Source organism: Gambusia affinis, linkage group LG12 (genome assembly GCF_019740435.1).
Source record: "Gambusia affinis linkage group LG12, SWU_Gaff_1.0, whole genome shotgun sequence".
NCBI lineage: Eukaryota > Metazoa > Chordata > Actinopteri > Cyprinodontiformes > Poeciliidae > Gambusia > Gambusia affinis.
Window position 1 is genome coordinate 21,016,228 of NC_057879.1, and position 137,947 is coordinate 21,154,174.

General features: G+C 37.0%; 2 protein-coding genes and 1 long non-coding RNA gene across 4 annotated transcripts; all 3 read left to right on the forward strand.

The window, feature by feature from the left end:
- The first annotated feature begins 3,594 nt into the window (after positions 1-3,594).
- LOC122840852 (collagen alpha-1(XI) chain-like) lies at positions 3,595-95,764 on the forward strand. The gene is made up of 67 exons (XM_044133598.1): positions 3,595-3,906; positions 15,107-15,271; positions 18,200-18,413; positions 21,105-21,267; positions 30,974-31,102; positions 33,756-33,845; positions 34,128-34,226; positions 34,537-34,842; positions 37,115-37,180; positions 40,307-40,348; positions 40,731-40,793; positions 43,497-43,571; positions 43,971-44,054; positions 45,418-45,474; positions 46,248-46,301; positions 46,430-46,483; positions 47,709-47,762; positions 47,889-47,942; positions 48,548-48,601; positions 48,683-48,727; positions 50,101-50,154; positions 50,256-50,300; positions 53,110-53,163; positions 53,967-54,011; positions 54,302-54,355; positions 54,449-54,493; positions 56,008-56,061; positions 56,142-56,186; positions 56,961-57,014; positions 57,132-57,239; positions 57,905-57,958; positions 60,514-60,567; positions 62,254-62,298; positions 62,537-62,590; positions 62,866-62,910; positions 64,699-64,752; positions 64,860-64,913; positions 65,665-65,718; positions 66,069-66,176; positions 66,503-66,592; positions 68,733-68,786; positions 71,768-71,875; positions 71,986-72,093; positions 73,414-73,467; positions 74,404-74,457; positions 78,336-78,443; positions 82,274-82,327; positions 83,234-83,287; positions 83,404-83,457; positions 83,692-83,745; positions 84,956-85,063; positions 85,253-85,306; positions 85,404-85,457; positions 85,823-85,876; positions 87,703-87,756; positions 89,099-89,206; positions 89,520-89,573; positions 90,039-90,092; positions 90,625-90,732; positions 90,838-90,891; positions 90,973-91,008; positions 91,123-91,176; positions 91,957-92,203; positions 92,403-92,515; positions 92,679-92,747; positions 92,850-93,083; positions 94,178-95,764. Exons 1-67 carry the CDS (start codon positions 3,798-3,800, stop codon positions 94,322-94,324), a joined length of 5,451 nt encoding a protein of 1,816 aa, XP_043989533.1. The 5' UTR covers positions 3,595-3,797; the 3' UTR covers positions 94,325-95,764.
- Positions 95,765-103,846: 8,082 nt separating this feature from the next.
- LOC122840853 lies at positions 103,847-104,507 on the forward strand. Of its 2 annotated transcripts, XR_006372300.1 has the most exons (5): positions 103,847-103,860; positions 103,942-104,014; positions 104,185-104,235; positions 104,321-104,389; positions 104,471-104,507. It is a non-coding gene; the product is annotated as an uncharacterized LOC122840853 (long non-coding RNA). The 2 variants fall into 2 exon arrangements; XR_006372299.1 differs by lacking the exon at positions 103,847-103,860 and having other exon boundaries at positions 103,895-104,014.
- A 2,044-nt stretch (positions 104,508-106,551) lies between these two features.
- LOC122840854 (noelin-3-like) lies at positions 106,552-119,918 on the forward strand. The gene is made up of 6 exons (XM_044133599.1): positions 106,552-106,979; positions 109,927-110,070; positions 113,264-113,419; positions 114,798-115,017; positions 115,940-116,046; positions 118,301-119,918. The coding sequence occupies exons 1-6, from the start codon at positions 106,911-106,913 to the stop codon at positions 118,976-118,978; spliced, it is 1,374 nt and encodes a 457-aa protein (XP_043989534.1). The 5' UTR covers positions 106,552-106,910; the 3' UTR covers positions 118,979-119,918.
- The last annotated feature ends 18,029 nt before the right edge of the window (positions 119,919-137,947 follow it).

Genomic DNA, 137,947 nt, shown 5'->3' on the forward strand with positions numbered 1-137,947 from the left:
ACAGGAAAAAAAAAAACATTTAATCAACAACTTTGCTAAATGTGGACCATTTCTAAAGCTGTGTTTGTGTTCAAGCTTCTGAACATCCATTAACTTTGCAGTAAAGCCAGTGCAAACTTTAAACAAATTGTCTTCACCTTTAAAAATACCAGCAACAAATCGCGACATGGCATGTTTATTACAAGTCACAGAAACATACATTAATTTGGGAAACTTTGTTCCCCTCATTTAAACTCAACATTTCCTCAATAGCAGAGCCAGCTTGATGGTTTTGGATAGCAGTAAAACGAGTTTCTGTTTGAAATTGCAAAGCCTTGATTAAAAGCCATTTCTTCTAGGAAAACAAAGCAGCCAGACTGCATTTTGAAGACATTTTTATTTTCAAAGCTGCCCTTGTCTGACCCATGCATAGAGTATGGACTTATTATAGAATAATTATACAATGTCATCTTGGAACACATTTGTAGCAAATGCACCAGTTGTAATCATATGGTTCCAACTACAAAGGGAACAACTTTAAAGCCAAGCATGTCTACAAATTGTAGACTGTACAACAGACTGGACATCTGTCATTGCATTCTGCCCTGCTGACTGAGCCAGGTTGTTTTAAAAAGGAAAAGTGAACATTTCATGTTTGGTTTATCCCATTTCCCTCTCTGCTGTTCTATGCAAACAGAAATTAAACCAAAAATGTGGGCTGCATTCCCAGGCACCAACATGAGCAAGATGTTCTCACATAGTCCACTGAAGCACTAAACAAAGCAAGACAAAATAAAGATGCCAAGCTCGTCTGCAAAAGAGCCAAAACCCAGACTGATTAAGAACTGCCATGGTTTTCAGATGGATAGCATTTCACAGAAGCCTTTAACAGAATTTTTCTCTAAAAAATACTTCATCACATTCAATAGTTTGAGAAATATTTTTAGTTTATTACTTAAACACAAAGGGACTTATAATAGTGTTTTTTTCAAAATGCCACCCTTCTCTCCATTCTTCCATAAATGCTAAATTTATGGACTGGATAGCTAATAATTGCCGTGTCAACTGTTTTTCTCACTTGAGCAGGGATGATCTATGTCTCTTAAAGAGCTACCACTGGAATAATGGCTGTATCTCTGTTGAAGCTCAACTTAAACTGCTCTTCTATTTCAGGGTGGTTTTGTATCATGGTGGCTGTAAAATACTCAGATTTCTTACATTTTCTTTTATCACTCATAAAACTTGTAGCAACATTCTTTAGCGTACAATGTGCAAGACAAATTTCTATCTTTAAATCTCTACCAACGGTGCCGTAAGAGTGCAGTCTGCTAATCTCAAAATTTTAATTTCTGCTTTAGTGCTTGCCTTCAGCAAGTTCTTATCTTGCTGAATCAGTTAAAACCATCTGTCAATATAAAACCCAAATACCAAAAACAATTGGAGAACTCAACCACTTGTGCTTCCAATCTTTAAGTCATTTTGAACATTAATTGTTATCAGGTTCCTAAAGGCCAGCTGTCAAAAAGAAGAAGAAAAAAAATATTTGACTCATTCAGGAAACTCCCAGAGCCTGGAAAGCATTTTATTTTGGCAAGTGACCCTTTTATATTTGCCACTGGCCTACATTGGGCCTATTTAGCTTTCTACTTGTCAGGGTGGAGTCAGAGCTCCACCTCCTGCTTAATTTGTGTCTATTGTGCTGGATTTAGAGTTTTGGATCTTGTGTGAAAATAGGTTCAGTTTTCTCTATTAAATGTCGACAGGTTTTTTTCCAACAAGAGCTGGGCTGAATGTTGTGTTGGGTTTTCTAATACATCTTTGTGTGGTCTGAGAATTCAAGGACCACTTAAAACCACACAGAGCAGGTAGAAAAATCTTCTGTTTTTAAAAGATATGCGAACACTGTAGTGGTTTGATTGTTTAAAAACAGCACTGATATGAAACTCAATAAAATTTGAACATTTGGAGATTTGTGATACCAGTCCACCTTGGGATGGCTGGTGCAAAATGAGGTATCATATTGTAGAGCCAAATGACCTCCATCTGTGCTTTTAATGTAATGTACTTCAATAGTGCCATGTGGAAATCTGTTGCAAGTTTTAGAAAATGCATTTTCTGTTTTCATTTCCAAAGATACCTTTCTGAGAGGATTATGTGAAATGGATGTGTGACACTTTAGCAGCGACAAAGAAAAGTGATAGAGTGAGCAGGTTATCTCCAAAGATTATTTACACTGGAAATCTGGAGGACCTTTGTGGAAGTAAATGGGTAAGAGGACAAATTTTATCTGACCCAACAAATGCAGCTGTTTAACTGAACAACGCTTTCTTCCGGGAAATATAAAGTTGATTGAAATCTTGGATTTAATGGAAGTAACAACTAAAAACTGAGAGCTGCTGCAACTGATATCTCTGGCAGGGAGTTAACAGCCTGACCGCAGAGCCGACTGTTATTTTTGTTATAGATATAAAAAATAAACTATTTAAACTATATTTAAATATTTCTTTTTTCTTTATGCATTTTCTGTAGGGTAAAACATCTACTTGTTTCTAGAGCACGATTAAATCAGTCAACAAACAGTCCTAACGCATCAGGCACAATATTTAGTTGCACCTTTGACTCTTTTATTAAAGTCTCAAACAAAGGAGAGAATATTTGACTGCACATTCCATTAAAGTAATTGTGCCTTACAATTGCAAAGGACTCTGCTACATTAAACAATAACTTTAAGATCAAATAAAAAGGCACTGAGCATATGACTAAAAAGATTTGCATGTAAACATTTACGCATGAGTTTGAGTGAAAAGGATAATACATTTTTCAGTTTATCGTAGGCTCTTAAAAAATATGTGCAATGTGATCTGATTGGCTTTCTATCCAAAATCTTGATCCTGTCAAATTTTGTATCATCCTTAGTGATTTGATTGTTGTAGGTGTTTCTTTTGACCAGTTGAAAAAGTAATGTAAATGAGAAAAAAAACCTATTTACTGAATGAACATGCATGCAGCATAGAATGATAGTCTCCTTCTCCTTGCTTGGTAAATGATCACTCAAATGATCCTTTGAGAACTTAAATTCAAGATGGTAAATTGCCTATTTCATTTTCGGTCTTTTCTGTGTCTTTTGTCTTGGGTAGACATTATTGTGTTATGATTTTATACACATATTTACGTATTTGCTGTTCCGAGCATAATCCCATCAGTTTTTGGCAACTTTCAGAACTGTCAGCTCACTTATTTTCTTTCAAATTGTATATTTATCCATTTCATATAGGGGAATGAATATAAACTACCCCTTTTAATGTAAAGTTGTGTCCCCATATCAAATTCTGCCCAAAGCCCTACATAGCCTTGGGTCTGCTCTGCCAATGTTCAGCGACACTCCTACTGACTGATGCTGTTACTTTTTTCTACTTGCGTTCAGGGAGGCGGGCCAAGGGATAAGTTTTTCAACTTCTGATTTGATTATGTGATTCTCCCCTTCAGGATGTCACAGTCGGGTCGGGTTTAGTATTCCGTGGTTTGTCCTGCCTCCTCACGCACCGCGCAGGGAGCAAAAGTATCTTGCGCTTTTTCTTTTTTTTTTTTTTTTTTTTTTTTCCTTTCCATGAAAGCTCTTTGCCATCAGTCAGAGATCTGGGCTTAAAGGAAGAGGATCTGACGGGCCCAGTTTGACTCACAGAGAATTCCATATATATTTCCACACATGGCGCTTCAGTAAAAAGAGAAAGAAAAAAAAACACATTGAGGATTTTGGAGGGGATATAACTTTTTAAATAAAGCCGCCCGTTTTTCTGCAGCAGCTACGGGTGCTCACCATGGAGATGGAAAGATGGACCATCAGGTGGAAAACGAAAAGGCGTCTATTAGATTCAACGCTAGCCGCGGTGGGCACGTTAATCCTAATTCTACAAAGTGTCAGAGCAGGTAAGAGGCTGTTTATTGCTGAGTTAGCGTGGTCTGGAAAACTGGAGAGGTTCTGGCACACAGCCCGAATATAGCAGCAGGGTCAATGAAGCTACGTGGTACAAAGGAGCTGGGTCCCATCTTTTGGCAATTTAAATAAAATAGCTCACCTGTCGTTGCGACTCTAACTTAACTTGCCTATCATTATAGAAAACACAATTTTTCAGTGATTTAATATTTCTGATATAGATAATTACTCAAAGGTTTAATTGAAACAACAAAGGGTACATCATGTGACTGTTGACGGACCCAAACTTAGAATGCTGAGAATGTGGTTTATACTGCACTACAGGGTTTGTTTGTTTTTTGATAACCTTTAATTTTTAAATAAAATTTTACCTATAAAGCCCATTGTCTATTTAAAGAGAGAAAAAAAGTTGTGGGTTGATAAGAGATGTACTAGATTTGTCCCTTGAGCCAAGAAAAGGCAAGGCAAAAGTTTATTTTATTGCAAGATTTGTACTATTCAAAGTGCTATGCATAAAATTAAAGAACCAAATAACTTTGTAAACCTTAAATTTATTATTGGAATAATAAAATTTATTCATTTAAAGGAGCCAGTAGTTTCTGTACATCTCAGATTTTCAGGGAATTGATTCCAGATCTTAATGCAGCATCCTCTTGTTTAATCCTTGTTCTGGGAAAACTGAATCAACAGATCTAAGAGAGGTCCAGATGCTTCATACACGATGAGAAACTCTAAAGTGCATCTAGGCTCAAGTCTCATTTTATTAACCATAAATAAGAAATATTACATAACGTAAGTCATTCTGCTGTGTTCACCAGTGATTAATGCAACAATGATTTTAATTTCTGTGATAAATTTGGGCCACATTAGAAATTTTGCTTGAGCGACTTGAAAGCAATTTTTTCTAAACAAAACAGTTTCTTTTATTCCCCATCACTTGGAAGATAGCCATGCTTTTACACATAACCTTTACTCATGGTATTTGGTATTATCTCAGGCTCACCACAAATAACAAAAATATTTACAGAAATTTATCTAAGCTCACTAAATTATTAAAATTGACAGACTGTTTTCATAATAAATTACTGTGCTTTTTGGTAGTATAAGATACCTGTATAGAGATAGTAGGACTGCACAGTCTGACCTTAAATTTACAGGAACTGTGATAAATTTTAAAAATTTATATAATACCTGGGCACGAGACAGAATTCTTAAAGAGGAATTTATATTCTGGGCTGAAAGATCACCATCTTTCCACATTATTCAGACTCCCACTGAGTCCAAGAAGGGGCGTAGATGGAAAAAAAGATGGGGAGAAAGAGTCTGAAGTATTTTCTTTGCTTTTAAGAAGACATATGAGGGTCACACAAATTCTTTCCTTTGTGAAATCATAGTAATAGACATACTGTTGTGTATCCTTTGCCAGAATATGTTTATGCACTTAAATATGACATTTTTTCACTTATAGCAAGAAAGTTAAAGCATTTTAAAACATTTGCTGCTATATTAACCTTTCAAAATATAATTTAATGAGCAATTGTTAGAAAATGGAAGTGTTTTTTTGAGTGCTTTTGAGAAAAGAAGCAAAGAAAGAAATATTCCCATTTCTACAATATTGTATCATATTTGGTACATTAGACTTTTGAGGTCATGTAACAAATATATCTAAAAAAATATATTTTTCCAAACTTCTTTGATAACTTATAAGTCTGTAAATGGTATTTTTTCACTACTTTTGCTGAGTGTAGCTGGTCTTTGAGACAATTATCTTTGTTAAAGTGTAACTAACCTCCTGTGAAAGCATAACCCCGCCCTGACAATTTTTTGAAAATTCCTGCAAAGTGGGTGGAGCCAAGAGAGACTGAGGGTCACGTCAAGTGTGAGAATTAGGGGAGGAGGTGATTGGAAGGGGTGAACGGGGTTGTGGTTAGCATGAGAGCAGCTTTGTTGTTAACCTATAAATGGTGCTATATTTAGCCACTTTGAATGTGGCTAAATATAACCTCCTGTGACTTTTTACCAAAAAAGCCAACAAATGATAAATCTAGCAACTCTTTTCTGTGTTGTTAGACTTTTATAGTGTCGAAGCAGCTCTGCCGCTCCCCCGCTGTGTACCGAGCTAGCAGAAAGAGCTACCTTGAGTCTATCCCGCTTCCTGTCCTGCAACATACCGTCACCAGTAATCAGAGCAGAGGAGACACATTCCACTCCTTGTCCACTTTGCAAATAAATCATACATTTATAGAGCTGAGGAACGCTATCAATCAATGCCCTCTGTGGCCATGCTCACTATTTCAACTCCCGACTTGCCACAGGGTATGAACACAGGACGTTTTGACAAAAAACCATACTGTTTTAAAAAGTAAAGGAATTCAACTGCTTAGGCATCAGTTGACACTGTAATGGTTTTAGGCGAAATAATGTCAAACTAAGCAAATTTGCAGAGACATACAGATAGAACCCCAAATAACGTATTGAGACAATTTATCAGCAAATAAAGATGATTTGGGGATTAGTTCCACTTTAAGAGGAAGATATTTTAGAAGTGCTTGTATCAGAAGCAAGTCTTCTACCTGTTTAACAAAGTAACAAATGTATCACTTATCATCCATGTATTTCTTAGATGTACACCTCTGCAGTAGAGTTAAAAGAGGTACACTTTCCACAGAAATATTTGTCTCAAAGATGATTTATTGAGCTTTGTTGGGTTAGCCTTTTTGAAGCCTAATACAAGATATAATGGACAGAAATTTCAGAATTTTAAAACTGAACTATCATTTCTTGGTCAAAAAACACCTGATTTGATTTATTTTTGGCATCATGAGTAATACATGAGGTGCTTAAGTCTGGTAATCATAAACAAAATGATGTTGGTTTTTTTCCCCACAGGTTTTGTTATTTGTATAAAGAATGGGCAAACAATATGCGTTCACCTTTGTTTGATGTAGCAGATCTCAGAAGTAAGGGCTTACTTTTTAAAAAATGTAGGGGTTTTCAAAATACCTGCATCAAATTTTTCTGTAGGCAGATTTGTAATAACAGTTTTGTTATTATTGATAAAGGTGTTTTGAGATTTACTTCCTCTTATTTGGAGATTTTTCTATGGAAAGTGATTGAAAATATTCACCAAACATCTGCCTGTTTGCAGATTTGTTCGTAGCACATACTTAACATATCCAAAAGAAAATGCAGTTTGGGAAGCTGAACTACATTGGTGTAATGCTACATGACATGCTATTGGCTAGCACTGCCAAGCACTCAATCCATTAGCGACTTTCATTTTCATTGCCGCTGACTGGCTCTAACCTCAAGAGCAGAGATAAAGAAGACTGTAGATATAAACGTATTCAATAATGCTAAGATTGTTTTCACTATGCATATTAATGCATGGAAAGGTATGTTTGGGTTTTGAACGGTTAAAACAGGCAGTTATTAGCGTTTTCAGAGGATATATTAAGCATCTATGGCTTTTAGCAGTGCTCATTTTACTTGTTTTAAAAATATATAAGTACTTTTCCCACTGAGGTCCAACTTTGTTAAAGTTTTAGCTGTTTGATAATATGCTTCATCAAATTATAATAAAATAATATGCTTAGCCTTGTAAGGGTCTACTTAATTTAGAACCATCAGCATAATTTTATTTCAAATAATTGATTATTTCCCTGACACAAAAGCATATCTCTGAAACCTGAGCTAAAAAGATTATGAGCTCAAAGTCTGTAGTGCCATGCTTGCACATTTGCCCATGTGTCTGCATATTGACAGATGTTTAAGTTGGCCATAATTGCATGATATGCTGGCAAACATTTACAGGCTTTCTAGCATGCTGTAATTGCTGCCTATACTGCCAACTCCCTGTGGATGGTAGTGACACAAAATAAGGCAGGCGAGACATCCTCGCCTGCCTTGCTGCAAAACCACAGAGCTGCCGAGACACGAAGTTATAATCGCCCAGGTTTGAAATGGAATCACAGACTCACCCTAAACTTCAAACTGGAATAGGTAAATAGATGAAAGGTATACAGACTCTTTGGCCGTGGAAGATGAAATTGTGTTTTTATGTTTTACAGTGTACAAACTGTGGTTTGTCATGTCAAAACATGCTAAGTGTTACATAGGGATGACTTGTAAGCATGGCAGATGCTATATCATAGGTCCTTGGCAGCAGTATCATTAAAATCATAGACTGACAAATTACTACTCAGACTGTGGAGAGACTGCTTTAGTATGTTCACCATGAGAGAACTGTCTGGTCTCTCATGTGGCTTTCTGTCCTTATCATTAGAATATGTTTTATTTCTCTTTCGGCTGGAAGGATGAAAGTTTTTTTTTTTTTTTTTTAAGATATGTTGAGAGAAATGCACATTTAGTTCACCTTCTTGGAGCCTGAAAAGTGAAAAAGCCATACCTACTTATTTTGGGGTTCATAATGGTTTTGTGATATTGCCCCATTTCTTCAGGGCTTCTGTGGAGCAATGACTGTGGAAGGAGAGTGGGCTGACAAGTCAGGGGTGTCTGGGAGAGTCTGCGTGTGTGTGGGGGGGTCGGGTTCTTGGCCAATTCAGCACATCTGGAATATATGAGCCCTTGAGGTATGCAGTAATGCAGAAAGGCATTCTAAAACTCACAAAGAGACCTTCAGTCCAAGCAGTCCTTTTTCAGAAATCAGTAGCTCTGAATTTAGGATTATTTTCAGGCGAGCCACAGACTATTTTCCTTTTTATGAGGCATTTTGTGAGAGGTTTCAAACCTGCCATTTGATGCCTTCAGTTTGTCTTTCTATTCTGCCACTGTTTAAATAAATGTACAGTCTACTAAACTGTTATTTGGCGGTGTCGCTTATGGAGACCTTTTCTGACCTTCACCCAATGAAGTTTATTCTGAATTAATCTGAGATGGAAAAGAAAGATAAATCACTTGAGTGCTAGATTTCTCAGCAGTGTTAATAATAAAAACAGGAGAGAACCAGTTTCTCTGAGCCAATATAGACTCTGTACTCCTCCCTTGCTTTCACAGGGCAGATCTGGACTACTTCATATAATCTTTTGAGCATATAGAGGTTTGAATCACATCTCAAGCGGTTTTTCACAGTGGAAGTAGGAAAAGGGATGGGGTTTTTTTTCAGTTAGTATGTATGTTTTAGTTAGGGGGTAAAGGGAGTGGTGCCAGCACCATAATGGCTTCAGCATGTAGACTTCATAACTCCACCTATCAGGACTGCTCCTGGTGTCTAGAAGCAAATAGGAACTGCTCAATCAGCACTTCCTGCCTTTCTTTGCTACATTAACTGGAGTGATTTTAAATTTTTTTAACTTGTTTTGATATTTCAAAAAGTTTTTTTTAAAAGGTGTATTGTAATACAGCACAAGCCATAATATACTGTACAACAATTGTTTTTTTTTTTTTACATTTTGTTACATTTAAATGTTTCAAATTATCAAACATGTTTTAATGTCAGAAAAAAATGCAAAAATTAATAGAGGCAATTTTTCCAATAACTATTTTATTCATTAATAGAAAGAAAGCTATTTAAACCAGCCTGACTCCATGTCAAAAAGTAATTGCCTCCTCAACTTAATAAGTGGTTGTGCCACCCTTGGCAGCAAGGCCTGCCATCAAATGCTTTCGATAACATGCAGTCAGTCATTCAAATCACTTTGCAGGGACTTTGGCCCACTCTTCCTTGCAGAATTTTTTAATTTAAGCGCCTTTTCAAGCTTGAGCAGTCTTGTTCCAGACCACAGCACAGGTTTTGGTCCAGAGTATTTCACTCCCGCACCTTTATTTTATTTTAATTCTTTTTTTTAATGAGACATTTGGAATTTAACTTGTTGGTGTTCTTTAGATTGCTGAACACTCTGCTTCCAGATTTTACACACTGACAAATGTCTTTGACTACAATCAAAGCATCTTGTGTAGCTTTCTGAGATTTCTTAGCTAACTTCATGTTGTCAGATATTTTGTTTAGGTCATTTATTGATTCTACTTGTTTAGTAGTAATTCAGTCTTAGTGTGGAGAGTGAAAATGAACTCTGCTTTAAAAAATATGTACTTAATTACTATTAATTTTTGAATTGATAAGTGGGTCAAATCACAAAGTAAGGTCATATGAAATCTGTGAGAGGACTGAGTCTTTTTCATAGAATGGTGAAATTCATATTTGCACATACAAATGGTATCTTACTAGTTAACCTTGGCCACTTTTGGGAAAATGGACATTAATCTTTCAGCAGAGGTGACGTTGGTCTTCAGGAATTTTAGTCTGACCAGTCAGATCTTTGTTTATCAAAGACACATCCTGCTTCTTGATCCAGTTAAAAGCCAAATGAGTCCAGTTATGTCTAAACACAGCTGTAATGATTTTTCATTGTTTTGCTTTCTGTAATAGTGAAAACAAATAGCTGGTGGAAAGAATTTGACTTGGAGTTTAGGTTTTACTACTGGTTGTTGGCCAGCTTATGTTTTTAACCAATACTACTGTATTGAAATGCCCTACTTACATTTAAGTGTACTGTTGCTGTTCAACAAAATGAAAAAAAAAAAGCTATAACTCTGAATTAAAGAGCTAAATAGTTTTAATTTTTAGTTTCAATGGAAAGACAGTCTTGAGACTGGAGTAGAGGTTCACCTTCAGCAGGACAACAACCCAAAACTTACAATCACAGCTACAATGGACTGAGTTACATCCAAATATATTGTATGCATTCGAGTGGTCCAATCAAAATCCCTGCCTAAATTCCATCAAGAATCTGTGGCGATATTATAAAATTCAGACTCATTCAGTTTGACAGATGTTAAAGATGTTTTTCAAAATTAGTAAAAACTTCTGTCTTTTGATGTGCAAATTAAAGACATAATCCCTCTAAGGGACAAGGGTGTACAGAAAATGGATGGATGGATGGATTAATATGTTTTCATTCTTTCCCCTCCCCTGCACCTTTATAATGCCTTACAGCAGGGGTCCCGAAAGTTGGTCCTCGAGGGCCGGCATCCTGCATGTTTTAGTTCTCTCCCTGGTGGCACCAACAACCTTTTCAGCATGTCAGTGTTCTTCTTAGGCCTTCTAACGAGCCATCATTTGATCCAGGTGCGTTAAAACAGGAAAGAGAACTAAAACATGCAGGGGGCCGGCCCTCAAGGACCCACTTTGGGGACCCCTGCCTTACAGTAATTGTGTAGAAATGACAACACATCTTCACATATGCTTACCACAATCCCAGCAAAAATTTGCTTTTTGCAAATATTATGATTGCATCCTGATTTAAAGAAAACTCCAGATTTTCCATACACACATTTAAAAATGAGCCAGCTGCCGCCATTAAAATAAACCCAGGTTTTAAAAGGTCATGGTTTTAAAACCGCTATAATTTTCCTTCAAACCATTCCAGAAGTTTAAAGACCTTTTAATGAGATCCCATAGAGAGTGCCAGGATTACTAACGTTTACCCTGGCTGTGTGGCACATTCCTTTTGCTGCATACTGCTGGTCAGATGGCTTAAAGACAGCTGCAAGCATTTCTCTTGATTAGAAGACAGGCAAATTCAACTGCTCAGGAAATATTTCTGATTATAGAAAACAGTCATAGAGCAGATGGTGAAACACCATAATCTAATGCTCTTACTTGGGTAATGTCATTTTGTGAGCATTTCTGCCAACCCTAACCCTAACCCTGCAGGTTAGCTTTTGGCCAATTTTTTTGTCTGTCTATTGTCAAACTAAATAAAAAACTAACATCAGACGTTAATTTTAAAACCACAGCTACCGGTAATTGTCAAGAGGTTTAATTCAACATTTTTGCATTAGTCAAAATAAAACTTTTAACTCTACAATCTATAGGTTGCATTGTTTTAGAAAAAACAAGAAGTAAGTCTTGTTCTCTTTAAATAAAAGCAGTCAGATCACACTCTGAAAACATGTTTTACTCAAACTTGTCAACTATCAGAATCTAAAACCAGATCAAGCCAACTCAGATTCTTACATCTGGTCTTAAAATGGCTGTAGAAAGAAATTATAGGAAGAATCGATATTTGACCCTCCACTAGACAGATCTGTATGATCCTAATAACTTTTTTGCAACATCCCTTCCTTTCTTTCCTTTCCATTTCACTCATAAATCACAGATATCTTGCTCAATATATTTTACACATTTTACACGAAAATTTTAAATCCCATAGAAGTTTGTTTTATAGTTTTAGTTTTGATAACTGCTGTACAAGCAAGCAGATAATGTGTCAAATATAACGGCAACATTGTTGCAGAAAAGCAGAAGATGATTCAGAAAAACGTTTTTGCTGAAAGCATCCAATAAACATTTTTCTGACCATTTTTTCTTGTATTGAATACATTTTGATTTCTTTTTAGTGTTTGTCAAGTTTTAATCAAATAAATGTAAAGCTTTTTAAGATGAATATTATTTAAATTTAAGACTAGCTTAAATTAAAAGGGTGGTATTGTGCATTTTCCAGGCACATAATGCTATTTATATCACAATCCATTAACAATGCTACCTTCAGTTCATGTAAAAATTCTGTATATATTAAAAATGAATGGAAAAGAAATTTGACTTTGTAATTTTACCCCCTTAAATGTGGTCTCTGTCTCTTTAAAAAGCTCTTATTCTTTCCTATGTTCTGCCTTCACCACTTCATCACAACAATGACTTTCCATTATGCCATTCACAGCATTGGACTGAGATGTCATTTGTATAACTTTCACAGACTTGCAGCTCTGCCAGTTGTTTTCTTATTACTGCTGCCACTAGTCTGTGGGAGCTGATTAGAAAAGACGGGAGCTAATTAGAAAAGACGCAGGGGAAGCCAGTGTTTCTCAATTCTGGTCCTCAGACTTGAGAAATACTGGATCAACATGCCTTTCATGTTTTAGGTGTTTCTCTTCTGCCACACACCTGTCTTAAATCTGTGAGTTATTAACATGCCTGTGCAGCACCTGGTGGCTGCAGAAGAGGTCATGCAATCATTTGAATCAGGTGTTCTGGAACAGAGACACATCTGAAATATGCAGCGCTTTGTATGAGCAAGTTTTTAGGCACCACCCTATGGCTGCCACAGGAGACTGAAAAAAGTGGCTACATGTTGTTGAGTTGTAAAGACTAGCTCACAGACACTCTCTATTTACTCAGAAGAGCTGTTGTAAACAGGCCTGGGTTATTTTGCCAATGCTGAAATGGCAGATGACACACTCTGGCTCTGGGGTAACTTTATTTTTATACATTTAAGACCATGGCCATGTCCTGGAATTTTCACACACATACAATTAATTTTGAAATTGTTCACCCTTGAAATGTATAATTACATTCCTTTTCTCCAACTCTCACTTCCTTGCAGTCTTTTACTTTATGTATTGGGTTGCAACTGTTTTTATTCTGAAACTCAAATTTCCTCTTTTCCGGGAAGCCCATCATCAGCTACAGAGCAGATATAGAGCTGTGATAGAGTGCATGTTTTAATGTGCTAGTATAAACAATAACAGTGGCTTCATCTATGATTAAAGCATGTCTGCCTGAGGCTTTATTTGTCAGAAAATACACAATGAGAACCCACCAGCAGAAGATCATTTTCCTGTTGCTGTAGACAGAAATGTTTACATGTGGCTGGAAATGTGACTTTACAAACTCCACTATATTGTATACAAAGCCATGCAAAAAAAGGCACTCATACTCTCAACCTTTCAAAATAGTGTATCAATGTTAAATAAAAAGGAGGCAAATTATTTTTTTTTCTTCTTATGAATAAAATCTGAAGACGTTATTCACGCTGATCCTTCCTGTTAAGTTTCAGAACCACCTTTCATTGCAATTACAGCTGCACCTATTTTGGGTTAGGAGCAGTGCTGGTGCCCATCTCCAGCTAACGTTCCGGGCAAGAGGTGGGGTACACCCTGTACAGGTCGCCAGTCTGTCGCAGGGCCAAAACCATATTAATCTTAATCTAAAGCCATCGGCTCTTCTTAAATTCTTTTATTCCCAAACCTTAGGGTTTGTTCAGCAATTGGATAGATAGCAATGTTGTCCCAAATCCCTCCTAAACATTAATACCTCTTAAATTAAAAGCTTTATCTATGAGTTTTTATGAGCTACAGAAACAGTGGGGGATAAACAAGTTGCAAAGTTGTTTGACCGGGGTCCCTGGTTCATTGATAGAAAAGTGCATAAAAAGAGCGTAAGAGAGTGTTTAGAAGGCTGTAAAGCCACCCCCCTCTGTGCTCTCCTTATTCTGAAGCCCTGTTGATCAGCATCAGCTACTTGCATCATCACATACATGCTGAAATCTTTTAGCTGAAGGGGGTAACAACAGAGTCTAGGCAGGGGGCCAATTAGGCCTTTTGAATGGTGGCCACCATTTTACTGCTTACCAACGCAGCTCATAAAAAATGGCTCTGCTCATAGATTGGTTCAACTGTGCTTTAAAAGGCTATTGGTATAAAAGGTACAAATGCTGATTTAACTTCAACTTGCTATGTCTGGTTACCTATTACAAAGCACTAGCAGTACATAGTAAACGTCATATGTAGTATTCCATTTTTCATCATCAGATATGCCATAATTTTACTGGTACTTTGTTGTTACAAGTTTTACATGTCTTTTATACAAGTCAAGCTGGAGTAAATCATGTTCATATTATGTCTTTGGCAGTAAGTTTATTGTTCATTTGTACAAACACTCAACCTGCATTTTTGCTGATTGTAACTTAAGCTTTTAAAATTTAATTGTGAAGTCATATCATATGCAATGTTGGTTCTAATAGTAGCACTTTATGCAGCATTAACGTTTGTAGATTTACAAAAAAGCAACTGTACCATTGAGAGGTTCACTATTTAGCACCCAGTGTATCATTTTGAGACAGGTACTAAGGAAGTAAAAAGTGAAACAACAGCTAACTTTGTTAAAGAGGTAGACGTCTCAAAAAGAAACATTGTGATGCTGGGAAATGTTTTGTTCATTTGATATCTGCAATAATTTCTTGAATAATGTTAAAGTTTAAGGACAACACTTCAGTTTAGGTCTGTGCTGCGCTTAAATTTCATGTTATTTCAAGTTTCATGTTCTAAAAATTACTATATAGGTTAGCAACACAGTTTGTATAATGGTACACAACACATTTTTTATTACATTTTATTTAATTTTGCTGTAAAAAAGAATCATATTTAATCAACTCTTCTATTTTGTCTCCTCAGCTGAACCTGTCGATGTACTAAAAGCGCTAGACTTCCAGAGTTCTCCGGAAGGAGTCCGGAAAACACCTGGTTTCTGCACAGTTCGGAGAGGATCCAAGCCCGACGTAGCATATAGAGTGACAAAAAACGCTCAGATCAGTGCTCCAACCAAACAGCTCTTCCCAGGTTGGTATAGATACTTTTTTCCTCTTTTGGACGGCTAGCAGTTTCACAAAACTACCAGAAACTTTCAGAAATACTTTTAAGACAAGAGGTTTATATAATGCTGAACATTTTTGAAAATGTTCTTGTGCTCATATTTGGGAAATAAGTATGTTGCACACTAGATCAACACAGGAAGTCATTTGACCTAAAGTCATCTGTAGCTGACTTTAGATCATACGGCTTGATCTAATTTATAAAACAATCCGATCAAATTTAGTTGATAAATGCTATTTGTTAAGAAGTGATTTTTCTAAGAAGTTCATTTATTCACTTGCAGTCTGGAAAAAGTCCGACTGAGTATAAGTGACCACCTTCTGTGACTGGCTAGGGTTGAGAGGACAGGAAATGGATGGAAAATGCTGCAGTGTTTTCTATGAAAAAAAACAAAGGGTGAACACATGCTTAATAGCTAACTGTTCAGTCAAAGGCTTTGCCAGAAAAGAAGCATATACGACCAAGGAGAGCTTTCAATGAAAGGCAAAAGCAAGACAATATCAAAAGGTAATTGCACCAATTGATGCACAGACACAGAATTATCAGAGCCAGGTGTACTTTCTATGCAACAACAAATGAAGTACTCGGATTCAACAGGAAGAGCTTTATTAAATTAAGTAGCTCAGAGTCAAAAGTACTCTGAGCTATTTTACTATGGGCAAAAGATAGTTACAAAGCTTGGAGTTCAGTGGTTATGTCTTGGAGAAAAGCATACAATTGATTACTTCTGAATCAAAAATTAGAACATCCAAGGCTACCAGCAGCAGTAGCTCTAACAATAATCCCATGAATGAAGAAGGCACTGCCAAGCTTTTCCTGAATTGAGACACTGAAATGAAACCATGTGTTTATGCATGAGTATTATGAATCATGATGTATGTAATTAGAATTATGTAGACGTGTTTACAGCCTGTTATTTTCTAGTTACTGGTACTAATAGTGAAAAGAATCCTAAACTGCCATGCCAATTTATTTTACGTTCCCGGCAGGGAGAAATTTTACCTTCACTAATTACGTTTAACAATACTTTTAACAATAGCTTTTTTAAATAGATTTGAAGTCCTGAGCTATGATCAGCACCAGCATTAACGGAGAAACTGGAATTACACACAGCATCTGGAACAAAAAATATTTAAACTTGAATATCACATTGAGATATTAAGACAAACCATATTTAAGAACTGAACTGGAAATGATGAAATGTAGCATTTGCCACCTTAAGCTCTTGGCAAAATTCATTAGTGATCTGGTTTGAAAAACAATTATGTATACCAAAATTAAAGTAACTAAGGAAATAGTAAGTTTAGTTTCTTACTTTCTCTATTTTGCAGTATTTTGCAAAATAGAGAAAGTAAGAAAACTTTGCTTTTGAGAGTAGAAAGCAGCAAAAAAATAAAATAAAAAAAAAAAATAAATAAAATTCTTAGTTTCAATTTGTTGTAGCAATCCTTTTTGGAACCTGATACCTCCTCCTTGTCCTGATCACCGACTTGATCACACATTGCTGTGGGATGTCATCCCATTCTTCCACCAGATTTCAAAGGAAGACAAGTGTTATTCTGTTTGTCTGTGGTCAGAACGACACATCCACACTAATCCCAAAAGTATTCAATAGGGTTGAGTTTAGGACTAGACACAGCTAATTCCTTTCCACTCCAAATTTCTGGAGGTAGTCTCTTAAACAACTCTTTGTGCAGAGAGCTTAATTTTATGGAGGCTAGATATAGGGCTCTTAGATTGGAGACATGGACTAAAAATTGTCAACTGGTCACAAGTAAGAGAATTAAGTTTGTCAAACTAACTTTATTTACATTTGTTTAACTTGCCAATTTATTAAAATAAATGAACATGGATCAACTTAATTTGATTACTTGTGACCAATTAATGCAGTATATTTAAATTGCATCATCTGTTCTCTGTTTTTCCAATGTGGAATTCCCTTGTAGTCTCTTCTGAATATGGATATACACTCAGATAATATGAAATGACAACAAACCTTGTTTTTTTTCCAGTTTGGCAGATGTCTTGCCTACCATCACACTGCCTCTTTGTGTTTGAGTTTTTTCATACACACTCTGCTGCTAGAGCCACAAAAGAATTTTTCTTGCAAATGTGGCACCATTTAAAGGGGTATAAACACACTTTCCAATGGTAGAAGATTTATTGTCCAGAAACATTTTTACAAGAAAACAAGAACTGACCAAACACATATTTCCATACTTTTTGTGACAAGTTTAAAAAGGATAATAAATAGAGTCAGAATGTGTTGCTGCAGCATTTTTTTGCAGATAGTTTGTAAAAACAAAAGCCATGGCATCTTCTTTACAGATTTGTTTTGCATGGTAAAACATATTCTTAATATTTGACTTACTGAGAGTTTTAGAAATATGGTAAAACCATCTACACACTGCGTACGTAGAAACAGAGACATAGTTTCTGTTTCTCTGTTGCATCCACCACTTGCGCTTAACCTTTTCATTTTAAAAACACAGATGGCTGCAGCTGCAGCGCTGAAGTGTCTCCATCTGTTTTTAACTTGTTGTACCAAAGTCTATGAGCATCTTTCTGTCTCCTGTTTTATCCCATTTATTGAATCATTTCACAAAGCCAAGTATGCAGCATCCAGCTTCAAAAAACAAAAAATGTTTTTAATGAAACATTAAACTCAATGAAGCAACAGGATTGACAATTTGGAACAAAGGAATCTATTACCAGTTTCACATGAATAATTAAATTAAATGGAAAAAAATTAAGTTGTTCTTGTCATTAAATCAATGTGCTGCAGAGCAGTCCTGTAAAGCTTTGCTTACTCTTTTTTTTGTTTTGTTTTATTACACATGTGCAAGTGCTTACTGACATGCCAGTCTCCATTCCTTTTTCTTTTGTCACTTTCAGGAGGACATTTCCCTGAAGATTTCTCCATTCTGTTCACTATCAAGCCCAAGGCTAGACTCCAGTCTTTCCTTCTATCCATATACAACAAACAAGGCCTCCAGCAGCTGGGAGTGGAGGTGGGCCGAGCCCCCGTTTTTCTATATGAGGACCAGCATGGCAAGCCCACCCCAGAGGAATATCCTTTGTTTCGCTCCATCAACCTTGCTGATGGCAAGTAAGTGATTGCCTTTTCAGAAAAAAAACACAGGAGGTAAAACCTGGGTGGTTGACTTTAGTGCTTCCAGAATATTCCCTATCTTGTGATTTAGCCAGATTGAAATGATTGACTTGAGTGTTGGAGCCTTTGTGGTGAAGCCTGTGTGGTTGTCTCAAAATGAGAGCAGCACATACTAAAGATCATTTCAAACATTTTTAACATGATTGATAGATCACGTTTTATTTCAAACAAAACCAGTCTTCCCAAAGTATTTTCTCAAGCTCCTCTGGCCTGCTAAAGTGACTTACTACTCTGCAGATTAATTATTATCATGTGTTTGTTTAGTCATTAATAGCACATGGAACAAGTCGACCGTAATGGCAGATAAATTGTAGCTAACAATATAATGACAGGCTTTGTTTTGTCTTGATAATTTACAGCCATGGCGTAGTGATACAGTGCAGTGGTGAGGATCCTTATGAACTGCATAGCTCCCTTGTGAAGCATATTCAAACCTCTATAAAAAGTTGCCATTAATCATTTGTATAAGTGGGACCAGAGATGCATATAAATGTTTCAATGTGTGGAAATTGTTCTGTTAAAAAAGTATATCACAAAATATATGTGAATGCAATGCTTTGGAAAAGTATTCATGGTCCTGTTTTCACATTTTGTGACATTGCATCTAAACAATTTTAAGTGACTGACTTAGAATGTTGCATTGTTTTTAAATCTTTTTACAAATAAAATAAAAAGAGTGTTAAGGGGAATTTGTATTGAAACCCCTGTATGGTGATACCTATCGCTAAATAAAACCCAGCATTAAGGTGGATTTAAATCAAGGCTAAAAACATATTTTTTTAAAATTGGTTTTGAATAATATTAACTAAAATTCCACAAATTTTAGTCTGAATTACAACTTTAGTCTGCCACTGCAATGTGATCCTTTCTTCTTTTTTTATGCTTTATTTTGGGAAACACTTTGAATGGCCTTGTTGCTGAAATGTGCCATACACATAGACTTGCCTTGCTTATCTTCATCAATTCCCTTTTAAAATCACCTAACAAGTGAACAACCACAGACATACCAAAATGTGACCTTTCATCTAAATTTTAGTTGGGGCGCCTTTCGTCAGAGAAAATGGCAAAGGATTGACGGTAACCAATATTTCTAAATAAATAAATGAGTTTGTTATTCAATTTTGAGTATTTTGGAAATTTTTGGCTCCAAATGATTACCGTACATTAAGTTAAGTCAAGTTTATTTATAAATTACCCTTCAGTAACAAGGTGATTCAAATGAATGAAAGTCAACTCTAAACTTGCGGGTTTTTAGCCTTGATTTAAAAGAACTCAGTGTTTTGGTTGTTTTGTAGATTTATTGATGTCTGTTCCAGATTAGCAATGCATAAAACCTAAATGCTCCAGAGGGGGCCACAGCAAGGATTTAAGAACTGTAGCATGGGGGTTGTAGTTCCAATGCAAGCCCATTTCTCATTTTTTATTTCTTTTTTTAAAAGTTTGGCAGGTATAGTTTTGCATGGTCCTTTACATAAAGAACTTTGAAGTATTTGCTTATGGGGTTATACTTTCTGACACACCATTTCGAATGGGGTATATACAATCTTTTCTGTTGTTGTGTTTGAAAAAACGAACAACTTTATGACCAATTTTACTAAAAGACTAACCCTTACTGTTAAATGTCTAAGGGACTGTTTTATAATTAGTTTATTAGCTCTCTTGTGTTCCAACCTTTTAATGACAGATAATTGTAAACTTCCTGTCTTATAATTGCAGATCAGACCACTTTTCAGTGTCATTAACGTTTTTCTCTTTGTGACTCACATCCTTGTTTTAATTGGACTGTGTCTACAGCTCGCAGTAGATCACCTGGTGTACAGAATAAGAAATACCCTTGCCAGTTACTTTGGCATTAGACTCTGTCTCCTTTCAGTTGTTGACCAAGAGTAATATAATAAATGACAGCTGGTTGTATAAAATGTGCCTTGTTCTGTTCACTGCTGTTCTGACAGTGGTTGGTTAACCACTGTCAGATGTGTTAACATTTGTCAGTTTCTGTTTTAGAAGCTGTAGAACTGTACAACAACAAACTGTACTAAAGGGCCTTTAAACTTTGTAGAAATCATTTCAGAACTTGTGCCTTTTTCACTTGCTTATCTGGACTAAATGCAAATATGAATTTGTCTTTGAAGGTGTCTTGTAGATGGAAAGAGGTTCTATGGAAGTGGGTTAACTGGTGAGCAGATCTCTACGTTCTGCCAAGAGTTGCTAACAAATCCTGCCTTTAAAAATCCAAAGTTACATTATGACAGCTCAAATTAAAATAAATAAAACAAGCTGGGCATAACCACTTAACAACTGGCAAACCAAAGGCCTATCCCTACTGTGTAGATCAGGAAAAATTCTCTTCATGTCTGTACACAAAATTTTATTGATGACCTTATGATTGATCTGGAGCTTTAGACAAACTACCAGGCAGATTTTGTTTCAAACACTGAGATGGCTGTTTTTCATCTACTGACTGGCTCTTGTATTTCAAAAAGTAGGAAAGCAAAAAAATTGAATATTCCCTGATCAGTGTGTGAATGTGTGTGTGAATGTGACTGAATGTAGATTTGAAGTCCTCTGAACTACATAAAGTACTATGCAAGTAGTTCTTCATTTCTGACCTTTCATTTTACTGCACAGATGGCACAGAGTCGCTATCAGCGTTGAGAAGAAGAGCATTACCATCTTTGTGGACTGCAAGAAGAAGTTGACCAAACCACTTAAAAGAAGTGACCAAGCTGTGATCGACACTGAAGGCATTACAGTCTTTGGTACCAGAATCTTGGATGACGAAGTCTTCGAGGTAAATTTGAATTTTAAACTCATGGGGTATCTGTCTGTGTGTTCTGTTTTCACAATGGAAAATGCACCTGGGGCACAATTGAGTGATGCCTTTTTAGACTTAAAGTTTCTTTTATTTAATTTTAGGTATTAATTTAGGCTTGTTCTTGGCATATCCCAGTGATGGCTGGAGATAGGCACCAGCCCCTGGGTGATGCTACATGGATAGATAATGGATGTTTAGATAATCTGGACTGATGACAAATTATCCAAATTAAACTAACAAGATTCAACTTCTTAATAGCCTACATGTATGAAACTCTTCCTGCTTTTGAAGAAAACAGCGCACATATTTGTGACAATGGGATTGCAAAGACAATCTGCTAGGAATCTATTTACAGTATATGCTGATGGAAATGTATTTTTTTCCCATAATTGTATTTCTAATTGTTGTTTTTGGTTATAACCAGAAAGGATAAATTTAGAAGTAATTTACAGATATGACTCAGCTCATGTAGTGTGGATCTATAACACTTTTAAGACAATGCACTTTGGGATTTCAGATGCTGATCTAAAAATAAATGTGTGGTTGACTTTTATGCCCGCATTTACTAGATACTTGTTGACTTTGGTTACAGTTGAAAGCCTAATCATTTTATTTACAGCTACCAATTGAGACAAGAAAAAATTAGAATTTTTTGCTTAGAGTCCAAACATTTAAAGGATATAGATTTTAGATTTTTTTTTTTATTAGGTTTTGAATACCACTCCATGGTGAATTTTATTGGCCAGAACAATAATGTTGGTTTTGGTTGCATGTTTCATAAAAGGCCTCTTGCAGTGTTTTATTCATTATGTTATTCTAACCCTCAGCACAGACTGAGTTGTTTTAAATACTTAACTAGAAGACAGAAATCTACTAGCAGAATATTTCGTAATATTATTTAAATATTTAGAGCACAAGGGTTAGAATGGAAATCTAGACCATGCAGAATTACTCTTTTGGTTTTGTGAGGGAGTTTGCATATTTGTGGACTGCACAGGTAGCATCTTGCTGAGTGGAAAATGTGAGCTAAATGCTACCATAGAAAACAGATCCTCTTTGATGTCACTCCATATGGAATGCATACAGAGTGGAGCAGCCTGCAAGATGTTAGCTTCTGGGTCAGAGATGACTTTCCACTGTGAAGACAGCTGCAAATGTTGATGCCACTGTTTATCACGAGCAACATGAGATCATGAAGTTGAATTTGATTTAAAACTTTGTTTTGCACATATTGTATAGATTCATGTAATAAAGTGAATTACTGATAGGAAACCAGGGTGGGTGATTCAGTTAATTAGAAGATGAGGAAATAATCGTAGCCCTTGGTGTTTCTACTGTTAATTCAGGATGGAGCTGCTTTGCTCTTGGAAAGCTCATTGTTTAAAGACCCATTATACTAAATAGTGTAAATTACAGAGTAATTTGTTTTGCTCCTTTTAGAACCTTTAAACGGAAATTGCCATGTTTTGTTCCAAGAGTTTGGGCTTTTCACATGTTGCAAAATGGTGTTAATTAGTGTCTAAGATAAAAGAAACCACAAATCCTGACAAATTCTAAGATAATTATTTTCATGTTAAGTAGAATATTTTGGGATTGCTGATTACAAAATGAATGTTTATGTTTATGTTTCCATATATATTCCTTATCTTTTATTTGTTCTAGATTGTTGTTATATATCCAGCTTCATGGGTACTTTTTACCATCGCTGTGTGTATATCTCTTCTCATCTATACATTTAAGAGTTCAAATCTTATACTGGTAAAATTTTCTGCTTTAAGTTAAGTAAAAGTTTAAAATATTATGGACATATGCTTTGATACATAAGTTAGGAATTATCCTCTGTTGTTTCCTTTTTTGTTGAATTCAAAGATACCACATGCTGAATGTTCTGCAGCACATTCAGGGTTTGTTGCATTTAATTATTGAACTTTCTTTGCATTGTAGTTCTGGTAGGTGCAGCCACTTCCAGTAAAATCATTTCTGTATCTCTGCCGCTAAACTTAAAAACTCACCATAATCTCACTTTAAAAGTAAATAAATCTTTCACGTTATTAAACATGTCCTGATCTTCTCTTAGTCAGGGTCCTTTGTGATTCTTTGAGTTTGAAATAGATTTTAAATTTTTATCTGAAGCAGTCTATCCTTGGGCTTTTAGTTATATACTTATTAACAATTCTTAAAACTTTTCTCAAGCTTTTTTTCTAGAAGAATTGTTTGTAGTGGAAAAATCCTATGAACAAAGATACTTGCTATTACTTAGTTGTTAGGTTGTAATTACTGAGCCTCACAAGTAATTTCTCTATTAAGCTCCTTTTGGCATTGAGCACAAATCTATCCTACTGCACTAGATTACACAAGCAGGTGTCAAAGTTGGAAGCAAAGACAAAAGTGAAGGCTAGAGGAAAATTTGAGCAGTGTGCTTTGTCCTCCTGGGCTGAAGAGCACAGATGTTTAAGAGATATGCTCACTGACCCTTTGCCTAAGTGCTATAGCTTCCCATCCCTGTTTTTTCTCCAACTTCTAAAGAATATTTTGAAGTTAAAATAATATATAGTTCTCATTTTAATCAAAACGGAGTTTATTTTTGTTTTGTTTTGTTTGTTTGGAGTAAATCTCAGTCTGTATGTCTCAATGAAGAGAAGGAAAGCGAGGTGAAGATATTTTGTTCATGTGCCTGTTATTACAGCAGAGTGGATCTGTCCAAAAAAATCCTGTCCCTGGAGCAGGACAGACCCTGGCAGGAGAACAGCAAGAGTCTGATGGGCTCCAAACTTTAAATGAATAATTGTTTACAGTTTATAGTTGAGATGGCAGAAAGACAAACATAACAACTGTTTCTCATATGCCTCGGTTACACTTTTGTTTCAGATACAGTTAATTGAAATATTTATATGTAGTTGAGAATGCCTCTATTCATCATTTGATATTTTTATGTATTTTTTGGAAACTGTGTGTGAGATGCCCACACAAATTAGTACTTAATTTTGAAGTGCTCACTGGGCTCATCATGCTGTTTGTCTCTCTAACAACCCCCTGAAGCTTTTACACAAGTGTTTTACACACATACACACTATTTTCATCAAAAGCATTTGAAAGGTCAAGGAGGCTCATTGCAAATGCAGGTTTGTACAAAAACAAGCCATTGTCTGAAAACTCACTAACAACTTAGTTTGCTTGTTTGCTTTCTGAGCAGTGAGGTTTATTACTTTAAACCTCACTGAAATACATATTGACTATAATAAGTAATAGTTGAGACACATTAGGACCAAGGTGATTCCCAAAACCATTTTCTGACATTAAGGCGCTGAGAAAGCAAAGAAAAATAAATCTAAACAGCAAGCAGGTGTTTCAAGTACTTCAACAATCTTGTGAGCTACTGGGAGGGAACATGTTTGAACATTCAAATGTTACCAGATATTGTACACCCACAGTGCTTGAAAAGAAATGTTATTCTTGTGTTGACAGCAAAGGCTGAATTTGACAGAACACTGGAAGAAATCTGGAGAATATTACAGTGTTGTACCGTTCCTGTGTTCAGTTCCTCCTGTTCAAATTATTTCCCCTGTTCTGTTTTAAATATTCCATCTGTTCCTTTGTTCTTTCAAGATGAGAGGGACTGGTGAAGAATGATTTTTCTCATAACATGTCATGTTTTTTTGTTTTGTTTTTTGATTTACAGTCTGTAAATGAAATGTATATTCAGTGTATTTCTATTGTTAGTGCTCACCATTGCAGTGAATAGAGAGCAGAGCATTTTAACTTAAGGTAGTAGCTGCACAAATAGATGTCAGCATGACATATCATGTTAGTTTTTGTTAACTAAAACACCATTTCTGGCATTTTAGCAGGTGCTAGAATACCTAATTTCAACACAATCAATATTTTCCATTCAGTTTCTAATAATAACTGAAGAGCCAATATTGTCGTTTTAGGTTAATATTGCATTTTTTGATAGCTTCTATTTTTTAACATCGCAGATAATGTTGGCTATTGTTTGCTAACTGCTATCTAATAACTCCCATGTTTGGCATGATAAATGTTTTCTATCAATAGCAACATGCTAGCATGTTTGCTTAGCCAGCATTATCCAAATGAGATTCATACTCTTTTTTTTTGGCAAAATTATTACCAAGTTACATTCATAATGGCCTTTTAAGCTCAAAGTTCATACAGTTTGAGCAGTAGGGAATTTTATTGTGACGGTGGGTAACACAGACAGAGTGGAGTTAACATTTCATCAGAAGTTTTTCTACTATATTGTCGGGTTTTTCTTAGTTTTTTTTTAAAGGTTTCAAATGTTACACAAATATTTTGAAGAGCTGATTAGCATGTTATATTTATTTTTTTAGATGAAAAGAACTGAGCTGCATTTTGGTCTACATGGCGATTTCCCCACTGAATTGGTTACAGTGATAAACTGTAAACAGTTTTTGCAGTTTACCAGTTTACCTTTTGTGCTTCCTCTAAGCTAGTTATTACACATTTCAATGGTGCCGATAATAGTTAAATGAGTCTTCTTTCTCAATAACAACATCCCTTCTGAAGAGTGTTGCTAAAGGTATTCTGCTATCAGAATTGCAAAAAAAAAGATTGGACTTTAGCTCTTCATTACTGATCAGTATTGGAAATATTGGAAATCATCCAATTTCAGCTTCCGAGGGACATCTCTACCCTAAATTTAACACAATCAGTGGTTTCATTTAAGTCTGTTTTATTGAAAAGAGAACCTTTGAGTCAAAGAGAGGAAAAGTACTTTAGAAGTCTGAAAAGAGATTCCTTTTATTACTCTATTTATCAGGCTCTTCAACACATACCTCTCTACTGTGCAAACATAAATACAGAAGGACAAACACTCTACAAGCCAAAGAAAGATGTTTAATTTCTTCCCGTTTCAGTAAAACGCTCCTCTGTTGATTAAGTATCTAAGTCCAATATGTTCTTAATTTTCTCGAGTCAAGGAAGAAACAGCGTATATGTTTATGCCTCTAAATTAGTCCAGTAGAGACATGATTAAGAAAAAGTCTTGCACCTCCACCCGTCTTATGATCTGGTGCCAGCAGGAGCTGTCTGTATCCAATCAAAGTCAGATCTTCATTTTTCAGTTTTGGTTCACTTGACTGTGGAGGCTCATGAACTGCTTCTTGTAGCACAAACTGCGCTCTCCTCCTGCTGGCAATCAAAAACACATTTTTGACTCTCTAGTAACGAACCATTTCCAGAGACAAATTTTATAGTCAGCTGTGCACTTGTAAAAAACCCCCCAAAAACTTTGCTTTTTGTTTTTCCACCCGTTGTGACTAATATCTTCTGGGTCCTCTTTGTGAGCCAGGAAGGATACTCCTCACAGCAGGCGTCGAAAACACTAAAGCTTTGTCTATGTGCTTCCATAAACATTAGAGTTTATAATCAAATGTGAAATGAGCTTCAGGAACAAACAGGAGGCTGTTTATTCTCTATTGTTTATTCTCTGTTGTGCATGAAACAGTTACTTTCTCTTTGAATGAAGCATAAATAGATCCACCTTGTTCATTTGCGCCTCAGCCGAGAGTTGACAATGCCGGGACATGTTGTAGTTGTGGAAAAACACACTAATGTGTTCATTGATGTGCATCCGTGACAGGATAATTTATCCCATTTAGCATGAAAGAGTGTTGAACAGATTGAGCACATTGCTGTAGATCATTCCTGGGATGCCGAGGAGGAACATGAACAGATGCCAAAAAGATGTGCAGCCTGACCCAGACGTGAACGTCAACAAAATGAACTGAGATATGCACAAGGAAGTGAGAAGGATGAAAGGAAAAGCAGAGGGAGGCTTAGGATGAGGGTTCCAACAGGGAGTGTGGGATTGACTGAATCACACCGAGGCCTAGGGAACCGTCTTGTGCGTGTGGTCTCTCTGTCGTTTTTAATTAACATATTTTGTTCTTGTAATGGCTGTTTAAAAGAGGAACCCTCTAAGAATAAGATGTTTGAATAAGAATAAGATGTGACTTACGGAGAGGACAGCTTTTAGAAAAGGGGGAAGCAGACAGAACTCATACCAGCTCCAGTCTGCCCCTGTTTGATCACTCCTGTCTTTTCTTGTCTTTGACTTATAAATTGTGAAAAACAAAAACAAATTGTAACATCTACTCTTTCATTACTTTAACACATTTTGTTTTTCAGCCGTTGATTCTGTTAAGTAAGAACGTTTTTCAAGAGCACCTCTTTCACAAATGTTTGTCTCCAGTGCAGCAAACTGCCTTCAAAAATAAGCTATGCGTTGGTGGAAAATTATTCCTCAGTCTAATTTCAGCTGTGCTATAAATTTGTGAGAAGTATCATAGAAAACATTACTAAAAAATCAGCATCATGAATCTCAAGAAAGACAGCCATTGTAGCTGTGGTTATGTTTATAAAATTTTATCCCAATCTTGGAACATCTTAGAGCACGGCTTAATCCATCATCACAAAGTGGAAAAGGAAGGACACAGTGGTAAATCTACTAAGACATGTCCGTCCACCTAAACCAACAGGCCAAGAAAGAGAGCATTCATCAGAAAAGCAGCCAGGATCCCCATGGTTACTCAACAGGAGCTGCAGAGATTCATAACCCAGGTAGAATAATCTGTTGACAGGATAACTATCAGTCACACAGGCCATCACATTTATGGATGCCTGACAAAGATTCAAAAGATACCCGATTTACAATTTTCCAAAAACCCTTCAGAGGACAAATCAAAGGAACAAAGTTCACACTAAAAACACAATGTTTAACACACCATCCCAACATGAACCAGGGTGGTGGCAGCATTATTCTGTGGGGATGCTTTTCTTCAGCAGGCACTAGGAAGTAAGGCAGAGTTTATTGGAGTTTATGGAGCTAAATACATTGCAACCCTTGGGGAAACATTCTTGATTTTTCATTTAGAAAAAATACAAATACATTGAATTTTTCCTTAATGTGACTAACTGTTACTGTTAAAATGTATAGCACTTTAACAATACAAATTCATAAACAATCATACAACAAAGAGACTGCTGAACTGTAAAGTAACGTGAAGGATTAAAGTGATAAAATGACACATCTGTTTTCAACCGAAGAAGGCTGATCTGAACTGACTACCCCTGCATAAACCCAAAGGCTTAATGAATCCGTGTTTAGTTTAAGCTGGCCTAACACTACTCAGGTTTACTGGTTACATATGATGTGAGTGCAGAGCGATGGCTATTTAATGTGTTCCAGAGATCTAAGCTTATACAGATGTTGCCTCCCGTAATTTAATGCACTCTGCATGTATATGCTTCCTCCTAAAGAGGCCACCCGGACCGTGTCCTCTCTTTGCTTTCCGAGAGTTATTTTGCACATTTTTATCACTTAGGTGGAATCCAAAAGATCTGAAAAAGGTAGATGGATATTAATAGCATTCTTAAGATTGAAGGCAAAGCACATCCCGGTTTTACTGTAAATCCTCATGATACTATCATGGAAAATATGCCTTTCTAACAGTTGGGAGAGGAGATCTAATTTCCTTTTCCATAGGCTCATGAAAAACAGACGGCTTCAGATAAGTACAGACTTTGGATTTTTGTCTGGTGAGTGTAGGGGCTTGCCAACCTTAATGATGGAGTAAGGGTAAGTGTAGAATAGTTCTTTTAAAAAGCTTTCAGTCTCCCCTACAGCCTAGACACAATCTATAAAGCTTGATCTAATTAAAAGTCAAGAGACTACTGTGTTTAGTATTTGACATCCGCCTTATTTTTTTATTGTCTCGTTTTATTACCGTCATGCTGGTGAAGACCTTGGGCAGTGAAGCCAAAGGGAACAGGAGCACACTTTATTGGCATGAAAGAATCCCTGTTACGCTTTCCGAGTTTTCCACTTTTTTCTTCAGCATTTTATAGCTTTTGATGCATGTGTCGGTGGAGCAGCAAAGTCAAAAAATCCATGTCAGAGGCAGTTATCATCACCGACTGAATCATTGCTTCTGAATTTGTGAATCAGATCTTTCGTGCGGCAGTTCCGGATTTTCTCCTGTAACTGTACTTATCTAAACTGCATGCCTGTGATACGCATTTCAGTGATGATTCCCCAGTGGCTAATTTGGCACAAGTCAAAGAGAGAAAGTACAGCTGGCTATACTCCTACAGTAGGCTGACCAGTCAGAGCAGACTGGGCTGAAATGAAATGAGGCATTCAAGGATTGACCAGGAGCCATGCAACAATGAACAGTTCCTTTTCTGTTGACCTGTTTCACATTTCATCACATTACAGACATAAAATTTACTTTATTGGAATTTTATGTGGCACACCAACATAAAACAATCATCCAATTTTGAAGAGAGAGAAAATTGACATGTTTTCAAAGTGTTTTGCTAATAGAAATCCCAAACTAAAATCCAATGGGACCAACTGCCTTTAAAAGTCTCCTAATCAGCTAATAAACCCCCTTGAGGGTAATTGTTCTGTGAAGGCCTCAGAGATATTTTTAGAAAACATTAGTGAACAATCTGCACAATAGAAACCAGGAACAGATGTCAGTGATAAAATTGTGGAAAAACTAAAATTAGTTTTTTGTACATCTAATTGGTCATTCTTTCTTCGGTCCATCAACCAGGAAGAGAATATTATGTCGACACTGCAAAGCAACCAAAACAGCTACACATCTAACCTGGGAAAAGACTTAAAAGGAATGTTTTGACCAACAATCACAACTCTATGTGTGGCAGAAAAGTTCAAATCCCTTTTGGTGAAACTTGGTGGTGGCAGCATCAAGACTTTTTGGAGCAGGAACACTTAAACTGAACATAGTTGATGGGAAGATGGATGAAACTAGATACAGGCTAATATTGCGACGTAAACCAATCAGAAGCTGGAAAAGTCATTCACTGAGGTTCACATTCCAGCATCACATCCTGAGGTTCAGTGAAATTGTTTAAATTTAGAGTCAAAGAGCCAAAGAGACATTTTGACACTTGATTCTCCAAATTCAGACCTTGATCTATTTTGAAAAAGTTGCATTTTCTAATAATTTAGTTTCTAGATGTTCAAATCGGAAGTGAAATAAAAGCAAAAGGATAGATCCACCTTTTGTAAAGTTGTTGTAACATAACAAATGTTGATTTTTTTTTTATACATTTCAAAGCATATTCTAGGACTTACTGTACCAATCAAAATAGGGAAAAGGATAATAGTCTGATGTGTATTTCTTTTTTTATTTTGCTTTTCCTGATGCAGTTACCAATCCTTAATGGTAACAGGAATGGTAACTGCAGCATTCCTATTATTATCATGGATATTCACTCAGTCCCAACAAGTTTATCCATGTATGAACTCAGTTTAAAACAATATTAGAATTGTGTGTGGAGTAGAAATAAAGTCTTTTGGTTTTTCACTCATTTTTGCCTCTAACTTATTTCTCGTGTAGCTGACGTGGCTAAAGCTCAAAGCTCCATGTTGAATTCATTTTCCAAACCAAACCAAATTGGAAAAAACACATTTCTGAGAAGAAAATGAAATAAATGACACCACAGACCATCTCACAGCCTTCTGTTGGATGTTAGCTGTAAATTAACCAACAGACTCCTTGTTTAACTTTGCAGCCACAGAGGATAAATAATAACCTTTATGTGGGAATTTTTTACACGCCTCCACTGGCTCACCTCTCTCTCTCTTATTTTTTTTTCCTTTTTTCTCTAGGGTGACATTCAGCAGCTTTTGATATTGTCAGATCCCAGAGCCGCCTATGACTACTGTGAACACTACAGCCCCGACTGTGGAACACCCAGCCACCATGACACTCCGCAGGCCCAGGAACCAGAGGAAGAGGTCAGCGTCTATGGTTTGATTTGTTAAAATATGGATCAGAATCATAACAGAGTCCTATAGAAAGAAGATGTCAGGAAGAAGTGTGGCAGTTGGGAGTTGTAGGCAGGATAATTTTTTATTCTCTTACGTGCATATGGCACGGACAGAAAAGATAACAAAGGACAAAATAAGCAGAAAGCTTGGCTCACTGATCATCCCATGATTTATTTATTTTTTTCCGGGGGGTCTTTGCAGATGACTGAAAGAAAAAAAAAAATAAACTAGGTGCTTTTTTAACCATCTTCACATATATCCTTCAATTTGTGGCATGTCAAAAAATCCTGCAGCTATAGACAGAAAACTTGAGAAAAGCTTGAGGAAAACTGTCAAATCTGTCTTTTTCTCCAGTCTGTGTTTTATTGGTGGAAAAAACAATGACATATCAAAATACATGCCTGGGTTTGAAATGAAAGTTTTATTGGTACTGTCTCCAAAACATCCCTCACAGTCTTTTAGGCAGATTTGTGTAAAGGCTTTGGTTTCTTCTCATCTTTACGCTTTGTGCTCTTTTACAGTTTTATCTTATGGTTGATATTTTCCTTCAGTTTTGCATTAAATAACTGATGAACTCATTTTGGAAACTTGTTATTTTTTCCTGCCTCAAAGTCTTAGCCTACTTTGGAGTGGCCCCGAGATTTATATCACTAACGAGTTCAGCAGGCTCTGCCCAGACTCACAGGGAAATTTAAGCTTTTCCTTCCCCGACTACTTCCAATACCTGGAAAAGCAGACTTTTGGTTCAAAACAAAAAAGAAGAGAAGCCTGTTCTTTATTCAAAACTATTGGCAAAATAGAGGGTACCAGCACTGGAAAATATTGCTTCATCATCAAGTTACTTTTCTGAGCCAACACAAGGAGGTTGTCAATTCCAAATAGACAGCAGGGAACAGTTTGGCTTCAAGGACATTATAAATCTGGTTTATTTATTGGCGTATTCTGTACAGTTAAGACAGGAATGTTCTTCCTACATTCCAGCTCAGTTTGTTAAACTTGCTGACTCTCTATAAGCTAAAAAATAAATTCCACAATGTAGCTGTTGTTTTTGTAATGAAAAAGCCTGAAGCATTTCAAAGTAATTGTGAACAAAACTTCTTTTGGAGATGCTTTATCTCATGAAGCTTCCTTGGTGACTTACTTCACCATGCAGGATCAGCTGTTGGGCCAAAGGAGGAGGAGAAAGTAAGAGCCACATTTTTATGAGAAAACACATCTATTTATGATTTTCAGTCCGCCCTATTGTAAATCCATTTAGCTTAGTCCACGTACTTCAACATCATGAATAAATACTCTTTGTTTCCCTCTGAGCCTGTCTGGATGCTAAGGCCAGGACTTCTTTTATATGACCTTTCCCCCTCCAGACCGCATAATTGAGGCCAACGTCGAAACTTGTATAATTTTTATGAGCTTAGCAGCTGCCTAGAGGCTGATATTTATCCCTTTGCTGATTGGGTATTGCATATCAGGAGCTGCTCTGTTATTATAATCTACCTTGCCTCTGTTTGGATAATGACAATAAACCTTTATTCACAAAGGACCAAGGAAGACGCTTTACATCATTATATATTGGTCCTCTGTGCTTCTGGCAGAGACTAGTGGGTGTTTCTTAAAAAGCAACTCAGATATGTGTTTATATGTATCTATGAATTTTTGAGGTAGAGGCACTTAAATCAGTGTAGCGAATGAAACACAATGGATATGAAATGCTGAAGACTGTAGAGACAAAAAGGACTCCAGTCTTCTTTTTTTTCTTTTTCAGAAGCAAAATTATTTCTGTATTCCACATGTTAACAAAAATAAAAATTACAACAGTCTGTGTCTTTGGAAAGAAGTTGTCGTACTTGATTACATTTTTTTCTCCTCAGTCATGATGAACTGGGCTGTTCAGTGACACAGTCATCTCAAATGCTGCCTTTACAAAAGGAAGGTCGTAGGTCCAATTTTCAAACCAGGCTTTTCTGCATGGAGGTGAAATCACTGTGCAGAATCTCTAAGGGTACCTTATCTTCTTTAGAAAATGTAAATATGTATTAAACTGAATTGACATTTTCTTTAAGTCTAACCTTTAGTTAATGAAAAAGTGCTCAAATAAACCCTGTAACAATTTTCTGCTGTTGCTGCTTAATTTTGTCCACAAAAACACTTGTAATTGTCACGAATGGTTCTTTAAAAGACTTGTACTATATAGCATATTTACTAATATATCATAATATATCATAGCTATTTTTATAGTTAGAGCAATAAAAAATGAAGACGTAATAAAAGGCTCACTGCATAAGATTAATTATTAAATCAAAAGACTTACTGCGATACTCACTGATCAAAACTGGGAGGGTGAAAGTAGAGTTTAAGGCATTTTACACCTTATAAGTTTACAGGTAAATAAGGTCAGAATGATTTGGAAAATTGGGAAATGCACTCATGCATACATAAAACTGATATTTTTTGGGGTTATTTTTAATATTGATTTGAAATTTGGCCCCTTGTTCTTTAATTGCCATGGTACATATTTACTTTATGTTGTTTAAATATGAGGTCCAGACTGTTTAGAAAACAGAGTCTTATGCATATTATGATTTTGCTTTCATGCTGTAGCATCATCTTTTGGTTCTTACAGTACCCGGTCTACGACTACGGTGAATTATATGAATACGGTGAAGGGGAGGTAACCACTGATGCTCCGCCTACATCAGGAGCAAAGACTGAGGTAAATCTTGATTACCTATACAACTATCATGATTGGTTGTATAGTTCTTAGTATTTTGGGTCATTTAAATTCTTCATTGGGTTCCCTTTGCTTTCTAAATTGAATAATTTATTGTATTTTTGGGTCGTTTTTTTTTCCTTCATGCCAACCTAAACATCTTTGTAAAAATTAACATTCTAAAAGTTGTTCCTTTTTACCTGGTGGGAAGGGATATTCTGTAACTTGTTGAGCAGATATTGCCCTCAACTCTGACTTTATTTTTTTAACTATCTCTTCCTTTAGACAAATGCTGGTGGAGAATATTACACTAACGAGTATGAGTACACCGAGGTGTATGGGAGTAAGCCTGATCCTCCGACAGAGACTTCCAGACAAGGCGAGGTAACTCTACTACTTTATTTTTCTTTGACTTGCTTCAGAGTTATCCATTTAACAAACAAACATGTCATTATTCATAAAGTGGGGTTGGGACCCAATTGAGCAGCATGTGATATCGAGAGGGAATCTACATGTAATCTACAGAAATATACCTAAATTGGAGTGACTGCGGAAAGCAACTTTTGCTGGAAATAATGAAGCTGTTTGACTAGTTTATTACTGGTGTTTCCTTAATGAAGCAATCAGTAAACCTGCAAAAAAAATTACTTTTTGCACTAACAAATCCTCCATGTCTCCCCACTTCTGATCTCAGACTTACGATGCTGAAATAGGGCAGGATTATGTCATCGGTGTGGATGAGGTTGGAGTGGACCCCACTGTTGCTGTTGAAAGTGCTGTTCCAGTGGACCCACCAGTGAAGGTGCAACCTGAAACGGATGTGAAAGAGTTTAAGGAATACGACATGAAGGAATATGACACCAAAGAGTTTGTGGAGAAACCCTATGACTATGGCACTTATGTGGATTACGACGATTATGGTACCACCAATGCAAAGCCGACCCCCGAAGTGTATGAGGATGAGATCGGTCCTGGTGTTCCAGCAGAGACAGATATCAGTGTAAGTGGTTACCTGACTTAATATGGAAAAAGCTAGAAGTGTTTGTATGAATGTGCTGATCAGAATTGCGTCTGGTTTCTGATCTCCTGCTTTTGTAAAGATGTGACCTTCTAATATTTACCCATAGGCAAATGAGTCATGTAAATCAAAATATTCTGATCATATTCAGGTCTATCCAAATACATTTATAGTCTGAATGAGAAGTGGTTTATGCTGCTTGATAACCTGTGCAGCGTGGATAGAAACACTTGTTCTGATTGCAACATTTCTATTGTGGCATCCAGACCTGACTGTGCATGTGTGTGCCATATCTGGGTAGCAAAACTGGTCTGTTGATTTATTGTCCTATATTGCAGGAAGACCAACAGAAAACTGCTTAGCCTGAAGCTTAATTAGGGAGTGGAGTAACATCTCAACTGTTATTAGAGCATGGGGCTGGTCTATTCTTGGTACTCAGAAGACATAGAACAAAAGAAACATTTGTTCTACGTTCTATGTCAGCACAGACAGTGGTGCTACTGCTTTTGTGTTTTTAGGTAACTTTTTTACACTGGAGAAGTCAGTGCTTCCATTCCAGAGCATGTTTGATTGAATGAATTCATTTTGTGCCTGTATAACTAATGCTTTCAGATTATTTAATCTAAATATGCTTCAGTTCGAATATTTTTCACATGTAAACAAAGCTCTGTTTACATGTGAAACAAAGCTTCACATGCAAACATGTGAAGCTTGTTTACATGTTTACAAGAGTCACATAAAGTGAAGCTTGTAAACTTGTACATGCTTTACATAAAGTCAGAAAAAAGAACAAAAATATTGTACTCAGGAAGATTGTGTGTACAATAACTTGTTAAATTAAATTATTCATCAAAGCAGAATCGGCAACAGATATCTGTGTGTTTGGTTGTTTTGTTTTTTACTTGTTTGATTAAAATGTTGGTCAACAGGACCTGACTAAATGTAACAAAAATAATGCTTTAGAGTCTGTGCATGTTTTGGCGCTGGAGTATACAGAGGGTAAACGCAACTATCACTGGGTGGTTTCTGAGCTTGAGACCTTTCTGCATGTCTGTCTCTCTGTAAAGGCTACTAGTGGCGCAAAATTTTGAAGAAGAAAAAAATGAATAAGTAAAACTAAAATGGAGTTCACATACCTGCTTCTAAAAGTCTCCCTTCCTCTCACTGTTACAGCCTGGCCTGAGTGACCCACATTCATGTCTCTTATTAATAAATATTCAGTTCCATATTTCATGTCTATATTTCCTTTGAATTTATTCTTAAGAAACTAGCTAATACTGAAAACCTCAAGTCTTAAGAGAGTCATCCACACCTAAAAGGGATGTTCTTATAGTCTGGTAGAGCTTTGTATGGTGTGTTCACTGACTGGAAAAAGATCACGCATTTAGACGAAAAATTGGTCAGTCTTGGTCACCAACCAGTGTTGTATTAACTTATTAGGGTGGTTAAGGGGCAGCTTCTGTTTTTTTGTCATTTTCAATGACTTAAGCTCAGCATTTTACACTTACAAGCCAGATGTTCAAATATACTTAAGCTTCAACAAATACAGACCTTGTCTTTTCCAGATAAACACCTGTCAGCAATTAGCATGCTCTTTGTAACCTTTCCACCCGAGAGGCCTCTGTTGTTTATCAGACCCAGGCCTTTTCCTGGATACTCTAGCGATAATCTGTGTGCTTTATTTAATGACTCAGTTCTTGGCAATTGTTAGGTTTTTCTTTGTCTCCATCAAAGCTGTTTTTGCATTCTGTGAAAATTCTGCTGAGCTGATGTTTATTCTTTCATTCACTGAAGATCCAAATTTGCAGAATCAGGAGGTGACATGGTCTTTATCTGAGCTTTGAGCTGGGATCTTTCAGCTTGGGACAAACTTAAATTCTTTTCTTTGTCCTGCATGCGCTCTTGACTGTGTTAAGGTTTGGACTCAGAACTGTGGTCTCTTCATGAATTCTTTTCTTCTGAAATCTTTGTATTTATAGTTTCAGGGAACAACTCCTATATTAGTGCACAGGTGGAGTCCTTTTTTTCCATTTTGGAACTGTTATACACTTCTTTTTGCAAACACACAACATATAGATGCCTAATAAAGAGACGTATCAAGTTTCTCCAGAATTAAGGAACTTAGATTAATTTTTCAAATAGGGAGAAAAATGTGTTTTGCTTATTAAACTTCATTAACCACACTTTTTTTGCTGTAAATATTGTAGCGTTATTATGGCTTTAAGGATTCATATTATTTGTTCTACATCTTCAGGTGAGTGGGGGACACAATTACTTGGGACAAAAAGGAGAGAAGGGTGAACCTGCAGTCATTGAGCCTGTAAGTATATCTCAAATTTTTCTTCATGTTTTTTTTTTTTTCAAGTTTACGACATCTATGTTGAAAAATTAGATGCCCGAAATGATTTGTGCTTATAATTGCTCCAATTTAAATGACGTGAAACAAGCTATCCTTGTTGCAGATGGAAATCTCCTTTGAATCTCCTTATGTGCATTAGCCAATATCTGACTGCCTTACCTGGTGCATTCACTAAAATATAGTCATTACAATTAGCTCTACCAAGGCCAAATTTGGAAATTTTAGCGGGCATTTTTCCAAATTTGCACAATCTGTCCAAGACACATTTAGTCAGCATGACTCAAACAGCTGGTGACAATTCCAAAATCTGGATATGATTGGGAAGATAAAGCCACCTGAGCTTTTTCCGGTAGGAATCCATTTTATATAAAAATGTCAAAAAAAAAAAAATAGTTCAGTTTGTGTGAAAGAGCATAAATGGCCACTTTCACAAAAGGTTTTAAGCCAGGTTTTGACATTGTCTGGGGTTCTCTGAGGAATCTGTGAAAGCACGAATGAGGCAAAAGTGGGTTAAGTGAGGCATCAGCAGTGCCACAATGATCAGCATATTTTATGTTATGCTGATTGTGCAACTCTAGGTTTCTAATGTAGCAATAAAAGATTGTCAGTGGAATCAGCTGATGGAAACTCACAGGGCCATGCTACTTTTGCTGCTCAGTCCTCACTATTAAAACACATTGGAGGAGTTGCTCTGAAGTCCAAGACAACACTGGACCTAAGCCATAAGTCAGTTGTGGTGGAATGCCTCTGCTGTGGTTTTTTCTAATTACAAAATGCTGGTGGTTTTTTCTGACTGATGTATTTCACCCTGAGAATTTTATAACCGTAGAACTATGAAGATAATGTGCAATGAGGGAGTGTTTCGCCCCCTTTTCCCAAGACCATTTTAACTTTTAGTATGTATTTATTTAGTATTAATGTGTGCTTTTGACTATGCAATAGTAGTTTGCAGGGCAGAGCAAAAAACAAAAGTCACATCTCATCTGCATCGATGAGAGGTAGAAAAAAAAGGTTGAAAGGGAGCTCATCTTTGTGTTTATTAGATATAACTAAGAGCTTCAACTACAAGTGATGCATTGATTTGATAAAAGCTTTATGCAGCCTGCTATAGTTTAAATATACTCCATGATGTGTGTTGTTGTACTTTGTCTTTATGATTAATGTTGGAGCTAAGCATTATCATCATTGATGAATTAACAACAACTAGCAGGAAGCATACATCAACATCTCAGAATCCAACTATGAACTAATAATTGTGGTTTTACTGTGAAGCATATATAATGATGCTGTGTTTGATGTCTGAGCTAATACCAGAATGTAACATGGTGTAGACTGTTGCCAAACACAGCAGTTGGTTTCCATGGAGACGAAATGCACGCTGATGGATAGATAATGCTAAAAAAATCAGTCAATCACACTTATTTGTATAGCAAATTTCAACAGCAAGGCTGTTGAAAGTGCTTTATATAACAAAACCACAAAGTTACAAAGTTAGAAAGAAAACACCATACAGTCAACATTTGAACAAACATTACATATTGATGAGTCCCATCACCATAATCATACAAATCAAAATGTTGATCAATGTTTAATTCATTATGGTTCAATAGCAACTCTAAACTGGTAGGTTTATACTCTTGATTTAAAATGTTTCAGCGATTTTTCGGTTCTCTGGAAGTTTGTTCTGGATTTGTGGAAACAAAGGCTTTTGTTCCCTTCTTAGATAAAATAACCCTAGATATTGTACATAAGAACTAATTTTACAAGTTGGAGTATTGATATAGGTCTTAAATTAATATTGTTTTGTTGCACTAATTACATTTATGACTATTATTTTTCTCCTTTTTAAATTATTAAGATTTATTTATTTATTTATTTAATTGTTACAAAGTCAAAATAGTTTTAGTTTTTCCACAAGGTAAACACACTTGACAATTAGCTTCGGGGTAAATTTCTATCTTCAATGCTTAGCTAGTCTTGCCCAACTAAATACAAAGGGGATAACACCTAATAACGTCTGACAATAACACTTAGCAGTTTGGTGTAGCCGTGCATCCACAGTTCTGTGTCTGATTTCTGATCTTCATTAAGCTTTGATTTTTTTTTTGTTGACCTCTCTTTACAAGTTCATAGTAAGCTTTACTAAAAAGATAATGTAGACCCTTACCTTAATCCTAAGATTTTCCAAAAGGATTTCCAGACACCACAGGTCCCATTACACAATAAGAGGATTTAACAGAGAAACCTTACACTTTTCATTAAGCCTTCTTGTTAATTGCAGAAAGGTCACTGTCTGCTTAAAAGTAACCTCTTGAATGAAACGCAAACTGCTTCCACAGTAAATATGTTTATTTTAAACAAAGTCCATGGCAGTTACCACAACCTGTCTGCTATTAGATTTCCATTTACTGACAGGAATTTGATCACATTTGACTTTAACACATTTGTAGTCATCAGTCAGGGCTAATCAGGTATAAAATTGGTTCCAGATTCCTGTCACTAATTTAAATCACATAACATATCCTTTAAATGATCAACTTTGTACACATGCTGAAAAACTGAGATGAAATTGTATTGATGCTTTAGGAAAATACGGTTGGCACTAACCTAATTCTTTATTGAAAGAGAGATGCCAAAAGTTAAAGTATGTGGCTTTAAATCATCTCAAAAATATAAAAGTCTATTAAAGGAAATCAGATCCTCAACAGATTTTTCTCAGGAATATATAGCTTTTCTTACTTAGTTTAAACGCCTTTTGAATTCAGTTAATTTTCATCTGAATTCAAGCTGACTGTGTTACTTCTGTCTATCATTCTCAATAGTGAGATGCAACAAAAACGTACAAATCCCTAAAAAGGGCTTTAGATGCTTTTACATTGGCTGTGATTGCAGTTGTACCACTTTTGTTTAAACAAATAAATCAGATAACTTCATTTGTGTAACCATGTTGAGGCTTTAGCAAATAAACTTTTTAGCCTTAAGCCAAAAGAATGCAAAGTTCCTATGCCCCTTACTCTTAATTGTCTCTTGATTTACAGGCTGCCATTAATGCTACTGTATTCCCTCTTTTTTTTCTTCCTTTTGCAGGGGATGCTTTTAGAAGGACCCCAAGGAGCCCCTGGCCCAGCAGTGAGTATCACATTCTCCCACACTCCTGTCTGCCGTTCACAGATGGAGAACAGCTAAAGAGGGAAAAATGTTTTTATGGAAAGAACGTCAGCATGGATTGTCAGCAGAGCTTGAGTTGAGACAAACTGTCAAAATGTGTATTTGTGCATGGAAGTGTGTATGTCTGTGACTCTGTGCATGTTGGGGAAAGACATGGGGTGGAGGGGTTCGTGGTGAGGTGGGGGGCTTACTTTTTTTGAGGTTTATTTATTTCATAATGATGGCTTTGCCTCTGTCTCTGTTGGCCTCTGCATGTGGCGCTTTGGTGGGCTGACTGTGTTGGAAATGCTGGTTAGCAGTGGTTTTGGGGTAATATGCTAAATGTATTCACGTTTGCTTTCAGGGTGTTCCTGGTAACCCAGGATTGCAAGGACCCCCAGGTACTCCAGGAGATCCTGGTGAGAGGGTGAGTGAGTGCTAGACTCCATTTTACCGTTTATTGCAGCTGAGTTAGAAACACTTTTTTCTCTCTTTATGATGGTGTAAAGGAAACGTCTATGTTTTGAAATTAGATTACAAGTCATTAGAAGCAAGCAGTCCAGTTTCCAAATTACTTTTGATGGAGAGTGGAAATATTTGAAACCAAATCTTTAATCTAGAAGCTTTAATCACAAATAAAATTAAAAGTGTTCTTTTGTCTGAAAGGATGTGCAGCTTTTGGCCCAGATGAGACTCTTTTGATGTCGTCTCTAGTAGAGGATTGGATTAACGCAAGTAATGTAGCACCTGTAACCAATATCCTGCTGCAGTCCAAGAGTTGTGAATCTACCCTGATGCCTTGAAGGGGCTTCACAATACAATCCTCCCAAGGTGGTTACTCGTGTTGCATAGGAATCTTTTTCTGCCTCACTTTTTCCTTCCACTAAGCTTTCCTTGAAAAATGTTTCGATGGATCACTCTTTGAACAGCCAGGTTCTTTCGTAATAGCATTTTGTGGTTTACTGCACTTGTTTTATGAAATTCCTGAATTAAATTAACTGCTGTTCTGTGAAGAAAGTTTTGATAAACCACAACAATGACTTGGAAAAAATACTGCAGTTTGGTATGCAATCAGTCTATGGAAAGTTTGAAAAAAATCAGCTGTGTTGCTGATCAGTAGGATTGCTACAGAAGTTTTCTTTAAAATATGCAGAATCCCTGAAATTACTTTTCTTTGCATCTCTATTTAAATCTGATCATATATTTGGTTTACTTGATGATACAAAGCATGATCCTGCTTCCCCCAAAACTGCCAGTAAAAAACTATTTTCTTTCTGAAAGGAAACCTGCGGAACAAATGGGCCATTTGCTAGTTTGTTCAACAGCTTTCACTAGTACAAAAGTTTTATTGTTTCACTGAGTCAGAGTGATAAAAAAAAAATCGTTTTTGTTCATCCAGCAAGTCTGTCTTCCCTCTTCTATTTCCTCTCATGGGACGAAATCACTGCGGACTGACAGGGACATTAGAGCTGAGTGGTTTCTATACTCTCTGCGGTTTCCTTTACGCAGTTTCTGCATGCCGCCTTCGCTCCCCAAAGCACTCAGAAACCCCATCCCTTCCAGACGTCATTAACGCTAGATGCCGCTATGCTCATGATCACAACTGTGGATGGGGAAAACTCTCAGACACTGGGAAAAAAGCGAATGGAAACACATGGCATCAATCAGAGCCAAGATGAGATTTCAGCACAAGAGAGACTGCTAAGTAGATTGTTGTTTCTCTCAAAGTATTAAGCCCTGCCTTAAGCCTTCAATTAATTTCTGATGTTTGTGTACGGCTTTATTCAAACTCTTGGTGTTGTAATTCAATATAAAAGTCATTTTTTTGCAGCTGTTTTGAATTGTTTATTTTTTTATGTTTATCTATTGCGGTTTCCTTTACAAAAATCTAAACTTCTGTATTGATACCAATATCATTAGTTACAGACATTCTGGGAGTGCCTCAAGTAGCTAACCTCAGACAATGTGTTACTTTTAAAAGAATGTGGCAACCACTGACTTTATATGAAAGACAGATGTGGCATGCTGATGTCACCCCTTAGTTTGAAGAGGAGTGTTTTGAAACCCTAAACTCCGTGTTTGGGTCCTATCTTTGCGCTCTGGAGTTCTCGCATCCAAGAGTGATGAATGGCGCTAACTGAACCATTCTGGGATGAAAATCTGCTGTCACTGAAGAGAATGAAATATTTGTTTCATTTTGCATCTAGCTATAAAGAGATTGTTGTCAGAGCTCTAAACATTTTTGTTTCTGTGGGAATAGTGTGATCATACAATAAGGTTGTGTATTGCTGCCAGCATAATCCCACCATTGTTACCAAGATTTTACATTTTAAGATTTATAGCCGACTTATTAACCCAGTTGTCTCATGCAGGCGACATTCTTTCTTTAGATGATTAAAAATTTATTCTTTTTCATCTAAATACTAAACAGAACGATAAAATGAACTTCCCATTAAGGCTAATGTATGCATCGTCCGCCAAAAACTTGAGGCATACGATTATGTTGATTTTGATTTGATTTTTCTCACTAATCTTTGTTTGTTTTTTTTTTTGTTTTTTTCATCATGCCAATGCCGTTACTGATCTCCCTGAGTTTTCTGATCTTGGTAGCTAAGAACTTTAGCAGATGTGGGTCCTCAGGACAGCAAAAGTCCTTCCAAGGAGACAAATAAATTGCTGGAACACAAAGTTTCAAATCATGATATCTGAAAAAGACAGCCTACTACATATCACATGCAATCACTCCTTTACCAATGCAATGTTACAGAAACTGTCAGTGCATTGGCAAATATAATTTGATATATTGCAGAAAGATCTGTTAAGTACTGACCAAAATAAAGTCAAAAGCGGATCCAAAGTGGTATAAACAAGGTGAACCTGGTAAAGTCGCTGGTGCGGACATTGGGACGAGTTAGAGTACCTTCACCTGGCCTAACGGATAATTACCATGCACTGCTCAGTTGCATAGTACTTCCCACACAGACGTTAACTTTAAACAGACTTTTAATATTGCAGTCTTTTGTATAGCCATGAATATGATTACATGCTTCCATGATATTGTGTGCTGTTTGAGATGTTCTGTCTTTGCCTTTTTAGAAATATCGGATTTTCTCTCATTTTCACTGTACAGGGACCTCCTGGCCGTCCTGGTATTCCAGGTTCAGATGGTGTCCCTGGCCCTCCAGGTACCGTTCTGATGCTACCAGTAAGTCCTGCTGCTTTCTGCACACTTTTTAGTTGTCTTTTTTTTTCCCTCACATATTGCGGGAGTCTAATTGTAGTCAATAACGCATGAACTTACCTCAGTGGGTAAATTTACCACACTGCAGAAACAGTAGGCCAGCGGTGGCAGCCTATTTTCTTTAGGTAACAAATCATTGGCCTTGTAAATGTCAGCCAGTTCGATGGAGTGGAACCAGTGACAGAGGTTTTGAAATGTTCACATATTTATGAGAGTTGGTGTTTGTGCTTGAAAGGTGTGGGGTTAACAGGCTTAGTAGACTCCCTCCTGTGGGGGTCACTATCAGATATGTCATTCTGTTAAAGCAAAGACAAGTCCATTTATTTTTAATTTTGTTTTCCTTTTACTTTTTGTGGCCTACAGTTCCGTGCGGGTGGTGAGGCACATAAGGGACCAGTGATAACAGCCCAAGAAGCTCAGGCACAGGCCATCCTATCTCAGGCTAGAGTAAGTATCAATGGAAATATTTCATTCTGAAACTCTTTGTGACTTAACTTGCAAATAATATTCACCAAATGTATGTGTTTCTTTAGTTTAAATGCTAAAATATTTAATTCAACATGTATGTAAAGGAGGAGTGCATTGTAGAAGTCCCAATCAGGATAGAAACAAAGCTTTGGACCCAGGTCAGGATGAGAAGTGGGCAAAGCCGCAGTAGATACTTATACCCACTCAGTGGTTCTGATAACTGTAGCACTGTTGAAAACAGGTTGAACGTGGGTGCTTTCATCTGTGTGTGATATATTGTCATGCACATGGAGATGATTAAGCCTCACACAACCACTGAATATTTAAAGCTTTAGGAGTATGCTGAGCTCAATGGCTCCCACAACTGGAGTTTATTCATGGTTAGAAGGCATTTGTCACCTTTCAGTACTCAACTTGTCATGCCAACAATTCGGTTTGGCATGGGTAAATAGAAAATGTAATGCTTTTCCATACTTCTGTATTTATTTATTCTTTCTGACTTCTTTAGGCAGTGTATATTTGTTCATTCTTTCCAGGTGTTCAGTTATGTACAAATTAGGACATGAATAGGTTTCTTTCTTTTACATCATTGTGTCATCACACTACAAATAAATGCCAGACAACATTTCTGGCTGTCGCACACTGTGGTCAGCTATGAGCCGAAGAAAATGCTGAAGTGGTAAACTGTGAACAAGACATGCTGCTCTGAGAGAGGCTGAAATGAATATTTCAGTGGTTTTATTGAACTATTATAAGCAAAGCCCTACAAATATCTTTGTTTTTCAAATTTTAGACTTTTATTCTATTTTAAATTGTGGGCAGTTATAAGAATGATCTTACATGGTTAAGTATTATCAGCAGTTTTGCTAATTCACATTTAACAAGAACTGTTTACAAGCTGAGTTCACTGTTTAAAACTAGTAATTTATGTTTTTTTGTTGTTAAAAAAATCTAAAAGGTGTTATGCAACCATTGGTAACCTGGTCTTTGGCAGTTTTATTTACTCTTGGTTAACTGTCTTAGTTAAATTATTACATTTTATATTTTATACATATTCATAGACATTTCAGTAATTGGGTGATTTAGAGTACCTTAAGTGACATAAAATTTTTCAAATGTAAAAATCAAAATCATGACAAATTATCATAAATGTGACGTAAAAATAAAATAAAAAATTTTTAGTTATTGTTACACAAGTCATCTCTAAATAAGTGGGCACTTATCCTTGATTTAAAGGGTTATCAGGTCTTTCAGCATATATAGACAATGCATATGTATGTATGCATACGTGTGTTCTTAAATAGTAACTAATGGGCTATACTTTATTTTGATTTGTCCTTAGCTAACAATGAGAGGCCCCCCAGGGCCGGTTGGTTTGGCAGGAAGATCTGGACTTTTGGTGAGTATCTTCATACATTGACGTGTTGCCATTAATGAGTTCTCCATGTGATAAAAATACAGTGATTTATAGATATTCGAAGATCAAGTCATTGCACTACGTAATTGTGAATAACAGGTTACAGAGAATTTAATTTTCTGCGTAAAGACATTCCAACCTAAAATTTGTGGCCAATTTTTGTTATCCAGGTTTTAGAAAAGCATAAGATAAAAAATATTCTGAAAACATTACTCAGCATATGTTTTCCTTGCCTAATCTTGTAATTTAGCATAGGCCTACACATTTTATATTGTTACTAACGGTGGCATCTTGCTGCTGTGTGAGAGAGCAGCAGTGTGAAATGTTTACTATAATCTTAAAGCAAAGACAAGAGAATGATAGAGTTGACATTTTAAAATGTGTTCAACATCTCAGGTGTCTAATGTTTCATGACAGAAAGAGCTAGAAATCTCCTTTGAACCTTCCTATTAGCTGTTGTGTGGCTCTTTCTCTCTCTCTTAGCAAATTAAGACACATTATTGTGAAATACAATATGTTTTTCTTGTGACAAGTGATATTTCACAATATTGCTTGAAAGAATATGAACATTTCTATATTATGAATATGAATATTGTCAACCACATATTCAGTTTGGTCATATTGTTCTCAGACAGCACAATTATGTTACTAGAGTCCTTCAATTCTTCTGCACTAGAGAGTTTGTGCACATAGAAATATGACTCAGGGGTACAGCTATCATCTTTTTAAATTGCCTTCTTTCTGCTTCTACATAGGGACCCCCTGGGGCTCCTGGACTCAAAGGTGACAGCGGTGACTCTGGACCGCAGGTGAGAGGCCTAGCTTTTTGTTGGTTTTCACAGTAATACTTTTGAACTTAAGACAACATCTATGTCGCTCCTGTTTGTCTGTTTCTAAAAACAAATAATAATAGTGTTCATTTACATAATCTGTACAGGGACCAAGAGGTCTTCAGGGTCCACCTGGTTTACCAGGGAAAGCAGGAAAAAGGGTAAGAGTGATTTAAAATCAATTGAGTGGTTCATCTTCTCTAATGTAGCTCTGCAGTGGTGATGTACATACACATAATTTGGGAAGGTTCAGTTGATGGTATTATGGCTTTGGAAGCACTACATAACATTGAGTCAAACTAAGTCCCACTTATGGGAGTATTTTAAGAAACCTCTTTATAAGTCCTGTTTTTTTGGGGGGGTTTTTTATGTGATATCATGAAAAAAAGGATCAGGCATGATATTACATATCACATACAAAGAAAAAGGTTATGTGTCCCAAAATCTAACATGTTTTGTTGCAAAATGTGTAAAATCAAACCCAGGACAAAAAAAAAATACTTTGTAACGATACTGGCTGAAAAAAGTTACAGTTATTATCTATGGTGAACTGAGTCCCATACAAGTATATGCTGAAAAGCTACTCAGAGATAAAGAAGCTGTTTCTCCAAGAGCAACAGAAAAAATACCAGATTACAATTTACATGCACTTAATTTTTAGACATGTACTATGGTTTCCCTAATGACTGTTGGATACATTGGATGCATGAATGTTATGTGGTTTGATGAAATTACATTTAATGTGTTTAACCATAATGGCCACTATTACATTTTGAGGAAAAGGGGGAAGCTTGTAAACCTGACAACATTATGTAGAAATATGGATGTTGCAGCTGAAAGCATAAGTCAAGAAGTTAAAACAGGCACAAATGGACCTTCCACTTGGACAAAGGACCTTGCACAGCACCAAATGAGCTGTGAAGTGTTTGTTTCACTCAGTGTTTTGGAATGACCATCATAAAGCCATGATCCTGGCCTCATAGTATCTTTGTGAGTAGATCTATAAAAGGTGCCTGTAAGCAAGGTAACCCATATATCTTTACTCATTTACACCAGTTATGTCTGGAGGAATGCAACAAATTCCCTGCAAAGGACGCTTGTGGAAGGATACACAAAATATTTGTACCCAGTTCATACAATTTAATTGGCAATTTTGATTGATCTGAAATATAAAAGTTTTCTTTTTTCTATTCCGTATGTGTAAATAACGTTGTTTTTTACTATAAGTGCAGTTTAATATATTAAAATCTGTGCCTACATAGAGAGGAAACTTGTTCCAAACTTTCCCTGTTTAAAAAAAAAAAGTCATCTGCATTTAATAATTGCACCTATGTGTTTATTTAACTATAAACTGGTAAACTGAAATGATGTGTGTGTGTCTTCCAGGGTCGTAATGGAGCTGACGGAGCACGAGGAATGCCAGGAGAGGCAGGCGCCAAGGTAATGTGCCCTTTTCCTAAAGAAAAACAGAAAATTATCATTTTTTCAGTGTTAATTTTAAACACATTCACATCATGTTACTGACGGGTACACTTACCATCTTGATATGTCTTTTATTTACTTTAGGGTGACAGAGGTTTTGACGGCCTCCCGGGTCTTCCTGGAGAGAAAGGACACAGGGTAAGAGTGAAGGAGTAAAACTTAGTGTTACTTAAAATTACCAATGATCAAGACTTATGTGTTACAATAAAAAGCTGATTGGGCTCTAAATGCCATCTGATTTATCAGCACAGAGTGATGTGAATGTTCAGCTCATGTATACCATTAGGCCATTTGTCATATTTTGAGAGGTGGGGACAGCTTCAGATCCACCTAAGCAGCGTTCAACCAGGCCAGGAGGCGGATGATGAATGTTGAGTTTAGAGAAACCAAACGGAGACACAAAGATCACAGACGGTTATTTTTAGATGGGATTTTAAACCTCGTCCTATACCAGATAATTACAGAGGTAGGCCGGCCCTTATAGAGCTCTATGAATAGTGAAACCATATATTGCGAGTGCATGCCCATTGTGGTGACCATGCCAACTTTAGATTAAAGGCGGTTTTTGCTTGTTTTCGTTGTACGTTTTTACACCCTCAATTTTCCACATTTCTGACCAACGTCATATTTTTGCTTTAAACTACAATCTTGTTTCTCAGCTGCACAAATTGAGCATGTAGATTCTCTTTTGACTGCAGCATTTGTAGTCTTTGCTGATGTTTTTCCTATGTGATCTATTCCAGGGAGAACAGGGCTCCACTGGTCCTCCAGGATCTCCAGGAGATGACGGGCAAAGAGTGAGTTTTTTGCCTGTCTTGTATCACTTTCAAATACCCATAAAATTACTAAAAGTCCAAAATATGTCTGCTTAATCCCAGGGTGAAGATGGCCATGTTGGACAGAGAGGAGTGGCTGGAGAGAGTGTAAGTATAGTTCTAGTTAGAGGCAGGGTCACTGAGCTTAAAGTACAACACTTTGGAAAAATATATATTTTTCTTGAACTACCTCACATTTTATTATGCAAACTTTTTATCTTCCAAATCATAATCTTAAAAGTGTGGAACACCTCTGTATTCAGCCCACCTGAGTCAATATTTAGTAGAACTATATTTTCTGCGATTATAGCTCCAGTCTTTTAAGGTTTGTCTCTTCCATCTTTACAGACATAGATGCTCAGACTTCTGCCCATTCATCTGAGTTTTCAAATCTAGTCACAATTATCAAATATATTTAGGTCTGGACTTTAACTGGGCCATTCTAACACATAAAATATCCTATAATCCAAATCATTCCTTTGTAGCTCTTACTGTATGTTTTGTGTCGTCCCTTTGGAAGTTGAACCTTCACCCCAGTCTCACTTCTGCAACAGTGATCAAATTTTCTTCCAGGACTGCCTTATATTGTGCTCCATCCATCTTTCCATCAAACAGCTGTTCTACTCCTGGATGATGTGCAGTGTTAGCTTTCCCCTGACTTATTGCTTTGGATTTGTGTAACAAAGTTCTTTCAGGGTCTCATCTGATCAGAGCGTCTTCTTCCCCAACATGGCTTGTGGCAGAGACTTGTGGCCTTTTGCCACTCTTTCAATTGTGGACTTACTAACTAGTTGATTTCTGATAGTCTGTAAGGGTATCAGGTTAAAAGGGGCCGAATAAGTGAAAACCCTGTATCCATATAATCCTAATCAGTTCAGATCAAAGGGTGACATCACCTTCTCATCCCTTTCAGTTTTTTTTTAATTCATGGCCTTGCCAACCTTCTTTACTCTGGGGACCGCTGCCTTCTGTGTGCAGGGACCATTGCCTTTCTAATCTCAATCTTGTTATAAACAGTTTCTGCATAAGAGATCAAAAAATAGGACTGGAATTTATGTCCGTGTGAAAGTTTCCACTGCTGCCAGGTGCTGCCTAAATGGGCCATGAATGGTAGCTTGAGAAATTTGCTCCCTCTTGTGCCAAAATTAGCAGTGTCCTTTTAGAGAAATGGTTGCACCATGTTTCATCATGCAGCAGGAAGATAAAAGAGTAGAGTATGTTAGCTGACATTAAATGAATGTCTTTATGCTTTACAAGGAGAAACAACTTTCATACTAGCTTTCCATCGGCAGTACCCATCTATGACCACAAGGGGGTTTGTGTTTCACTTAGAGCAACATTTAAATTCAGTGCCAGGCAGTTTTAGTTTATTCTGTAGTACCTTGACATTTTTTTTAAATGTTGCGTTTAATAACTTGTGCAGAGGTGGATTTTTTTGTTAGTTTATTTTTTAAAAATTGTTTCTTTCTCTTTATGAACAGGGCCCCAGAGGTTTGCTTGGCCCCAGAGGGTCCCCAGGTCCTCCAGGACAACCTGTAAATATGATTTGTTTGTGCTCTGAACTGAGTCATACCATGCTGCATGATTTGCTTCTTTCTGAACAACAATTTTCATCAATCAATTCTGTTCACTTTAGGGTCTTTCTGGACTGGATGGTCAAGCTGGTCCCAAAGGAAACATGGTGAGAAGTATTTGTGTTTGTTTAAAATGAGAGTTAAAAGTCAGACTTTTTCTGCAGGACCACCTAGTTTGCGTGAGGCTTACTTTATTGAAGGACTGTGAACTTTAACTCAGTCCAACAATGCAAGGGAGGAGGCCATGACTCAGCTGTTGATGAAACTAACTGTATTTTCAGGGTAAACAAAAAGTCTGTTCAGTGACTTAGCTTGCCTACATCACTTTTTAATGGGATTTTCACAGAATATAAAATTGCAAATTCTACATTTTAAAGATTTAAATTACCAGCTCTGCAATGGTGATGTTATCAAACTATTTTACCAACACCTTTTTTCCCAAATGCAAACTGAATAAAAACTTATTCAACTAAAAATAATGCATGTCTACTCATTGCAAAAATATAAAAAAAATAAGTTATATTATTCTATAAACCTTAATATCATACTTTTATGTACACTTTATAAATTGCATAACCTTATTTTACTTTCTGTCTAACATTAAGACAGTAAGTACTTACTGTCTAACATTAAGTTTAAACAGCAACATCAAAAGCCTCATCACAGTTTGCATTTGGACTTGAGGACAAGGATCTTCATTTTCAGAAGAATAGAATAGAATAGAATAGAATAGAATAGAATAGAATATACTGATGTTGAAGGGGAAATTGCTTAAAACTACCCAAAAACTTCTATGTTTGCTTGAATCTTGCAAGACTGAGAATACCACCACTAAATGTAAAATACTGTGGTGGCAGCATTATTTCATATTTTCCTCCATCAGTTTATATTTTGGTTGGGTAAATTTATCATAGATATAGTTGACTTAAATGTACTCGGTATTTTTCACTTAAACTAAAATGGAGCAATGTTTGCTTCACTCATATCACTAAGACCAGAGTTTTGACTTCAGAATATTGACTTCAGATTCAGCTTGATAAAACACTTGGAACTCAGGCTTGTACTTATATTTTGACACCTGCAACTAAAGACTTCATCCTGAGCTAAGCATTCTGACTTGAAAACATTCAATATCTTAAACCAAGCAGTGTTATTTTCAAAGAACATGAAACCCTGACATTTTAATTGCAGATTCCAGTTAAAATGTAGGCTTTTTATGAAAAGACATTAAACCAAAGTAAGTAATTTCTGAACTTTTTATACCTTAGTTATGACATGAAGTCAGTAACTCAGTTGAAAAATACTGTAAGCTTAAAAGATCAAATAAATATTATAGGTGTTTGAGGATTAACACCCTTAAACTAGTGCTTTATTAAATCACCTTTTGATTTTATTGTAGCATTCAGTCATTTTTGGATTGTACTATATTAGGCCCCTTTTTCTTTCTTTCTTTTTTTTTTTTTTACAAAAGCACTCCAAATCTGTCAGATAGTGTGGAAATTTTCTGTGCACAGCCCACTCCAGATGACCTCATTTTTTCCATCCATTTCAGGTATGGTATCCAGCTGGGAGATTCCAAATCTTTTTGGATCTTTTGGAAAGGCCATTCTTATGTTGATTGTGATGTGTGCTTTAGGTCATTACCATACCAGAGATGATATTCTTATTCATCTTTTGCTTTCTAGCAGAAGTCTGGATGTTTTACAAATTAAAATTTAAGGTGAAGCACTGGACTCCAGACTAGTTCATGCTTCACAATACAAAACTGACCAATTTTATTGTATTTTAATTTTTGAAAAGGTAGTTCATCATGGCCAGATCTAAACAAATTCAAAAATAGATGAGAAACAATCATTTACATCAGTCAGGAAGAGCAAAATTTTAGATAGTTGATGATCCTTAAGGCTTTTGGTAAAAATACTCTCTGGATTGACAAGGCAACAGAAATGATGTTATGGAAGGTATGTGTCCTTAGCAAAGCATTTCAGAATAAAATACATGTATTGATTGGTGGTGGCAGTGTCATGGTCTGGGGTTGCTGTCCTTATCGGGACCTGAACAGTTTTCTTTAACTGTTGGAAGTGGGGATTTTGCTGCAATCCTAAAAGCAAATTGCAGTTTGTCGTCAGTTTGCTACTTTAAGCTCAGTAGCTCCATATTTGTGCTGTAGGACAATGATCTGAAGCACACCTGCAAAGTTCATCTCTTTGCTGGTGTGCTCACTTTGGCATAATCTTAACAGGCTTTTCATGTTTGATCAACCTCCAATTTGGCTGAGTTTGACTTCTTCAAAGAGTGGGTCAAAATGGGGCATGACCCCTGACCAATCATGTAGAGGACTCAGTACCAGTAACAAAAATACTTAATGGCAGTTGTTGCCTACAAGGGTGGCACAACCAGTTATTATGTTTAGGAAGCATTTCACATAGAAACAAGTTGTTTTTTGTTTGGTGTATTTAAAGCATTTACATACATTTCAACACAAAAAGGCAAAAGCCAAAGGAATCTTTAAGGAGACAAACACTATTTTATGGCACTGTGTTTACCTACTGTAAACACAGTAGTAATACAAACGTATTCTTAGTGACGTTAACTGTCTTCGAAGGTTTCCTTTGCACGTTTTTTAGCTCTACCAGCTGGAATAGACATCCTCATTGCGGTTCTTTTATGAAAGTTTGAATCCAACACTATTTCATGCTTGAAAAAGGACATTTACGATTTTTGTCTGTATGTTTGCCCTCTGATAATGGATCCCTAAAGCAAATATCAACACTAATGTCAGAACAAGATATCTTGTTCTTTACCCCACGAGGAGTTATATTTCTTAACTCAGCCTTTCTTTATTTTGTCTGCTGCTGAAATGTTCTGAGTTCTCTACATTAAATAAATTGAATTGTTTTATTTTATTCTGTGAAGGGTCCGCAAGGAGAGCCAGGTCCTCCTGGGCAACAAGGCCTGCCTGGTCCTCATGTAAGTATTTAGTTATTTACATTAATCCTGTTCGATCACTTTCTCTTTCTTTTTATGTATATGTTCTCATTCACTTTCTTCCTCCTTGCTCTGCTGCTTTTTCTCTTCATTCTATTTTCAGTTTGCCGTATTGACAGTGCAACAGGGAGCAGTATAATCTTGAATGATCCCCCACATTTCTGGTTTTTAAATCAAAAATTCTTAGCACATTTTTTCTTCATGCACTCCCCCAGTCCAGCTACTATCCCTCTGTAAATGAAATCTCACTTGAGAAAAGAGTAAATCTTTGTTTCTGTCCTGCTAAAAGCAGCAACAACACTTGGATCCAACAAAATGCAAAAACATTTTCACAAATTAGACACCTAATTCCATTTTTGAGTCAGATTTGATGTGAAACAGGGCCTTTTAGTATTTTTGCCAGTGCTGAATGACCTCTGCCAGGTATAATTTTCAGTCCTGCTGACGATCACAATGTGAACAGAACGGCGTCATTACTTTGGAAAGTATTAGTGGGAACCTGTGGGATGGAATGCAGGTTGAAAGCATAACTTATTCACAGCCAGAGACACATTAATGCTTTCCAGCAAAAGCACAGGACCTCTGGAAAGTGTCTCTTTGTAAACAGCTGTTTCAACTCTTTGTTTATGGGCTGAAATATTAAGTTTTAAAAGCAAAATATTTAAAACAGTAGAATGATGAATAACTGTATCCCAGCCAATGATATTTATGCTATAACTTTCTAAAACATAAGTGGACTCGTTGTTCGTACTTCTTATAACATGTTTCTTTTCTTTGCCTAAAAGGGTCTCATTGGTCCTCAAGGTCCAATTGGGCCTCCGGGTGAAAAGGTAAGTACAGTGGGAACTCAAGTTCCTCCTTAGACCTTCTCTACAATGCTGATAAGTGTATGCTTCAGTCAACACTTCATAAGTAGTTGAGCAGATTTGTGGCTGAGCTATAAGCCCTTACCTTGCTCCTCTAAGTGCAGACACACTCACAAGATCACACATTTTATAGGCATGAGAGCTTAGTTTGGCTGACTGAGAGAATTTTGTTTGCGGTTTTGAAAATGTATTTCAATATGTTAAACGTATCTGTCTAACTGACTGCATCCGTATTTATTACTTCTTCTTTGTAGGGGCCTCAAGGGAAGCAAGGTCTGGCTGGGCTTGCCGGTGCTGATGGCCCTCCTGTAAGCTATGAATTTTGGTCCTTGTTTAATATTCCACTTATTGGCGTAAATTATTTATGGGCGCATAATCAGTAGGTACATGTGCTTCTGTAGGGTCACCCTGGAAAAGAAGGACCTCCTGGAGAGAAAGGATCCACGGTAAGTTGGAGTATATTTTGGTAATCTATATTTTTCAATAAAGTACCTAATTTGTTCAAAATTTGTTTTGCTGTGTGATAAACACAGTGGTAATTTAAAGGAAATTATTAACACAATCTTCACAAAGCATTATCCAAAGCACTTTATCACACTAGCTTTTGGACATGGTGAGTATAATTTGAATGTATTCCAACAATAGTGCAAGAACAGGTGCATCTCAATTACATTATGCCTTATTTCTAAAATTCAGATTACAAATCTAAACTAACTTCATGGCACATAGAGTGATATATTTCAACCATCTATTTCTACTAATTTTGATCAGTATGACATGCAGCCAACGGAATTTCAAAGTTTAGTTTGTCAGAACATTAGACTATTAACATTAGACTATAACAGCAATATTACGTGTTAGGGCAACTGTTGCTCAGTGGGCAGACTAAACATATTTTATTTTGGAAAATATTTGTTTGATTTCAGGTCCTTCATGATGCAATTACTTATACTCATATGCAAGGCACTTAACCCCAAGTTTCCTGCCGATCTGAGTATTGATTGGGTGAATGTGGCTCTAGTGTAAAGCACTTTGAGTGGTCAGCATAGCTATAAAAGGGCCATATTTCATTTGTAAAGCCAATACAGAAATGTCACTCTACTGAAAGGCGGCCTTCTGATTGTTTGCATTGTCTCCTTTTGGGAAGACTCCATAGATCCTCTATAGCAGTGGTCCCCAACCACCGGGCCGCGGACCGGTACTGGTCCGTGGACCAATTGGTACCGGGCCGCGCATAATTAAATATGTCCGTTCTAAGTATAGAGTCTGGATGAGCTTTTATTTTGAAAATCAAACCGGATGCTGTCGGTTACGTTTTGCATGCCAACATGCAGCAGAATGAACGGTCTGCAGAAAATTTACAAAGGGTTAACCGGTATGCTGTACTAAAACGGTTGGGGACCACTGCTCTATAGGGTTTAGGTCACGCCAGTTTGTTGGCCAACCAAGCTCAGTGATAGAACAATCATTTAAGTCAGCCTTTGTATTTTAGCAGTGTAGACAGGATCAGCATCTCCTTTAAGCTTATGAGCAGAAGAACAAGAAGAGGCAGCAACAAATACAACACAAAAAAATACAGTTAAAAGAAAATGTCAAGCTATAAAAAACAGGTACATGTCATAGAATCGGCCTCAAGAACTTTATTTTTATTGTCCTTATGTAACACTTGAGCTTCCTGAGATACTTGATTTAGGAGCTTTATTAGCTATAAGCCATAGTCTTTAAATCTGACTGAAATAAACACTTAAAATACTCTATATAACAAATCAGTATATTAGTATGACCTTTTGAATTCTGAATAAATATTAAACATACTTAAAATAACTTTTCATTGATATTTTAAGGTATTAAAATGTACCTACTCTACCTATGCTCTACCTTGCATATGTGCAAAAACTCATCAAAAGGAGCGAAAATGCAATGGAATACTGAACATTTAGTGTTTGTTTTTAAATTGTAGGGTTTTCCTGGTCCAATAGGATCTATCGGCTATCCTGGTCCCCGTGGTGTAAAAGTAAGCGAAAAAAATTGTTGTAGATCATTTTTACCCTGTTTGTGAACATTTCTCTGACTCTATTCTCCCACATCCTTCAGGGCGCTGAGGGAGTTCGAGGCGTCAGAGGAGACAAAGGAGAAAAGGTAAACTCGTCTCCAGCCTCCTCAACATGGCTGACAAATGTCAGTCCTCTGCAAATGCCAACCTCAGAGTTGCAGTTCTTCCTCAAATGGGGTTTCCTTTTATTCTGGCAAGAGAAAGACCTCTTAAAGGCCTATCGGACTATTGGTGAGGTCCTCACAACATTGAGCTGTAACGGAGTGTGAATCACCAGGCTGGAATAATATTGATATGTGGTTTCAGTGACTTACTATATTTAGTTGTTACCACTGGGTAATGGTACTTATTAACATCAAACTATTGGTGTATGCAAGCAGCATAACTATTAAAAACAAAGTGAGCACATACTATGTAAGCATCCTGTAATTTGATGTCAATCTGGGATGATTATAGTTTCAAAAGAATTGTTATTTTATTTTATTTTATTATCAAAAGGAAATAACTTTAAAACAGAAAAATAATAAATCTAAAAGTTCAATTCTTAACTTAAACCACCAGATGTCAGCAGAGCAAAACAGACAGCAGAAGACAAGCTAGCAATATATCTGAGCTCTCATCAGAGCTTCTCATAAATGACCAGTAGATGTCACTGTTCATCTTTTTTGAAAAAGATGGAATCCTCTCACGCGTGTATTTCAGTTTTATTTCCATTGACAGGATTCCTTTCTCTTAAAAAACAGACTTATTTATTAAATGTGTTTGTTTAATAATGTTTTGCTGCAACAGATATTGGTATAAGTAATTGGTCCTGCCTTGGCTCTAATAACACTGTTTTACAATAACTCTTTCACCACCAGGGAGAAGATGGATTCCCTGGTTTCAAAGGGGACATGGGCATCAAGGGGGACAAGGTGGGTCATCAGTTCTAAAGAGAAGACCTGTCTTCACAGCTGCAGACATATGAAGCATAGAAGCAAAACAAAAAACATGTGACATAGAATAGTTGTCATTACTCCGTCTTTATTCAGGGTGAGGGTGGTGTACAAGGACCCAGAGGAGAAGATGGCCCTGAAGGGCCAAAAGGCAAATCAGGACCAGGTGGAGAGGCTGGACCCATTGGTTTAGCAGGAGAGAAGGTAATTAGTAAGGGCTTTCGAAGGCTGCAAATTTATCCCTCAAGAGGTAAATATGCTTAAATTAAGTAAACTTTAAATTTTAATTAATAATTTTTCAAAACATAATTTTCTGGTTTCTTTAGCTATATGATCCAGTCATACAATCTTTTATTAAAGTTCTATGGTTTTGAACCAGTGTTGTGCCAGGTTAGCCTAATCAAGTTCTAGTTCTCAGTTCCTTTTGTTGTGTTGAAATTTTATTTTCAAATATTCTGAACTAAGTTCATCATCCTGAAATCAACTAATGTGGTTTCATTAGTCAAATTGTTTATGTATTAGATGCAAAGACATTTTTTGTAAAAATTTAATCAGCTGATGTTTTTAAACAGAAGCAATGTTTTAAGAGGAAAAGCATGCTCATATTTTAACTATGGCCACTGTTTAAAAAATTGTCCTAATGGGCAGATTTTCTATTAAACATTTACCCCTATTTTGGCTTTTGATTAAAATATTCAAAGTTACGCCAGGGAGAGCTGCAGTACTTGCAAGCTCATCATGTAAAAAAAACAACATATTTATATGATGCTAATACATCTTTCCAGTTCTTTGATCTGTCTTGCATTTCCTGTTATTGCAGTAATTACCATGGGTGAAGCTGTATGTATTTTTTATTTATTTTTCTTCAGGGAAAACTTGGAGTCCCTGGATTACCTGGGTACCCTGGAAGACAAGGCCCAAAGGTGGGTAATGGGACAATATCGAATCTCTTGGATAAGTGAGGGAGACACCTCAGAGTTGCAGTCATAGTCATAAAACTAAGTCATGGAATTGGAGGTAATTTATTTACAAAGATCTTTGGTTTAATTATCAAAGTTCACTTTCTGTAGTTTATTAAAACTGTATAATCACAGTGCACACTGCAGCCTCTGAGTGGGATTTGAAGTAATTTCGTCCAGGTGGATCCGCAAGTTACACAGAAACAAATGTTGGCACACGAACTCAAGGTCTTTATATACACAGTTAGCTACAAATATCTAAGACAATGAGCACGTCTAGTTGCATGAAAAAAGTTACACAAGTAATTGTTGGAAATATAATTCATTGAAGTCACAGTGGTTGAAAAGCTGTGCACCCCTGAATATAATTAGCCAATTAGGTTGCAAAAGTATTATAATAACCTTTTCGTTCCTACTCAACACCTACCCTCCTCTCACACGCCTTTCTAAAACCTGCTGAGTAAATGTTCTGTCCCACAAACCTAAGCAGACACGTACTGCAAACCCTCCATGACTCTTACAGGAAATCCTAACTGGCATGGTCATCTGCTTTAGTCATCAACTGTCCCTCTTCTTAGACCAAAGCCATTATCTAAAAATCTGGCTCTGCTTGCACTCTAGCCCTGACCATATTGCCACTGCTCCACTATCTGGATGTGCTGCTGCAGCTGCTTCCTCTTTGCTGCCGTAAGCACTGACATCTTGGCACTGATAGAACCTGCTCTCATAACACCGCGATCGGCAAATCTCCTGCTCTGCCTGAAAGTCAGCAAAACCTGAGCTGATTATATACAAGAAATTATATTTCTAATCAGTTATCCAACAATTAGCAACAAAACTTTCTTTTTTTGGGGAGGGGGTGTTATTTAGTGGTGTTCCACCATGTGAATTGTATTATTATTATTAGTAGAGCAATTAGTCTCATAGTGCCAAAGACTTTACTGTTATTCTTAAAATCAATATGAAAGATTCATTCTTGACCATTAAGTAGTGCAACATCTGCTCATAAAAATCTACATGGTGGTACCATTTTTTAAACAATTGCAAGCTGTCTGCAAAGTTTCCAAATGGTTGGTATGATCATAGCGTCCGAGAGCCAGTAGCTGCTCCCTGCATGTGGTCATGGATAAAGAGTACAGGTTTGTCTATTTTGCCTTGATTTGAATATAAAAAAGGTAATTTCCATCATATAAAAACTTTGCCATACTCTCTTACTTCAAAAAATATGTTCAGCTGTTTGTAGCTGGGATTTTTTTATAGACAAATTTCTTTCAATTAAACTTTGTAAACTGAGGAAAGTTACTCGGGGGCGGGGGGCCCCTCCACATTTACATCATAAAGTACCGTCTCTGTTATGAATGTCACATTGTCCTCATGAGTGGCTTCAGGGTCACAGTCTTGGCTGGGCATCAGCCTTTATCTGCCCTCAATCAGCTCGCTCTGGAATTCCTCCACTGTCTGTGTTTTTGGCTGCTACAGCCCATCACTCTCTGCTAACAGCTTTTCCACATCGTTAATTGTGGATGCCATTTGCAAAAGCTTCAACGGACTATCTTATCTCCGTTTTGCAAGTCGTGCCCGCCCAGTAGCACTCCTCTTTTCAGTTTACTCTAACTGCAACTCTGTGGAAAACAAATTTCGCACAACAGATTTTTATTTTTTTTTGCTGCGTTACCTATTACAACTCTGTCCTTGTAACTCAGTTGTTATGTCCTTGCCTATTCCTCACAGTATTATGCTTAATACGCATATGCACATGAAGGATAATGAGCACTGTAAATGCTGCCTGAATTTTTATTTTTTTCGGGGGGACCCAAATCACACACATGACCTTGGTTTTCAGCCGAGGCAAAGGCATATTTAGTCTAGATTGGTTGATCTTATTTATGCTGCCTAATTCAGCATGAAGTGAGGTTATATTCATGACCTGCTTGGTTCTCTCGTTATTAGGCAAACAGTAATTACTCACCAAATATTTGTTTGACCGACACTATTACCACTATCAGGGAGCACAGCCTCTAAAAAGCCCAGTCACTAAATTGCTGATAGTTATCAAAGTGGATCCACGGTTTTCCTTTACTTTGTCTCTATTTGCACCCACCGTCTCTTTTTTCTCTTTACCTTATACCTCTCATTTATCCTAACAATGTAACCTGTGACTTTTTCTTTTTGTCACCTTTGAAAGAGCTTGATTTATGGGGTAGTTGCTAGATCATGCTCACCATGTGCAGAAGCCATAGTCCTCAACAGGGCTGTCTTGGTTTTGATTCCCAGTCTCAGACCATTTGCTGAATGTTTTCTCCACCCTATTTACTACTACCAAAAAATCTCAAAAAGAAGGAGCTCTGTTTATTATGAAAAGACAAAGCACAAACCTGTCTAGCTTTGCAGGTATCTTCTGTGCGTCTCTGTTGCAGCCTTCTTATGAACAATTATGGGGAATTCTTTGAACACAAACAACTCAGTAAAATTTCTTATTTCTAAAATTCATCATAATTTTTTGTCGTCTTAAATTTCAGGGCTCGAATGGCTTCAACGGATTCCCTGGAGCAAACGGTGAAAAAGGAGCAAGGGTAAGCAGAACTCATCAATAGCATTTAGCAAGTGAGAGCTGTCACTGGGTTTAGGTTCTCTGAATATGGAAACACAGAATCAATAGGGGTCTTACAGAAATAAATAATGTACAGCTTCTTTTACCACTGATTAAAACCTTAAAATAATTATAGATGCTCCCTTTAGATCATAAAGCTTCCTGGGTCCAAAAGTGTGTTCTGCTGTTTTTAGCACATCCAAACAGTTTTCTGTGAAAATCAGGTCTGGAGACTGAGACTGCCATAGAAAAAAGTTGATTCTGGGTCTGGTTAACCACTTTTTGTGTTGATTTAGAGTGATAACCCCTGTTTATTTTATTGAATGAGTCCACAAGATTTGTATTTATAATCTTGTGGTAATTCAAAGCGTCATTAAACCATGCGCTCTGACCATGTTCCCAAGATATTTGGGGAAAAAAATCAGGCTCATGGCATTGCAGGTCCTAAACTACTTACTAGTGGGCTTGCAGCATTTTTCCCATATTCCTCTTTTTTTTTTTTACATCAAAGCCACTTTGAATGTTTGTCTCCACAAAGCTACAATCCCAGTAGAATTTAGCATTTAGCAATTTTACACAGAAGATAGAACAAAGGTTTTTTCCAGGTATGACCCCCAAACAATATCCGTGGATAGAGATAATGTCCAATGGTTATTGTGGAAACTTTGTATTTGCTGCAGTTCTCTAATAGGTTAAAAATAGCTTAAGAATTTTTTAAGCTGCTTGCCATCCTGCTCATTGTGCATTAAATAAAGATCAATGCACAATGGACTATGCAAGGTTTTTGTCTATTTTCTTGTACCTTGGAAGTTTTTGAAACTTTTGGATTTCTATGTCTTTGCATTGCCACATCACAACTTGATTTTTGTGATCTAAATTTTGTGTGGCATACTCAGTTTCACATTTAGAAGTCCTTAGAGACATTGATTTTGAAATAGAACTAATTAGTTTGTTTTAAATAGAACCAATTAGTTTCATTTCAGATAGCAAAAAAGAAATGAAATTGCCCTATTTCATTCTTTACTCCATAAAATGTCCAAAGTGATCAAAGAACTCCAGAAAAGAAATGTAATAGCATGTAATTTGAAATTTAAATGGCCTGGAACTCTATTAATCGCTTAAAGAAGGAAGATGATTGTGGAAATGTTGAACCTAAGATGTATAGAAGGGTTCCCGGAAGGTCGTCTTGAAAGTTTGCAGTAAAGATGTAACTTTTGAGGGTGGAGTGACAACTTTATTCTGCTGTTTGAAGAAAGCTGTTGAGTCACCCCGGCGAAAAGGGTTACAGTTGAAGGGATGACAGTGAGAAATGTTGAAGGATTGGGGTTGTTATCGACAAGACAAGCTCATCTGGGTTCTCTCGCACACAGAGAGGCAGACACGCGTGGCCTCAGAACGCTTGAGCTGACAGGTAGTTCAAGCTGTCAAGTGCCTCTGGGTAACCGCTTATCACAGCACTTTGATTATTTATTTTTTGTCCAAAGATTCCTAGATGATTCTATTTAATCTGTGACAAAGGCTCCTATAGCAGCTGTCCCTGTCGAGTGTTAAAGTGTATTCTGTAATCTAAAACACAGAGCTTGCTCTGCTTAAACTTCTGAAGAGAAAACTTCAGAAAAAAAAACTTGTTACAGTGTCGGATTTTGTTGATTTTGTATTTTATTTTCAGGGAATTGCTGGCAAATCAGGCCCTCGAGGGCAGCGTGGACCAACAGTAAGCATCTCATTTGTCTGATAATTGAGCAGAAGTCCTTTGCATATATTACTTGTAGGATAAATAACAAAGTATTGGCATTGTTTAGCTGTGTACAAGTTCTGAGTGTGGGTTTTCAGGACGTATGCACCTGGTGGCAAGTTGTTGAGAGATGTAAAAATAGCAAAGGCACACGCTTATAGTCTTCACGCCTTTACTGCCTCATTTTCATCTAATCATAAATTTACAATGAATACAGGGTCCACGTGGGGGACGTGGAGCGAGAGGACCGACAGGAAAGCCAGGTGCAAAGGTGAGAACAGGCAGACTTTGAACAGCTTTTATGATTTTGATGCTAAACAAGTATGAGAAACAAATCAATAAATTATTTTTTCACTGCAAACATTTATCTACTACTTGATGTATCTGTTGTTAATCATATTCTTTTACATTGTAAAGCATATGCATGCATGTGGTTCATTTTGTAACCTGAGTATCACTGCTTCAATACGTTATTATTCATATTTTATAGTCTTTCAGTTCTGAGAAAGTTCATACTCTTCCTCTGTGGATTTGCTTTCTCCACAGGGCACCTCAGGCAGTGATGGACCTCCAGGCCCACCTGGAGAGCGGGTTGGTATTGAATTTATTTCATCTGTAACTTGTATTCTGTTCATTGAGTTTCTGTACAGGCAGTGAGTGAAAGGACATCAGGAGCACTGGGTTGGGATTGGGACTCAAAGGCATTTGAAGGTCTATGCTGCATTCAAATTACTTGCTGCACAGTGCTGCTGTTGTTAGCATTGTTGCCTCAGAGCATGAAGGTCCTGGGTTCAAATCCCAGCCTGGGGTCTTTCTGCATTGAGTTTGCATGATATCTCTGCACATGCTTAGGTTCTCTCTGGGTTCCCACATTTGATAAACACGACTGTCAGGTTAATTGGTCTCTCTAAATTGTTTTTAGATATGAGTGTGTGTGTGTTTGTGTGCATGTGCCTGTGGATAGTTATTTGTGTTACGTATAATATGTTGCTCATTAATGGACTGGTAACCTATCCTGATTGAACCCCACGTCTTGCCTAATGACCGCTGGAGAAAAGCACCGGCCCTCTGTGATCCTGCAAGGATAAGTGGTATACTGTAAGCGGTTACATAGTTTGTGATATTTTCTCTAAAACAAGCCTTCACACTAGATCCCGACTGTAATGTTCGAACATTGATGGATCTTGTTATCATGTGAAAGCAATTACGACATTAAGTGTTTCTCTACAAAGCTAATAAGCTGATGTTTTCCTGGCTAGGATCAAAACTCGGATTTTCCCCAATGATCTTGGAGATTTTTATATGTCTATGTATGGAAGGCATCTACCCTGTCAGTGGATGCAGGTGTGCTGCGATAGATGCACTGCACCAAGAGTGATGTGAATGCTGGAGTCTTTTCTCCTGGTCCACCACTTCCCTTCACATTTTTAACTACATCTTTTAAGAACATATCTTTGATATTGTCAAGTTAAGTTCTGTATGGCATATTTAAGCAACAAGGCATCTTAACTTGTTTTACACTATAAAACATAATACATTAAACCATTATGAAACAAGCAATAAACAACATCTTATCAAATCCATCATCAAAATTATCAAGCAAATGTGCATCAAATATGTTGATCAATGCTCAAGGTTATTATTAATCATAGGTAACTCTTAACTGGTAGGTTTTTTGGTCTAATATAATGTGCATTCAGACTGCTGTCTGAAAACTCACAGCTACCTTTGGTCTCTCCGAAAACAGTGTGGATGTGCGTTTTGAACTAGCACACAGTTCTCTTCCTCCCTATTCCTTTGGGAGCCAAACGCATAGAGATTTCTGTGCGCAATGGACCTGATTATAAGATTGTTTTTAATGGCATGGAGAGAATGGATTATTTGTTTCAGCTGCTAGGTTCTTTTGTTTGAAGCCAAATAACCCACCAGTCACGATGAGCATATCAGCTACAGCTACAATGCTAAAATTACTTGGAGTACTGCCCTGCTAATGTGTGGACATAATCAGGTTGGTGCCCTGGAACAGGGCCAGGTCGCAACACCTGCATGTTGGTGCTTGCAGGCCACATGCCATGGATAATCTGCCACTGCTGCTTCTTGCCCAGAAATGCTGTGAACTTGGTAATAAAACCCCACAATTCGAAAAGGGAAGTTTCGTGCAAAACATCAATAAGGCACTCTAAAAGAAAGGGCTTGTTTGTTCTAGTTGATTTTTATGTTGTCGTATGGTCTTCGTTAAATGGGTAAAGGGCCTAAATCTCTAAGAGAGATTGGGAGTTTGATTTTCAATAATAAGTAAATGAGATGAATTTCCAATTAAAACTCTTTAACACATTAAGTTATGCATCTTTGGCTTATTTTCCCAATTTTTCCCATTAGGGACCTCAAGGACCTCAGGGACCTGTCGGTTTACCCGGACCCAAAGGACCTAATGTAAGTGGCTGCTTGTGAGCTGCCTTTATTCACAGCCACGCTGACACCCTCTTTTTATAAGCCAGCTACCTTGATTTCTGAAAACTGTCCGAATGTTTCATCTCCAGGGCCCACCAGGAAAAGACGGGCTGCCAGGACATCCTGGACAGAGGGGGGAAACGGTAAGTGGGTCTCTTTCTTTATGAACATATTTTTTTTTTTGCCATTTCAACATGGGATGTCATTTCTTTTGGCCTTGATAGCTGAGTAGCATTAGTGATGGGGATCCAATGTGATATATGAAGAACGTTTAGTTAAAAACATAGTTCTTAATGTCAGTATTGCCTGAACCACTTTTATTAACATACAGTTCTGGAGCTTGTGGTATTTACTATGAATTTTGTGAAAACATTTTTCAAACAAAAGCAGCATATAAAACCTTCTAATACGTGCTTTGACTATTTTTACAAGGATTTATTTCCCCTTTGATCACTAAGATGTTATTTTATCTGAACTGAAATAAAAGAATATAGATTGGAATTAATAAATACTTCACCAGCTATCATAGATGTTCCTAAATCAAAATCCTAATGTCAAAATGAAAAAAAAAAAAAAAAAAAAAAAAAAAGTAACTCATCAGCTATGAGAAAAGTATTTTTCGTCTTGTTATTTTCTGTCAGGCTACCCGTCCAGCAATTTATCAAGATATCAGATTGTTGAGCTGTTGAGCTTTTAAGCTATCTATTGAGGGATCAAACAATGAACTATCAAGTTAACTGTTCATCAAGCTAGCAAAACATTTATCGATCAAGCTTTCAAGTTATATTCCTATGGATCAGTTCAGATATCAACCTATTGAGCTATAAAACTATATGTCCATTGATCTATTAAATTATTAAGCTATCCATCTATAAAACTATCTGTCTGTGTCAGGGTTTCCAAGGAAAGACTGGACCTCCGGGACCTGGAGGGGTGGTTGGACCTCAGGTAATATGCAATGAACTTTGCTGTGTTTGTTAACCATGTTCAGTTATTGTTCATGTCCAGTGCAGAAGGGTTTTGACAACAAAGGTTTACCCATTGACAATACAATTAAGAAGCTTTACACACATAAGCTTGACCGTTTCTTTCAAACTGGAAAGCACAAGCTGAGATTATTTTGTTTTATTCATCCATTTATGGGAGGAAATTATACAATTGTTTACTAGATCAAATCTGGGAAAAATATGCACCCAAAAATAATTATATTTGCTTTATTCATCAACATATGATTATAAAAATGCAAACCAATTATTTCATATACATATAAAAACATGCGCCTGCATTGCTCTTGATAGGGACCAACTGGAGAGACAGGACCAAGTGGAGAGCGAGGACACCCAGGGTCCCCTGGTCCACCTGGAGAGCAAGGTCTACCTGGAGCTGCAGGAAAAGAAGGAGGAAAGGTGATGAAAAATGAATATTAAAAGTTTTATTCATAAGAAAGTTTAGAAAATGTAGTATTGTTAGTCATTTACATTTTTTCTCGATCTTTAAGGTCAGTTTTGTTCTTTGACAAACTATTGAAGCTGAAAGATTTTTTTTTCCTCTAAAAAATTTATCAATTTTTTTTCATCTTTTTACCTCTTAATTTCTTGCTTTTGTTTCCAGATAGGGAACTAATTAAGATATTATCAGACAACTTTTATAATTTATCTCCTTTGTCCTCCAGACCTCACAGTAATAATTACCTGACACTCTGCCAGCTATTAAATACTTTTTGTTTCTCCAGGGTGATCCAGGTCCTTCAGGTCATTCTGGCAAGGTGGGACCACCTGGCTTAAAAGGTTTTCAAGGGGCCAGAGGTCTCCCAGGAGCCATGGTAACATTTTTTTATATAATTATAGAGAAAAACATTTTCACATGTATTAACAGAAAGCCAACCCCCATTTTCAGCATCCACCCAGCTGAATTTAGCCTGCTCTAATTACCAGCCTAACAATCTGCTGTTAAACCAAATGTCAGGCCTCAGAGTAAATCAGAAAAAAAGGTGCACAACTTGCTTATGGATTTAATGGAGGACTGAGACAAATTGCATATAATTGTTCCCTTCCCTCTCATTACATACAGCAATTTTAGTTTGCTTGTTGTCATAATAAACACAGGTAACTTAGTAATGCTAGAAAAAAATTAGGGTGATTATGCTTTTTTTTTTTTCTTTTTGTAGTAGTGGTCCAGGCATTAAAATAGTTAAAGTTGTTCCAGAGTCCTTCTCATTTAGGAGGCATGTTCTGCTCCCAAACAAGCAGTGAGTCAGTGTCTCACTTTCAGTTTAAACCCTTTGCAACTTTTTAACTCTTGATCACATGTGTGGAGAAACCAGTGCTGATTCTCAGAAGCAGTGGGTGTGAGTGAGAAAAAGTTCAAGGTGAGAGCAGATGGCTATTAGAGGCTGACTCAGGATCAGCTTAGGGGACCATGTGGCTGAACCTCATTCCAAGGCTGACCATTAAGAGCGCACACGACAGCACAGAGCAGACTTATTACAGCCGGTGTGTTGGTCCCATGTGAGCAGAAAGATGACTTTCTTTTAATAATGGAAGCACAAACATAATATGTGAGCAAACACATGTGTGCTCTTTCTGCTTCTTAAACGGATCCCATCCAGAAAAAGCAAACCCAGAAGGACTCGGTGTGTCGACGTGGGCGCACATATAAAACAAATACACATTCTAGCCCCTTACTATACTGTGGAGAATCATTCAAGCCAGCCAGTGGCAGCGCCTGCTTGGCAGCCACTGCAACCCCTGGCTCTGCTGGAACCTGTAAATTAGCCATTATAATAAAAGTCTGTTTTCCATATGCAGCCCCAGACTCCTTCTGTGCTGTGAATCAGCACAGCCATTGCCATTCAAGGGCCGGGAACCTGACGAGGTGACAAGAAGCAGGAGATAAATGGGCCATGCCTCAACCTGTGACTCACAGTGGGGTTTTAAAACTTGTCATCTCTTCTTATTCTTCTGGTTCCTTTTAAGCTCAAGCAGTGACTCCCATTGCATTGGTAATGTAATACTTTTGAAAGCTAGCCTGCATGATAATTTAATAAATAACATGCATTTTAATAGAAAACTGATTTGCACCATAAATATATTGAGCAATGAAAGGTGCAAGTGCTTGCTTTTGTTGTCAGTAATTGCCATTTTTATACGAGAAGCTTGGGTTTTAGCTAAAAAATATCAGTTTACAAAAAGAGAAAGGCATCCAGGTGCACGATAAGTGTATGTGATACATCTGACCAAACCTTTAATTTATTTCCTATTTAAAATATTTTTGATCTGGGTTATACAAAAATGACAATTCATGGTCGTCTTTTGACCATGAATTGTTTTTAAAACAGTGAAGGGTAACTAAATGCTAAATGACCTGTACTTGTACAGCACTTTTTCAAGTTCAGAGGACCTCATAACACTTCACTCTACGTTCAGTCATTCACACATTCAAACATTGGAATGATAATAATTGGAGAGAAATTATTCTTTTCACAATGCTTTCACAAGAATACAAGATTGTAATTAGGAGAAAAACACTACAATTTCCCAGGTATGATTGTAGAGTGCTTTTTAAAATTATTTTAATTTGTGTGATTTGTAGTCTGTTGAAATCGGTTCATGGCGTAAAGGCATGAAGCTTTTTTGGTTGTTTTAAGAATATCTACAATAAGCTGGGGACAATCAATGAATAAATAATTGTCTATGCAATAAATAACAATAACTTCACCAACAGGCCGGCTGATTCTTGGATCTCAACACAGAAAAAAAAATATCAGTAACTTTGGTCTGTTTATATCCTATTTCTCCACACCAAAGTCCCTTGAACTCTATACAAATACACGTATGGGAATACAAAAGTACATGCTCAAAGTTTTAATGAGCTTTTTGACAGCTACAATTGATAGTCTTGGAATAGCTTTGAGTGGTGGTTCACAGTGAGTGATATCTAACCTGTCTTCCCTCTCTTTTCAGGGTCCAGGTGGCTTAAAGGGAGGAGAAGGACCTCAGGGTCCCCCCGGCCCCATCGTAAGTAGCCAGTTACTATGGTTACCTCATCTTTCTAGCCACAGAGATTGCAAGGAAAAGTGACTCGTGCTTTTGGATAAATGAGTTGCTCGTGCTGCGAGCCCCATTCTCTAGTCATTTAGCAGTGCATGCGATGAAAACTGCAGCACAGAGAATGGCTGAACGGAGTACAGTGGATTAAAATTTTATATCAGGATATGAGGAGGTTTTCTATTTGGTATTTAGCACTCTTATCCAAATCCCTTTCTTCTGTTTGTATGTTTTATAGTCATAGCAAGACAAATATTTTTTTATTAAAAGTGACTATTCTCAAGAGGTTTTCATTAGTCCAAGTTATTCAACTTTATTTTATTTTAGATTTTTCCTTTAGATGTATTGATCTTGCCCAGAGCTTGGCAAACTCTCCTGATTTATAAGAAACAGTAAAATTGTAGCTAGTAAAATTAAAGAACCTTACAAATGCGTAAACCACAGCTCAATAAAGGGCTGCTTGATTTGTTGTGTTTTTTCATTGAAATACAACCTAATCATTGCTTAACTGTCTAATCGAAGAGCAGCTAGTCTCATCCCTGTTGCTCGACTAATCATGGATGTTCTCCGCACATGCACTTAACAGTTCCTATAGCAACTGTTGTTGCACAGATAGAGGAGATTTGCTTCTTATGTCCAAACTGTTTTGTTTAATTTGGTCAATTATAACTATTTTAGTCACCTTTTCTTAATTTAGTCTGCCTTGTAAAAATATTCATTCTCCTTATACTTTTTTGCCTTTTGTTACTCTTCAATAGCCAACTTTCTTTTTGTATTTTCTTGGAATCTTGCATAATAAATCAACACAAAGTTCTGCATGATTGGGAAATGGGAGAAAAATTGAGAGCATTAATCTGAGGAGCAAGCCAACAGGTCCATGGTGACCCTGGAATGGCTGCAGAGATCTACTGTTCAGGGTGCAGTGTCTTTTTGAATGGCAAATATTAGCTGTCATAAATCTGACATTTATAGAAAAGTGGCAAGAAGAATGGCATTATTTAAAGAAAATAAATGAGATGTCACCACAAACATATGGAATAAAGATCTTCTGATGTGTCTTTGTCTTGTTCTATTACATAAAATCCAAATTTGTTGAAAGTTAATTGTGAAAAATCTGAAGGGATATTAAAATCCTAAATCAGTTGACTGATATTTAAGGAAAGTCATTTCACATATCATGGTTACAATATTCTACATAATGCAGCATGGAAAATCATATCCATCCTGTCATACTGCAGTTTATGACCATGAAGGGGAAGCAGGGGTGACAGAGCAATTCATAAATAAATGAGACTTTTTTTTTTTCTTTCTGCCTTTTGTCTCCGGCCCCTCAGTTAGAGATATAAGCAACAAAAGCCTCAGGAGCTGAGACGCTGTGCATAATCTGACTGACGGGCAGCTTTGAACTGTCTGTCATTTTGTTGAAGCGTTAAACCCAGGTTCCCGATAATTGCCCCGCTGCTCACCAGCAACAGAGCAACACCAGTGTAGATGACAGCAGATATGCATGAAAAATTGGGAAAGTGAGAAGAGGAGTATTTCACTCAATGAGAAAAGCAATTTCCACTGCAAAGACAGGTGGTTTTCCTAAAGTGGCTTGAAAGTGAGTCATACAGAGAACACAGGTGAAATACTAACTTAGTACCTTTGTTGTAATAGGAAAAAGTGACCAGTATGCAATGTGCTTGCACACAGCAGATCTGATATTTCCCTCTATTGATTTCCTGCCACAGATCGAGCTGCTGTTGTGCATTGGGGATCTAAGTGTGGTGTGTGTGTGTGTGTGTGTGTGTGGGTGGGCGTGTGTGGGCGCGTGTGTGTGTGTGTGTGTGTGTTGCTTTTCCCTTGTCTTTTTAAAGGCTTGTGTGTGTCTAGCAGAAGCTGAAAAGGAAACATCTGCTCAAAAACAAAAACTAGTACTACAAGTGGTGCATCTTGTTCGGTTATGGCCAAATGTGTGGGAGGAAAACATGAGGAAAAAAAATAAGAAACATAAAGAAAACTAGTGAAATGAGTTAAATCAAACAAACAAGCGTGGAGAATTGTGTGTGAGTTTGAGGCCTGGTGGGTAGGTTGGCAGCTTGGGGATGACAGTTTGGAGCTGTGTATATGTGTCACCAGAAAATGACTGTCGTGAAATGGGCCAGGCATATGAGTGCCAGGTGGCAGCTAGCATCAGCAGCCTATTTAGTGAGTGGGAATCAGGTCATGGTTTTGGCCCCGAACACATGCAAATCAAATTTTATTGTGTCCATTTTGTTAGAAGTCCACTCAAAACCCTCCCTTGGTAAGAGGGTGTCATGATGAAGTACTGATCAATAATATGTATGATTTAGGATCTCATACACAGAGGCAATCACCAACCAAGGAAAAGTCTGGAAGAGACATGGCTGATGTGGGGAAAGAGTGGCCATTGCTTACATAATAACCTCACTGTGGAGGTCTGCTTTTAGTTAGATAACAACTGAACTGTCAGTCTGGTCTATATTCAATAATATTCATGTATAAATGTCATGTTTGTTATATAATTTTGATCATTTTGACTCTATGCTTAGCGATAATGTATGTAAGAAATATCTGCTTTTACTTTGTACTGGTTTAATGGCATATAAAATGTATTAATGATATGTGAATGATAGCCTCACAAACTAGTTTTCAGTTTTAATTTGTTTTTAAATTTGACTTAACAGCTATCAATACATGCACTTCAACAAATAGTTGAATAGCTTGTTAAAGTCTTTTTGTTTCTTAAACACACATTTCAGAAAATATTATTGAAATATCCAGCGGCCAGTCTTACTTGAACATGTTCTCAATTAAGGAAGCCTCTTTCTTGTAAGGTCAAGTCTTTCATGATTCAAGAAAATATCCAGCAGATTCCCCCGGTGTGTTTAGCTTCCTTTAGCTTGACGGATTTAATGCAGTATTATCTGGCTGGTGTTTGATAACAGGGTTCCCCTGGTGAGAGAGGCCCTGCTGGTCCCGGGGGTCCTATTGGTCAGACAGGACGGAACGGCCCACAAGGACCACCAGGCCCTGCCGGAGAAAAGGGATCCCCTGTGAGTTTTCCTAGCTTGTTTTTTATTTTTATTTTTTCTTCTGAAAATGTTTCCTAAACTCTAAAGTGTCCATGGTGTCATTAAATGATTGTGACAAATGCTCTTCACAGGGAGAGAAAGGTCCCATGGGTCCTGCTGGCCGTGACGGCATTCAAGGTCCAGTAGGTCTTCCTGGTCCAGCTGGTCCTCAGGGTCCCCCAGGAGAAGATGGTGATAAGGTAAAGTAAAAGTGCAACTCTGTCTTTGTTAGTACAAGAAATCCACAAGCTTTTATTCACAAAAATATCAAAGAAGCACACGCAAAAAACATTTTTATTCTTAAAGATTATGACAAATATGTTATTTTATTAGATGTACAGCATACAGTGATGGTCTGAAGTTTAAAAATACTGATTCACTCAAAAGTAATGTTATTTTGAGGCTTTTATTCATGCATTTCAACTCTTCTTCAGGGAGCAGCAGATAATACAATTACATTTTTAAAATAATAGTTGGGTGCACAGGTTTGCAACTCTTGTCGATTTTCCTCCAACCTACACAGGCTCAGAATTTTCCGTAATACGTTTGAATAAATATCTCCTAGCAAGTTGGAGAGAAAGTCTTACGTTTCTCCATTAAAACATTCTTCTTGTTGTCCTCCTCTGAGCACAAAACATTTCTCCAGAAGATATTTGTCTTGTCTATGGAGGAAGCTACAAATCTTAGCTGCTACTGAGGGTCTCAGCTTTGATATAAAGGCCCCTTTTTTGGTCTTGCATGATAAAAGTTGCTTCACTGTGGACAGTGGTGTGGATATTCTTGTGGGGGCCTGCCTTGGTATCTCCTGAAAGTTCCTAAACATCCTCACTAATGTCCCTTCCTCAAAGCTGGCCCTTTGGATCAGATGGGTTTGGAGCAGTTAGGTAGGCTAGCATTAAGCTCATGGAATGGCGCTAACCTCCTTCATATTAAAAATGTTTGGCCTATACTTCACATTCTTATTGACGGTGACTGTATGTAAACCTCTGACCAGCACTGTATCTTAAAAAAGCCTTTTAATGCACACAAACAAAAGTTCTTATTTGCTTTGTTTGATTTAAAATTGCTACTGCTGAATGTGTGATTCCATCTAGAGTTACGCATTATGAGAACTAAATAGATAAGATGTTCCCTAAACAAAGGCATACACTGAATCATCCTGCTGTTTACACAAAATGTTCACCCTTAGGCTAGCAACACCCACCCCTGTTGCACTGAGCCACAGATCTGCATTTTGTAACCATCACACCTCCTTCATTCAACTCACGTCTTATATCACACCTTTCTGTCAATCATGCTACCAACAGGGTGAGACGGGGAGCCAATCAATTAATTGAAAACACTCGCCCAAGGTCTTTCTGGGCCAATCAAATTAGAATCTCTTGAGAAATATTCAGTGGCCAATGCTGATAAAGGTGACACTTGAAGACATTGGACTTTGAATAAACATGGCAGGCAGGAGGTTTTTAAGATGTTAAGGAGAGATATAAGAGCTTTTATGAATGTGTGTTGGATCACAGGGAGAAGTGGGCGGACCTGGACAGAAGGGAAGCAAAGGAGACAAGGGTGAACGGGTGAGTCTTTATAACCCGACGTCTTTCATTACATTTTATAACAAGGTTTTTCTGAAACCATTGCATTTTAGATTATACTAAAAGTTAATTAACTGAAGAAAACTAATCATCACTACTGATTTCTCATGTGGAATAAATATACAGCAGAGGTGCTTCTCAGTTATGTTTGTGTTGAAAAGTCTGCAGCTTTTTTGAAATATTAGCAAATAGAAATTACATTTTTGGCTTAAATATGAATGTCTTGTTTCTTTACATATTTTTTCAGAAATTTTGTATTTGGCTTTTTTTTTTTTTTTTAAATAAACAAATGTATATCAATTTCTTTCTTAGAATTTAGTGTCCTGCAGTAATATTCAAACCCTTTGAACCTTTTCAATTATTGAAAAAGTGCAATAATCTCGAATTATTTTTATGGGTTAGGACACCAGAATCAGTCTGAACTATATCTACTCTGTGCGAAGAGATTAGAAAAAAAAGCTCTCTATAATCTGACTGATTGTGGGCTATTTGGAACTGGATAACAGGCAAAAAGTCATTCTTAGGATGTGCAAAGGTAGTAGACACCCAAAATATCTTACAGCTGTAATTGCTCCAATAAATAGATCTATAAAGCATAGGCAGAAGGAGTTTAAGTGTAAAGAAACCAAAAACATTTTTTTTTTCTGATATTTTCTGTAAGACAATTTGAAAACCTTGTCGAATTTTTCCATCACTTAACAACATAGCAAAACTTTGGATCAGTCTGCTGGATGTCAACCCCCAACCCACCAGCATAAAACAATGTAGCATCAAAAGAATATAAAATGGTTCCAGTGTAAGGGATGCTTTTGTTTTTTTATATATATATTTATAATTACCAGGTGACATTTTTGACAGTGTCGCATAAAGAGCTGCTTCATCAGACTGTAAATGTTGTTTCTTTTGCTTTTCCTTTAGGGTCCACCTGGCTCAATAGGTCTCCAGGGCGTGATTGGAGCTCCTGGTCCAGCTGTAAGTATCACTTCCACCGAGCCATCAAAATTCACCACATGAAATATTAACAGTAAGTCTATGATGACTAAAATTATTGCTTTCAAGGATTTTATATTCAGAAAATAGGCTCCAAAGACCTGGTTGACTTTGTAGCTGCATCAGTATTCCCTCCAAATAACCTCTGGATATATATATATATATTTTTTTTTTTTTAAAAGAAGGCTTCCAGCTTTTATTTTGCATGCCATGGTGTTTCTTAAAAAAGTCTAGTTTCTGATGCCATAAAAATTAGCTGTTCTACTAATGCCTGCCTCTGGCTGCAGAGAAAAACAATGAATTGATGGAGACAGGTTTGAAATGTTTACTCCAGTCAAGGCCTCCTCAAGACAGTGAAAGCGTTATATAAATCAGGATCAAAGGGCTGCAAAACTCTAAGCTACTTATGAAATATGCACCTCTGAGATGATATGACAGTATTCCTATCTGCTCATGGTAAGATGTGTTTAAAAGTTACAAGGCGTACTCAGAAACATCTAGAACACAGGTTTGATAAAATCTGTGTTAAAATTTTAAAAAGAGTAGTATTTAATCCAATATGGCAGCATAATTACTAAGTTCAGTTAGCTATTTCATTAAGGAATATGTAAAATTGTTGGTGGATATTGATTTAGGATATATAGTACAATATCTATCCATCCATCCATCTATCCATCCATTGTCTATACACCCTTTGTCCCTAATGGGGTCGGGAGGGTTGCTGGTGTTTATCTCCAGCTGCGTTCCGGGCGAGAGGCGGATTCACCCTGGACAGGTCGCCAGTCTGTCGCAGTACAATATCTATACTGTATGGAATTCAGTATCTATTGAATATCTAAAGTAGATACTGTATATATTAAGTATTCAGTATCACATTTATAGATACTTAATATCTATAAATGTAGATATAGATATCTATATCTATATAGATCTATAGGATCTATATATAATGCACAAATATAGAGGAACTTAAAAAACGAAAGAGAGAGAGAAAGATATCTATAAATATCTATGTATTTATAGATATTCAGTATCTACCAAATATGATCAATCCGATGATCTTGAAATGGTCTTAAAGAAGTTGCTGCTAGAGCATTTGTTTTTTCATTTTCATTGTGATGTTCTCCAACATAATTGTGCCCACTATGCCGACTTTATGGACGAGTATCCATCTTACACAAGGATTGCATGAATGCTTTACCCCACTTTACCCTACTCGTCTTTTTCCATTTGAGCAAAGATTTTCTAGATGGCCCTACGCAAAAACTTTCTATCATTCTTTGAGTGGAGGATGCATATAAAAGACTGTAGCATACCTGTGGACGAGAGCAGAGAGCAGAGAGCAGTTAGTTGGCAGTCGGAGTTTAATAAAACTGAGGGTCTTACCAGATCCTCAGGTGTCCCATACCAGTAATCAGTGTTGTATCTGAATGATAAATGATCAACCTAACCACAAGGGTCCTGCAGGGGCAGTAACAGACTGAAGTGATGCCTTTGCTGCTTCTCCTCCCACAAGGCCAATTATGAGAGCAAATATACTTGTAACCACCTTCTGCCAATGTTTAGCAAACTTTTTCCTGGTAGCAGGATAAAACTGTACTGCCGGAAACTCTTGGACATCCTGAAACTTCTTCACCAACACAACTGAACCTTGAACCTCAAAGCTCTCTTTTGGTCACATTTGAATATTGAAGATGATGAAATACAGTTTACATTAAATATTACCTTCATAAAAAGTTTTACATTAAGTCATTCATTAAAGCATAAAAAAGCAGATGTTAAATCATGTAATAACAGTAACCATGTTTATGGAACACTAAGATCAGGTTTGATAGTCACTATCAACTTCAATTATAGTCATTTCAGTCATTTATAAAACACATGTTTATATAAATAAATAAATGGAAAATGGTTATAGCTGTTTTACTTTTTCACAACAATTTTTAAATCATTTTAATTACTGGTATTTGTGTGCATACATTATTGAAATACTTGCCCAGAAATTATTATCTGTTATGTTTTTTTTATTATTATTATTATTATAAATTTTGTAAATTTACATCATTAGTTACAGTTAGAGTACAAGTTTGGGCCTGATGTTCTATTCACAAAAACCCTAATGACGGTTCATCAACAAGCTGACAATCATTTTCATATATTAGTTAAAATAGCACATGTTCCAGCTGCAAATGCTGCAGAACATCCTCTACTCATAGGGAAAGTCCTGGTTCTACGATATCTGCTGGCCTCGGGGTAACTAGCAGCTCATTGCTGAAAATAATAAGGCCTTACCAACCATTCCAGGAAAATGTACCGTCTTCAGGGCTCTTTGGGGGCTGCAGTAGACCTGGTGAGACAGATTGCTGCAAGCAGCAGGTGCACCCGTGCTGAATAGAAAATTATTTAACAGTTGTTTACCCTGGTGAGTCAGTCTGCTTATGTGCATCCATGTCTTCTTCACGAGTGAATCCTGATTCATGCTGAGCAGTCTGAACTTAATTTGCTTTCATTAAAACATGCTTTTAGACGCTAGATGACAAGGTTTTTAATCTGGGAAATCATTAGTGTTTGAGTAGAAAGAGAATTAATTTCTTTCTGAGCTTTAGATTTTAAACTTTAAGCAAAGATTTGTTAACCATACAACAAAGATTTGGCTGATGCTATAGAAGGGCAGTGACTTTAGACCAACATGTGCAGAGCTTTGCCCTTTGTGATGTGCAGAGCTTTGCCCTTTGTGATGCCTGTAAGCATTAAAGGCACCCTGCATATTCACAGCTTTGCATTGTGTTGGTAACTTTTTACAGGTGTGACACATTCTTTAAAGGTTATATTAAACAAGTCAGAGGCATCACTTACATAAATAAATTCAGGCATGTTAATTGTGAATGTTTTGTGAAGGTGACTAACAAATTGGGCACAGTTTAAATCTAAGCACTCTAACCTCAGAGGCAACTCTGTTTTCAATCTCTTTGAGGAGATTAGATTTGTGACTTGGTTTGTTAAAGCCTCTCTGAGCTTTAGGCCACTTTGACTGTGACTTTTCTTTTTCAAAGCTGTGCTCGTTTCCCCGTAATCACCTAACATTTCCTTCTAAACTGTTCTGCATTCAACACCATTGCCTGAGGCTCCCTACATGTCCCAGGGCTCAGCAAGAGCTCCTCAAGCACTTTCAAGTGCTGACACGTGTTTGAACTGAAAACTCCCAGTCTGTCAGCATTTCACTCTTTCCCCACAGTCTCGTCTTTCTACCCTCTGTAGCTCGATGCACCTCTGACTTCACAGAAGTCAGCATCTTTCACATAGCATAACCCTGTGGCAATTCTTTTCTGCATCTTGCTTTTTCCTGATGAGAGTCTCTAGTCGGAAAGCCCTCAGGTACACCACAAGGGCATATCATTGAGGTATTGCCTCATGCTTGTCCAGTTTTGATTCAAGTTTTAGCTTCATGTTTTATTCTCTGAAGGATCAAATTGCTTTTACCATGCACCTATGTTGAATTCTATAGATGACCTACAAAAGCAAATGTTTAATTTTGGAAAAAAGGGGTTTTATGTGGCTGGTATAACTACATGGATTAACTAACTTGCAAAAAGTTATTTGCAAGTTAGTTTTGTCTAAAATCCACAATGAAACTAACTTGATCCATGAAATAGCTTTCTAAAATCCATAAAATAGCTTTCTGTAATGTGGTTTCTAATTTTTGTTGTAAATATGTTTCCTGAATCCATGCTTTTCCATGTGAGTTCAGATATAGCTTGTAACCTTGAAACGTATAAAGAATAAATGGATACAACTGTTTGAGGGGTTGCATTTGCTGCAGCTACGGCTAATGAGATTTTATGAACCCTGCCCTCCCACAGGGCAGTGATGGTGAGTCTGGGCCAAGAGGACAGCAGGGCATGTTTGGCCAGAAAGGAGATGAAGGACCCAGAGGATTTCCAGGGCTGCCAGGACCCATTGGACTGCAGGCAAGTCTCCATCAAATGTGTTGCTTTTTTTACATCCATATTTCCAGTTCTCCACCCTTTTTTATTTTCAAAACATACAACACCCTAGGTCCCGTTGAGTATTGTCCTGCTGGGTATGCATATAGCTTTTCCTCTGTCAAAGCCGTCTAATGCAATAAGATTTCCTCCAAACTCCTTGAACCTGAAGCATTTCATCTCCCCATTTACAATACATCAAAACAGAGCATATTTTATTAATGCAGCTTTGACTCCCAATAACACTTTGCTTAGCTCTGGGGTAAATAATGCTTTACCCGCTCAAGGACTTTTCTTGGTAGAGATGGGATTGAAGATCCATCACTATCATCAACATTTTTATCTTTTCTGCTGGATTTTCTGTTGAAATTACATCAAATTCATGCACTAAATGTCTATCTGCCAGCGCCCTCGGTCCTAAAAGTCTGCATATGACAAAACATTGAAAGCATTAAAATCCACTTATCTTTCAATCTATTGTTTTTTGTGAGATAAGCTGAAAATTACCCATAAGGCTCATTTCCACCCACAGGCTTTGTGTACTGATTGCTCAAGAAGAGAAAGATCTGAGGGCTTTTATCAATAATTGATTCACAGTTTTGTTTTCCAACTTGACACACGTTAAGCTGTATTTCTCTTTATTTTTGATGGCAGCATTTTATTGATTTCTGTTGCAGACAAAAGCATGAAGTAATAACACATTCATCTATTTGCAGACGAAAGCATGATGCAATAGACACAATATGCGCCCTGACTTAATTTATCCCACTCAGGTGTTTGGTAGGCAAAGCATCATCATTTTATCATAACATAACATTTTTGTCAATGGATAACCTGTAGGTTATTGTGATTTGATCAAAGTCTTACTACCAGTGATTAAGTAAATTCAAATAAAGGATAGAATTTATTTTCAAATTTCCATGATGAGATTTTGCCACTGCAATAGAACAGTTAACCAGACATTTTTGAACAACTTTTCCACTTTTCACTTCACAGTTTTTTTAGTTAAGGACATTTTCTAAATATTTTTGATAAAATAAACAGTCTAAAATGTAAGAAAAATAATTCTATGTATGGATGAAACAATGAGAAACACATAGGAGGAGTAGGGACAAAACAGAAACTATAATATGGTCATATCATCCCATCATTGATCAGCGGCAGCTTCGGTACTGATGCTATTGATACTTGGGTCGATCGGCCGCTATAGAGAGGCTGTGCTCAGTGTGTAAGGTTCGGTGTGACTGCAGGATAATGTTGACTGTGCAACCAGTGATAATGACATTATTTCTGTTAATCTGCTAATGGGGACACAAAATTTAGTGTTTTTGAATATTGTACTGCATCAGACCAACATCAAAGGATTTTTTATGCACATTGTTTTATGACCTACACAATAATGGGGAAGACCGTTGACCTCCCCATTACTTTCTTCTGTCATGACAGTCCAGCAGAAAGTCATTCTCACCTTCCACACAAGGATAAGCCACAAAAGATCATATCTATGGAATTTGAAAGTTGAATGGAAGGACAAACTTTTGTTAATAACGTATACAGACAGCAGGGATTAGTCACAGCCCTAAGAGGATTGTGATGCAGATTCTACGTATTAGTGTGAGGGAGGTTAATGATATATGAATTGCAGCTGGAGTAAGAGTTTCAAGAGCTATTACACACAGACATAAGAACGTGAATTACAATTGCCATCTTCCTTGCAAAAAGCCACTCATGGACCAGAGTCAAGGTCAGACATCTCTTACCTGTGCTAAAGAGAAAAAGGACTGGATTGCTGTTCAGCGGTGAAAGTAAATCATGTTGTCATTTGGTAATCAAGGTCCAAATTTCTGCCGGACGTGTGCAGAGGCACAGAAACCAAGTTAACAGAGGTCCTGTGTGAAGTTTCCACAGTCAGTGATGATTTAGAGTACCATATCATCTGCTGCATGTCATCTCCACTGTATTTTTACCAAATCCAAAGTCAGAGCAGCCGTCTACCAGGAAATTCCCTCTGCTGACAAGCTTCAGTGGGATGTTGATGTTGTTGTCCAGCAGGACTTTGTAACGGTCCACACTTCCAAAAGTACCAGTACACATTTTAATGACCATGAAATCACTGTGCTTGATCACACTACAAGACAAAATATGTTGACATTTTATAAAAGAGTGTTCCCATAAACTATATTTAAGATTTAACTGTTTGCCCTGGTCCTTATCTATCCAACTGGTAGCATCCATGTCTGGGATAAAATAGTTTTCCACACAAAACTAATGTGCAAAGGTAGTCATTTACTCCTATAAGACATGAACTTCTTATTACCTCCTAACAGTTTCTCACTCATAAAATCTTGGATGAAGCAGTAATTAAAATGGAGCTTATGAAAGAAAAGCTGAAAGTTACCACATTGATTCATTTAAGTTGATGAGCTGAAGTTTAAGGAAACTTCCTTTGATGGCAATGAATAAAGAAACTGCACTCTTCAGAGTACCTCAAAGTCAATTATCCAAGGACCCACTGAGGATGAAATTAGAGCAAAGCTTCGGTGGTCAATAGGGCTAGATAACGTTGTTATTAAGTGCAATTGGCTTTTAATTGGGCATAATGCACTCCATCTCCCCTCTTATAATTATTTTTTTTTTTGGCTAAGCTGTCTTTCAATACACAGCAGCTGCTGCTGCAACTCCAGCTTTTCAATGCAATTATCTGTAGCATTAATGATTTTTGACCAGGGGAAAGGAGTGTCTTTATCCTGAAATCCTTCCATCAATTTGTGCAGAGCTTGCTGTGAACTATATGAGTCCTCCCCTGAGAGGATGAATTGTTCAGATTAAGAGGTTACAATGAGGACGCAGAAGAAAGTAAATATCACATTTGTTCCTATCGGTGTTGTTATAGTTCAAGGCTAGTGTGGAAATGGAGTAAATGTCAAGTCTGAACATTTATTGATTTCTTTTTGTTGTGCATAATGGTCTTTGCTAATGAAACTCATAATATTTCTTTTCTTTCTTACTAATTTATATTCTTCAGTACACGTTTAATAAGCAAGTGTTGCATGTTTAAAATGCATCAACATGTTTTCTTTTTCCATTATACATGACAAAGTACTATAGAAGAAATGAGTTTAGGCTTTATTTATTTCCCCATTTTTACACCAGGAACCCACAACTCCAAACTTCCTGTCATTGCTCATTATAAATTGTTTTCAGTGCTACTGTAAATCAACAAAATAGGCTGAAACTACATATATGTTGCAGCCCTGATTCATATCCATATCATTATAATTTTGCTTTCCCACAATTACAGCTGTTTTCCATTGTGGCCTGGCTAGAAAAACACATAACTGCAATTATGCAGATAGACAGCAGACAACAATGGAAAGTGACACCTTCTTCATCCTTTCTACACATCCACCTTCCTGAGGTCCATTCAACTCTTTTAGTTGAGCTTGACTGAATCCCAAAGCTGCATAATAGGTACCGCCTGCACAGCCGCATTCGTTCCACTCCACTGTGGACGTAGATGGATGGAGTTTCCACCCTGCAATTTACACAGGCTGATTATACCCAAGCCTCCCATACCCTTTAATTACAATAGGTGTCCCTTTTGAGTAATTGTGTGTTTATGCTCCAGGGTTCTGTTGGTATTAATGCACTCTCCATCGCTTTGCCTCACAATGGCCTCCTATTCAAAAAGTGTCAACTAAAAGTACCTGGTAATGAGCAGCACAAATGTATATATGTTCCTGTCTGTGGACTTTTTAATATGGAGGGTTGCCTCATTTTACAACCGTTTCTGTGTATTTTTGTCGTCTTGACAGGGTTTGCCCGGCCCTCCTGGTGAGAAGGGAGAAAATGGAGATGTCGGACCAATGGTGAGTCCAGATATTTCTGCAAATTACCTATTACAGTATAACCTTTACACTCAGTTTCACTCAAGAGTACTATTTGTTGGACCATTTTTATTGGTGGGTTCGTTTAATAACTCAACAAGAAATACATCTGCTAGATGCTAGAGTTGAGTTTAAACCTCCTATTTCTATTATTTTGATTATAATAACTACAAATAACATTATAGCATATTTTTAGTTTACTGACAGACTAAAGAGCACCTAGCTCCAAATTACCTACTTTTCTTTGTATTGGTGTATATGCACCAATGATTGTTTCATAACCAGGAAAGACTGTTGACTTGACAGATGTCCAGCATAGAGTCATAGACAACATTCACAAGAATGGTAATCACCAAAAGGTCATCATTAAAAAGGCTGGCTTTTCAGAGAGCTTTGTATAAAATATTTTAATTGAATGTTGAGTGGAAGGAAAAAGTGCTTTTCAACAGGCATGTATTTTCATATTTAAACTATTTTTTTTTCTTTTTTTTTCATAAACTGCAATCCATAATTATCAAAATTAGGAAACAAATGCTTATATCACTCTTTGACTTTTAGCCAAGCAAATCCACTCTGTATTTTTGACTCAATATTTAGTGAAAACTGTGAAACTAATGTTTTGCAGTATAAACCCAACTTTATGTCATAGAAAAACCCTGCATTGGGTAAAAACACAATCTGCTATGTAAAAAATAAAAGGATTTTTAAAGTTTAAAATATGCTATTATGATCATGGCTATCAAGTAATGCAACTTTTAGAGTTACATTGAAATGTTCTGCGTGGTTACATCTAAATAAAACTACAATCAATAAGCAGTTAGTTTAAATTTTCTTCTTTCTGTGTTAAGAACAAAATAAATCTGCTAATCTTTAATCTCTTTCTGACAGGGTCCACCCGGTCCTCCAGGTCCCAGAGGTCCACAAGGCCCCAGTGGAGCTGATGTTAGTGAAATTTTAATACTTGCATATTTAATTTTGCTTGGATTTGATCTAAATGGAGTATTTAAAAATCAAAGAACAAATATTTAAAACTGCATATGGCTGTGATTTGTCTTAAGGGTGCACAAGGTCCACCTGGAGGTATTGGTGCAATGGGCGGTGTTGGTGAGAAGGTAAGAATAAAGAAATTTGAGAAAAAATATGAGAGTGATGTTCTTCTCAACTCCAGTTCAAGTGCATACTTTTTTAATGTTTTATTTTCTTAAGTATTCTCTGCCTCAAAACTCAAAATATTTACGGAGTCTGACATTCAACCTTTCATTTGCATTGCTGCAAATCATGCAAAGCTGTCTGATCTGACAAGGCAATTATAAACATGGTAATACATTATCAATGTCATTTTACAGGGAGAAAATGGTGAAGCCGGTAACCCAGGACCATCTGGAGAGCCTGGTACTCCAGTAAGTTTAGAACAGTACAAAAGTGCTTTTTTATTTTATTTCATACATATTACATACATTTTATTTTCACCAATAGGACAATATTGCTGTACTCAGGCTCAAAGTCTCTCCAGTATAGAAATGTGAATGTTAAAACAACATTCCTGGAATTTAAACCTCTGGATATTTTACATCGTTATTTTACATTTTATCTATTTGTACTTTTCTTACACAACATTTTCATCTACATCTGGGGCTAGATATGGATCTTGATATTGGCAAAATAGTCCACCTCACAGGGTGGCATTTTGAGGGGCAATATTGATGTTTGAGAAATAAAAAACACATTTTTACCTAGGATGAGTTTTCAAACGCTTATTTACATATCAAGTCTGTTTGGAATGAATGCCCTATGTTTTGTGAACATTTCAAACTAGATTTGTGGAAGAGGGATTAGAGATTGGTGGGGTGTTGAGGAAATAAAATCAGAAATTTTAGTTCAATCATTTTGGGAGGATTACACCACATAAACCCACACAGCACAAACCAATGTGAATTGATTCTGGGTTTGACAGTCTCTGACATTATGGATTGAGGTTGTGGCCTGAGCGTTGTGGTGAGTCATGCTTGGACTCCCCCACCATTACCGCTTTGATAGTAAACATCCTCTAGGGAGGTATTCTTTTTATTAAAATCATCAAATCAGAAGATCAGTTTATTAAAGTGCGTGTGAAGACTTTTTTTTTCTCTATAAATGGCTATATAATATTTGGATTTGACATGTGAATCTCTTTGTTGGTGTTGATCCTCGCAAATAGTAGTCACGGTTTGGCCGTGACTAAAAACGTCTCATCTTAATTACAGCCATGAGGCTCCCTATGTGTCAGTCCGTCAGAGGGTATTGATGTATCTGCCGGCTGGCTCATATCTGTTTACAGTGATAAATAGACCCAGTGCAGCCGAGCAAATCGAGGTCGAAAATTTAAGGTGCCTTGCTGACAGTGACTCATCTCCAGTTGTTCAGCTGATGGTTCTGTACTGCCAGTTTTGTTTGGGTAACTGCTGAGCCAGAACCAATGCTTTAAGTGTCCATTTTTGCTTTTAGTTCAGCCGAAGTGATTTTAGCACAAAAAAGTTAACCACGCTTGTCTTCCCCATCCTAATTCTACAATCGTGTCGTTGGCCTTTACCTGGTTCTATGATGACAGAGTCGTGTTGTAATTTTCCTCAGGGCCTCCGAGGAGAGCTTGGTGAGAAGGGAGAAACCGGGCCACCCGGTGCTGCCGGACCGCCTGGTGGTAGAGGCCCCCCTGGAGACGATGGTCCCAAGGGAAATCCTGTATGTGGGCTGTTCTTAAACACACACACACTCACACTGAGCTACGACTGATGCTTCATTAGAGCTGTCAGCGATAGAGTGATTTTGACACATATCTCATTTTCCCTGTCTGCTGCTAGAACTGTTCTTGACACAGTGACACTCATATGAGTCAAACTCAGTCTTCTCAGTATTTTGATTTGTATGCAGGGACCTGTCGGCTTCCCAGGAGATCCAGGTCCCCCTGGTGAGCCTGGTGCTGGGGTACGTTCTGCCTTTTTTTTTCCTTTTTTGTTTTATTAATCAAGTCTGGCTCATTTATGTTTTGTTTTTTTTTTGTTTGTTTTTTTCTGTTGTTTAGGGTCTTGATGGTTTACCTGGTGATAAAGGTGATGATGGTGAACCTGGTCAACCGGTGAGTTTAGCTTATCAGATTTTTAAGTTTCTTTCCAAGTAAAGGCAAAATCCCCTGTTAGGCTTGCTGTATTTAACATTTTCAAGAACTGTGTGGGATTTACTCTTTTTGGGTTTTATATTCATATCTTTCTTTGCAGTGTTTGCTAAATAATGTTGAACCTTACTAAGCAAATTTTTAGTACTTTTGGCATTTTTTTACAACAAGAGGAATCAGAAAAGGGTGCAACTCTTATCGTTTAAGTGTTTAATATTCATCCTGTGTTGCAGAATATTCTTCTTTTCCAATCACATGCAGAGCTCATTATCTAACACTACTTAATTTCTATAAAGTGGAGCTAAGTGTTCCTATATGCTCTAATTTAGGGTCCTCCAGGCCCATCTGGTGAAGCTGGGGTACCAGGGCCTCCTGGCAAAAGGGTGAGTAGTTCTCAAAGTGATGCATCTGATGAGATACTTGTGTTCAGCTCTTGAGATATTCTCTATTTTGAAAGTGCTTTTAGCGAGCCCCAAGCTACTTCATTACGCACTGATACATATTTATGATGGTATGCTTAGATTTTGAATTTATTTCCCTCTGTTTGACTGAACATGATTCCCATAAGAAAGCAGAGTCTCCAGAGTTTGCAGTGATTGTAGATTGCAATCACCTTTTGTCCTTTAAACTTGAACCTTTTGCAGCTTTCTATGTTTGCTGTTTTTGCCATTGCACACCCTTTTGTTTTCTGCTTTTGTTTGTGAAAAGGAACAGTCTGCAACAGGAAGTAACTTACTGACCTTACCAACACGTTCCTGCCAGTGGGATGTTTTGTGCCTTCTCTAGAAACCATTGATGCAGAGCAGTGCCGTATAATCTGTTCATAGCTTTTGAAGAGGGGATGTGGAAATGTTCACATTACCATAAACTTCAATTATAATATCCACTAGCAGGAAGTCCCTTGCTTACTTGATCAGAGGTCATCATCTGCCATAATATATTAGGATCAGCTAGACTAAACAAATGTCAAAATCACAATCAAATAGTATAAGCAGTAATATATTATATGTACTCTATTATATTTGGAAAATTACATACAACCAAAATTTACTTGTAATTAGAGCACTTTTATGACTATCTCTCACTGTATTTGTTTAGAAATTTATTCTTCATGCATTCTTGTTGTTGCACAAGGTGTGAAAATTGTAATCTAACTCTTAGCCTGGTGTTAAAATGAATAAAAAGATATGTATTTTTTTATTCCTGATGAATTGACACAGATGTGTCTCAAAATGTCTTAGAAAATTGCTTCCTTTTTGAATTTGGCTAGAATGTATTCATTGATCGTAAGAAAAGTTTGGATTCTCAATCACCAGCCAAATTCTGAAACTGCATATTGCTTTAATGGAGGGATGTGATCAAAGGGACTTCTGGGGATTTTTGCCAGAAAATAATTAATGGGTGTTTCTAATAGTATAGGATTATCTGTGATTAGACATTTCTATGTGGTTTTTATTTTCCAAGCTGAGAGGTTCAGGTTGCATCATGCACATCACACAATGCAACTCTGTGGCTTGACTTAAAATGCAGGCCATGTGGGGTTGGTCATACATTTAAAATACACTGGTAAGCACTTTTTATCCCCATAATTTGTATTCCTCCAGCTAGCCCTGAACAAATTAGACTCCCGTTCCGTGTTCGTATTAATGGACTTCGTGATATAATTTTTCATCCTTCACCAGAGTAAGTCCGGCTAAGTCTCCTTCCCAATATCTCCTTAAAAATGACTCCGGTTTGGTGTTCGTTGATGCATGTAGCTTCTTGACTACATTAGCACACATACACACACAAGCACACCACTGCCTGCATACATGTAGTTGCCAGGGTTCATAACCTACATTGATGACTTTTGCTTGGTCTATTCGATTATAGCTTTTAATGCCACATGTCAGCCCACTTACAAGGTTTTGACCAGAGGCTGTTGTGTGAAAATGCTAATGCATTTTTTTTTCAGCTTGTATTTAGAATGTAGGACAGTTTGCTTGCACTTATGCTGGCCGACCTTGCAAACCTCTCCCTCTCTCAAGGTCAGAATATGCTTTAGCTAAATGATTAATGTGCATTAGAAGCTACTGCTTTTTAGTTTATTTTGAATAATTCCACTGTAGATGAACTTCACCTGTGCTCTGGTTCTTTTAAATAAGCTAAAATTAGACTTGGTGACTGAGAAGAAAAAAGTCTAATGGTGTTTGGTTGTTGTGCTTCCTAGGGACCTCTTGGATCTCAAGGTCAGGAGGGAAGGCAAGGAGAAAAGGGATCTAAGGTAAGTCCTATCATTTGGATTTTACTCATTATAATTCACTTTTTCCAGTGATTATGAGTTGTTGTTTTTTTTGTTTGGATATTTCAGACTATTAATATATTATTGGAATATTATCTCTTGAATCTTAAGCTCGTATGCTATCTGAGTTGTTTTAACCATATAACTCTCAACATACAGTATAATTTCCTTGACAAATGTTCCTTACACTGCAAAGTAATTCCTATTGTAAACCCACTACTACAACCTACATCATACAACTAAATATATTTTCCGCACCATATATATCTGGTACACATAATTGACATGCGTATATATACACGTATATATGAGTGTCAATTATGATGCAAAAAAAAGGGAAAGTCAGAGGATGTTTCGATGTTCATTTTGTTACAAGCAGCAGGTAAAGATTTCAAATGCTAAAATTTCTCACAATTGTTTTTTTTTAATCTAATTTTAAAAAGGTTATGAGAAGCTTGGCTCATTATATTGGATCTAACACCAGCAGTGGCGTTATGTAGGTTTAGAGCCTTGTGTTTTGTTTTGCTTTGAGTGATATATGATTTATTAATTTCAAAATGTCCCAAAAACTCTCTTTGTCTTACAAAACAGCAGAAAAGTTACATATCTCCAACTCTTTCCACCCGACATCCAGCTTAGGTGTCCTATATATTTATAAAAATCTGCAAATTAGCAACAAAAGAAGCAGTTGCGTCCCTTGACATTCCAACTATTTCACTGTTACATTTTTGTTTGCACCAGCATCAAGGCAAAAATGTCTGTTTAAGCCATAAAGACTATGTTTGACTTCTAAATCAGACAACCTGACAAACCCCAGGCATAGTTTCGCTCTTTGTTTCATTCCTCCTCTTATTTCGCTTCTTCACATATCCCCCTTCACAGACGCTCTCTCCACGTTTCGGGTAAAGGATTAGAGACGATTTGACAGAAACCAGGCAAAGCCTGCGAAATGATTTGAGACTGTCAAATCTGGGCCTAATTGGTTGTCAGAGAAGCGTAATCTCCCCCATTCAATCATCCAGGTCAATATTATGCACCTCTGGAGCTTTAATACATGAAAACCTGATGTTTCTCCTGAAAACATTTAATATTTCAAGAGCTTACAAATACTCCAGTTCTTATTCTGTTATCCTTTGCAGCAGGGAACATTGCAGAGTACCATATAGCATGTTTTGTTGTGAGTGATATTTAAGCTTTTGTGAAGTTTGTGTAAAGGTAATGTAGTCACTGAACAGAATCTGCGTTTCATGTTTTTTTTTTCTTGTATTATTTATGAATTATAAGCCTGAGATGGAAGCAGATGATGATTTTCCATGTATTTCAGGGAGAAGCTGGAGCAGAGGGACCTGTTGGGAAAACAGGACCTGTGGGATCTCAGGGGCCCCCTGGAAAACCTGGTGCTGAGGGTCTGCGTGGCATTCCTGGCCCCGTTGTGAGTTTGGAAGACGCAACATATTTGACTTTATCATCCAAAGGAACAACCACGTTGTAGTGACATATTTTAGGTCAGAAGTTGTTAAAATTTATCTTTAAAAAGTACAATTTAGATTTTTAGGAGAGGTCAAAGGGCTGCAAGCAAAAGAAATCACTGTTGATGTCTACAATTATTTTTTCTTACACAAGTTCCTGAAGTATAAACCTGGGAGGGAATGAGTGTAAATTCACTTACAATTCATTCTGGATCTGGGTTGCATTGCAAATCTGACCCTAGCTGAAAACATTATGTTGTTTTGTTTTTCTTCCAGGGTGAGCAAGGACTGCCTGGTGCATCTGGTCAAGATGGCCCTCCAGGTCCTATTGTAAGGCATTCTTTTCTATCACTAAGCTTTGGAAATGTTTTTAAATCCTATACACTGCTAATGCGCACTGCTAAACCAGCTGTTAAATTTTTTATATTGTTACACTGGAGACGAATTCCTCTTTAAAATATGATGTTTTGGGGCATGATGTGGTGGCACAGGGGGTTAGCACGCCCCACGTTTGGAGGCCTTAGTCTTCAACGCGGATATCGCGGGTTCGACTCCCGGTCCCGACAATCCTTGCCGCATGTCTTCCCCTCTCTCCTCGCCCTCCTTCATGTCTGCATACTGTCGCAAAAATATGAGCCACTAGCACCGCAAAAACTCTTCGAAGGAAAAAAAAAAATGCTGTTTTATCATGTATTTTGGTATTTTCATTATTTAGTATTTCAGTTGTTCTGTGCAACATATAAAAAGGCACATTTAACATGATTTGTGTCATTTGCACTGGTTTCCTCTCCTCAGGGACCGCCTGGACTTCCTGGCATGAAAGGTGACTCTGGATCCAAAGGAGAAAAGGCAAGATAATATTATAATGATAATCTCATATTGCTTTATAGTGCATGTCTCGTATCCAGTTTCGCACCTTATCTGAAGTTTCCAAAGCATGCACACATCTAGGCCTACGTGCACCTTGGCTTTGTTCGCCCCCTGCCAGCGAGATGAAAAGCCACTCTGCTCTATGAGGAGGTTTCTCACTCTGTGATTTAATGCGCTGAATGAATATGCATAAGACCAAAAATATTGTCTTTGTAATGCTCATTGGCTTAATGCCAGCATGCAGCATTAAAAACCAGATGATCATAAGTCATCCTAAATGGTAGGTGCAAAGACACACCTCAATAAGCATGCTAATTATTTATAGACAGAATCAATACTCTGGCCAAAAGTTTGCCTAGCCAGACACTTAATATAAATTTTCCAGTGAATTTGCATATTTCTTTCTTTCTGCCCCTCAAAGTGATATATACTTTAGTAGTAAATCTTGTTCATTTAAGAAGGTTATTTATTTCTGTCTTTTAATAAAATAATGCTGCCTTTTCTGCTCCAGGGTCATCCTGGTCTAATTGGTCTGATTGGACCCCCGGGTGAACCCGGAGAGAAGGGAGACAGAGGTCTACCCGGACTACAGGGTGCTGGCGGTGGCAAGGGAGAACCTGTACGTTTCCTGTCATTTTGCAGAAATAGTTATTTATCTGAACATTTTGGTTTATTGGTAAAATTATGTTGCCAATTAATGTCATTTCATCTTGTGTGTTGTCAGGGTATTGGTGGTGCACATGGCCCACTCGGGCCTCCTGGTCCTCCAGGACTTTCTGTAAGTTGTGGTTCTCGTTAAAAGTTTGTCATTTCTGACCTTTGTTCTTTCTGACATTGACAGTGACTTGTTTGTTCCCAGGGTGCTCAAGGACAGAAAGGATCTAAGGGATCAGTCGTAAGTCACGTTTCCTTCATAAATGAATATTTTGGATTTTTCACATATGGATAGAGGTTGTAATAATGTATTTAAGTGTTTCTAACATCCCCATGATGCATATTTCTTTTTCAGGGTTCAACTGGTCAGAAGGGAGATCCTGGACTCATAGGGCCACCTGGACCACCTGTAAGTTATAGATTCAGCTTGTCCCTTATAATCTAGATTATTTTGAGCGTTATAGAGTTGGTTAGCCAAGAATTCATTTCTTTGATGAAGGAGATCATTATACATTTTTGGGGGGAATAGATGGAGCTTAATACAAGTCACTCCTGCAGAAAAGCAGAGAAATTACAGGGAAAATTACTTTCAAACTAGGACTAAAAAGAGTTTTTTTTACTGGCACGGTTTTTTGTGGAATAAACAAAACTGAATAAAATCGAATGTAACCTGCAAACAGTCAAACTCCAGGCGAGCTGTGCTTTCATAACAATCAGCAATTTTAACATCACCATAGTGATATCAGGAACATCCTGACCCACATTACTGATGTGAAGCATAAACAGTGTTGGGACAAACACTGAGCCCTGAGGGGCACCTTGTTTGGCATTTATGTAACAGAAACTCTGTTTAGTTACAGATGACTGGTGACAAGAAAGCCATATTTAAAATCACACAAGGACTTGGGTCTTTAGCTTAACTGACAGAAAAACTGAAAAGATTTGATCACTGGAGACAAGAATGGCTGGTAGGAACGTACAGGTTTACAATGAGAAACATTATTATACATGAAACGGAAAAAAAGTGTTTGTTAAAGCAGCAAAGCAGTTCTGATTTGTCTGACAATTACATAGGAACGGCAAGAAAGATTTAATGTCGTCATTTAGACTTAAGGTTTGAGAGTAGATTTAGTAATAATATTATTACCATATTATCATTGCAAGCTAATCTTTACCTCCTGTGCTGCAGGGTCCGCCTGGTGATATGATCCAGCCTCTGCCCATTCAGCAGTCTAGCAAAAAGAGCAGGCGGCAGGCTGAAACCCAAGGAGATGAGGCTTTGGCGGACTACGGCATGGAGGGAATGGACGACGTCTTCGGATCCCTCAACAACCTCAAGCAGGACATCGAGCGCATGAAGTTCCCCATGGGCACCCAGGACAATCCTGCCAGGACCTGCAATGACCTGCATCTCAGCCAGCCTGATTTCCCCGATGGTACAATGAAGACAAGCCTTAGTGTTGCTTTTTAGCATAACATATCAATAGCAGCAATTAGTAAACTTTTAAATAGCTTAGTTCAGTTAAAAAAACAACAACATGAAAACAGCAACAAGATGAGAAAAATACTAAAGAGGATAAAAGCTCTTGTAGACGGTTGTCTTGGCAGTGTTTTATGGATCTGTTTCTCTCTCAGGTGAATACTGGATTGATCCGAACCAGGGCTGCATTGGAGACGCCATCAAAGTGTTCTGTAACTTCACAGCAGGTGGAGAAACATGCATTTACCCAGACAAGAAATCAACAGGAGTGAGTATACGGTGTTAGAAGACTGGTCATTTAAGGCACGCAGGCTTCAGTGTTTCACCAGCAGGGTTGTTTAGTAACTTTTGAAACTGTGCAAAAGCTGCTTTTAGAAATTAAAATGTATATTTTGTTTATTGACTTGCCTTTTTGGGGGAATTTCTTATAGGTTAGAATATCCAACTGGCCTAAGGAATCACCAGGTTCATGGTTTAGTGAATTCAAGCGTGGCAAAATTGTGAGTCCAGAAGACACTGACATAAGTTTGAATACGTTTTTTGACGCTTGCTTCATAAATTTCTTAATTTTCCTAATTTTGTCTTCCTCCAACTACTCTCAGCTGAACTATGTGGACGGTGGTGACAACAGCATCAACGCTGTTCAGATGACCTTCCTGAAGCTGCTGAGCTCCTCAGCGCGGCAGAACTTCACCTACATTTGCCATCAGTCGGTGGCCTGGTACGACTCCAAGGCCGACAACTACAACAGAGCGCTGCGCTTCCTGGGCTCCAACGATGAGGAAATGTCTTATGACAATAATCCCTTCATCAAGTCGCTGATGGATGGCTGCTCGGTAAACAGACATTTTTGCTCGCTTTCAAAGTTTCACTTTGCAATTAAACTTTTTTTCTTTTCTAAATTCCAAAAAATCCCCCTAATCCTCACAAACACGTAGAGAGTTGGAGAAAAAAAGTGTCAGAAAGTGTTCATATTTGATGTGGGAGAAATAGTCCTCCAATATGAGGGATATCCAAGCTTAGAAGGAATGATAAAATGCCAAAATTGGTTTCTCACACCACTGCTCGCGTTATCCAATTGAAAAGGAAAGAAATGAATAAAAATCCAAAAATACTGCTTAATATAGTGTCAAAAATGCATACATATTTATTATACCACATGTTAAAAATGGTATTCTATGGTGATTGACATCTGTTATCACTTTAACAAGCTTTGAAAAGCACAAACTCAGACTTTATGTTAACAATAGTACCCTAGCTGCATCAGTTCTAAATATTATAACTCCAAAAAAAGAAACAAGAAGTTATAATGTTGTTTATCTAACAACATGAAAAAAATGGGAGTAGAGTCTGAGAGCTGGACATATGCCACACAAAGACTTGGATCCATTTTCTGACTTGACATGAACTTTTGCTCTAGACACTCAAAACATGGAGTCGTTCTAATAATTATATTCTACATTCATTCTGAGCTTGAATATTCCTCATGTTGACTGATGTATAACGTGTCAAACTCAAGGCCTGTGGGACAAATTCGACAATCTGAAGCTGTTTCTATGGCCCTCTATATGTCAGAGTGCAACAGAAACAGAACTTCTAGACAGCTGTGAGCTCAAATACTGTTTTATCAGTCCAATCAAGTCCGTTTTATTTGCTTAGGACCATGTGTGAAAAGTTGTTGAATATCATTTAAGCTTAAGAAGACAAACGATCTATTAACAGTTTATCTATACATTCTATACATTCCAGCTGTTATACCTGAAGTCAAAATGAGTTTGACATCCCTGATGTAACAAATAGTGGATTAATTCTAGGGAGTTACTGCTTCTTTTGTCAAAAACTCCAGCTGGCACTGAATAAATACTTTGAAAGATACTTGAAAGTACTCTGGATCATATGATACATCTCTTTTTTCTCACTCTGTGTGCAGATGAAGCAGGGTTATTCAAGGACAGTGTTGGAAATTAACACACCTCGCATCGACCAGTTACCCATCATTGATGTAATGCTGAATGACTTTGGGGAATCCAACCAGAGGTTCGGCTTCGAGGTCGGCTCCGTGTGTTTCCTCGGCTAGACATGCCCGTCTTTTCCCCCCGCTGAAGGACAGGGTCAGAGAGTCAACAGTAACACCCACATGAAGAGAGCCTCTCAGCCACCACCTGTTGTCTCCTATGAAGTAAAATCCTATTTTCCTTGATTGCGAAGAAGATCCAACAAGCTGGGAGAAAGAGAAAAACACACACTGACCCTGCCTTAAAAGCGCTGATAAGGGGAATCTCCTCCTTGCCCTCGTAGGGCCAGAATCACGTGACTTTAACTTGTAATGAGAGTGACATCAGGAAAAGGACTTTTGATGCCATGGTGGACAGTGGCATACTTTCAGCATTAAAGAGAGGATCCACTCGACCCAAACCTTGCCCTCCCTCCTCCATAGCCCTCCCGTCTTCTGTTCCTCTCTGCATGCTCCAAGTGATGCTCTGAATTAAACCACAGAGGTGCTTTTGTGCAGAATCGCAAAACACTTAAGGTGCTACAAATAGTGCATTTGATAAAACTGTAATTAATAATATTTGAATTTTGTACATTACTGTTCCTCTCTGAATCCACTCTTAACAACTTGCATGTGCTTCTTCGGTTTTCAAGAAATATTTGGTCAACTTTGTTAGAATAAAGTTTATGAGGATATTTAAAGTTTCTTAGAATCTGTCTGAAAACATCTATGACATACATCTGACTAAAGTTTCAATTTGTAATATGAATCAGTCCTCTTGTAAATATTATGATTCTTATCCTCTTTCGAGCTTAGAAAATAACTGGAACATAACATCTAACAAAAAAAAGTCAGTTAATGTACCCAGTAGGAAATTAAGCCATAATAAAATGAGGTTATAATATAAATATTCTAAGAAAGGGCTTATTCTTCCAGCTGTTATACCTCAGTTTCCTTAAAAAATCTGAACGTTAGACACATTTTCTGTGGTTTATAACTAGTAAAACTAATATTTTTGTGTGGGAAAGGTATGTCTAGCTGTTTTCATTCAAACCCAAAGATGTCTTGTGGATATTTTCTTTGTAACAGTGAACAAAATGTTTTCATGTGCCTTAAATTGTTCATTTAAGAAATATATTAAAATTGGGCTCTGAAAAACATTGGGTTGAACGTTTGTGTTGTTGGCTGTTTGACTACAGAAACAAGTAATGTTCGCTTTTTGTGATTCTGTGCCACAAGACTAATATCTCCATCCTTTATCCCTGTAGACAAAGAAAGATAAGTGATTCTTTGTGTTTGGGTTTTTTTTAGTGACTCTTTCAGCTTTTTCTTTTTCTTCTTTACCTCTCTCTCTCTGACTCAGATTTGACCTCGATCAAGATCTGTTTGCATCGCCACTTTCTTGGCTTAAAAGCTCTGGCAACAAATACTTCAGAGCCACGTTCTAAAAACCTGTGTAATAACAGTATGTCTTCAACCTATGTACAACTGCAATAAATGTCTGGTGCTTTGTGCGCATTGCAATCTTTTTGCATTCACTTGCAAGATAAATTGAGAGTAAACTGGAGCCACTTTCCCAGTTCAAACAAAGACCAATGGTGAATGAAAACCCGTCTGCTGTGGTTTTGGTTTCCTAAAAGCATGGCATGTCCTCAATTCGGCTCATTATGGCTACACTTAGAACACCCTAAAGTGTTCATACCCTTTGAAATTTTTTGACATCCTGTCACTTTACACCCACACAAATGTTTTGTTACTTTATGATAAATGTTATGTTATTTGTGATACACCAACACAGAGTAGAGCCTAATTGCTAAGTGGTAGAAAAAGTATACATGGTTTTGTTTTGTATTTTTTTTCCTATATATATACACATTTGAATAAAAAGAAGCATACAAAAACTTCAGGCAGTTTCTTTCCTCGCTGTCTGAAGTTAGTCAGAGCAAATGTCAAAAGTCATGTCTGTTTGCTAAGCACCACAGCAATGTGAGAATATGTCAGAGATTTACAGTATGTAAAGAATGTCTTTAAAATCAGAAGTTTACATATATTTCCTATTTTGCTATTTGGTCATTTTGCCTTTGATGACTTGGGTAAAACATTATGGGTATACTTTTACAAGCTTTTCACAACAGTGAGTCAGGCATGTAAGCCACCTCACTCTCACATGCCTGTTCAGATCTATCAACAAATTATTTTCAAGACTACAATAAGGGCTTTGTAATGGCCAGGCTAAAACTTTGGGTTTGCGATGTCTTTTCAGTGTATGGACAGTTCAGGTTTCAACTGTCAGAACCAGGCATTTGTGTTGTGTTGTGTTTTACTCTGATACAACTAAACAATGTCCTACCAATACCCCCAAAGATCCTAATATTTGTAAAGACACAATATAATCTAAGGATGCACAGCAAATGAGCAAACATCAATAAAACCAAGGAGTTGAACAAGAGCGGAATGAATAAAATGTGTTCAACAACAGAAGACAAGTTATGGATAAAGCTCTGATAAAGTTTACAGCAGGTTTTTGGTCATTATCCCTATCTTAGAAAATGTAACAAAGTATTAATCAATCTTTCATCCAGAAATTGAAAAAGCAGGTTAGAAGTGCAAGCCTACGAAGACAAGAAATGTTCACCTACACTGACAACCAAGATGCATGACTGCCGGGGCTACAAAGAGCCACATTAGAGGCCAATGTGGGATTTCTGACCATTACCGCCCTCACCATCACATTAATTGATGCAGTAGGCTGTTCAATAAATGCATATTCACTGAATGTTTTATTGCAGTTGAACAAGAACAGAATAAATAAAATGCATTCAACAAAAATCTCTCCACATTTAATCACAAATTCTGAGACTAAAAACAACATATCTGCTCAATAAAGAAATAAATAAAAAAAATATCTATGAGACAATATTACATATGAAACCACTGAAAAACATTTGAAAACAATTATGCTGAATTTGAAATTATTTAACATTATTCAAACCAGTGGCTCAGTACATAGAAATAAATTAAAAACTGACGGTTAACTGACACTGGGACAGCTGTGCTGTCTACTGCAGAAAGAGAATATTGCTGTGAGACTCTGGTTGAGGCTACTGCAAGTGTTTTTCTGAAATGTGTTTACACACACTAAATGCTCTCTCTGGTGGTTCACTGGACTTGCAGGAAAGTGTTCTGTGTGAATTTTCCTCCCATGGGTTTGGAACTGGATTGTTCAATGATTGAGTCCTGAGGTCTCCTGTTATTTCCTCATCATCAGATGTTAGCCCTGAATAAAAGGAGGAATTTCTCTACCTCTCTGAAAAAAATGTTTTATTTATTTGTTTATTTATTTTATTTACTAGTGGTGGTTTGTCGACATCAAAGCGCATGTCTTTTTTTTTGGCATCTTTGGATGAAGTTGGTAATTTTTAATTCACAAGCAGATCAAAGATGATCATGATTTGCTTTTGATTTGAATCAATTTTAAATCAAATTATTATCATACTTGATTGGGCGATTTGCTTTTCTCTGGTCTTCATCTTAGTCCAAGCTCAGTTGCAGGACACGGCCCTTGAGGACTGGAGTTTGAGGCAAAACCTGTAACATTTTAGAGACCCGGTCTGGCTTCAGATTTTACTGAGGCAATTGTGCTTGGGCCACAACCCATTTACTTTTCTGCAGTCTCTCAGATTTGTACCGAGAACCACCATTTGTGGCACCTTTTGAAGAACTGCAATGTAAAAAAAAATCCCATGCTTCCTGTGAGTGCCGGGTTGTCAACAATGTTAAAATTATTTCCAAAAGCCTGAATTTTCCACGGTAACTCAAACAGCATGAAGGTGTCATATGAATCCACATTGACAGAGGCTGAAGAAATGGCTTCTGTGTTCAAATATCTTGATTTCCATTTTAGTCTCTGTGTGATGTACACACAAAGATCGCATGAAGCGTAATTAACAGCATCATCCGTATAATGTTGATGTGATAATAGCTCACAGTTTTTATCTGTGCCACTCAAGTGTCCACAAAAAATGCAAATCTGCAGTAATTATATTTTCTTCCCAGGGAGCCTGAGGGCTCCACTGGGGTATGAAAGTGTGTTGAAGTCAGGGATGTCACTTATCAGTAATGTTTTGCAAAATAAATGTAGCAGAGAACCAATTAGGAGTTCTGTCACAAGAAATACTCAAAGCAAGCATAAAATGTCAGAGTTTTACTGTTTCTTAATTGTAAGTTTTCAGCTTTCCTAAGTTCAAGGCCGTGGTTCTCAACCTCTTAATGGTGGACTGCTTCCTTCTCCAGTCTCTGCCACTTCCCTCATTCTCCTGGAAAACATCTCAAGTGCTATCAGATTGGATGGAAGTTGGTTGCAAAAAGCCATTTTTCTAAGTGTTGCCTTAGAGACTCTACTGGATTTAGGTGCAGGCTTTGACTGAGACATTTTAACATCTGGATATGATTTCTAAGCCACTCCATTGTAGTTCTGGCTGCATGTTTAGTATCATCCTGCTGGAAGGTGAACCTCCAACTTCTAACATATCTTTGTAGAGAATTACCAAATATTTAGCCCTGTTAATATTCCTGTCAACTCTGACCAGTTTTCATATCCCTCAAAGCATGATGCTGCCACTGCCATTTTTCACTGGAGGACTGACTTTAGGTTCATGTGCAGTGTTAGCTCTTTAATCTTCAGCATAGCCTGAACAAAGGCAAAAAGGGAAGTTTTGGTCACATCTGTCTTTGTGCTTTGAGTGTTCATTAAGACAGGAAAGGCTCTTATATAAATTAAGTTAATTTACCACTTTTTTGACGCCACACAGTCAATTTAACTTTGTTGTTACTTTAAATATGTTTTCCGTTGCCTCTCTTAAAACATTTCCGTGTTACAAAGAAGGTAATAAAACAGAAATGTGCACTCCGTGCGCATGAATCCTGTGCATGAATCCCAAGATCAGCTGTGCCTTTCTGTTTCACTGAGCAGTTTGTGTGTTGCATTCTGGAACGTTTCCCTGTTGTGGTTTGGCTGGCATTAACATGCAGTCGTTCCAGAAGGACAGTTTGAAGAAGAAAACAATGGATGACTGGCATTTATTGGTCCTGCTGCCTTTTTCCTGCTCAAGCTAGCAGCAAGCCAAGAAATGGTGACCCTCCTCTAGAAAGAAAGAAAGAGGGAGAAAGAGCAGAAACCATCACGCCCTGGATGACTGAGAATCTACACCAGAGTTTAAAAAAACTTTATTTTAAAATGCACTATGATGCAAAAATGTTTACATAATTGTACGCAATTTTTATTTTCATTTATTTTAAAATAACAAGTGGCTGTGCCTTTCTGTGCGGAGAGGGCAGACTGGGCCTCCCTTCTTAAATTGTTACCCCTGCAACCCGACGCCGGATAAAGCCGAAGAAAATGGATGGATGGATGGATGGATTTAAAATAAATTTAGTGTTTTGAACGTGCAGTAGTGATGCTTAAAATCTACTCATGTGAAAGTCCGTTTTACTGTTGCAGAAATCAAAATAGACAAGAGAAGCATTTAAATGAAATGATCGCTTTTCTGAATAAAAAAATAAGTTTAATTAAAGAATACAAACAAAAAAATTTTTGAGCTTCTATCAGACATAAAAATGGACATTGAAAAGTAGCAAAAAAAAGTACAACTGGACAGTTTTTTTTCTTGCTTTTCAGGAAAAACAAAATCTTGTGTGAATCAAAAAAAATAGTAATAATCCTAGACAAATTTTGTTCTAGAACTTTATTTTTTACTCACAGACCACATTTAAGTTTATGTGTAATATCATACAAAGTTGGTAAGTTACTCAAGAAGTGTCATTTAATTTGAGACTGTGCTTCTTTTTTGTAGCTAGATAAATCTGCCAATGGTTTGTTTTTCCATAATTGTGTAAGGTATTATTCCTCTCATTTCGAAAGGCAGAGGTGAAGAAAATTAGAAACTGAAATTGTCAATTTCCTTGGCTAGGATTGTGCGTCTCACCGTGTCAGCTTTCAAACAGAGTAAAAACTTTTTTGTCCCCTGGCCTAATTCATTCTGTGATGGCGCCCGGTTGTTCATGACACTCAAAAAGCTCAAGCAGAACGAGAACAAGAAAGAATTTTGTAGAAGGAGTGTAACACTCCCCTTTTACTGAGGAGAAATCCAATTTAGCAGTCCCAATGTTTCAGTGTGAACTATCAAACCTATCAGGTATGAGCTGCAGGGCCCTTGCAGGGGTTTGAGGTGTATTCGTAGGACAAAATCAACTGTACTTTCCAGCAGCTGTAAAACATTTTTCCTTTTATTGTCTCAAGCTCACAGGACATCTTCTTTCTTCTAAAAGCAGAGAACAAGTGATCCTGCATTTTCAATAAAATGTTACCATCTATCTGCCCTAACAAATGTTTTAGCACGTTTAAGCAAACACGATTATTACTCAGCTCCATATGTGCTTTTGCTGACTGATACGAGGTGACAGATTTCAGGGTTGAGAAGTACAGATCTTTGCTAACAGATGCAATGACTCATAAAGCATAGTGAAAACAGTTTGGAAAGAAGCCACACCACACAAGTGTTTTAGGACAAAACCAATTAGAAAATGTCAAGGCTTGTGGAGCTGTGGTAGAAAGGCTTGCAAATATCATGTGCTGCCTCTAAAGGAGCTCAAATCGAGATTTAGATTCTACAGCCTGGACCCAAAACTTTTCAAATCATAAATTTCCATTCGAAACAGCCACCTAAAGTTTGAAGCTCTGTGTGAAATAGTGGTGGAGGATTACATAAAACATCAAAATCCTTTGTGTTCTCCTAAGAAATACTGGGAGTCTGCTGTAGGGATTTGTCATGACAACTTGACACTTGCAGAGGACAAAAACACAAAGGCAAGCAACAGAATACCGCTATTTTTGACACCCTAATAACCTTCCATTAGCGTTTACAAAGCCGACAATGACATGTTTGTGAAGTTTTCATGACAGAAATGCCTCTAGGGGCGTCATTGAGATAGTCAAGAGAGCACAGCAGTGGTCACAAAATATTTAAAAACTTAAAAACTATGTAAATGTGTGATGATTGTCACTGTTGATTCGTTTGTAAGGACAGGTCATCACAGATTTACATGGACAATTATTTTAGCCTAGAAGTCAATTTTTGGACTGTTGGAGGAAGCCAGAGCAGAAGTAGAATCAGCAAAACAAACTAGCATGAAAACATAAATCCACTAGACATCACCTCCATCTGTTTCTTGTCTGAAAAGGAGTGAACAGAAGTAAACATATAGTCCCACACCCTTCCCCTTTTAAGATTTTTTGGTCAATCTAAAAAACTGATCAAAACAGAGTCCAACTGTTGAACTGTTTAGCAAAACAACACCATTAAACAACCAGCAACCGACATTGCAAGATAATTGCTTGCTTTCCATCCATAGATTCAGTCTTCACATCTGAAAATACCTTCCTTTTTGTTTTGAGCCATAATATAGAGGATGCACTCATCAAGAGCCACAATGTATTGGAACTGGATTGAATCAAACAGCAAACAACAGCCACAAGTTAATATGTTTATGTAGGTTCAGGACAAATTTCATGTTTCTGCCATAGCTCATATTACCAAGCATCCCTTGTCCTTCATTTATGTTATTACTGTCATCCATCTTCTTCCATTCCTGACCTAATCCTTCACAGCTATTCTTTCTCCACCTTGTTCTAAGTTTCAATTAAGGTGGTCCTAAGTTGGATGAGGAAAGGTCTGTTCCCTACGACCGTACAACCACATTGAGTTTCCTCCTTGGAAGGCTCCGATCGAAAGTCTCTACATCATCACATCCTGCATGACTCAATTCCAATTCTCTTGCATCATTAAACCTTTAAGCTCACTTACTAGTGATGTGGTCCTTGCTAGTAAATTGCCGCTCAGGTAAGTTTAATCATGAGTTTCTGTACTGATGTACTACAGAAAATCTTTAAAATTACTGTTTGCGTATTCCTTGTTAAAACTGTTGAACTGGAATACCCTGAAGAAGCCTGGACACCAGATGTCTCACTGGTAGAGCAAGAGCATCATATTCAGAAAGCATGGTCCCATAATGCAGATGTCCAGGTTTGATTCTACAACTCCCTCCGCCTTTCTTCCTGTCAAGCTACCAATGGATAGAGACCACTTGTGCCAATAAAATATTAATTAAATAAAAAGATTCTTTAAAGAACGAAAAAACCAAAAAGTCTACGCTCTGGCTCATTTCTGTAATCATAAAGTTTCTCAAAGCAAAAAACAGAGAGCCTAAGATTGTTTTGCCTCCCCAAAGAGTGTGTCTATGGAAAAGGGAAACAAGCTACTGAGAAGGCTGAAGGTGACTCCTGCTGCCAAGGCCGTGCTCTTGCTGCAGCCTTTGAAAAGCCTCAAAGGGAGCAAGAAAATCGAAGGACAGAGGCTGTGGCTTAGATCCAAGCCCAGTTCAAGGTAGATTTGACATAAAGGGTTATGCCAGAGCATTTTCATAAGTTTGTAAACTGGAGCGGTTTTCCAGTAGGAAGGTGGAAGAAAAAGTGCTTTGTGAAAGTATTGAGACATCTTGAACTTTTGCACATCTATGATCATTGAAACAACAATGAATAGTACAGATTATTAGAATTTTAGGTTATAGACTAAAACTAACTGAAGTGAAAGGAAAATGAAATGTGATTTTTAACAGGTGAAACTGACTGACTTAATACTCTTTGAAACCAACTTTTGCCTAAATTAAGGCAGCAAATCTTATGTCTCCACCAGCATTATGCATTTTGAGTATAATTTTTATGAGAAATATTCTAAGCTCGGTCACATAAAACATAGATCATTTATGAAAAAAAAATATCAGGTGGCTTCAAGTTTGAACATTTGACTAAAATAATCTTGACAAAAATAATCTTGAATAGAAACCAGAAGTCTTATTCGACACAGATAAATGTCTGAGTCTGGTGGTACGGTTTTGGTTAACAAATCCTTCATTTAACCGGAGATGAGGCAAGTAGTCAGAAATTGTGATCCAGTAAGAGTGTTGCTACTTTATAGTTTTTTCAAAGACTTACTCAAGTAATTGTAATCAAACGAATCTATTTAATCACCATCCACCTCTGTTAATAACAACCTGCATAATAAGAAAATCAGGAAGCAGTTTTCAGAGACAAATAGCCTTAATGTTTTTAAAATTGTCATCTTATTAACTAAGACCTTTGAACAGACTACTTAGACTTAAACTGAAAACACACAGTAATATAGTATTGTGACAACAAGAAAAGCATAATAAAATTATTCAGTATAAGCTGCCATAACCATGTAAACCAGGGGTCTCAAACTCCAGGCCTCGAGGGCCGCAGTCCTGCAGTTTTTAGATGTCCCACAGGTACAAAACACTGGAATGAAATGGCTTAATTACCTCCACCTTGTGTAGATCAGTTATCCAGAGGCTTAATTATTCTATTCAGGTGTGGTGCAGCAGAGGCCCATCTAAAAGTTGCAGAACTGCGGCCCTCGAGGACTGGAGTTTGAGACCCCTGATGTAAACGTAAGGCAGGGGTGCTGAAAGTTGGCCAACAATCTTTTCAGTAAGTCAATGTTCTTCTTAGGCAGGAGAGAACTAAAACAATGTGATAATTTGAGGTGAGAACTAATCAAGTGGCAATGAACTTCAGCTGTGCTGCCTGCAAATGTAGCCACTTAAGCCTCAGTTGTTGGTTGTAGTTTTAGGTTGTGGTTGGAAACATGGGAGGTGCTTGGATTCTCTCAACCTTTGCAGTGGCATTGTGGCTTAAAGGTGTGTAACTTTTCTTTTCTCTCTTTGTAATCTTGTTGGTAAAAACCCTGTTGGCTTAAACTAATTTAAGAATTTGTTCTGTGATAAATAGATGTGTGGCTGAGAGGTTTGATTTATTTATTTTTTTTGTATATACTTAAACTTTAAATGTGTACCATTGGGTTTAACAGGGTCCTGTTTACCCATTTCTCAAAGTGAGCTGCAAGAGGAACAAAATAACTGTAAGAAAAGAGGAGGGAGAAACTTTTACATTTATATATATATATGTCTTCTGCATAGCTTAGTACCTAAACTATTATCTTTCAGTATTGACAGAAAAAGAAATTGCTGTGAAGAACATTATCCAGTCAAGGTATTCCAAGATGCTGCAAAAAGGTAAGTTAAGGAGGCAATAAACACTTTGACATTTTTATTTTGAAGTGTTTATTTTAAATGTTTCTATTGTTTTTACTTCAGTTCAACTGGAAGCCAAAGAAGTGGATGCCTTAATAAATGCATTATACTAATATAGCTGGGTATTTAAAGCCTTGGAGCTCAGTCTTGTACAGAAAAGGTCAGTATCTAAGATTCATGACTTATTTCACTGATTATGTCGGAGGGCTTGAGTCTTTCTACTGAGCTTAAGTTACTGATTCTATATCCATTCCTAATTGGGTAAAATCTATAGAGGGTTTTGTGGTTCTGAACAGTATTGAACACAATTGATGGTAACAAACTTTGAACATGCACTCCAATTTCTTTCTTTAATTAAATATACAGCAGTTTTGATGGTGGCACATTCAGGGTTAAAATATTTTGGTTCTATTGTCAACTTTTGAAAGAGTTATGTGCAAATAAAGTTCAAATTAAGTCCAATCTTATTCAACTCCCAGAGGAAGCAATGTTCAGACCATATTCCAATGAATTTGTACAGACTACATTCCTGAAGCTAATAAATGTAATATTTATTTCTGACAGCAGAAAAAAATTGCCTGAGGTATCTTCAAAAAAATCCACTAGGGTGGAACAGCTTGAGCTTTGCCCAAACAGTAAATTCTATTTCCATGCACAATGAGTGCCTCACACATTATTTAACACAGCGTCTCGGTTATTTGAAAACAATGTGTCATATTAGAGTATGTGACTAATGGCTCCAGCCAGACAGGCACATTACAACTGCACTGCACCACAAAAAGCTTTGTGTCATTAGTTTCAGTAATATGGCAGGTTCTAAATCCCTCCATGCAGTAATGAGATCTGCCTAATCAGAAATGTTTCATGCAGATCAGTCATGTAACAAAAATTTATTTTCTGTTTGCTCTTTAACAAATGAGTAAGAGGTAGAAATTTAATTTCCACAGTGAAACAGGAAACTAGTTTTGGCATATACATTAAGGAGAATTATCATTTCTTTAAACTTAATTTTTATTATGCTTTTCATTTAGTGACCCATCTTCTTGTTAACACCCTTTATTGTTTAGAACAAGGTCAACTCTGGCTTTCCTACAGTTTGAAGCATCGTATTAAATCTACAGACAGAAAGGAGACAGTGAACAACCATACAGCTGATAAACAGCTAAAATTACTGAGGAGTTGTGAGGTTTTGCTTTGAATATGAATACATAATGCAATGATCACCGAAGACATAATGAGCAATTGCAAAGCCTGAAGTCAAACATGAGTTCATAAAGAAAGGGTTTAAACCAGGATTTGTCTACTGAGGAAGATGTGAAGAGAAATTTAATCTAAGAACAGTTGCTTAGCTGGAACCATACAGACTAGCACCCCACCCAGAAATGTAAAAGCTCTTTTGGTAATCTCAGACTGCTTATAATTGAATACTATTGAAAAGTCTGTAAAACAAGGAGCTAGATCTCTGGCATTATGAAAATGTTATGATTTCTGCTCTGGTTCTACATGAACAGTTGTGGCATCTCTTCTCCACTTTTTCCCCAGCAACAACTATTTCACCAGGAAGACTATCAGTGATCCTTGCAGGGATTTTGTGAAATTTGGAGCAGTAAAAAGCTATCAAAAGCTGAAAATAGTCTCACTTTCCTACACATAAATAGTCTGTGTTTTGTTGCTATAAAGTAACATAGCTGTCAAAACAATATTCTGTGGCTATTGTTTAGTTCTCACGCTCTGTCTTCAATTAGTTTCCCCCATGTTAAGGTTTCTATTGTTTTGATTTGCATCAGGTTATCCACATAAGTTGTGAAAATAGCCTATAGTTTTGTTAAATAAGTACATCATTTTTTCTTTTTCTTTTAGTTGTTTAGTTTTCTAAACATATATGGAGTCCCATACACTTGAAAACGCCGTGTTGTATGAATATGGTAAATTCATACAATCTGAATTAAAATATTGAGTACTAATAGTTTCCAAGCCTTGTTCGCCACTTCATAAATAATTGAAACCAAAACTGAGTTTTTGTACGCCTTTGATGTAGCAGCCAATCTTCCAACTCCTATGCACGGTGACAAAGACGCAGCGCTATCAGCACCACCTTCTTATTTTCCGCTGAATACAACCAGCTGCAACTTTTGTCGCTGCGCAGCTGCTGCTGGATCCTCCTCATACAAGCAAGCTGGGCTCATTTAAAGCCAAGCCAGGCGGCTTGATGATGTCACATCCGTGGAGTAGGGTCCTCTGAACGATTAGCTCGGATTTTCGCCGCATGCGTGCCCACAAACTTTTTCCCTCCTCCTGGATGCAAGGCTTCTCCCCGCTCGGCCGAATGGCACGCGTGACGGACACGAGTGGTTGGACGTGCCACCCACCTCCTGATTCCCTGGAAGTCTCGGGTTTAACTACAGAGTAGTGGACGCGGCGGTCAAGGCGCACGGATAAAAAAAAAGAGAGAGAAACTTCAGATTTGTGTTATCTAGGGTTGCTGAGGTGAAGGTGGAGCAGAATGTGGTCGCTGTCCGTGGTTCTGAACCCATTGCTGTTCCTGTTGTTGTTCGGATACTGCCCTACTGTGGTGAGTTACCAAAACACAAAACTACCTCACATTTGCACATTTGCACCTGAAACATAATATGAACACGAGCGAATCTGTTTTTATACGCGCTGTTAGAAATGTGAAGTTTAGGAGACTTGGCATTTATTTGTTTTGGGAGGAGCATTGCATTATCTTATGATTTTTTTTTTAATCATGAACACAGGACTGAGCCACCTTAGCTTCTTCTCTTGTTATATATATATATATTCTGTTTTCAGTAGAAACAGAATATCTATCTATCTATCTATCTATCTATCTATCTATCTATCTATCTATCTATCTATCTATCTATCTATCTATCTATCTATCTATCTATCTATCTATCTATCTATCTATCTATCTATCTATCTATCTATCTATCTATCTATCTATCTATCTATCTATCTATCTATCTATCTATCTATCTATCTATCTATCTATCTATCTATCTATCTATCTATCTATCTATCTATCTATCTAGTCATAAGTACAAGATTGTTTTCATTATTAGATTTTTTAGCTATCCTCTTTATATTGTACAAAAATACTAAAGTTAGACCATTGCTTGTTTTATGGTTTACCTTTGCTGTATAACAGTAATTAAATTTTGCTTTACATGTTACTGCAATTAGGTATTTATAAATTTGTATATTTTGCACATATTTTAGATTTGGTCGTTTAATTAGCGTAACAATCAAATATGCCACTTTATGGATGGTTTCAGCATTCTAAACATTTTGGGAGTAGCCTGGAAAACAGAACCAGCAACTTGCTGATCACAATACCAAAACCAAGCAATTCTCAATGAGGTTCATCCCACCCATGTAGAGCTCTTCCATTTTTTGCCAGTGTCTTGATTGCAAAGCAGTTTTCCTCACCTTGCCACAACTGGCTCTCTGGCTTGTAACTCAGAAAGATAGGAAATATTTTTAGACTGAAGAAACATTTCTTCAAAGGAAAGGAATGGAAAAACTCAAAACAAAGGAGGGACCAGCTGTCTGAATTATTTAATGGGGGGAAAACGGAAAAAGTCTTTGTGCAGTGTTCCTTTTAAACAAAAAATAATCAAGTGGGGAGAGCATCTGGCTTGGCTAGGCATCAGAATCGTTTTAATATGAGAAAATGTGAGCGTGAAAAGAGGGGAAAGGATGTGAGTCACTCAAGAGACAGAAGAAAGAGCTTTTTCAAAGACTACTGACACCAAATTATTTCAGAGGTCTAAAAAATAATCAAAGTGGGAGATGTCTTTCTATTTCCTCCTACTTTTAACCCAGCTGATTGCAGATTATAGACATTATGTCATGTTGGTTTCTCTATGTGCGCACTTGTTCCCTAATAGTTTGTCATGATGTCATCCTTTAGCAAACTTGTCAACACATTTTTGAAGTGTTTTGCAAATTTCATGGAGCACATGATTAGCACAGAAGCTCTAGTTTACATATAAATACCAGTTACTGTATTTAAATAACCCTTTCTCATGTGATGTGACATTCTATTAGTGTTTGAAAAAAGTTAGAAAAAGAGTGAATTTCAAAATATGAATATGTCAACACCTTATTTATATATAAGGTATATACACAAAACTCATAAAGAAATGAAATGCTGCCTCTTGATGAGTCAAAAATTGAACTACCTCCATTGACTCACTCAGAGAGGATGTGCTCTTTGTATCCTGTGCCAAATGTTCTTCAAACTGCTCAAACTGGGGTGAATGGCAAAGTGAAATGATGGCTGCACCGGAGGACACCCAACTTCTATGTAAATCCATAGGCTTCCAAGTTAAGCGCATTGTTCCCACTGCATTCCCCCTTGGGGCTTCGTTTTCATTATGTTGAGCACATTCCAAACAGAAACTGATTGGCTGTCATAAAGGCTACTGTTTGGGACAAAATGTCCAACCACAATTAAAGTCTATTTGCACATGCTAACACTCTAGGATGCTCAGCACGGTCTTTAGATCTAGTTTTCCACTTTGTTACTTTTGTTGTTCTGATTTTCAGAAGGAAATGGCCACAGTTCTTGTGTCAATCGCAATTAATTTATGACAAGTATTTCTGCAGTAATAGAGCGATGGATGGATGGATGGATGGATGGATGGATGGATGGATGGATGGATGGATGGATGGATGGCTGGATGGATGGATGGATGGATGGATGGATGGATGGATGGATGGATGGATGGATGGATGGATGGATGGATGGATGGATGGATGGATGGATGGATGGATGGATGGATCCTCAAAGCTGGAGAGTTATGATAAAAGTTTATTAAACACTCATATTACCCAATATAAAGATTAAAATCTCCATCCAATGATGCCAAATCATGGTGAAAGTTTATTTTCTGAGTGAGGAAATAGAATAAATTTCCTTTTCCATTACATTCTCACTCATCCAGACCTGATAAATACCTGAATCTTATTCCACATTTCTTTTTAACATTTTCTGGACCGGGAAAGTTATTTTTTTCTCTCTCTGTCTCTCTTTTATTGGATTTATACAATAGCTTTGGAGAGCCTGTTGCATGTTCTAAAAAGGAGAGAAAAATGCCTGAATTTATGTTTCTCTGTTACTCCCTGCAGGGTTTTATATTAAACAATAACAGAACAGTACAATTTCAACACTTGTGGTATTCATCCAGACTAGGCAAGACTGTTTATAGTTGAAGAGGCAATTCACTAGAGACAACACACATTGAACAAAGAAGTATCTTACAGCAAAAGCATTTCGTTCTTCCAGACTTTGAAAATAAGTTTCTGGAACGGGTTTGTGTCAAAGCTTTTGGGAAATAAGGCAACGAATGAAAAAGCCACAAAGGGAAGAAAATAACTGAACATCACAACGATAGTATGTGCTACTTTTGTTATAACGATATCATTGGTATTCATTTTCTTTGTCTCCACTGAGGTATGAGCAGTAAATTTATGCTTTGCATGTTTGTGTGCAGACCATCAGGCCAAAGGAGGGTTGGCAGGTGTACAGCTCAGCTCAGGATGCAGATGGGCGCTGTATCTGCACAGTGGTGGCACCTGAACAGAATCTCTGCTCCAGAGATGCCAAAGGCAGACAGCTCCGCCAGCTCCTGGAAAAGGCATGAGCGCGCCTACACACACACACACACACACACACACACACACTGAAATGCATGCAAAGTCTTTTTACGATCAGCACACCTGAATTTATACAGACATTGATTTTCAGCTATTACTCATATCACTTTGCTGCTGTAATCCTCCCATAGATTGTGCCAGCGAGATTCACAACACCGTTTTCTGCCTCTGCATCTATTGCATGGATGAGATCAGCCAAATGACATGTTGTGAAGATGAGATTGCCTTCCATCCTATCTTAACAGAACTGGAGTGTCATCTGTTTTGCAACCAATGGGGGCTATAAAGAAATATTGCAGCATTTTTGAAGCGAGGTTCCATTAGAAGAGATGAGTGGTTAACACCTTACCTGCAGTTGAGAAGGAACTCGGCTTAATTCATCCTTTTTACCTTCTTAAAACTACAGACATCACTGTGGTTAATGCAGACACTTTAAAACTCTCATCACATTTGCATTGGGTCATTATTTATAAAGAAGCTGGTAATTATTTATGTGGGAAGGTAGCAGTTCACCACTGATAATTTTCCTGGCCAGAAGGGAAACAGAGTCCCTCAGATGTGCTCTGGGTCTACCCTGTTGTTCCCCTCCCCGCTGCCCTAATGAGACGCGTTTGAAGTTAACTCCAACAGGAGGCATTTAGGAGGCATCTTGGTCTGATGCCCAAATCATCTAAAGTGACTGCTATGCAGGTAAGACCAAGCTTCCCCAAAGCTGCAGAGCTCCTGACCTGAGTGCAACCACACAGAGGAGCTAGCTCATGCTACCTGCTTGGGTCCAGAATCTTGATCCTTTGGTCATGATTCATGATCCATATTTCTTAACAGTAGATGAGAGTTAAACAATTCTCTTTCTTCATCATATGAACCAGAACAGCACATTCTTTTCTGCAGAAGAGGCCCAACCCATCTCCAGCTCCATCTTGTAATTACTCATTAATAAGACATTAATATACGCGAATTCTTCTGACTGAGGAAAAGACTGACCTCTGACCAGGAGAGAACAATCCACATTTTCCTCCAGGAGACTCACACTCTTCTGTGAGCCTCTCTAGTGGAACTCATGGTTTGAAGATGTCAACAAAACCGTATCATCTGCAAATAGAAAATATGAGTGTCCTAAATCCTAAACATCATAAAGTTCCCAATTCAAACACCATTATTTCAATGACCACGGTGGAATGGAGACCAGGGAAAGTGCTGACCGCATCTAACCAGCGTAGAGCACAAGCTTGACTGTTTTAATTGTGCTCTGATTATACAAGAAGAGGATTTCATTGCTTCCCCCAAAAAAAATTGCAGCAATCCTGACAAGATATCTTAGGAAACTTGGTTTTTAATCATGATGATCCCACAAGGTCTAAATCCAGCATCCTAGGAAGATTCTAGTCCACACTTTGTGCTGGACAACTCCATTGTCTGCAGTAGAATTACTTTCTCTTCAATCCTCAGAGTCTTGGTGACTAAATTAGGCGTAGACATTATTTACAAACCAGAAAAAACATTGGGTGTATGTAGTTTACATTTTACACATCTACTAGGAAACAAATATTACAGCACTGGATTCTCTCCGAAGTGATTGTTGCATTGTGATTTAGCCTACATTTAACCACTGTAAGCCAATGCATGCTCTCTGTCATTTGCTGGGGCCTCTGACACTAATGTACTAAGCTGCCTCAGGGCTTCGCAAAGGCCTTTTCAGTATCCCTCTGCCCAGGCCAGGGATGAACACAGAGTGTGATGGTTGTGCTGCATTGCTTCTGATGTGCTCCAATAATGTTAGCTTTATTACAAATAGAGTCAAAGAGAAAGAAGAAAGGATCACTTTTTTTTTCTTGTCCGTGTGCCCTACAAACCCAGTAAGCTTTTTGTTAAACCAGAAAAAGGCTCCCTGTAATCTTGTTCTTCTCTCAGATAAACTACCAAATGCTGCAGATTTATTTATTTTTTTCTTGATATCTGAAAGAAACACACAAAAGTTACAAAAGAAGCAGGAAAAATGCTGTGTGTGACTTTACAGTGACTAAAGCCGAAACGCAAATTGTCCTGGTGCATACAACATACAGTTGAAGTCAGATATTTATTGAAATCAATCATTTACATGCACTGTCAACCTTTTGTTCCCACTAGCTGACATAAAATCAAACTATTATTTATTTTTGCTAAATGTCTTCATATAGGTTATTTAATTTTTTTTTTTGAGTTAAGGCAGACTTCAAATACATTGGTTTCTTGAGTGAAATTATAAACACATCTAATAAAATGGCCATGGAATCTGGTTCTGTGTCTTGCAGATGAAAGTATTCCTGTGAGGAATTAACACTTAAATCATAAAAAGCTGCATAAGGATACTGGCAGAACCTAAGATTTGTACTGGTAGGGGTTAAAAAGCCACTCAGTCCAAAAGAAAAGCTTGCAGTTTGTAAATGCACTAAGGGACAACTAGCTTAATTTGTGGGGACACCTCCTATGTTTTGATGAAACTATGTTAAGATAATTTTTCACAAAGGATTGAAAAAAAAGTGAATGTTCAAGCCTTTGAGCACTACCTGAACGTTAACGTAGTACAAGGGTGGCAGCATCCTGTTGTGCGGCTGTTTTGCTGCAGGAGGGACTGGTGCATGTCATAGAATAGAAAGAATGTTAAAAGGAAATACTGGCATAATATCTCCAGACATCAATCAGGCATGAAAGCATCAGAAAAAATGGGCCTACCAAATAGGCAATGATCCTGATAGTACAGCAAAGTTACGTACAAAGAGATTAATCCCGGAAACGTCAATGTTTTGGAGAGGCTATTATAAATTTCTGATCTCAGCTCTACTTCGTTTTTAATTGAATTTGAAAAAAATAAAAATCTAATCATCATTCTGGCATTTGGAAAATGGAAATGAGGAAGTTTAAGTGCCTTTCTATGACAGTCAATGAGGACTATAAAGCTTGTTTCCCTTTTATATAGTGTATGTAAATCTGATTGAAATTGTACTTTTGAAGCTGATACATCCTGCAAGTTTGTCGAAAGGCAATCACACTGGAGGTCAAGGAGTTGTTCTGGTTTCTTTTTGTTTCTGGAGAAAATAAAGTGAAGCAAGGTACTAAACAGCTAAAGAAGAAGGACATTTTAATCTGCCGGTGGACGGGAAAATCAATGTTGCACCGTCTGATTCTTTTCAAAAGGTACAGAACATGTCACAGTCAATCGAGGTGCTGAACCTGCGCACGCAGAGAGACTTTCAGTACATCATGAGGATGGAGAGCCAGATCAAAGGGCTGCGGTCAAAGTTCCGGCAGATCGAGTCGGACAGGAAGACCCTCGTCAACAAAAACTTTCAGGTATATTTTGTTTGATCTTTAACTGCGTGAGAAACATCTCAGAGTAGTTTTTGCACAAGATACCTGATATGCATGTGAATACATAAAATTGAATCCCTGAAAGGATCATCAAAGGTCCACCTCTGTCCTAACAAGGACAAGTTTTAAAACTGAGACACTGTTTGACTGCAGCAATAAACCTGAAAATGTTGAGGTTTGTTTGATCTATAAAAGGCGAAAGGATGTTTCACAGAGCTGACCAAGGAGAACACTTTTATAGAATAGAAAATTACACACTTAATTACTGTCTATCTATAAGGTTACCTTGGAGTTTCAACTTTTATCTCAGTTTTTTTTTTTCTCAGTTTTTTTTTCTCAGTTCTCTTTCCATTGCTATTTGGCAATACCACAGTTTTCAGATATTCCAAACAGACATTTTAAAAGACTAAGTTGTTTTCCCCATTTTATTACATTACAGCCAAAAATTTCAACATATTTTGCAGGCAATTTTAGTTACTAGACAAACACAATACAGTTCAGAAATGTGTCATGGAAGAAAAATTAAATATGGCACTCAATAAAAATCTGAAAATGTGAGATGCAGTTGTATTTACCAATCCTCTGCCCCTTCACTCTAAATTTTTTTTAATAAAATCTGGTTTATCCAACTGCCTTTAGAAGTCACCTAGTTATCTAATACATTTTCTGTCTGTGTAATTAATTGCCAAACTTTGTACAATGTCACTGTGCCTTGACCAAAAAGGAGCCAGGTGTCCCAAGCTGCAGAAATGCACTGAGTAAATCTGGCCTTTATGGAAAAGTGGCTAACAGGAAGATACCTTAAACCTGTAAGGATCCAATCCTACTAGTTTAAGCCCCTTTTACACTGAGCTGGTTTTCGGTGAAACCGTAACCTTGTTGCAATCCAGCTGCTCATTGTCACGCCTCCAGTGATGGAAGTGTTTGACGCCAGCACTTTTTGAAGCCAAGTCTTAGAGTGGAACTTGTCCAGAAGGGGCAGGGGGTTAAAACGTATGAATAAAAATGAACAAAGTCCTTTAAAACGTTTAGAAATTGTATTCATTATTAATCTTGAATTTTAAATTTGACTTGAAAGAACTCAAGTGAATTAAAAAGAAGGCTCAGTCTGGACAGGTTCTTCTTTAGATCTATTCTTTATGTGAAAATTGAAGGACTCTTGGTCCCCACTATCAACCTGAGGACCCTATGAATGTTGAACATTCATTTTTTTATGGGATTTGATGCAAAATATGCTAAAATTGGTATTTTATGCAAGACAAAAAAGTGAAAGTGTCGTGAATAAATAGAAAAGAGGATTTGTAGTTGTTTTATATCATGGAATTACAGTCATTATTTATTTTCTAAATTGCATTTTCAGGATCTGAAGGGGAAGATGGAATCCCTGCAGCCATTGATTCCTGTCCTGGAGCAGTACAAGACGGATGCCAAGCTAATCTCGCAGTTCAAAGAGGAGATCAGAAACCTGTCCAGTGTGTTAATGGGCATTCAGGAGGAAATGGGAGCCTATGACTATGAGGAGCTGCAGCAGAGGGTCCAGAACCTGGAGAACAGGCTTCACAGCTGCATGAACAAACTCAGTGAGTCTCTCCAATCAATGTCAAAAACATAAAGGATAACTGGCACATTTCCTGCTGGTGCAAGCAGATTGGCATTTTAGCAGGAGACCAGGAAGTACGACAGAGCTGTAGCCAGAGCCAAAATGATTTTAGTTGATTGAAAAAAGCCTCATTTGGAGTCACAGGACATTATATTTTATCTTTGTAAAATTGTGAAGCTTTGTGCATTAGAACTTACAGGCAAATCCTGGTTTTATTCAAAGTGAACAAAATCAAATTTAGCCTACAAATGGGATTTTGTTTTCTCAGATCTGATTCTCTCTTCTTTGTTGACATTTGCAACTGAGACATAAGAAAGTGTGATTACATCACTGCACCCACTGACGTTTAACTGGACTAATAAAGATCAATTCTTCTCCCAGAGCTTCCTTGTCTTGTGTTAAAGGCTTCCATAACTAGATTTCCAGTTTTCCACTACTCACTTTTGTCTGCCAAAGTGTCAACAAAAAGAACGAACTGATGTATTCTAACAAGAAATCCTTTGGTGCTTAAAAAGATTGCTTGGCCGTAGTGTTGGGCTGAAGCATTTAATTGATTTGGTAAAATATGTACTTAATGTGAACCTGAAAAACCTGTACAAGTGATGCCTTGCTGGCATTTAGAAGTAATAAGGTGTCTAGCCAGATGAAATTAAGTACAACTGAAGTATCTCTGAAAATAAACCATCAAAAATAAACATTTCTCCAAATTCAGACAGACGTGGTGAGGTTATACTTCAGCACTTGCGTGTTACCTTCCCCTTGTATTTGTTTAATAGTGAGATCTGTAGTGTTGGCAGTGCTCGCAATGCCGCCCACACTTTTGTTGCTGCCTGCACTTTGAGTTGTATTTCAGTCATAACATGAGAACATAAGCGATGAGAGCTGTGTGACATGTTTTACAGCCTGTGGCAAGCTGATGAAGATCACTGGGCCGCAGACAGTGAAGACTTCCGGGACACGATTTGGAGCTTGGATGACTGATCCATTAGCTTCTCTTAAAAACAACAAGGTGAGATGATTTGCTCTGATTTTCTACTGTGCAATGGATGCTTACAGTCGGTCTTACATACTTAACATCATCCTAAATCATTTCTTCTAGATGAAAGACATTTGTGATTAAAAAGTAGAATTACTGCAGTTCTCATCTTACCCTGTATAGGTTTAGTGCGGTGGTCTGGTGGCATGCATTTATATTACATAAAAACTCCAGCGCATTTGTGCATCATATAGATTTATTTTAAATGTTGTAGAATTTAAAGGATACTTTATGCTACTTTCTGTGTCGCTCTCCCTCACAGGGACAGATGTCTAAGCACAGCATGTAGAGCAGATCACTGAATTCATGTAGACAGGAAGCAGCTCACATTAATTCTCTTCTCTGTGATTATCATTGGTAAAGGTGGAAAAACGATTATGGTACTGGGGAAAATGCAGGTTTGTTAGCTCAACAAATATTATGGAATTTGGCAAGTTAGGCATACAACAGCAGCCATGTTTTATTTGTTTGTTTGTTTTTTTAAATTGGATGTGCAAAATGTCATTTTCTTACATAAAATCAGACTGTAAACAAACAAGTATTTAGAAGTTGAGATCAGCCACAGACTCTGAAACAGATAATATAAAATGTTTTGACTGAGACTCCAGTCCAATACTTTGGACCGGATCAGAAAACACTCGTTATTGGAAGTCAGCCTAAACCTGGAATGTAATACTTCACATATGCTGCAAATAAACAAATATGAATATTATACAGGGCTGCATCGTGGCACAGTTGGTAGCATTGTTTTTCCTGGGCTTTTTCTAAATGGAGTTTGCATGTTTCCCCCATCAATCCGCGGATTATCTCCAGGTACTCCAACTTCCTCCCCCATTCCAAAAACGTGACTGTTACTTAAATTGGTCTCTCTAAATTGCTTTTAGATGCGAGTGTGTGTGCCTGGTTGTTCGTCGTGTGTCTTTGTGCTGCATTTAATGGACTGATGTCCAGTGTACACCTGTGTCCCTGAAAGGAAACATGTTTATAGGAAACATTTCTCTTATTCGCAGAAAATGCTCAGATGGTGATGTTTAACGTCTGTAAAGGAAACTGAGTGCTTACTAAAATCTTCTCTTTTTTTGCAGAAAAAATGTGAAATTATTCAAATTTGACTTTTAATAATTTAACTTTATTCTAATCTTTTTTTTCTGTGTGAAAAAGTTGAATTATTGAAATATCTAATGAGTTGACCTTGTCCCACCTCCTAAGTGTCATCTGGACAGAAGGATCTGCTGCTGAGTGTAAAACAGGCCCATATGGTTTATGATGTTAAGCTTTACTAATACTGATAAGATGTAATTATACAGCAGAAAAGAACATTAAAATACATGTTTTTATGTATTGTACCCCATGTCTTACTTTGAATTCATTGCACTGACAATCATATTATTCCATCCAGGAAGTACATTCTTTTAATATTTACCATTTTCTGAGGAGTTGATTCTAGAAAATGCAATGAATTAAGTAATAATTATAACATGGCCCTTTTTCCAAGACCAGATAGTTTAATGACCAGATAGTTTAATGTACCAATACTAAGTCAGGTAATATTTCATATCATCAAAAGCTGAAGAAAAGCATACATTTTTTGTTGTCTAAGTATTGTTTATTGCAGCTAATTTTATACTACGTTGCCATCATAAGCAAAAAAGACAGCTTTTTATGTGGTCAATTTCAACTATAATTATACTTCTTAAAACCTAATTATGGCTGCACAGTGGCGCAGTTGGTAGAGCTGTTGCCTTGCAGCAAGAAGGTCCTGGGTTCGATTCCCGGCCCAGGGTCTTTCTGCATGGACTTTGCATGTTCTCCCTGTGCATGCGTGGGTTCTCTCTGGCTTCCTCCCACAGTCCAAAAACATGACTGTCAGGTTAATTGCTCTCTCTAAATTCTCCCTTGGTGTGAGTGTGTGTGTGCATGGTTGTTTGTCTTGTATATCTCTGTGTTGCCCTGCAAGGTGGCAAAGCTGTACCCTGTATATTCTATTGACCCTGGCAAAGCTGTACCCTTCTCTGTGTTACCCTGCGAGTGGCAGGGTTCACCCTGCCACTCGCCCGGAACGCAGCTGGAGATAGGCACCAACAACCCTCCTGACCCCATTAGGGACGAAGGGTGTACAGAAAGAAACCTAATTATAAGAGTTGTCTCTTATATATTTGTGTCTGTAATTGTGTTCCATGTTTCCAATTTCAAACATTACAAAAGTGTTTTCTGTCTTTGTCCACAGGTTTGGTACATGGACAGCTACACCAACAATAGGATCGTGAAAGAGTATAAATCCATCAGTGACTTTGTGGCAGGAGTCGAATCCATGACCTACAACCTTCCTTTCAAATGGGCCGGAACCAACCATGTTGTCTACAATGGGTCTCTGTACTACAACAAGATGCAAAGCAACATCATTGTGAGGTACAGCTTTGAGACGGGCCTAGTCATAACCCAGAGGGCGCTGGAGTCAGCAGGCTTCCACAACGTGTACCCGTACACATGGGGGGGCTTCTCGGACATCGATCTCATGGTGGACGAGCTGGGCCTGTGGGCCGTGTATGCGACCAACCAGAACGCGGGGAACATTGTCATCAGCCGGCTGAACCCAGACACCCTCCAGATCCTCGACACGTGGAACACAGAATACTCCAAGAGGAATGCAGGCGAGTCGTTCATGATCTGCGGCACTCTCTACATCACCAACTCCCACCTCACTGGTGCCAAAGTGTACTACGCCTTCTCCACTAAAACATCAACGTACGAGTACACAGACATTCCCTTCCATAATCAGTACTTTCACATGTCCATGCTGGACTACAATGCCAGGGACCGCGCCCTTTACGGCTGGAATAATGGCCACCAGGTCCTGTTTAACGTTACACTTTTTCACATTATTAAAACAGAGGATGACTCTTAAAGACACTGTGCAGGTGAGAGAAAGAAAGAAAATATACAAAACTGGAAGGTTGTGCCTAAAAATATTCAGATAATTTATTCAACTTTTAATTTATTCTGATTTACTCATATTAGTTTTTGTTTTACTTTTGCCTTTTTTCACTGAGATCAACTTACCTCTTTTAATATTAAACTTAAACTTATTTCTGTACACTGATTTAATAATTAGTGTATACTCTATTGATAAAAGAGTTTAAAAGGAAGATACAGCTTTTTGACCCCTGAAATAAACTGTGGCATTTTCCTCTTCGTATTTATTTTTATTTTTTTTCTCATGTAGAAATCCCATTTATTTATGCACACTAATTTATTCAAATCTTTGACTGTGATCATTAATCATTTATTCTTTCCTTGCCATTTATTCATAATATTAGTATAATTATTCCTGCTTTTCACTGCCTGCATTTAGCTTTGTATTGTTTCCCATGTCAGATTTTGCACTTGACCTTGTGACATGTGCGGAGGGACCATAATGTACTTGTACAGTTAATGTACTTGGCTACTTTTGTGTTTATGTGGGGATTATGTGGTCATCATGGTCACTGGATATCTTGAAGTATCAAGTCAAAGTTCTTAGCGACCACTATTATCTGACTGCCTTTAACTTAGTACTCTGAGATATTGTAGCTTTTTGTAACTTTAGCAGCAGTTTGTATGCCTTATTCTGTGTAGTATGTGCCGTAAGCCAAAGGATAACACTTCTTGTGCATGAATGTTGGCTATCCTGTTGGCATTTTTACTGTACTTGTGTGCATTTTGTATTTGCACGACATTGCATTCTCCTTCAATGAAGCTATTGTCATGATCCAGTTTTACATGCTGCGGTAGTTCAGTTCATTATGTGTTTGTTTGTGTAAATAAGATTGTATCCATAGGTAAATAAAATATTGTTTTCATAAGACTAGGGATGTATGTTTTCTTTCTTAAATAAAAAAATTTCTTTAAAAGACTTATGGGATCAAATGTCAAAGATCACAGCAGTTTTCAAATAGCTTAGTGTTCCTGTAGGCCCTGGTTATATTACTTAAATTTTTTCAGAAGATAATTCTTCTGTTTTTGTGGAAAAAGAAAGCTCTAAATAGATTCTTTATGCTTTATTAAATTTGCAGTATGACTGCTTTTTGTCAAATACTCCCTACAGGCTGTTAGCATTTACTAGTTCTACATGTTTCGAAGCAGATAAAGGTTGAAATTCAGAAATATAATACAGTGGCTTTCAGCCATCACGTCTGCTTTCCTGTTGGAGCCAATAATATATGTTACTTCTCTGTAAAGCATAGATATAGACAGTGCTCTGCAGTTACCATTACCATCACCAGTTCAATATTTGAAAAACAATTTATATCCAACAAAAAAATATCCAATACAATAAGGAATTTTTATTTAAAGAGAAAAAATACTATTCAAACCAATGTGAACCTATGAATGCAAACAAATAATTATCTCCTTGTGAAATAATAAATTAACTTTAATGCTACATTTTTTGTTCAAGCCAGACCTTTGGAAGTAAGAAATCACTTAAAAAAAAAACTGACAACATAAAGTAGACAAAAAGATCTCAATAATCAACACACTCCCCCCCATTCCAGATAATTCAGAGATATATACATATACTTCAGGAAACAAAGTGTTTGACATCTATCTACAGGATACAATTTTCTCTTCACATAGGGCAAAGTTAGTTTGGATACCTGTTTCCCTTACGAAATAAAATAATCATTTCTACTTTATTATTGTATTTTGTATTTACTCTGCTTATTGTTGTATAAAATAAAATAAAACATCTTCTTTGATGATTTCGAACCTTAAATTGGGACAAAAAGGCAAAAACAGGAAATTTTTAAGATTGCAAATCATTGCACTCTATGGGTGTTTTATTGCATGCAACATATTTTTACTTATAAGCTTAAACACTAAGAGAAACATCTGCCAGTACATGTTCAGCACCAACAAGTCTGAACTGGTGGCCAGAGCCCAGGATCCATGCCAACAATTAGTTCAATACAGATACTGAATCAGATCTGTGCTATTTTTAGAGCATCACATATGTGATTCTCTTAAAATTTATGAAAGATGTACTTTTTTAACCAGCACAGCTGCTCTCTAAATGCTGCTGAGAGGAGGACAGCAGTAATAGAGGAATCAAACAGTGCAGCCAGAACGCGCCCCTGAGTGAAAGCATCAACAAACCGTGTAATTAAATCACAAGTGGTACGGCAAGGTTATGGATGTTGACTTTGACGTAAGGGATTATTTGAAAGGAACCTTGTTTGAACCTCAATTTTAACAGGCTTTATTTATTTAAAATATATTGACATATGGGATGTTAAATTAGTGAGTATGTGTCATTTGTTTCAGTTTCCTGTGCAATAAAAAGTTGAGAAGGTAAGAAACCCTTTTTCTTGCTTCTTTCTCCATGTGAAGTTTTCAACGGAGGATAATATGTGCAAATCCCTGGACAAATAACACATTCTTTCTCACAAGCTCCAAGACAAGTATTGCAAGTTTTTTCTCCTAATTTTCAGGCTGCTAGTCGAGCCAAACAAGCTGATGCTTTGAAAAGATGGAGTGAGATTATCTCCTGCCAAATCAGAGATCTTATTTTTGCTGTACAAAAATAATGAATGCAAAATGAGCAGATTAGCAAGTGAAAACTGGAAAATGGATTTTTGTGGTAAGTAAATCTAACAGCAAATACCCTTCAGCACACAGTGAAACCCAAGAATAGAAGTTAATTATCAGTTGATTATCTGGCAAATCTGATTTTTTTGTTGTTGTTGTTTTTTTCAGATCCTTAGGATTAATGAGGGAAGCAGAATTCTCACTAGGCAATTCTAAAAAATAATCCTTAATTTTATTTTCAAAAAGATTAAAAACTTTCACTATACTCCAAATCATTCACTTTTTGCACTTTTGCAGAGATCTGTTTACTTTTTGGAAATCCTTTCAATCTTTTGCCGACCTTTAGGACTGAGGAGATCGTATGTTAAGGTAGATTATATACATCAGGAGTCTCTAACTCCAGTCCTCAAGGGTCTCTGTCCTGCAACTTTTAGATGTGCCTCTGCTGCACCACCTGAATAGAATAATTAGGTCATTAGCAAGGCTCTGGAGAACTGATCTGAACAAGGAGGAGGTAATTAAACCATTTCTTTCCAGTGTTTTGTAGCTGTGGCACATCTAAAAACTGCAGGACAGCGACTGGAGGACTGGAGTTTGAGACCCCTGATATTCATAATCATCTCACCAGTCTCTCTGTAGAAGTCACCAGTATTTTTGATAGAGTGAACACAGACTTCTTACATCCTAATCTCTTGCAGGTTGGATGCAGAGCCTCCTCTCCATGTCAGATCAATACACACCAGCCAGACCGGAAGCATCACAAAGGTCAAAGTAGCATGCACTGAGTCTACACCGTAGGAAGCAAAGACAAGTATAGATTTCATGAGATATTGATGTCTTGAGGGAAAAGATGTCAGCAAACCTCAGGTGAATCACCATGCAGCCTGAGCTAAATCTTTCTGGGAAGTGGCTCCAGTATTAAGTTAACATATGAAAAAGTTTTTCACCTTATAGGTTTATTTTCTTTTTGCTTTATTTTATCATATTGAAATGATTCAAATAAAATGTAAATATCAGATAAAGATGAAATACAACTTTGTACTCAAGTAAGAATGGCTCTACAAAATATTTTTACACAAGTAAAGAGGTATTTGGTAAAAAAAAAAAAAATATATATATATTTTTTTTAAAAGTCACCCAAGTATTAACTGTAAACATAATGTTTGATTTAACATTTTCAAATAATGTAATCAGAGAAATCAAATAGTGAAATTAAGCACAAATTCTGTTACTTTACGGACTGAAAATAGAAATAAAAAACAGAAATCAACAATATATTTGCAAAATAACTAATTTAAATAGGAGAAAGCACTTTTCAAAGTCTATTTTTCAATGTAAAACGTCTAAATCAAATATTTACAGAAGGTAACATATGTTGCAACATTGCAAAGTAACAGTGAAAATATTTACTCTGCTATTTGCAGTATGTTCACTTTACCTGCAAATGGTACAACAGGCTCAGGAGATGAAAATAACAAAACAACAAAGATTGTGAAAAAAAAGAGGCTTCACTTCAACATAAACTGTAGGTTTGTGTCTGTGTTTAATGCATTTTACTTAAAACATGTTTGTTCATCATTTAGTGAAGTCAATCTCAGTAGCTAGAAATTTTGCTCAAATGAGATTAGCAACACTTCATAATAACATTACTCAAGTAAAGGTCACAGGTAAGGTGTTGTTAGAATATGCCCAAAAATACAGTTTTTCCAAAAAGTTAGTAAAATAAATAGTTACAACCCATTTCTGCTCACTGGACATTTTATTTCAGGTTCAAGTGGTTTGATGCAGCCCAGACCGTCACACAACAATCACATGTTTGAGTGCTGGCATGATGTCCTTCATTGAAATGATTTACTTGTTTCATGGAATATGTAACAGGATGCAGGAGGTGTATGAAGTTGAACAAAGTTTTATTGTTCTTTGATAAATTTTAAAGATGCTCTGCGACAGACTTGCCACTTGTCCAGGATGAACCCCGCCTCTTGCCCAGAACGTTAGCTGGAGATCAACACAAGCACCCCTTCTAACCCTTCTAAGGGACGAGGGTGTTAGAAAATGGATGGATGGATGGATGGATGGATGGATGGATGGATGGATGGATGGATGGATGGGTGGGTGGATGGATGGGTGGGTGGATGGATGGATGGATGGATGGATGGATGGATGGATGGATGGATGGATGGATGGATGGATGGATGGATGGATGGATGGATGGATGGATGGATGGATGGATGGATGGATGGATGGATGGATGGATGGATGGATGGATGGATGGATGGATGGATGGATGGATGGATGGATGGATGGATGGATGGATGGATGGATGGATCTAGAAGTTGGAAAAGGGATTATCAAATCAAACATGACAAAAGAAAAACCCAGAAGTCAAGGCAGAATAAAAGTCAACATAAAATATTTTTATGATTTAAGCTAAAGCTTATGTTCTCACTGTTCATTTTTATTTAATTTACTCAGAAATATTATAACTCTCTTGATGATTGAGGGAATGTATTGTTTAAATTTTCTCTTTCATGCTTCACATTACAACTATACATTTATTTCATTTTCCAATTCTGTAGTTGTCAAGGTTTTCTTCTGAGTTATTATTGTGTCTTTGAACATTTCAGCATGCTGCTTTTGCATGTAAAGGCTGCCATGCTAGCATAGCCATTTGCAGTTGCAGTGCGAGCCATAAATTAGACATGGCCAGTGTCCAAACTGAAATGGATCAAGTGCAGCAGATTTCCACAAGTGGTAAACATATTTTTACACCTGTATGTTCCTGAAATCTGAACACGTAGATGAAATTTCAAAGTAGGTAGTTTGGATTTTGTTAGAGATTGGAAAAAAATATACAGTTTTCCTCACAGTTTCTAACATAAACAAGAAGGCTGTTTTGTGTGCTCTTAGATTTTTTTTTTCATATTATTTGACTTAACTTTTTTTCAGTAATCATCAGCTATTTTGCTTTCAGTATGCAGGACATTTTCCATTATTACTTCTTTTTCTTTTTATTACAAAGTAAAGCTAAATGCCTGCTTTGAATGACATTAAAATTACATTATTGGTTTTCTCATTTAATTCAATTTCTTTTTGTGTTTTCTTTGGTTCGTACAAATTAAATTCTTTAAATGAAACATCAGAGACTCATATGCCGAGTTCAAAGAAAGCAAAAAACGCACAACAAAACCTCCACATATACTCACCATAATGGGATTTGAGGATTAGCCTCAAAGTCTCCTTTTCGTAATTCTAAATGTGTTGCTAAGTAACGGGTGAAATTAATTTTATTTCATTTGAGCAAAAGTAAGTGTCAAAGAAATAAACACCATAGCAGAGTGCAAAATACAGAGGGGTGTGTGCTGAAGGGCCCACTTTGTAGCATGTGATAACTGTTTTTGCAGAGCACCAATTACCATCACCTAAATGAGAACTCTAATTACTGTGATCCTTTTAGTTCTGGCGTATAAGTATGCAGTGGGAAGCCTTAGTTACGACTGTATCATCTGAGCTTTAACTTCCTCAAAGCTGAAAAAAACATTATAGCAGGTAAAAAGTTAGAAATTATCATGACAACTTCAAATGATGACAAACAGATAAAGAATATGCAATTTGTTTAGACTTGAATTAACATTACAGTTAATTTGAACATAGTGTAATATCACACTACAAGCTGCAGTTTAAGGGTATTTTTTCTGGACTTTTTGCTTTTAAATGGGGGAAAGAGAAAACAAAGTTAAATTTATCAATAGCTCCATCAACCAAACATTAAGACACAGAGATGCTAAGCTAGAAGTACATCTACAGATAGAAAAAAATAAAAGAGTAAATACTCCATCAATGAAAGACACACAGCTAAAAGTAGAAGCATGGGCTCAGTCATACCTGCCAAGGGAAAGGGCAAAGAGAGAACACACTGTTATTGGCAGCACTGGTTTCATTAATGCGTTTGTCCAGGAAGGAGGCACAACTAAACACAGAAGAACTGAGCTACAAGTACATAAGACAGATGATACAAAGTTAATGCTAGCAATAGCTCCACCAATGACGCTGTCCAGAAAAAAGACACAACTAAACACAGGAACACAGAGACAGCCAGTTTCTATGGAGAAACATAGAAAGTTTCCCCAGAACAAAGAAAATAAACAGTTGATGGCAAAATTCAGCCAACGACCCATTTATTTTACCTGCTTAAGATGTGCAAAGTGGGTAAGTTCATTAGGTAAGTTCAAGTTTGTCTACCTGTCACAGGGCACAAATGGCAACAATCAATGGATATTATTTTTCATTTAACAATAAAATTTAATAAGAAAATTGATCAGTATTTTTTGCACTTGTCTGTTGGAGATAAATGTGGAATTAATAAGGAATGGGGAAGGATGTAAAAAACCTCCGCTCCTCATTTCTGGCTTGTCTATTGAACAACCTCTACCTTCATTTTTTAAATGTTTACACCTCTAAATGTCAGTCACAAGCAGCTGCTCCATAAGAAACAGCTGATATTAAAATGTCATTTAAATACCACAATAAAGAATGAGGAATGGGTTTGATTTGAAATGAGGATCTTAAGATTCATATTTTCCACTAATTATTTTTTATGTTTGGCCAATATTCACCAACCAGGATATCCTGTTAAGTTTTATCAAATTTAATAAGATTTGGTTAATATTTCTTTTTTTTATTATACAGACCACTTTTCATTGCTCTGTTTTACTCCCTAGTAATCGCCTTAATTATTCCTGTCATAAAATTTGTGTCCCCTCTTTCCTTCTCTTTCTTTTCAACTGTTTCAACTGATTTTGCCACGGCATCTTTTGGCAACCTCGGTTCAGAAAACAACGTTTTCCTGTAAATGTTTGCCACATGCTTGATTACAATAAGGGAATAAAGGTGCATTACTCTTGTCTGCTTTCTGTTATCTCCTAACCTTGTAGTAACCTTCAATTTTTTTATATATTTATATCTTATTATTATCAATATTTATTAGCCATTTTTGTCCCTGCTGCACCAAGCTTGGTAAAAGATTTCGTTTTTGCAGTCTTGGGTTTTTGTTGCCAAACTTGGAAGTGCACCATCAGCCTCCCTATAAGCTTTGATTCCATACCCACCCCTGTCTCTCCTATTGCATCATCGACCCACCCAAAGCAAAAATTTATGTATATTTTTTTTCTGTTGTAATCTGTGCTTATGGATGCTCATGAATTAAGAGTAACTTGGGGAAAGGTTTTAGATTCCAAACACATTTAATCTGAAATCAAAATAATTGAGGAACCTTTTGAACCATCATCTTTTTTTTACTAAACTATGTTTACCTCTAATATGCAAACGACATAGCCCATTTATTTTCAATTCCTCAAGTTGTAGAAAGTTAGTCCCAACCTTTCCATAAATCATTTTATTTTGAGAAGCTGCCTTCATTAACTATGAATACCCTTTGAGTGTCAAGACACTCAGTAAAATTTAATAGACAGCAAGATCAATATCAATGGAACGAAGATGGTGGAGAAAACCATCAAAATGAGAGGACAAATGTTAAATACGTAAAAGAAAACATTAGAAGTGACGTTAAAATGCAATATTATATCTGCTGTAGATAACTGTCCTAATGTCTAAATACTCAGTAGTTTATCAAAGATATTGAACCTAATGGTTAGTTTGAAAAAGCAAATATTTCTAAAACACTTCCTGTCACAGAAATCAGAGCCGTTCTTAAGGTGTTGATAGATTCGGCATAACTGACAAGACTTACCTTCAGTCTTTTTACATCCCACCTACATGTAGTGTGTAGGTTGTCTAGTGGCATTTAGGACACTTAGTAGAAAAAAAAGACAGTAACTAATAAAACACAAAAATGTTTTAAGCACTATGACAATATGGCAGTTTTAACAATTTGTCACTAATGAAACTAAAATTAACATCTGCTTTTGAGCTTCTACTAAGGAATATTTAACAGTTTATTTATGAGTATTAGCCACATTTAATCATCTGTAGTTTAAAACATTAAAAACTGAAACTGCCAGCGTAAATTAGATCATCCTAAACTGAGAGGAGATTTTTGAAAATCTGAGATTTATAAGATCTTAGCACAAGAAAACAAGATGAGAGAATTATTGTTTACGTTTTGGTGCATTAACAACACCATCAAATTTGACAAGTACATATAGAAAAGTAAAACCTGGAATTAAAAATTCTAGACCTATTACTTTCTTTAAACACAATACAAAGTTTGTAAAACCACAAAAATTAGCTAAAGTCTCATCTTATCTTCAAACCCATACCGTTCATTTACCTCAAACTTTACTGTACAGTGTCTTTATGTTTTCTCATTATGGCTTCTTCATACTCATAAAGAACAGAAAATTGTGTTCTCTTCCCCAGGAGAAGAGAAAAAGAGTTCCTGGAAAAACTGCAATTCAGCTTCTTGTCAAGTATGAAATGTCTTCATAGTAAGAATATATTATTGTACTTGGCACCTGAAGCACAGGATTGAGGTAAGTTATTCTCCTTCAGATACAATTTGTAAGGCAGGGTGAATTGCAATGTTAAAGGACAATTAATTTTAATGTTTTATTCTTGAAATTACGGATATAGGTTTAACTAAATGAAATATTGAAAAAAGTCAAAAAGAAATGAAAAGTTTTTATGATTTTTGTGACTTTAATCCAGACTAAAAATCACTCAGGGTAAGTCTTTCTCCCCACCAGATAGAAAGTGGTGAAAAAAACAGCTGGGGAAATAATGAGATCATAAATATAGTTGTCAAAACAAATAACAATATTAAATAAGTTCATTTGGAAAAATAAGAGAGTTGTAAACAATACTATCTGCTAACCCATTACACCTTTTATCCACATGGGCTAAGAAAAACAATGCTGCTTCTTGATGATAAAGTGAATGACCAAAGACGGCAAGTGTACTGAGCACAGAGACATGAACCTGGAATACTAGATAGCTTTAGTTGTCAGACATTTGTAGTCATTTGAGATAAAACAATATTGCTGTGTAGGAAAAAGTTTAATAGTTTAGCTTTAAGGTTAATAGGGTTCTGTACTGTTGTCTGTTCGTTGTGTTTTAATTCTCGTAATCTCTCTTTACTAAATTAAACAATAATATTAATTCGGGCTGAATTTTTGATACAAGCTCACTAAAATCCAATTGGAATTTAATTAGAAAATGTATTTCTGTGTCTGCACATACAGCTAATTTGCATCACATAAACAATGATGAGCTGAAATGTCCTCACCAGATTCATAACAGTCCTTCTTTCAATGGAATAACAGCTGGAGGCAAAAGGCATCCTGGACCAAAAAGATGCTCACTTCATTAGTTAAACACATGGAGTACAAGAAAAACACTTTTTGAAAATTAGAAGAATAAGGAAAAAAACATTTTAAACTGTCAGCATCTTTTCTACTTTATTCAGAGTGTGGCTCCCTAATTCATTTTTCAGTACGCACCAACAAAAATGCTAATGTGCAGAGCTGCTGTCACATCTGTTCAAACTGGCTTTATAGATCAAAACTTGATCTGTAGGTCCACTAAAGGGAGCTCCTGCAAGTACAAACAGAAACTACCAACTAAGCCAGAGATATTTCACAGTAGGCGGATAATAAGGCTGTGCTGCTTAAATTAGTGTGTTTTAGCTTATGCACAGATTCGCATCCTCGTCTAACACTAGAGCTACTTGTTTTAAACATTGCTAGTTTGCATTTGTGCACTAATTCCTTATCTGTGGGCACAGGAGCAGAGGATTTGTCTCTCTGAATGAATGAGCTTAATAAACCTGTCACAGCTCAGACTAGTTGACTTTGTATTGACTCGGGTTATAGGGATCAATCCTTTTTATTAGCTTTGGCTTTGCTTTACCCACACATGACCACAACCAATAAAGCACAATGTCACCTTAAATAATTGCTGTACCTCTGAGCTGATTTAACCTGTATCATATGTATCAAAGTAAAGGAAACTTAGCAGAAATTCATTCTGTAATTTATAAATAGTCATCACCATTCAGTGCATTCAGATTTTGTTATTTTTTGTTTTTTTGGTCACACAAACAAAGATAACTTGCATAAACACCAAAGCAGTTGTGATTTATTGAATTAAGAAAAACTCATTATTAAAAGAAAGAGGTTATCCAAAGCAGCCTGGCCCTATGTGAGAAATAATTGTCTCCATAACTTGATAAACTGGTTGTGCCACCCTCACCAGCAATAAATGCAATCACTGATAACTGGTAGCAAATCATTTATCTTTGTGGAGGATTTGTTTTCTCACTCTTCTTTGCCTAATTGTTTTATTTCTGCCACATAGGAAGGTTTTTGCTCATTGTCAGTTAAGGCCATGTCAAAACGTCTAAAGATTCAAGACCATTTTTGGAAATCTTTAGCCTGATAACTATTATCAAACAGATTCCAAGGTTTAAATAGTTTGTGTTTAACGTAAATAAACTCATCCACCTAAAAGTGTGGCAAGTCTAAACCAAATGTTTGGAGTTTGATTTGTTGTTGCATTGATCATGAATATTTTGAGATGTGCTACATAAATTTAAGTTATAAAAGGCTGTAGGAGACTGCAGGCATTATAAAAACGGCAGCTGCAAATTCTGCTGAAACAACTGCTAAACTCTTTCGTATCCCATAAAATGTATGGGTTTCACAACATCACCTGATTGTCTGCTGTTCTCTTAGGATTGTTCAAACATCAGTTATTAAAAAAAATCAATGGGTGGATCCTATCCAGAGTCAGTAGTCTGCATCTACACTTCAGGTTGTGCACTAGCTACAGACAACAAACCTAAGCGTTAATTTAACAGCACATTAGCAGCACACAGGGTACTTTGTCAAATTTCAGTTTTTCAGAGCAACTGTAATGGGGCTGATGAGTGATAAGAAGATGGTGGTCGATGGGTCCTTGGGGGGTTGTTGAGGATGTTAGCGCCTACATTTATCAGGACAGGAGCTTTGAGATCTTTGAATGGCAGCCAAGCAAGACCAGGCTGCTCCTCCAGATTGACTTTTTCAGTCTCAAGCCTCAAAGATTGATCTATGCTACAGCCTGCCAAGACCTTGGTGGGAAGATTGTAAAAATAGATTGGGTCTATTCTTTCGAGGGAAAAAAAAACTCTCATGGTTTTGGGGGAAAGATAATGATTAGAAAAGAGAGAGCGAGGAAGAGAGAACGGATAGTACTTTTATAAATCATTTCCTAAAGGTGTGTAGGCTCTGTTTGAATATATGCACACACACACTGTTTTCACAAAGACTTTGAATTGATTCCCATTCATTTTCCTTTCATTTCTATAGCCCAACCTTAACCTAAACTCAATACCCACCTAACCCACAACTCAAAAAAAGCATTTCTTCTTATGGGGCCTGGGCTTTGGCCCCTAAGTTGCAGTGGATCCTCACAAAGTGCCTTTGAATCATTCTCCTTTTAATTCATTTAAAAAAAAAATGTCAACGTGAAATATATATTCAAATATGCTGAAGAATTATCTATCACTTCTTTATGAACACTCGTGAAGTTTCACAGCAAAGGCCAGCCTACTAAAATTACTCCAACAGCACATCAACGACCCTTCAGAAGTCACAATATATACCAAAGCAACACCTAAAGCACTGCAGACATCACTGGCCTTAACATTTGTATTCAAGATTCAAAATAAGTAAGAAACGAGGCTAAAATGAGCAAGGAAAAGAACACTGCTGCTGGAAAAGAACACGAAGAGCTGTCTCACATGTCAAAAAACATCTTGATGATTCTCAAGATGTTTGAGAAAATATTGGACTGACAGGACAAATATGGAGCTTCTTAGAAGGCGTGAGTCACTTTACATCTGGTATAAAACTATCAGCATTTCAGAAGAAGAACAGAAAATTGTGCAAACTCCAAACAAGGCACAGTTACTGCAGTTATCTGGTGTTGCTTTGTTTTTTGAAATAGTTGTTATTTATTGTTAGTCTGCCATTCTTTGGAAGGTTCACCACTGATTGATGTTTTCTGTGTTCTGGGAAATAATTTTTCGCTCAGGGATAAACAAAGGTCAAATAAGGAATTAAAAAAAAAAAGAATGACTTATTTTTTAATTTTGGAACGCTGTAGGTTAAGCGCATTATTTAAAAAGGTTCTTGGTAACATGTGACCTGTTGTAAGAGCAACTGCAGACATTTATTGTCTTTGACATTAAGGGGCTAATGGCATCACTGTTGCTACATTCAGCTACAGCAGCATGTTCTGTAGTTCAGGTTATTGAAACAGACACAATCACAATCTCTATTCCAACAGAAATCTATTAGAGTAATTTGTCATAAGCTCTCCAAATACAACATATAATAAATAATTCTGCTGCACTAATTGTTACATATTCCACCAAATCTAAATCTCAGACATTGCAGAAAAGAACAAGAGGTGCTTTTATGGTGTAATTTTTTGTTTCTTACACAGATTTAAACATGCAGATGTCTTCCTACATAATCTTGCTTTGGGTTGCAAATGGAGCAACTGCAATTGTTAGAGGGAAAGGGAAAGAATCCTCCCATAGGTGGATTCATCATGGGGACAAACACCAATAATCAACAATGCACTCATAACTAGAGTCACTTATTAAAGTGACTCCAATATTGGTTTTAGACTGTGGGAAGAGACACAACATATTGAAATTTCTGAAATGCAAAAGGGCATTGTGGAGTTTCAATCCAGCATCCTTCCACCTTTGACCAAAAACTGCTAATCCATCTGGGAATTAAACTTGCATACAGAAGAAATCTGAACTATGATAAAAATAAAAATGTACTTATGTATTTGACATGATGTAATTTTTTTTTTCCCCCACCAGGGGGTCCTTTTTGTGGGCTCTAGTGTCCCTTATACCACAGTAGGCTGACAGGAAAGGAGGAAGGAGAGGGGGGAAGACATGCGGCAAATGTCGTCGGGTCCAGGAATCGAACCCGCGACGTCCACGTCGAGGACTGAAGGCCTCCAAGCGTGGGGCGTGCTGCCCTCTACGCCACCGGAGCACACCCCAACATGATGTAATTTTGAAGTAAAACATCTTTTTTGTATTGTGTGGAAACACACGTGGGGTATGCTGAAGATAATTTATAACAGCTAGTAAGAAACATGTTGCCTTATAGAGAGCACATCGGCTACAGCTTTAATAATTTTGCAAAACCAATTTATTTTTATAGTCATGTTTTGTTGAGAGGCAAGCCAGCAGGAAAGTGGTGAGTAAATATGATTTCAATAAACAGAATGGACCGGAAACAGCAAAGTGTTGACACAAAATATAACCTGGAGTAACTGAACCAAGGAGCAGATACACTTTGAGCCCAGCATTACATGCAATTTGCAATTATCAGCAGGATTTTGTTTTAGATTTGCCTTAAAACAGCATCAGCAGGTGGATATGCACATCTTAGTTTCTGGGGAAAATTTTAGCCAAACTCAACTTCATCTGAATTTCTGATTCCTTCTTTTATAATTGTCTTAAATTAAATCAATTAGAAATCCATTCTAGTTACATTCATTGCTTTGGCAAATGATTTAATTATGTTCTGTAAATGAGGCATGAAAGACCTTTTAAATGGAACCTTGTCTTATCATTTTTCTTCAATTACTTCAGTGATTCAGCTAATCTATTTTGCAGTTGCCAAATTATCTAATGGAGCTTACAAAATCAGAACATTTCATGTGGTGTCAGGTGAAAGCACAATCTGCACAGCTGATCTAATTACTGTCCTGTAAAATTTAAATAGGATTATACAGTACTGGATGTGGTGATAACACTCAGTTCCCCAGTGGACAGAACTCCAATTTTCATGAGATTCTCCTGCATAAATGGATTCATTTCACACATTATCTTTATATCTCCTTCACAAAATGTTCCTTTATAGTTTTAGGTTGCATGGTGACATATTGTGATTCAGCATACATAGTTTCATACTTGGATTGTGTTCCTCATTATTGTTAATGGTTGTTAAATCACCTCCTCAACAGTTGCAGTCTTAATGCTTCATGGTATTTCACCTCATCACTGCGCATCATTTCAATATTTACAATTAAATCAGAAAATATTTGATTTCAAAAATACTCTGCTTACAACATTACATCAAAGTTGTAACACAGTTGCTGCAAAAATTGGGTGTGATGTTATTTAATGTTTAAACATTTTGCTAATTTTTCAAACTGTTTTCTTCTCTACATGAGAAATTCAAAGGTTGCAATATATCTAAAATGCATAAGCAAGACAAAAAGTACTACTACTACATGAACATAGTTGTCTTGCTACGTTCTTCATATCCAATAAAATGAGTTGCAATCAGTTTTGCTATGTTTGTGCTTCCATCATTTCAAAGATATTAAGTTTCCAGAGGTCATCAAAGGTTAAGTGTGCTCCATTTATGCTGGTTTGTGCTGCTAAAATTTTTGATTGTGCTCCTGTTGTTTAAACAATAATAAAAATTTAAAGATCAAAAGGTAAACTAATAGCTAGAAATGAGAAAAAAATATATACTTCATTGAACACAATTCTTATCTGTCTTAGCAGTGATATGACATTGTAGCACTTCTTCACTGGCTTTACTTTTGACCGGGAGTGGTCATTTCTATATTTAATGACAAGACTTGGTCTACACATAACTCTTTTTCCAGTAAATATTTTATAATTATTTTAAAATGCACGCTCTTTCTTTTAACACAACAAAATTGTAATCATTCACTTTTCCAAGCTCAGTTTCCCTTCCATCTTAAGGTTTCAATGCTTTGCCTTCCCATGAGATCTGACTGAAATGTCAGAGTATCTTTAGTAAATGTGTTATAAATACATCAGCAGTAAAGCTCCTGATCTCTCAAGAGCATGCCGAAATTGTCGAGACAACTTTGCACACTGATGATTTTTAAAAGTCTTTTCAGTTTCTAATTTAAATGTTACATTTGAATATATCCCAAGCTCAAACTGTGACATACTTCACATGCGGTCTGCAGAAAGCTTCACACTTATTTAGTCTGTATTTCTCCTGGCCTGACGGCAAGATTAAACAACCTCTCAACGTTGCGACGTTCTTCATAATCAGCAGGCTTAGAACAACAGTCGAAGCAGAGCCAAGACTGTCAATCTTTTCCAATTATGATTTTCTCCTTAACCCCTAAAGTTGATGCCACTTCAGAGGCAACAACAAAGATATTCACCCTCTTTTAGGGAATTACAGCTTGGAGCCGAGGCGCTGCAGGGAAGCTAATAAATGTATTTGTCATATCTGTAATGGCTCACTGTGTCACCACGGCACCTTGGTTTGAGATTTATGGTAATTCTGACTGCAGAGAAGCAATTCTGGTGTAGGTTTTTTGAGCGTCTGCGTACCGAACAGTGCTGATGAGATTTCTTAGAAAAACATTTAATAACTGCCACTGAAGTAATTTCCAAACAAAATAATTGAAAAAGTTAGAAGAGTCTAGCTATAAATTATAGCCTAACATGCAAAGTTTAGAAACAGATACTGTCATCAGCAATGGGGCAAAAATGTCAAAACTAGTAATAAGTTTAGCATGAGGCTTCTTGATTTTGTTTTTTTTTTAAAATATTTCTAGTGTGAAAAGAACAATTTGTGAAAAATAAATGATGTGATGGAGTGGGTAAAAGCACATTTAATAAGCTATTGTTTTACATTTACACAATTTGAATAAACTCAACCCTAAGAAACACACGGGAATCAAGCCTGACCTCATTGACAGCTGAACTTCTGATGTTAGTCCTCCGCTAACAGTCAACTCAGTCCGTTGTAATAAACTGATTATGATCAAAAAATAGATGTAAAAAAAAAAAAAAAAAAATGGAAAGAAATTTCCTGGATTATACATGACATTTAAATATAATATGTTCCCTAAACATTTGTTGTTCTTAAGCTGGCAAGCATGAAGCACAAGGAAGCTCAAAATTATTCATACTGCTGGCAGATTTGAGTTTAAGGTAATAGTTTAAACTCTACCAACATGTTTTCTCTCACTGTGTGTAATATTGACATTTTAGATGTCAGGACAGGACAGGACTAAGTTTAGCATAAGAGCTACATCATGTAAGAACATCCATAACAAATAGGATTATATTACTTGTTTATCAAAACTAAAAATTAGAGAAAGAATAAAGGATATGTCTTGTCAAAATACTCATTAACGAGACATCAGATATTTTTCATAAACTGCAGCGGTTTTCACATACAGATGTTTAAACACGTAGTCATTCTACCGAAAAAAGACAGGCATACATTCCAAGCTTGAAACATTAATATTTAAAGTTATACAATACATTTTTTAATGTTCATAAGCAAAACATGACATGTATTGACAGAATCCATCTACTTCTCAAAAAGTTTGTGTCCAATTTTAAGATTGCAACTGTAAATATATCTGTTCTTTGTGTGATATATTTTTGAGAATAAGGGAATGCAAATGGAAATTAGTTATGAGGGCTAGAATCTGACATAACGCATATTTTCCTTTGAGGTTCATGCTCTTATACTAGTCCCTGTTTAAACTGAATCAACAGAGTTATAATCTAATGGGTTTCTATGCACGACACCCTTTGAGGATCGCTTGTTTTAAAGTTTTGAAAGCCGAAAAAATTTTCTTAGATCCCTTTTTTTCATGACTGATCTAATCATCAAAATGTCATCGTTTTCTATCCACCCCAGGTGGGTTGGTTTAGAAAATGTATTTCTTTATCTTCAGTTTGCACTCTAAATGCAAATATCTGAGTGTCCTGGGTTTTGGTGAATACAGAAATAAACTAAAACAACTAAAGAAATGTAAGTGACAAAGCTAACCTATTACAAGAAATATATTTAAATTAATCAGATGGGTAAAGTATCCACTGTTATTTTTGTGATTGCTGTACATCACCAAGAGGCGCGAGTGGGAGTGTTGGAGCTTCCAGTGGAATAGTGGACGTTTGAGCATAATTCCTTATGCTTTTTGGAGTTCACAAACATGCTTTCTGTTTGCACAAGAGAAAAGAAAGAGAGACGCATTTGTTGTAGAATTCTCCGCGGCAGCTCTTGCAGCTCCCGCAAAACTCTGTGTGAAAGCGAGAAGGTGCCGCCCGGCTGCGTGGTTCAGATGCACTTTAAAAGCGCACTTGATCAGCAATTCCCTCTGTGAGCCCACACATCCCTCGCACTTCAAAGGACGCCTCCTGAAGGTTCATGGCAAGAAGCGCAGTCGATAAGAAACACGGAGACGCCTCGAACGAGATTGTTTACTTTAACACGAGACATGCGATATTTTTCATAAACTGACTGCCCTCGTGCGGTCGATCCTTGATCAAAAGTAACGTAAGAACTAGAGCTGCTGTTGGAGACACAGAAAGGATGTTGCATCCTCACTGGTGGACATTTTATTCAGCCAGTACACAAAACAATTGATTACAGAGAAATGACTAATGAGTTCTGCTCTCTCAGGGAAAACAGCATAATCAGGCCAATTTAAAAAAAGAAAAGAAAAAAAGAACAGCTGAGCTTTGGCTTTGGACAGACTTTATCGATGGGCATGTCCATCTCTCATTTGTCTAATTCTTCATCGATGCTTGTACAAATTGCAGACTGTTCATTGGAAATGTTGATCTCAGTCTCAGATCTCAGATACATATCAAAGACTAAAGCAAGGTAAATGTTGGATATGTCTTGAGTTTTATGTTGCAATTACTCAGGTTATGTTTTCTGACATTAAATCTTTTTTTTTTTTTCCTGACTTGAATTGTGACAAAACAGAATACATTATTAGAAACAAGAACCCTTTTTGGCTTTTTTAAGCAATTTTTTAATAAAAAGAATAATTTGGACACATACAAAAAACCATATGAAACATTGTAAATGTCTGATTGCTGTAATCCCAACAAAATCTTTCCATTTGTTATTGTAAAGAACAGAAATATTTCCGACACTTCTATATATATAATGCAGATAACAGATTTCTTTTTTGCATACAACACTATGTCAACAACCAGCTTGTTTAGCAGTTATGTTGGAAGACGTCTGTCAAGTCATCATTCTTCCAACAATTTACGTAATTAAAAAAAATATATTGGTTGTAAATATTTTTTTGATAAGAATCAGAATTTTGGATTTTATTTAGTTGTAAACCATCCAGTTGATCAAAAAGAACAGCTGTAAATAAAACAAGAAAAAAAGACAATAATAAGTAATCATCTCATTATGCTTTGTCGGTTCAGCCCTGGTGGGGAAGTCATTTTTTCAAACCGAGATGATTTTAAGCCCCTATTCTACAAATAAGTATCCTTTGTTCAAATACGAAGAAA

Bases quoted from the DNA above. Each gene is read 5' to 3' on its own strand.
- LOC122840852 (XM_044133598.1), top strand. From the start codon at position 3,798: ATGGAGATGGAAAGATGGACCATCAGGTGGAAAACGAAAAGGCGTCTA. The intron at 54,012-54,301 runs GTAAGTACAGTG...TCTTCTTTGTAG, and splicing joins TTGGGCCTCCGGGTGAAAAG to GGGCCTCAAGGGAAGCAAGG. The intron at 66,177-66,502 runs GTGATGAAAAAT...TTGTTTCTCCAG, and splicing joins CAGGAAAAGAAGGAGGAAAG to GGTGATCCAGGTCCTTCAGG.
- LOC122840854 (XM_044133599.1), top strand. From the start codon at position 106,911: ATGTGGTCGCTGTCCGTGGTTCTGAACCCATTGCTGTTCCTGTTGTTG. The intron at 115,018-115,939 runs GTGAGTCTCTCC...CATGTTTTACAG, and splicing joins CAGCTGCATGAACAAACTCA to CCTGTGGCAAGCTGATGAAG. The intron at 116,047-118,300 runs GTGAGATGATTT...CTTTGTCCACAG, and splicing joins CTTCTCTTAAAAACAACAAG to GTTTGGTACATGGACAGCTA.